This window comes from Zalophus californianus, chromosome 2 (genome assembly GCF_009762305.2).
Source record: "Zalophus californianus isolate mZalCal1 chromosome 2, mZalCal1.pri.v2, whole genome shotgun sequence".
NCBI lineage: Eukaryota > Metazoa > Chordata > Mammalia > Carnivora > Otariidae > Zalophus > Zalophus californianus.
The window spans coordinates 51,136,364-51,280,542 of record NC_045596.1 but is presented as its reverse complement, the minus strand read 5'-3'; positions in this window follow the sequence as shown (position 1 = coordinate 51,280,542).

The following is a 144,179-nucleotide window of genomic DNA, read 5'->3' as shown; positions in this document are numbered from 1 at the left end:
GGGGCTCCACATTTGGAGGAATGGCGAGGCTGCAGTGGGGACAGCATCACTGAGATTCCAGCAGCTGGTCCTGGGAAACCCTGCCCCTTTTCCTTGTTCCTAGATGACCCTTTGTGGTCTATCCATGCCAGCACCAACCTCCCTCCTCCATGTTCTGCAGAGTTGAATCAGAAGTGGACTTTTCTGTCAGCGTGGGAGAAGTCTAAGGAGTTGGGCATCCCTCTAGGTCCTTCCCAAACTGGAGACACGGGGCGGGGTGTGGGGGGGTGCTTTCTCAGCGCTCAGCTAACGGACTTGCAGGAGTGATGCATTTAAAGTGAACCTGCTTTTCTTATCATTTTAATACAGTGTTTCTCGGGTTTTTGTTTTCCTTATTTGGTCGGTGAACTATAACCTTTCACCTTAGTTCCAGAATTCTCACAAAGCTTCATGGATAGTTGCTTAATAGGAGTTTCTGTTGGAAGGGACTAGAGCCGGGCACCTCTTATTCTGCCTCTTGCCAAGTTAATCTCTTTACCTATTTGCATCCATGTGAATGCTTCTTGTTTTAATGGTAGTTTCAGGGGGAAAATGTACCTTTGTCATGAGCAAGCTATGAAGGCAAACACACAAGTTGTGTCTTTTTACAATGTCAGCTTTATTCAGTCATAAAACAAGTTTAACATAATTATAAAGCAATCAGAATTCCAAATTCAATGATATTTCACCACGCAGGTTTAACTTGGCTTCTTACAAGTCACACAAAGCCCAGAACAAGACAAGTCACACCAACAAGATGGGGGGCGGGGGATGCGTAGGAAGTTAAGGAACTAAACTCCAAGTCAGTCTGTGGACATTCGGTTGAAATAAGTCCTGAGTCTGGGGTCCTGGTCAGCTTTCCGCACTTACTGCTTCTTATGTTCAAGCAGTGAAGGATCTCTGTTCTTTTCAGAGATCAATCAGGCAGGGCCTTTAGGGACAGTTGCCTTTTTGAAATGGTCAGTCAGAGAGAGCTCATGTCTGAAGAGTCTGACAGTTTGCTGCCAAAATCCTTTCTTTTTAAAAGGGATTTAATCAGTTTTGGGCCTTTGCAGACCTCCTCTGTTTCTGCTGGTTATGAGTTCTGATTTTGTCATCAGCTGGTGCTGATCTCTGGGATTTCTGGTATTTTCAGTATCCTTAGCTGCTTGTGTCATTGCCTGCCACAGGCTCTGCTTGATATGAGTGACTCCATCTTGCTGTCTACAATGTTTCTGGTCCCAATTCATTTTATGTTACTTGCAAGGACTTGGTAAGCCTGGATTTCTCAATTCAACACTATTGGTATTTAAGGCTGAAATATTCTTTGTTGTGGGGTTTACCATGTGCATATTGTGATGTTTAGAGTACCAGCATGATTCCAGTAGCACTCTATCCAGTTGTGACAATTTTAAAGAAGAAATTTAAAAAAAAGTCTTTACAATATTCAAAATATCAAATATGTAAAAATAGTAGTAGGACAGATCCAAATGCAGTACTTTTTAAAATGTTTTTTTTTAATATTTTATTTATTTATTTGACAGAGAGAGAGAGATAGCAAGAGAGGGAACTCAAGCAGGGGGAGTGGGAGAAGGAGAAGCAGCTTTCCGCAGAGCAGGGAGCCCGATGCGGGGCTCGATCCCAGGACCCTGGGATCATGACCTGAGCCGAAGGCAGACGCTTAAACGACTGAGCCACCCAGGTGCCCCTTAAAATGTTTTTATATGTAGTTTAGTATGCATTTGTCAGGAAAATGGCACACTTGACTAACTGAATAGTAATCTAGTAGTACCACCTTAAAGAAATATATGTAAAGATATTTATATAGAGTCTCAATTTTTATAAGATTCCAATGTTTCCTTTAATAGGTTAAATCACAAGGAATAATTACTGGAATTCTAAATGCCAATATATTCTTCATAAGTGGCCAAGTGATCTTTTTACAAACTATAATAGCCAATGCCTTTTTGTTTGTTGGTTTTTTTTTTTTTTTCTTATTCAACAAATATACCAACTCTTTCCAGGCTTAAGGCCATTGAACAGGCTGTATTCTTATGGTGTGCACTTCTGTGGCTCAAATCATCCTGGAGGTTTCACTGTGAATATCATATCCTCAATTAAGCCTCCTGTGATAACTTTGAATGCCTCCCTCCCATTATTTGCTGTAACAACTTTTGGTAACTTTCTTCTACCTGTACTTTACATTTTGTGTTTTTTGTGCATTTGTCATTTATTTGTTTTCCAAACTGTTGTCTCCTTTCTCACCCCATATTAGGAGAAGAGAGATTGTATATCTATTTTTCTCACTGTTATATACATGGAATATAGAACAATAGCTAGACCATAATTGACTTTCATAAATGCTTGTCAAATGAATTTTAAAAATGCAGTGTTAAGAGATAATGTCTCCTAAATGTCATTTATTTCTGTATGTTAACTAATTATCTGATTTAGTTACAACATAATAAATCAATTAAAAGTTTATAAAAGAATACTATGTGTTCAATTTGAGTATTTTTTTAAATTAGGCAATAACTACATAAGGAGAAATGTATGCCTTTGCGTTTTTGCAACGTGATATTTAGGCCATTTAAAATAGACTTTAAGAGGGCTTCACAATATTAATAGTAAGATTTTGTTCTTTTTTTTAACTGAGAAACTATATTAAATATTAAATGAAGTATCCATATACAGTAATCTATTAAAATAAGACTCTTAGAAAGATAACTGTAAAAACTTGCTATGGTAACTTTGAACAACTTTGAAGAAACAATAAAAGCATTTTAGTTTACTTTTGATTGAAATCGGTGAGAAATGCAGAAAATTGAATGAAGTTTATATTTGCTTATCTGTACACTGGAAATGAGAATTTCCATGAATATAAAATTAAGTAAAATATAAATACATTTTTATTTGGAGTAGAAATGCATTTCATTGAAAACTTTATACTTGAAACATTATTTATTTTAGGAGTATTTATTTTTCTTATTTTTCCTGAGCAAATATTGAATATTATAGGAATAAAACAAACATTCACAGAGCAACCTGATAAAATCATCTATTCTTTGAAATGTTACTTTACTTATTCAAACAAATCCTTCCTTGCCTTCTATTATAATTGGGAGTGGACTCTATTTCCTGTATTTTATAGCATAACAAAGGTACTTTCCCTTAATGCGTGGTATTTCCATAAGTTTACCTTAAATTGGCAACAAAATTCTGATTTTAATTATGAAATAAAAGCCTCAAAGTCCATAAGTTTTGATGTATAAAATTAATTGGAAATTCTTTTTGTTTTGTTTTGTTTTTAAACCGAATACTAAAAACAAGAACAGCAAAAGAGTGACTTTGCCCATAGAGATAAATGACTTATAAACTGTTTTTATATTTAACACAAATATGCCCTGAAACTACAAAGGAATTAATATAGAGTAAGCTACGATTCTGATACTAAACTCTCACTTCCTGGGTAAGAAGTTTTTGTCATTCTGACTTATAAATTGTATTAATCTGATCAGTAGTCTTCTTTCTAGTTTTTACTTATTATTGTTTTAATTTTTCTGCCTTATTTCTCCAGTGTGTTACCGGGCTGTTTTTTCCAGTCTTTTACTTTTTCAATAATTCCAGGTTTAATATATCTAAGGTATCTGCATATAAATTGCAATAAATATGTTCCTAACCACTCTCTTTATCTTGTACACTAAGGCAGCTGGTGATCTCACTGGTAATATTCTTATCAATTCATTAAGCCAGTCACTGTGGGCCTGATCCTCTGTTTTACCTGAGATTTTTTTCACTGTCCTGTATCTGATTCAAAAGGGAGCATTCATCTAGCTTCTTATACATATTGTTCTCATACTAATTGATTTACAAAACTGTCTCAAATAATTTAATTATTACCTGGCTCTGTTATTATTGGCCCTATATTCATTAACATATTTTAGATTAAAAGTGAGAGAATTCTAACTTAAAATACCTTAAAAAGGGCATATTTTTATACAGACATTTAGGCATGGCTGAAACTAAATGCTCAAGAGATCTCTGATCCCAGCCATCTCTTCATCTCTTAGACATATTCCTGCTAATTGCTGGACATGATGTCCATTAGTAAGCTTATATTTACACGATATGAGTTTTTAGGCAAAATCTTAACTAAAAATTGTGGCACAGTTTCTAGAGGAGGTGTTTGCTTGGCCTAGCTTGATATGGAAGCCAAAATATGTGTTAAGAAGGAGAACCCATTTTATAAGCAAAAGATGATCAGGGTTCCAGAAAGATAAAAACAGTATGTTTATTACATATTTCTTTTCCTATATCACTTCTTCATGTTTTTAAATCTTTTATTTACTTATTTGTCAGAGAGAGAGAGAGACAGAAAGAGCACAAGCAGGCAGAGGGAGAAGCAGGCACCCCGCTGAGCAGGGAGCCCGATGTGGGACTCGATCCCAGGGTCCTGGGATCATGACCTGAGCCGAAGGCAGACGCTTAACCGACTGAGCCACCCAGGCGTCCCTCACTTCTTCATTTTTTAAGCATCTACTTAAGAATACATAATATAAACCTTGATGAAACAAAAAATGTCATTTTTGCTAAATCAGTATATTTCCTCTTTGCAAAGCACTACCTGTGCGTTAGGATACATTACATTCAAAGTACTCCAGTTAATTTTTAAGGGAAATTTTCACACATACAAAAATGTAGAGTCTGGTATAATGAACCATCAAGGATTCATTACCTAAATTCAACTTATCAACTCAGAAATGATTGTGTTTTATCTATAGATCCTAAAAAAAAACCCACCCAACCACCCCCAGTGGATTTTTTTTTGAAAGGTACTGTGTTTTTTCTTTCCTTTTTTTTTTAAGATTTTATTTATTTATTTGACAGAGAGAGAGATAGTGAGAGAGGGAACCCAAGCAGGGGGAGTGGGAGAGGGAGAAGCAGGCTTCCCGCTGAGTAGGGAGCCTGATGCGGGGCTTGATCCCAGGACCCTGGGATCATGACCTGAGCCGAAGGCAGACACTTAACCGACTGAACCACCCAGGCCCCCACCGCGCCGTGGATTATTTTTAAGCCAATTTTAGATATTACATGATTTCATCCACATGTATCTCAGTATTAGCCAGTGGGGATCTCTCTAATTTGGCCCCTTATATTTTTGATATCACTAAAATTGTCTATTATAGTTTCATTTGCATTGCTGTTTGCACAATATCCCAGGCACGTCTTGCACTTTTTCTACCAGACCTGGAACCAGTTTTTTCTCAAAGGAACCCTGGAGGTTCCATTGGGATTTGCATACTTTAAAATACTATTTTGGGGCACCTGGGTAGCTCAGTGGTTTAAACGTGCCACTCTTGGTTTTGGCTCAATTCATGATCTCATAGGTCATGGGATCAAGCCCCTCATAGGCTCTATGTTCTGCATGGGATCTGCTTAGGATTCTCTCTCCCTCTCCTTCTGTCTCTCCTGCTTGAGCTCTCTCTCTCTCTAAAATAAATAAATAAATAAATGTTAAAAAAAAGAAAGGCACTTAATCACTGCCACTATTCAAAAGGTATTGAATTAGGCCACTGTCGTGTCAGATATACAAATTAATACAAACATGAAAATTTACATTTATATTTTACAGATAAATAGTGAAATTAGATAAAATATTTTAATATCGAATATTTTAAAGAGGAAAGTTTTCATTATTGTATTTATTTTGTTGTATGTTATATAATATATTTTATATATTATGTGATTGTCTATATTATAATTATAGGAAATATACCATTAATTATACATTTTATGCAGCTCATCTGGAGTAAGTAACATACCTGAGGTAAATAATCAGTTCATGACTTCAAAGACTCTTAACATAAATTATACCATAAATACTAATTGAGTTGGATTTTCTATTTTACTTCTGAGAATTTCACCTCTTAAGAATTGTAACATAACAAGACACTGTTTTTTTTAAGATTTTATTTATTTATTTGAGAGAGAGAATGAGAGATAGCATGAGAGGGAAGAGGGTCAGAGGGAGAAGCAGACTCCCCGCCGAGCAGGGAGCCCGATGTGGGACTCGATCCCGGGACTCCAGGATCATGACCTGAGCCGAAGGCAGTCGCTTAACCAACTGAGCCACCCAGGCACCCTAACATAACAACACACTTTTGCTGATGTTGTAATAAAGCATTTCTTGTAGGAAGTTAGTTTCCTAATCAATATATAATTTAAATTAAATTTATTGGCCAAATGACAGTGTATGCAAAGTTGTTATGATTTTTTTATATGTAGGTGAAACAGGTAGAAGAAATTCATTTTTTCTACATAAACCAATATTGTATTAGTTCTCTTAATACATTAATTTCTTGGAGGTAGAGGGAAGGGCTGGCTGTTATAAATTATTAGCCTAACAGGTTTGGACTAATTATGTTCAGTAAATAGCATTTTATTTTGATTTTTAATTGAAAGTATACTACATTAACTGTAGAAGTTACTTTATCTAGTCATTTCAACTTTAGTCTATAGTTTTTATTCAATAAAGAATAAATTATTCCATTAAATATTCTTGCCAGTCAGAGTCGAGGCATAGTCTGTTCAGAAATGTCAGCTTTCTGAATATGTTTAGAACGGAGTTAGAACTAGCAACACAAGTTTAAATACCTGTCATGGGCTGTGACAGCTTAAAGCCTCCTTACTTCACGTTACAAAATAAAGTTGAAAATTAACTTGCACATTTTGTAGTGGGTTGATTAAGTCACAAATAACAGTGTTCTTCCTCTGGATAACAAAGGAGCAACACAAGCACACATAATTAAATTGATGATTTCTGTTTTCTTCCTTGTGGAAAAAAGAGACACAAAGAATACACTTCATTGTAGGTTGTTAGCAATTCATGAATTCTTCAGCACTTACTTTAATGTGAATATTTGGTATTAATTGTGTCAGCTGTAAAAGCACTTTTAAAGTTAACTGGTGTTTTACTGCAGCAATGACTATACCTTAAAATCAAGGAAAAGAACTCAGCATAATGTCCCTTCTTTTATATTTAATATTATAATATGCTTACCTAGGTTCTCATATGTTTTTGCCAAATATAGGAAATCCCTAATTATAATTGCACAATTATTTTTTCAAATACCTAATACTTTCAGAAGAGTATAGTAGGAAATAAAGTGGAAAATAAGAATAGATTATGCCCTCCAGAAATTTTAATTTTTCGTTTGAATTTTTGAACTCAAGTTGTCTGTCACAATAATTAAGATAGAGTCTATAGACAACCTGATAAGGTTATTGTATTTATTTATTTTAAATCTCTAACAATAAACATTTGTTATCAGATCTATTGGGAAAAGTCTTCTTTAAGCTGTGAGTCTGCTCATTGGCTGGATGTATTCTGTTCCATGTGTCATTTGTTCTTCTGGGACCAGTAGGCTACCTGGGAATGTTCTGTGGTAATGACAGAAACCTAGGGAGACAGGGCCTATGTTCTTGTTTAACTGTACTTAGTGCATATCAAGCCTTTGCATGAATCAACTCTGCTACCATACCACTGACTAAAGCAAGTCACTTGTCAGCCCAATGTCAAAGTGTGGAGAAATATACCTCAAGGGGCTAAGCAGATTATATTGCCAAGTTCACAACATCAATAGAACAGGAAACTATAATTTTTACATGAAGTGTGTGTGAGTGGGTTGGGGGCATGGAAGAGTGGATATTTACTGAACGATACTCTAGATGATACTACCTCCAGGAGAAGTGGGAAAAAAAATGAAAGTAGGACACTGGGAATGATGGTAGGAGGAGTCAGTTCTACTTCTATACGATATATCATGTTTTCGTTTCAGTGCATATGCTGCATCTTGGAAAATGGCATTAAACCCTCCAGGTGTTATGGCCAAGACTTTTGTATGCCAGTGTTGTGTGACACTGGAATGACACAACATACACCTCTGGGATGTGGTATATGGGAAAAGCAGTGGATCCCAGGGTCATGTGCCATTCAAAACACATCCTTCAGTATACAATTTGTCCCTTGGTCAGAGGCTATGTTCCAAAAGATACCACATCAGTAAAGAAGTCAAAATTTTACTTTAAATACATATTACCTTCTGTTTCTAAGTAAATTTATTTAGGGGAATCTTGCATGATACCACTACACCAGTAGTGCTGATAGTAAATTTATTTAGAATATAATGATTTTCATTTATGTATTAGGCTGAAGAAATTCTCTCTCTCTCTCTCTCTCTGTGTATATATATATATCTATAATCTATATATATAATCTATATATATATATAATCTGTGTGTGTGTGTGTGTATATATATATATATATATATAATCAAGCTGTACATTACTATAGACATTTTTAGAGCTGTTCAACATGTTGAAAACAAAACAACAAGCCCAAAATGGAGTCACTTATGCCAAGTCTCATGGCACCAAACAGACCTGACAGTTTTAGCTTTCCCAGAAATGGAGTTTTGAAACCTGTCAATCAGGAATCATGTGATCAACACTGATTAGGGAATCTGCCTAATAGATCCCTCCCATCATCTTAAGTAACTTTACAATAACCAATCTGTTTTTTTGCCAATATAACTTCCTTGTTTCCACTTCCTTCTGTCTATAAAAGCCTCTTTTTGTATAGTTCTTCTGAGCTGCTTTATATTTGCTAAATTGGAATCAATTTTGCTCAAATATACTCTAAGTATTTTTTAATTTGCCTCAGTTTATCTTTTAACAAACAACTATAATATTTCAGCACCCTACTAAAATATTTATTAGACTTTGAAAAGAGCACTCATGCATGTGTATTTCTTATATCATAGAATCAAATATATATTTTTAAAAAGAAAACAATGTTATTTACAATGTCCCATATAACTTAAATAACTGTAAGAGACTGATATATTTTAATATAGATATTCTAAAATATTTATTTTTAAAATTAATGAAGGAGATTGCTGGAGCTGATTCTTTTGCTCCAAAATTCTGGATTATAAGTGTCAAAGTATCTACAAAGTTATTATCAAACTGATTAACAGAAAAAATTTATTACAGAAAAAAATTTTATATAGTTTATAGACATTGAGAGATATAAAATTCTGTGAGCCAGTCTTATGATATAATGTATTCTTCTTAGTTTAGACCATACTAGTAATTATAATTGTGATAATTATATTAGCTAACAACAGATATTATGAAAGTCATATACCAAGCATTTTTGTACTTCATAAATGCCCTAACATGAATTACAAATCTTGTTAAATTTCCATTTTATAGAGGTGAAGTGACAGAACTTCAACGTTTATTCACTAAAAGAAAGGATGGAATGAATAAGAATCCATTTCTTATAATATGCTCTGAGTTGGGGGGTAGCTAACTGGCTATTTTTAGGTGTGTGTGATTTGGAATACATATGTGAAATGAAATATATATATTGGTGTTCATTGTATATGATCATGCATTTCTCTACATGCAAAGAACATAATATGCCATTACATATTCATATATCCATGATAATCTTTTTTTGTGTATGTACTTGTGTGAATATGTGTCTAAATATAGGTAAATATGTGTGTGTGTATGTAAGATATACACACATATGTATCTCTATGTGTAGACATGTACACTCCATTGTATCATGTTTTATACCCTTATTTGTATTTGTTTTCATTTAATTAGCTGCAAAAAAGATGGTTTAATAATTAACTACTCTGTGATACTAAAAAGTTGTTTTCTATACAGAATAAGTAAAAACTATAATAGGAGCAATGGATTTTATATTAACTTGGTTTACAATTATCTTTAAAAAGTGATGTCATGTATAAATAGGGACTCTCCAATAGGCTAACCCTCAAAAGTTGGCCTATATGAATGTTTAATATATATTTTTATTAGAAGACTGACACATGAGAAAAAAAATTATCTAAGTGTGATGATTACTTACTGATTGTTGACACATTCTTCCTTGTGCATTTTAAATTCTCATGAAAAATCCAAAACCCAGGAATAGTATATGTACCTGGACAAACTTACAATGCTAATTTGTAAATTAGATCTATCTCATTTCATCACTAGTTGATCAGAGACATGATGAGTTCAATGAGGATACTCTATTAATTTAAATGACTAAGTTCTACACCTGAAACTAATATTACACTGTATGTTAACTAACTAGAATTTAAATAAAAACTTGAAAAAACTGGATTTTTTTTGGTTTACTTTTCTGGATTGTGAAACAAACAGAATTGCTGTATATTTTTTAGTTAATTCAAACAGATCTGCAAATTCACATATCAGCTAATAAAATAAAATATTGAGCTTTCATTTTAAGATAATAAGACTCTTTTTTATCATTCTTTGTCTTCAATTATATTTTCAACTGATAATTAGAATACTAAGCAATTATTTAAACTTCTTTTTAAGTTTTAGAGTATAACTTACTTTGTATTTGCTTCATTTACTAGGTTACAGAATTTTAAATTAATACAAACAGTGAAAAATCTTCTAATCATTCTAAACCACTTTTCTAAACTGGAGAGGAAATACTTTAAGAAAAGATATGGAAAAAGAGAAAAATGTATGCAAACATGGAGTAACACTATGCAGATTTTAAAAGTAAATATGAACATAATTTATGGTATAAATGATTATTCTTGGGTTCCACACATTTACTACCATAAATTATTCACATAGAGGATGAAATTAACTCAGATTTCAGAGAGATTTTTAAATTCATTATCTGCACAAATATATTTAGAATTTATAAATAAATTCTTCTTAGAGTTTGATTTCCATTGTCTTAGCTTTCTGTTTACCCCCCTTGGAATCACCATCTCAAATGAGTTACAGTTATATTCCTTTCAGCCTATGTTTCTAAGGGTGTCTGCTTTGGAACCTAATAATAAATAAAAATAATAGATGTATCTATGTAGCACTTATTAGATCTTTACTAAATTCTAGGTATTTTGATTCATATGTCATTTCAGTGAATCTTCATAACCACGCTCAGCGGTATAGAACTGCATTCTTCGGGCACCTGGGTGGCTCAGTTGGCTAAGCGACTGCCTTCGGCTCAGGTCATGATCCTGGAGTCCCGGGATCGAGTCCCACATCGGGCTCCCTGCTCAGCAGGGAGTCAGCTTCTCCCTCTGACCCTCTTCCCTCTCGTGCTCTCTAGCTCTCATTCTCTCTCTCAAATAAATAAAATCTTTAAAAAAAAAAAAAAAGAACTGCATTCTTCACTCCACAGTGGAAGAAATTAAACCTCAGAAGGGTATACAACTTGCTGAAGGCACAGTAAAAAATGAAAGTATATAGTAAAAATTATCCAGGATTCTATTTGAGTCCAAAATCAGTACTCTCAGTACTCTTAGGCAGGCAATTAATAAGGTATAATTTAGTATCCAGGCTGCCAGGGTATAGAGTACTTTTATTCAAAATGAGATGAGATGAATGTGTATGTTATGTGATTATAAAGATAAAATATTAACTTTGAGAAACATAAATGTTCTCAAAATAATTATCCATGTTTTAGGAATGATGAAATTAAATTCTAAAACTTAAAGTGTTTTGTTTATCCTACCACAAAAATAGGTTCTATATGAGAATGATCTGTATAATTTTAATTCCATCCCAATAATAAGTTTTAGATATTAGAATTTCACAGACAGCTGTGTAAAGAAGTTCTTTGATAAATTAGAAAAAACATTTTAAATAAATTCACAATGTTTATTGTGTGCCAATAATTTTTCCAACATACATGCATATACATGTATATATTAATTTAATTCTCATAAAAACTCTGACATACATAATTTGTTTTATAGTAATATATTTGAAAAAATGATCTGGAGGTTTGAGTTAGGCCTATGGTTTTATGAGATCTTCAAAAAAGCTAATGCCAAATTAAATTTAAAATGCTTCATAGTGACTCTATCCATTTTCATACTTACTATATCCCAGAACACTTAAACTTTGGGAAAAGAGTCAGACTTTGACTGCTTTCTTTTTTTTTTTTAAGATTTTTATGTATTTATTCAAGAGAGAGAGAATGAGAGATAGAGAACACGAGAGGGAAGAGGGTCAGAGGGAGAAGCAGACTCCCTGCAAAGCAAGGAGCCCGATGTGGGACTCGATCCTGGGACTCCAGGATCACGACCTGAGCCGAAGCCAGTCACTTAACCAACTGAGCCACCCAGGTGCCCAGACTTTGACTGCTTTCATGCTGTTTTTAACATAGCAGGGGAGAGAGTTAATCAGATATACTACAATTTCATGTAGCGAACAAGTAAACTAGATCAGGAAGTATATCTGGAGAGAAAGAATAATTAAGATAATCATAATTATAGAAATCACATATTTCAAGATTGTCATCTTAAAGTTATGGGATGAAAAAGACATCACAGTTTTTTGAAGGACCTAGTGTAAGAGAAAGCAGCAGACATGGAACAAATGAGAAAATAACCAACTGAAATTCAAATAGTTAGTAGAATATCCAGTTGTTTAAAAACCCTAGAATGTAGATAGCTGTCAAAACTCAATGAAAGATTTTAAAAAATAATGTTCAATTCCAGTTGACCTTTGGAGAATATGGGGGTTAGGGACAGTTACCTCCTACACAGTCAAAAATTCATATGTAACTTTTGACTCCCCAAAATCTTAACTACTATTAGCCTACTGTTGACTGGCCTTACAGATAACATAAACCGTTGATTAACAAATATTTTTAACACATATTTTGTACGTTATATTTATTATACACTGTATTCTTATAATAAAGTAAGTGATAGAAAAGAAAATGTTAAGAAAATTATAAGAAATACAGAATACATTTACAATATTACTGTACCGTACAAAATTCACATGAATGGACCCACACAGTTCAAACCTATATTAACTTTGCTCTTGCTATCTTCTGTTAAAATGTACAAATCATTAAAATAGACTTATGAAATTTTAAAATTCTAATGCTCATTTGGATACAAAATCTAAATTCCATTTGTTTTTCTGGAAAATTATCTTTTAGGGAAACACATTTAAAAGAACTGGCAATTTAAGTATTTCATGTTATAAATGTGAACATATCTCCATAAATGAATAACATTTTGCATATTCTCAATACTTACATAAATCATGTGATGACATCATGTGGCACTAGAGATGCATTTTCATTTAAAGTAATTTTCTTTTCAAGTGGGCAAAAATGTAATATCTAATTCTGAATGAATGGAGGACAAATAAAATGGCCTCAGTCTTATATAAATACCTCTACCTGTTTGTTTCCAAACAGAATATTAAAAAAGGTGTAATACTCATTAGTATGATTGTTGTAAATCGGAGATTTTATTTTTTAATGGCAATAGTTCTTTGCTTTAGTGTGTACTCTTTTTTTATTGTTGTTTTTGATAAAGCGTTATTTTTTTGTTTGTTTTACTGGACAAATTCTCATTAGCACAGAAAATATTTAATGAATGTATTACACAGCATGACCTATGTGGATAGAACATCTTCTCTAAAAGAGCAGAGCAGGGGCAGCTGGGTGGCTCAGATGGTTAAGCGTCTGCTTTCCGCTCAGGTCATGATCCCAGGGTCCTGGGATTGAGTCCCACATCGGGCTTCCTGCTCCTTGGGAGCCTGCTTCTCTCTCTCTCTCCCTTTGTCTCTCATGAATAAATACATAAAATCTTTTAAAAAAATTAAAAATAAAAAATAAATAAGAGTAGAGCAGTAGGAGGCAATTAGAGCTCCCCATAATATTTATTGCTAATAATCTTCCATTGACATTTGAAGTTGATAGGAAGTATTTAAAAAGTTTTCTACCGTTGGATTAGGCATGCAGCTTTCCAAACTCTACCTAACATAAAGGTTCATCTGAGAATTTTTTTCTTCAGGTTTCAGGAAGATATGAAATCATCTAACCCCAATTTGTGTTTAATACAGTTGTGAAGCACGAACTATCTTGCAAATGCTATCTTTCAGTCTGAGTAATTATAATAACATTTTAAAAAATAATCAAAATTAAATGAAATTTCATTGCCATGTTTCATAATCATGTTTATATAGAGCCTTCCAGTATTAAATGATTCTAAAAACTCAAAGTAGCTGCTAAAATCAAATCAGTAATACAAAAATCACAAAAGCATTGAGAAGACATTTATCAGATTTTTTTTTAAATTCATGAGAGAAAGAAAACTAAAGGCAAATGAAAACAATTAGAATGCAGGCTTTTGTAAATCTTGTGTGCATGTGTGAAGAGAATAATGAAATAAATATAAAATTCCTGAAGGAAGGGAAGAAACAGAAGGTGTATTCTGTCATTTTTCTTGCTATATATATTTCAGATAGAAATATTGGAAAAGTATTTTTGTGGTATTTCTACCATATGTATTTCTCTTTGCAAATACAGATCAAGATAAACTGTCTGTTAAATATTAAACTGATGCATTTCATTAAAGATTTGTTTTTCCTCAGGGCCCCTGGGTGGCTCAGTTTGTTGGGCGACTGCCTTCGGCTCGGGTGATGGTCCTGGAGTCCTGGGATTGAGTCCCCCATGGGGCTCCGTCCTCAGCGAGGAGTCTGCTCCTCCCTCTGACCCTCCTCCCTCTCATGCTCTCTGTCAAATAAATAAATAAAATTTATTTATTCTCTCTCCCAAATAAATAAATAAAATATTCAATTATAAAAAGATTTGTTTTTCCTCAAATAGTATTTTTTAAAGGCTTAATTTTATCAATTTTAATGGGAAAACAAATGCTTTTTGTATTAGAATTCCCAAAGTGAATACATTATTCTCCTTGTTTCTATTTTGTTACTTTTAAAGTTTATATTCAGCAGTAACTAATCTTTAAAGTTATCTTTTGTTTCTACAGGGGCATAATTCTCTACATGATCCACTCAAATTTATTTTAATTTCCTTATTATTTTCAAAGAAATATTTTTGGGGATGTTATAATTTTATTAAATTTATTTTTGTCTCGTCTTCAGCCTATGTTCTTCCAGCAAGACTTTTTGCTGAAAGATGTGAAGGTTAGAATGTATAGGTTTAGACACCCTTCCTTTCAGTAATTTTCATCATATGCTTACATGAGAAATTTTAAAAGGTTCACATTTGAGAGAATATCCTAATTTTTAATAAAATGAAACCACTCAATTTAATGGATATAAGTAAATGGAGAACAAATAAATTGCATTAAATTCTGTATTTATTAACATCATTGTTTGAATGTGGTTTCTGATTAGGATTGAAACAAGATGGATGGGATAAAAGAAGGAAAGGTGGAAGTATAGACTTATTTGCTACACATAAGGGTATTTAAGAAATAATCAATGTGTATAGCTGATTTTTCTCATAACAATTTAATCCATATTTCAGCTATGAATATTCATTTCATGCTGATAGGCAGATAGCTATGGAAGAAAATAAAATTAGGAACAGTTAATTAGTTTATAATTTCTGGGTTTTGTTCCCCAAATAAAACATTTGTCAATTAGAGAAAATATATTCACATTGTGTATAATCATTGTTGTCATCTGCAGAAAAATTTATACATTTAATTGTACATTTACATAATGTAAATATCATATATTTACATTACATTATACATTCATAAATATTAAATTTGAAATTATATTAAATATTATATTTATTTCATCTCTTGAAGTGATACCCTATTAAAATGGATCATCTCTAATGCATATATTTCTGAAGCATTCTTTATTATATGTTAAAACCAAGATAGTTATTTTAGAGCAATATATTATTTTACTTTTTTATTTTTATTTTTTTAAATTTTATTTATTTATTTTTGGGGGAGAGAGAGAGTGCGCACAAGCCATGGAGAAGGAGAAACAGGCCGCCCATGGAGCAGGGAGTCCGATGAGGAACTCGATCCCAGGGCTCTGAGATCATGACCTGAGCCAAAAGCAGCTGCTTAACCACTGAGCCACCCAGGTACCCCTATTATTTTATTTTATTTTTTTTAAAGATTTTATTTATTTATTCATGAGAGACGGAGCTAGACAGAGAGAGGCAGAGGGAGAAGCAGGCTCCCAAGGAGCAGGGAGCCCGATGCGGGACTCGATCCCAGGACCCTGGGATCATGACCTGAGCCGAAGGAAGATGCTTAACCATCTGAGCCGCCCAGGTGCCCCTAAATTGCCATACTAAAGAAATGTATCAGTCTTTAAAAGAAATATGCGTCTAGAAAAACAATAACTTTGTAAAAGTTTACATTGTGCCAACCTTTCAATATTAATTCATGAATTACTGATGTGAGTATAGTAATAGTTTCAGTGTTTGCTTTGTTAGCAAGTTGTTCTCATATGATTTCAGAGTAAAGTATAGGAGATGGTGTAACATTATAACAGTAAATACTTAGGAAATGATTTAGGGTCTCCACCTTCACAAGTCACTATTTGTGCCTTACATTTACATTTACAGAAAGCCACCACATCTCTGATTGATCCCCCATATATCTCTATGAAATGACTGATCCCTGGTGTTTTGGATAAAACTAAGAATAGCATTTTGCATACTGGAAGTCACAAATATAGTTAATCTGTGCCTGTGTTGTTTAAGCAAATGAAAAAAAAAATGCTATGTAAGTCAAAACCAAGGGAGATGTAACTTTTCTCCTTAACTTGAATCTCCTGCAAATACCTATGATAAAAAAAAAGAGAGAAAAATATATGTATATGTTTAATTTTAGGACAATTTGGCATTTGTAGAAAAATTGTGCAGAAAATACAGGGAATCCCCATATATTCCTTGCCCCCCTGCACAGAGTTGCCCTATTATTAGCATCTTATACTAACGTGGTGTATTTATTACAGTTGATGAGTCAATATTGATACATTATTAAGTCCATAGTTACCTTAGAGCTTTCTTTTAATGTTATATGGTTCTAAGGATTTGGGCAAATGCATGATGTCCCATATGCACTATTAAAGTATCATATGCAGTGGTTTCATAACCCAAATTTCTTGTGTAACTATTGTTTGTCTCCCACTCTTTCCAAACCCCTGACAAACACTGTTAGTTTTTGTTTTGTTTTGTTTTTACCATTCCCATAGTTTTGCCGTCTCCAGAATGTCTTATAGTTATAATCACACCGTATGTGGCCTTTTCAGATTGATTTCTTTCACTTAGCAATACCATTCAAAGTTCCTCCATGTCTTTTTTTGTGGTTTGATAACTCATTATATTCTTATTGCTGAATACTATTCAATTGTTTGGATGTATAACATTTTACTTATCCATATTCCTGTTGAAGGACATCTTGATTGATTCCAAGTCTTGGTAATTAAGAATAAAGTGTCTGTGAACATTCATATGCAGATTTCTGTGTGTTTTTACTCATTTGGGTCAGTACCTAGATGCAGGATTGCTCAATCATATTGTTATTCTGTAAATAGTGTCGTACAAAACGGTCAGACTATCTACCAATGTGGAAGACATTTGCATTCCCACCAGCAATAAATGAAAGTTCTTCTTACTCCACATCTTTACCAGTACTTGGTATTGTCAAGGTTTGGAGTTTTATCCATTCTAATAGTTTTAGAGTGATGTCTCATTGCTGTTTTAATTTGCAATTTCCTAATGGCATATGATGTTGATTATCTTTTCACGTGATTATTTGACCTCCTTTGGTGAGGTATCTATTCAGATTTCTACCCATTTTAAAATTGGGTTGGTTTCTTTTTTTTTTTTTTAAAGATTTTATTTATTTATTCATGAGAGACAGAGAGAGAGAGAGAGGCAGAGGGAGAAGCAGGCTCCCAAGGAGCAGGGAGCCCGATGCGGGACTCGATCCCAGGACCCTGGGATCATGACCTGAGCCGAAGGCAGACGCTTAATGACTGAGCCACCCAGGCGCCCAAAATTGGGTTGGTTTCTATTGTTGCATTGTAAAAGTTCTTAAATTCTTGGATTCCAGGTTTTTATATAAAATGTGTTTTACAAATATTTTATCCCAGTGTGTGTCTTGTCTTTTCTTTCTTTTAACATTTTTGCAGAACAAAAGTTTTTAATTTTATTATTTTTTTAAACATTAAAAAATTATTTATTTATTTGTCAGAAAAAGAGCACAAGCAGGGAGAGTGGCAGGCAGAGGGAGAAGCCTCCCTGCTGAGCATGGAGGCTGATGCAGGACCCAATCCCTAGACCCTGGGATCATGACCTGAGTCGAAAGCAGACGCTTAACCAACTGAGCCACCCAGGCATCCCTGAAGTTTTTAATTTAATTTAATTTTTTTTATTTTTTTTAAAGATTTATTTATTTATTTATTTGAGAGAGAGAGAACGAGAGACAGCATGAGAGGGAAGAGGGTCAGAGGGAGAAGCAGACTCCCTGCTGAGCAGGCAGCCCGATGTGGGACTCGATCCCGGGACTCCAGGATCATGACCTGAGCCGAAGGCAGTCGCTTAACCAACTGAGCCACCCAGGCGCCCCTGAAGTTTTTAATTTTAATGAAGTTTAACTTATCAGTTGTTTCTCTCATAATTATGCTTTTGGTATTGTATCTAAAGAGTCATCACCATTATGAATAAGGAAAATCACTCAAAGTAGCTCAAAAATATGACAGTCAGTAGTTTTGTTTTAAAATGTAAAAAGCAACAACTGAAAGGATTTATTAGTAAATAAGTTATTGATATTAACGCATAAATTCCACACATCCAGAGAATTATATTTAGTAATTCTCATACAAGGGAAAGTGAAATCTTTGTTCCTCTTTCTTCACTTTCCATATCCAGCATCCACCCATTAGCCCAAAGCTTGGGTAATTGTATAATATTCTGATATGAGGGAATAATAAATAGTTTATAATGTGTATATTTCAATCCAAATGGAAATAAAATTTATTTATTTTTTTAAAGATTTTATTCATTTATTTGACAGAGACAGACACAGCGAGAGAGGGAACACAAGCAGGGGGAGTGGGAGAGGGAGAAGCGCGCTTCCCGTGGAGCAGGGAGCTGGATGCGGGGCTCGATTCCAGGACCCTGGGATCATGACCTGAGCCGAAGGCAGACGCTTAACGACTGAGCCACCCAGGCGCCCTGGAAATAAAATTTAATTAATTTATTTAATATAGGAAAAATTGAAGAGTCTTCACCAAATCCAAGATTATTTAAATTTTCTTCTTTGTTATCTTCTATACATTTTATAGTTTTCATTTTAAATTTAAGTGTTTGATAACTTTTGAGCGTTTTTGTGTGGTTTTGAGGAGTGTAAGATCTTAGTCTATATTATTTTTTATGTGAATTTCAAGTGATTCCAGCATATGTATTGAAAAGACTATCTTTTCTCTGATGAATTACTGTAATTCCTTTATCGAAAATCAGTTGACTATATATTTGTGGATCTATATCTGGACTTTCTCTTCTGTTTAACTGATGCATTTGTTTATTCTTTTGCCAATACCACACTGTCTTGATTACTGTAGATTTATAGTGGATCTAAGTCAGTCAGTGTCAGTTCCCCAAATTTTTCTTCAGTGTTGTGTTGGTTATTCTGGGTCTTTTGATTTTCCATATAAGTTTTAGAGTCAGTTTGTTGATATCAAAAATAAGCTACTGGGATTTTGATTTAGATTATATTGAATATATCAATCTAATTGGTAAGAACTGACATCTTAATAATACCGATTCCTCTTAACCATGGACATTGAGTATCTTACTATTTATTTAGATTGTTGATTTCATACATCAGCATTTCTTTTTACAGATTTCTTCATACAGACTTTGTACATATTATGTTATATTTATACTGAAGCACTTTATTTTTGTGTGTATGTGCTAATGTAAATTGTGTTGCATTTTTAATTTCAAAATCTAGTTGTTCATTGATGATACATAGAACAGCAATTAACACTTTTATGCCAACATACATCTTGTAAACTTGCTGTAAACACCTATTAGTTTCAAGAATTTTGTTGTTTTTATTAATTCTCTGGGTAGAAATATACTTTTTATAAATGTCTTTATATTCGGGTCACCTGGGTGGTTTAGTTGGTTGAGCATCTGACTCTTTAGTTCAACTCTGGGTATGATCTCATGGGTTGTGAAATAGAGCCCTGCATCAGGCTCTGCACTCAGCATGGTGTCTGCTGGAGATTCTCTCACTCTGCCCCTCCTCCAAATCATGTTCTCTCTCTCAAATAAATACATAAATCTTTAATAAAAAAACAAATAAATATCTTTATATTCAAGATTCTGTGAATTCATTATTTCCATTTTTACCATTCTACACTTTACAGAATATTTTTGATAAAATGGAATGAAGTACATAACCAAAAAAATAATTTCCATGATTATTATTATTGTTCTTTTTATTACCTAGTTTCTTAATCTTTCTGATATTTTACCATAGCATGTATGGGTAGTAAAGTGAAACAGTAATCATTTTTTTCTGACCCATCAAGGACAGAAAACATATATATATATACATATATATATATATATGTATATATATATACACAACTTTACAAATGCATTAAATTTATTACCAGGAATTCTTCACAATAAATTACTTTCCACTTTAGACTACTTGTATTCTTTTCTCTTCTCACTTCCTCCTCAAATCCTGGTCATACATACCCTTTTCTAGATCTGATTGAGCCAACAATACCCACTTCTTGATTCATGCACCTGTTTCATATTTTTTACCTAGCTAACCCTATCCTATTTTAAATTCAGACCATCATTCTGAACAAGAACCAAGTCCCAGCCCTGTATAAAACAAGAAGTCATGCATGTCTTATTAGTTCATGAGTCTCATAAAAGATCCATATTTGTTGTAAGAAAAATATTAGTTTTGGACCAAGTGTACAATCACTAAATCACATAAGATTCCTAAAACTATGTTCATTAGGAAATGCGGGAATCATTTTTCAATGTCAAGAAGACTACATTTGATAGTGTCTGAATTTTTATTCGCTTGTCATTCTTCTCTGTTTTATTACGTACTATATGCTTCAATTAGTGCTCTTTGCAAACAGCCACAGAAGAGTAATTCCTAATCATCTGAGAATCCCAAAGTGACAGATTTAAAGAACTGGTTGTATCAGTGTCATCAATCTTACAAACCTTATAATGATTGAAGCAAAGTTATTCTCACTGCCTAGAATACTTGAGAAATTGCACCATGTATCATGTACCATGATAATAATTATACCATTACAACTAAAAATAATGAGAAAAGTGACAATAGTAAAATCTCTACATAACAGTAAAATCTCTACATAAAATTTATACTAGCCTAAAGTAAACTGAACGTGCCTCAAAATCAACAACAGCCAAAATAAATGTACAAATTGCACTAATATTAATGCATTTGTGGGTGTTTTTACAGAATGTGTATATATCTAGTCAACACAAATTTAACTTTTGTGTGAAACAATGATTTTTAAAGGATTGTTTATAACCTAAAACATGCACACTATCATTTGATTGGGGAAAATTGTGACATGGCATCGTTCTACCATGACCAGCTTCCATTTAAATAAGCATTGATTCGACAAAATGGATGAAGAGAGAATGTACCTCAACATAATAAAGACCATATATGACAAACGCATAACTTACATCATAGTTGACGGTGAAAAGCTGAAAGCTTTTATTCTAAGATAGAAACAAAGCAAGGAGGTCCACTCCCACCATTTTTATTCAACATAGTATTGAAAGTACTAGCCACAGCATTTAGGAAAGAAAAAGAAATAAAAGGCATCTAAACAGGAAAGGAAAAAGTAAAATTGTCACTATTTGCTGATGACATGATATAATATATAGAAAATCCTGAAGGCTCCATCAAAAAAAAAAGAACAAATAAATAAATTCAGTAAAGTTGCAGGATATAAAATCAATATACAGAAATTTGTCATGTTTCCATATACGAATAGACTATCAGAAAGAGAAATTAAGAAAACAATCCCATTTATAATGGTATCAAAAAGAATAAAATATCTATGAGTAAATTTAACCAAGGGGGTGAAGGATCTGGGCTCTGAAAACTATAATACATTGATGAAAGTCGTTGAAGATGACACAAGTAAATGGAAAGATATACTGTACTCACGGATTAGAAGAATTAATATTGTTAAAATGTCCACACAACCAGAAATATCTACAGATTCAATGCAATTCCCATCTAAATACTGATGGTATTTTTCACAGAACTAGAAGAAATAATACTAAACTTTGTATGCAACCACACTAGACCCTGAATATCCAGAAAGTCTTGATTTGATGAACAAACTTGGAGGTATCAACCTCCTATATTTCAAAATGTACTATTAAGTTACAGTAATCAAAACAGTATGGTACTGGAATGAAAATAGACACATAGGTCAATGGGACGGACTAAAGGATGCAAAAATAAACCCACACTTTATATATGATCAATTAATCTACAGCAAAAGAGACAAGAAAATATAATGGGGAAAACACAGTCTTTTCAATAAATGTTGTCAGAAAAAATGGACAGCTACATGCAAAAGAATGAAACTGGACCACTTTGTTACATCATATACAAAAGCACACTCAAATGGATTAAAGACTTAAATGTAAGACCTGAAACCATAAAACTTATAAGGAAAACATGGTCAGTAAACTCTTTGACATCATTTTTAGCAATATTATTTTGGAACTGTCTCCTCAAGGACAACAAAAGCAAAAATAAATAAATGAGAATACATCAAACTAAAAACCTTTGTACAGTGAAGGAAACCATCACAAAAAAAGAAAGACAACCAACTGAATGGGAAAAGATATTCACAAATTATATACCCAATAAGAGGTTAACATCCAAAATATATTTAAAAAAATTTTATAGCTCAGTATCAAAGAACTCTCACACAATCTGATTAAAAGTGGTCATTTTCCCAAAGAAGACATGCAGATGGCCAACAGGCACATAAAAAGATGCTCAACATTACTAACCATCAGGGAAAGGCAAGTCAAAACCACAATTAGATATCACTTTACACCTTTTAGAATGGATATTATCAAAAAGACAAGAAGTAACAAGTGTTGACAAAGATGTGGAGAAAAGGGAAACCTCACGTGCTGTTGCTGGGAATATAAACTGGTGTAGCCACTTTGGAAAATGGAATGAAGGTCCCCCAACCCGCCCAAAAAAAAGAACTACTATAATCCAGCAATTCTACTTCTAGATTTTTATCTGAAAAAAATATATAAACACTAATTCAAGAAGACATATGTACCCTTATGTTTTTAAATTTTTAAATATGTCTGTTAACATCAAATATGTATAAATATGTACTAAAGGCCAAATATGTATCACCAAGTAAATATTCACCAGAATCTATGTGAGTTTATATGACTTAAAAGATAGTCATGACACAGTCTGATATGAGAGCTCTTATATATTAGTACAATTTTATTTTTCATGATTTATTATAATTTTATTTCCATTTCCATTTAATTTCTTTTTGAGGAAAGCAGTCTGAAAAATTCATAATATGAGCCATTCTATAAGAATCTGTTTTGAATTCTTTAAAAAATCAAATTAAAAAATTTTGAAGTTTGTATGGGAAAAATAGTCCAGAATAAAAGATATAGCAGAAACATAACAACTTAGTGTATTGCAAAATTAATAATAATTAATGTTAACTGTCTTAGGAGTAATAATGCCATTGTAGTTTATTAGAAGAAAGTCTATTTTAAGCGGAAAAATGAAAAATATCATTATTCTTGGTGAAGATAAAATTTCCCAAGCATATACATTTTCAAATTATCTCACATATATTTGCCCCATATATAATTTTGGAATAAGAATTATATCTGCTACTATATTATTATTTATTGCTAGTAGTTTTTTAATATTATTATTGATGCTATGTTGTGTATAACTTTATTGACAGTCTTTTATTTTTTTGACAGTCTTTTAGACATACTTTTAGGTTATACTACTTTTATTTCTATTATCACAATACATCCACTATCAATAATTTATTCTTATGACTCTTAGTTACCTGGACATTTTTTTAAGGGAACATTTTACAGATGTATACTTATTGAACTATTCTATTCTTGAAAGTACACACACACACACACACAACACACATGCACACACATGGTCTATTCCCCTTGCACACTGGAGACAATTATTTATTTGTATATTATCAGGTCACAATGTTGTTTTTCTAAATTTTTCCAAAATCTGTAAGTCTGTTCCAGTGTCTTTTGAAATTTAGTGTCATAAATGGTCTAAAGTTTTATATTTGGTATCTTGTAAGTTTCCTGCTTTTTCTAACTGGTTTTCCAATGTATTATTTTAGCACATAAATTACCTGCCATGCAAAATAATGACAGCAAAAATACAAAACAAACCAGAAGAAATAACAACAACATATTGTAGCTAAAGATGTTATGTTTTTAGCTTTGCCTGATTTATCAACAGCTTCTTTCAAATTATAGATTCACATAATTTTTTAGCTCATCTTTTAAAAATTATTTCAACATCTCTTCAACTCATTCTTTCCTTCAAGACTTTATGGAATTAGTTGGATTAAATAGCTAAGAACTCTCTTCCATTTCTATAATCTTTTGTATCTTCTATATCTCAAAACTTTGGTCTTTATGTTTTTAGTTATAATTTATATTTTTGTTTTCTATTTTACTAAATATATAATACTTTTAATTTGTTATATTACTTTCAGGTATAACAACACAGCGATCTAACTTTTCTATACATTATGTTATGCTTACCACAAGTTTAGCTCTCATCTGTCACTGTATATCGCCCTTACAATATCATTGGCTATATTCCCGAAAGCAATGTCTTTTAATCTTGTGACTTATTCATTTTATAGCCAGTAGCCTGTATCTCCAACAAACTTAATCTTTAATATTAAAATTACATTCTGCACACCCATGAACATTTTTGATACCACCCTATTCCTTTTTTCTTTCTACTTGCTCTAGTTCATTAATTTAATACCTTCATCATTCATTTTGTGTTTCTATTTTTTTAATGTTCTTATTTTTCTCAAGGGAAACCTAATCAGAAAACAGCTTTATCTTTTAATTTAAGCATAGCACTTAAGTCTGATATGTGGTACTTTTCATATTTTCAGATAAGAAAACTGAGACATAGGGAAGTAAAGGAACTTCCCTAATAACATAGAGCTAATAAGAAGTAGAATGGGGACACTATCACTGTTCTTGTACTGGGTAGAATGGTAGTCTCAAAAGATATTTGCATTGCAGAGTCTGTTTGTGATGCTATTTGGGTGTGGGGGAGGTATATGCAGACAAAATTAAGTTAAGGATCTTGAAATGAGCCACCAGAAACTGGAAGAGGCAAGAAGGATGTTTTCTTAGACCTTCTAGAAGGAGCAAAAATGGGTGACACCTTGATTTCAGACTTGTCACATCCAAACTGTGGAGAAATAAATTTCTGTTATTTTAAGCTAAAAAGTTTGTGGTAATTTGTTAAGGAAGCCCCAAGAAACTAATGCAGTTTTTGGTGACTGAAAATGGGATGCTACTGCAACAAATAACTAAGATGTAGAAGTGGCTAAGTAAAGGCTGGAATGATTTTGAGACTCATGAGAGCAAAAGTCTAGATTGCCTTGAGCAGAATGTTGGAAGAGCTATGAATGTCCTAGAAACAGCTCTGAAGGAAATAAGGAACCTGTTACTGGAAACTGGAAGAAAGGCAGCCCTTGTTACCATGACAGAAAACTTGGCTTAAATATATGTTCTATGGTTATGTGGAAAGTAGAATTTTTAAGAAATGAATTTGTATATTTAGTTGAGGAGATTTCCAAGTACTGAAGATATGACCTGCTTTCTCCTTGTTGCTCATAGTAAATGTAAGAGGAAAGAGATAAATTGATGAAGGAACTGCTAAGCTTGGAAGTTCTTGGCCTATACAGATTGCAAAAGATGGTAAAATGTGGAAATTCGCTGTTGGAAAATTATGCTCAGGACAGAGGACCAAATATGTGGCTACAAAGCCTTTTGCTGAAGAGATTGGTTGTGTGACTCATGGACGTACTACTTAACCATCTCAATATAAACCAGGGATAGCGATAGGTTTAATAAGGAAAGATCTGTTGAGGTCCTTCTTATCTGATGGCATGGACCCCTGTTCCAAGAATCAAATTTTTGAGAATTCTGTATCAAAAGAAATGCTGTCTGCTTGGACTAAAAGGGACCGAGACAGGATGTAATGAGAGAAGGTTGTCAGATTTCCAAAAATTCTGAAGGTAGGGAATGGATTCAGAGAGCTACTTGGCTGCCAAATGTTCTACCCTTCAAAGAGGAAGACTGACGGTGGAAACAGAGCCTCCATGCACTGCACAAAGATGTGTAGGATTGCCATGAGCAGTGCAGAAGGCAGAGCTCCTGCAGTCCCAGAAGTTAGGACATCTAATTTCAGAGGATTGTTCTCAGACATTGAAAAAAAATGGAATTTATCCTGCTGGATTTCAAATTTGTTTGGGATTAGTGACCACTTTATTCCTTCCAATTTTTATCTTTTGGAATGAGAATCTGTAGCCCATGCTTGTCCCACCATTTATATTTTAGAAGCAGATTTTTTTTTCTATTTAATCTTTGTAGATGGAGATTAATTTTGTCTCAGAATTAATTTATTCTCAGTCTCACCAGTGCCTGATTTAGATAATGAAATTTGGGACGTTTTGGGCTGATTATGTTTAAATGAGAATTTGAATTTAGAGTTGATATTGTAATGGGTTGAAGCATTTGTGACGTTAGATGGGGTAAATATATTTGGTATGTGGAGTATTAATTTTCTGGGGGGGAGGGGCCAGTAGATGTGTTGTTATGGGTTGAATAATGTCCCCAGTAAAGATTGGTCATGTTCCAGAAGGTATGAATGTAACCTTGTTTGGAGAAAGAGTCTTTGCTGAGGTATTTAGTTAAGAATGTTAGGAAATTGTCTTTGTATTCTCCTGGGCTTTAAATTGAAGGGCAAATATCCATATAAGAAACACATAAAATAGGGACGCCTGGGTGGCTCAGTCGTTAAGCGTCTGCCTTCAGCGCAGGTCATGATCCCAGGGTCCTGGGATCGAGTCCCGCATCAGGCTCCTTGCTCAGTGAGGAGCCTGCTTCTCCCTCTCCCTCTGCTGCTCCCCCTGCTTGTGCTCTCTCTCTCTCTCTCTCTCTCTCTCTGACAAATAAATAAATAAAAATCTTTAAAAAAAGAAACACATGAAAGAGAGAGAAGGAGAACATATGAAGACAGAGAAAGATTGGAGTTACGCAGCTACGGTGGAAGCACACACAGAACCTCCAGAAGCTAGAAGGGGTAAGGAAGTATTCTCCTTTAGAGACTTTGGACGGAACACAGGCATTCCAGAACCTTGACTTTAGATTTCTGGCCTCCAGAGTGGTGAGGATATATTTCTATTTTTTAAACCACCAAATTTGTGGTAAAGCTTTCATTCTGCTAATTGCTATATATCTATAGAATGTTGAACTTTTTTCTAATCATAGATACTCCCTTCTTCAATAAACTCTCCTTTCATCCTGGCTTTGTGATGTTCATGACTAATGTTTCTAATGAGTGCTAAAACATCCTAAAGTTATGGTATTTTAATTTTAATTAAGTTTAATTTAATTTGATTTTTACAAACTCTTCCCCAATTATTTTTTTTCATGTGCTTTTCTTTCAAGTGATACCTTTAGGTATAAGACTCAGATTATGTCCACTTCGTACTAATCTTGAAATTCATTTTACCCAAAGAAATTACTTATATTCTCTTTACCTAAATTGACACCTTCCCATTTATTCATTGTCAGTACTCATTGAAGCTTATTTGTACTGATCTGTTGCTTTGGAGTGAATATAATGATTAAGTTTACACCAGTATCAAGAAAGAGTCCACTTAGTTATAAGGGCTATAGAGATTTAACAGTCTATTGCTCTTATAATGGTAAAATATTTCTAGATAGTCCTGAAACTCTGGAAAGTTTGTTAACTTCATAATCTCATTTTACCATCTTATATGTTTATGCTTGCTTTTCTTTTTTTTAAGATTTTATTTATTTGACAGAGAGAGAGACACAGCGAGAGAGGGAACACAAGCAGGGGGAGTGGGAGAGGGAGAAGCAGGCTTTCCGCAGAGCAGGGAGCCTGATGTGGGATTCGATCCCAGTACCTTGGGATCATGACCTGAGCCGAAGGCAGATGCTTAAAGACTAAGCCACCCAGGCACCCCTATGCTTGCTTTTTGAACCACTTATAGCAAAAAATAATAATCAATAATCATGGGCAATACAAATATTTATTTATATAATCAACAGATATTTATGAAAATTCTATGTGTAAAATGCACTGCATATGTTATCAACACATAGTCTATAGCATAATATATTTAATATCTTTAATGAAATGTTTATATCTTATATTTAAGTCCTCTTAGTTGTCTGTCTCATCTGTACATACATATATTCTGTCAAATACTATTACATCATAAGTTAATTATATGTACATCTTTATTGTTTAGTTGAAATCCCATCATCCTTCAAAAATATTTTTTTAAAGATTTTATTTATTTATTTGACAGAGAGACAGCGAGAGATGGAACACAAGCAGGGTGACTGGGAGAGGGAGAAGCAGGTTTTCCGCTGAGCAGAGAGCCGAATGCGCGGCTCGATCCCAGGGCCCTAGGATCATGACCTGAGCTGAAGGCAGACGCTTAATGACTGAGCCACCCAGTCGCCCCCCAAAATATTATTCTATTGGCCAAAAAGAAATCAATTTATGATGGCTACAATGGTGATGTATCCTCTTTTATACTAGGAAAATAATGAAAGTACCTGTATTATTTTCACCTTTGAATGAAGGGAAAACAATGCAAATTGTGAAATTTTGCAATTTAATTATTTGTTTTAAGTGCATCGATGTATTTCAATTGAAATAGAATTACATACTTCACAATTAAAATGAAAAAGTAAGATGACAAGTGTATCTAAGGAATTGTGAACTGTGAAGGTAGTCATTAAAGATGAAAGAAATCCATACATCACAGGAAACAATAGTTCTAAATGAATTTATGGGACTATAATTGTCCACATTACTTCTGTCTCATTATTTCTGTGAGGCAGTACAGTGTAAAATGAAAAAGCATGAGTTATCTCAAACATTGATTTTAATTCCTACTTTCTGCTTATTACCAAATCCGAATACCTCTTCCCAGCTTCCTTAGGTTAAATCAGGAATAAATTATGTCCATCTAATGGAGCTTTAGTAGGAAGAAATGTAAAGATAAATATAATTGTCCTATATTATATTTTAGTGTCTAAAATTTATAATGTGCCTTCATTGTTATGATAGCAAGTTTTATGTGTCAATTTGGCTAGGCTATAGTTCTCAGTTATTCAATCAAACACTAATCTAGGTTTTGCTGTGTGGCTATTTTGTAAATGTGATTTATTTATTTATTTTTTTAAGATTTTATTTATTTGACAGAGAGAGACACAGCGAGAGAGGGGACACAAGCAGGGGGGGAGTGGAAGAGGGAGAAGCAGGCTTCTGGCTGAGCAGGGAGCCCGATGTGGGACTCGATCATAGGACCCTGGGATCATGACCTGAGCTGAAGGCAGAGCTTAATGACTGAGCCATCCAGGCGCCCTGCAAATGTGATTTAAGTCCATAATTAGTTGGCTTTAAGATTATCCTAATTAATCTGGGTGGGTCTGACTTCATCATTTAAAAGGATTTAAGAGCTGAAGTAAAAGATTCTTGAAGGAAAAAAAAATCTACCTATGAACAAGAGATTGAGATCATGCCTGATAATTCTAGCTTGCCCTTTCTTATGGCTTGCCAAAGGACTTTGATTTTGCCTTGCCAGCCACCACAACTGAGAAAGCCAGTTCTTTGCAATTAATTTCTTAATATAGATTTCTGCTAGTGATTTTATTATTTATGATTTATTAAACATTGAATGAATCTTAAAATAAGTTAGACCAAAGGGTAAACTTGTCAAATAAATAGGGTCCAGTGGTCTAAAATTTTATTTTGATTAAAGAAGAGCTGGAGTATAATTGAGGAGTTTTACTTAAACTATTACTACTTAAACTTAAATTACTACTTAAACTATTCAATTATATTATCAGTTTCCTTCAGATTCTGTTTGATTTCCTTAAAATGATCATTTATCTATGTAAGGTTATTTCTCAGCATTGCTCTTAGGAATAGGTTTAAGCATTTTGCTGCAATAAGCCAGCAAAAAATGTTTTATACTTTGGCCAAAACTTTTTGAACATTATATCACCAGATTGTTTCACTTACATAAAATATGTGATAAATGTGTCTGGATTTGGTTTTTGTTAAGAGTGAGAAAAAACCAGGAATCTAATTCGCTCCATTTTGTAAAAGAAAAAAAGTCAATTATAAAGCACAGGACAGTTAAGTACATTTGAAATATTGCCTAATTTAAACATAAAATCATTCAGCCTGAGAAACAGAACATTTATTTATTGAACCTTTGCTCTTTTAGAATTGTGTTTTAAAATTTCCAAACATGTGGAGTTTTCTATGTATTTTATTGTCATCTATATTAATTCAGTTGTGATCAGTTAACTCCATATGATTTTTGTCCTTTCAAATTTTTTGAAACTGGTTGTTTGGCCCAGCATATGTTCTATCTTGGAGAATATATTATGTGCACCGGCAAAGAATGTTTAGTGTCTTATATATATCAATTAATTCAAAGGGATTGGCAGTATTGTTGAAATTAAATGTGTTTGTACATATATGTCTAATTGTTCTATTAATTGCTGGGGGGTGTGGTAAAATCTTCAACTATGATTTTGGAATTGGCAGGTTCTCAGTTTATATCTGTCAAGTTTTGTTCCATATATTTTTGAGTTCTTATATTAATCTACATATGAAGTTTATTTCTAACTAATGAATTGATCTTTTATCATTATTAAAAGCTGCTCTCAATCTCTTTAATACCTCATGCATTGAAAAGTATTTAATATTTAAATATTTATGCCGGGGCGCCTGGGTGCTCAGTCATTGAGCGTCTGCCTTCGGCTCAGGTCATGATCCTAGGGTCCTGGGATTGAGCCCCGCATTGGGCTCCCTGCTCGGCGGGGAACGTGCTTCTCCCTCTTCCACTCCCCCTGCTATGTTCCCTCTCTTACTATGTCTCTCTCTGTCAAATAAATAAATAAAATCTTTAAAAAATAAATAAATAAATAATCATGCTTTCTTATTATTATTGTTTGTATGATGCACACAGGATCCATTTTATCTTTATATTTAAAGCATGTTTCTTACAGGCATCATGTAATGAAGTTTTGCTTTTTTCATCTGGTTGTACAATTTCTGCATTTGAATTATGATATTTAGTCTATGAACATTTTTCTTTTGTTTTCAAGCAGCAGTATTGAGATATAACTTATATACAAAATATCCATTAATATTAAGTTATCAGTTCGAAGAATTTTGACAGGTATTTACAGTTGTATAACCACTACCACGATCATGATACAGAATTACCATTACTTCCCTCCCACACCGCAATCTAACAACTGGAAACCAATTATTACTTTCTGTCTACCCAGTTTTGTCTTTTATGGAATTTATTGTAAATGGAATCATACAGTATGCAGTCTTTTGTATCAGACTTCCTTCAGTAAAAGTAATGTTTTTATGATTTATCTATGTTGCTGTGTGTAACAATAATTTATTCTTTTAAATTTTGAGCAATATTTTAGTGTATAGATATGTAAAATTAGCTTATAAATTAATACTCCTAATGTATCTTTTTGTTTCTAACTACATCCATTATGAATATTTTTTTAGAACAGGAACATTTGAATACAAATCTTTGTGTTGACATATTTTTATTACTCTTAGGTAAATACTCAAGGTAAATGCCTTGCGTAAATACCTAAAGGTGGGACAGATGGGTCATCTGATAGATGTAGTTTTAAGAAAACCTGCCAAACTGTTTCACAAAGAGGCTGTAGATATATTTGTTTTTTCATTCTTGTTAACATGTATGAACATTATGTACCTAATATTTCCAATATTTATAATTTTATCTATTCTATGTACAAAGTAGTACGACATTATGGTTTCAATTTGCACTCAATATTAATAATTTAAATAATTTTTTCCTGTATTTATTTGTCTTTGGGATTTTTTTTTAGTTAAATTCCTGTAAAGTTTGTACCCATTTTTAAATAGGTTGTCTTATGATTAAATTTTAGAAGCTTTTTATTTATTCTAGATACAACTAATTTATCAGATATATGATTTGCACATATCTTCTTCAATCACATAGCTTTTCTTCATTTTCTTAGTATCTTTGAGGCACAAAAAAAATTAATTTTTATGGAGTCCATTTGGTAAAGATCAATTTTTGCATATTTCTTTTCTTCTGTATTCTCTTTAAAATATCTCAACCAAAGCCTAGGTCACAATATTTTATCCTATTTTCGTTCCTAAAGCAGTTGTATTTTCTTAGCTCTTGTATAGCCCTATGAGACATTTTAAGACACATTTAGGGGATGTAAGTTTTGAGGGTTGTTCTTGTTGTTGTTTGTATATGAGTATTTACTTGTTTTGGTAACTTTTATTGAAAAAAATTATGTATTTAAATTTGAATTACTTGGCATTTTGTTGAAAAATCAGTCCATCACCTATGTGACATCCATCACCAAAAAAGTCTTTTTGGACTTTTTTCTGTTCCATTTTTTTTTTAATTTCCTTTTCCTGATAACAGGAAAACAGTATTGGTTACTATGATTTCATAGTAGGTCTTGAAATCAGATCATGTAAATTCTTCAAATTTTTTGGAAGACGGATTATTTTAGCCATTCTAAGGCATTCCCACATACATATATATTTTAGAATTAGATTGTAAATTTATACCAAAGCCTTCCTTCTCTCTTTTTATTGGGATTTAACTGACAATAGCATGATATAGAAGGAACTGACTTTTTAACAACACTGAGTTCTCTGTTTAATGAGCATAGTATATTTCTTAATGTATTTTTCTTTAATTTCTTTTAGAATTGCTCTTCAGCTTTCAATGTACATATTGATATATATATTTGTGAGGTTATATCTAAATATAACACTTTTTGATGATATTTTAAGTTTACTTCAATTTCTAATGTTGAATGTAGTAAATAGAAATATAATTGATAATTTGTAGATTTATCTTGTATCTTTTGACCTTGTTAAGCTTAGTTATTAGTAACTTTTTGGTAACTCTTTTATAGAGACCTTAGAATTTTTCCTATAGATCTTCAGTTGTCTGCAGATATAGTACATTTTACTTATTCCTTTCAAATTGATATTTTTATTTATTTTTCTTTCTTTGTAAAAACAGTTATTGCATCCAGTACAATAAGGGATAGGAATAGTAAGAATGCATATCCCTGACCTATTCTTAATCATAAAGAAAAACATCCATTTTTTTACCATTAAATGTGATATTAGTAAGAATTTTAGAGATATGTCCTTTATTTGTTTCCTTTCTTTCTTGAGTTTATAAAGCCATTTTTTGCTTTCATCAAGAGTCAGTGTTAAATTTCATATCTCATTTTTACATCTATTGAGATGACCATATGGTTTTAGTTTTTTAGTCTATTAATACGGTGATTTAATTAGTTGATTTTCTTTTTATTTCTTTTTTTAAGATTTAATTAATTAAATAATTTATTTATTTATTTATTGTTGAGAGACACAGAGAGAGAGGGGCGTGGGGGGAGGGTCAGAGGGAGAGGGAAGAGAGAACCCCCAAGTAGATTCCATGCTGAGTGTGTAGTCCAATGTGGGGTTTGATCCCATGACCCTGAGATCAGAACATGAGCCGAAACTTAAGAGTTGGATGCTTAACCCATTGATCCACCCACGTGCCCCGAATCAGTTAATTTTCAAATGTTAAAGCAATGTTATATCCTATGAAATGTAGAGGTGGTTTGGCTATTTATTCCTTTTGTTTGTGCTTTGGCATTTTGTATCTCTTAAGTAGTTTGTCCTCTTCTTTTAAGTCGTCAAATATCTTGCCATAATAGTACTAGCAGCATTCCTTGATTATCCTTTCAATTCTCAATATCTATCATCATGTCACAGCTTTGTTTCTAAGATTGGAAATTATAGCTTCCTTCTTTTTTCTTGATATGCCTGGCTAATCCATCTGGTTCACTGATGTTATTGATCTTTAAAAATGACTTTTATTCTCTTTTTTTTGTGTGTGTTTTAAGTTATTGATTTCCACTCTAATATTATTTATTTTCTCTTGCTTACTTTGAATTTAATTTCTCTTTAAAAGGGACCTCTTGAGGGGCGCCTGGGTGGCTCAGTCGTTAAGCGTCTGCCTTCACTCAGGTCTGGGATCAAGCCCCACATCAGGCTCCCTGCTGCGCGGGAAGCCTGCTTCTCCCTCTCCCACTCCCCTTGCTTGTGTTCCCTCTCTCGCTGTCTCTCTCTGCCAAATAAATAAATAAAATCTTAAAAAAAATAAAAGGGACCTTTTTTTTAAAGATTTTTTAAATTTATTTATTAGAGAGAATGAGAGATAGACAGCGCGAGAGGGAAGAGGGTCAGAAGGAGAAGCAGACTCCCCGCCGAGCAGAGAGCCCGATGTGGGACTTGATCCCGGGACTCCAGGATCATGACCTGAGCTGAAGGCAGTCGCTTAACCAACTGAGCCACCCACCCAGGCGCCCAAAAGGGACCTCTTGATAATATCAGGTTGGAAATATTTCAGGACATTCTTAGTTATCACAATGATGTGTGAATGCTATCATCTTGCAATGCCCTGGTTCAGGAAAACTAACCATGCCACCTTCTATACATTGAAGGATACTTTATAAAATAGTAACTAACCATTATTTCTTAGTATATGTTTATCAGTTTGGAAGGTTCTTCTATTACTTAAGACACAAGAGCAATACAGTTTGCTGGAAAGATAGTGGTCAGGCAAAATATAATTTGGGTTACATGAAAACACTAAACGACATGTGACAAGAGTCTCCAGAAAGTAGTTGCAAAATAATGACCATGTGACGGGACCAAAAATAGGGTATCTGCTTTCTTAATCTTGAATTAAGTTTATGCTATTTTTAATCATTTTCCAAAATATTAGAAAATGTTGTTCATGTCATTATAAGGAAGAGCAAATATCAATTGTGAAGAGCAAATATCCCTTTATAAACCCCATGAAAGTACTAAAAATAAGTATTTCCAATATTTATAAGTATTTTTAGTTCATTGCCTTGGTGAACTCCTTCAAATATAATTTTAGACTCCCAGCATACTGAACTTGTTCCCATTTGATTAGTTTGGAAAACACTTTTACTTACACAGAAAGCCATATGTACAATCTAATACCACCTAAATGCTTGAAGGATTCTGTGTAACACAGGACTAAAAAGTACTGCATCAATACTGCCTGTTTCTATGCAAAGCGACAGAAAATGGATCATTTGGAAGAAACTAATTTATACTTACTCCTAGGTCTAATTTTCTGAAGCCTTAAAATCATTTGTATTTAAATTGACTGACAATTCCATTTTATCCAACTGTTAGCAATATAAAGTTGCAGATCACAAAAATAGTGTTTTCTTTAAAAGATAAGAAAACCCATTTTCTGAATCTTCTCAGAATAAATATATTTCAAAAAGGTTTTAATGACATTCCTACTTTTATCTCAGAGAGTGTTTTTAGAATTACAGTTAACATCTACTATCCTTTGCTTTCATCAACTTACCGATTCCTAATAAGAGTAAATATATGAAGTTTTGGTCATTCCACTCATTACGAAGAACTATGTGGTACTTACCACAAATAAAGATGAATGAATATTTTAAAATTTACAACAAAGATCATTTTTGTTCAAAACTTGCATTTATAACTTTTTGAAATTTATCTATGTCATTCTACTTGTTTTTGTTTTTAAACTGGCACTGGGACAATTCCATAAGTGTCCCTCTTTCACAATGCTTTCCCTTTTATGGCCCATAACTATCACTACTGTCTACATATTACATTATTATCTTTTCTCAAGTAATTTTATAAAATGTATTTTAATCAGTTTATTTTAACCAGTTAAAAAATGAAATGAATGGGAATATTTTATCAGTAAATTTTTTGTTAAATCTTTAAACAATATGGATTTGATGCACACTCAACCACTGCAGAGAGATTTAGACTAAATTTAGAACAATTAAAGCACCCAGTCAATTCTAAATCAAAGTAATACACTAATAAGTTGACAAAAATTAACCAATATTGATCCTTTTGATGTTATCCACCAAAGTTAGAGAAATCAGAGTTAATTCATACTGATGCATTTCCACAACAAATGGGATAATTTAATAAAAGTATGAATAAATTCATTATGAATGACAAATTGTCATTACACTTATTTTCTGGGAACAATGGCAGTTCACATTTTCTAATTTAATATACTTTGTCCCATAAAAATACTTTTCATAAAGTTTGGCTTAAAATCTCATCAGAGTTGATACATACTCCTTACTGAAAATACACAGTTCTTGTCAAGTGATTCTAAAGAATCTCTTTTTTGTTTGTTTGTTTGTTTTACAAAAGAAGAGACTTCATAGATCAAAGTGTAAAATAAAACATAAAAAACAAACAAATATACAACAAAAACAAAACTTACCAATCTAAGCAGTTCTTTAAGTGTAGCCTTTTTAAGCATGAAGAGCTGGTACAAGGCTTAAGTGTGTTTTTCCTTCTATATTTTCTTTTTCTCCCAGTAAAATCTTCCTTTACTTATCCCCAGGAGGTAAGGGGAAAAAGGACACAATTCATATTTAATAAGGTTTCATAAAAAAGAAGAAAATATAGGGGTGCTTGGGTGACTCAGTTGGTTAAGTGTCTGACTCTTGATCTCAACTCAAATCTTGATCTCAGGAAGTGTGAGTTCAAGCCCTGCATTGGGCTCCATTATGGGTGTGGAGCCTACTTAAATATATATATATATATTTTTTTTTTCATGCGTCTGTTCAACAAATGGTATTGGGAAAATTGGACAGCCACATGTAGAAGAATGAAACCAGACCATTGTCTTACACCATACACAAAGATAAACTCAAAGTGGATGAAAGACCTAAATGTGAGACAGGAATCCATCAAAATCTTAGAGGAGAACACATGCGGCACACTCTTCAACCTCAGCCATCACAACTTCTTGCTAGGCACGTCTCCAAGGTAAAGAAAACAAAAGCAAAAATGAACTACTGGGGTTTCATCAAGATAAAATGCTTCTGCAAAGCAAAGGAAACAGTCAGCAAAAGTAATAGTCAACTTACAGGATGGGAGAAAATATTTGGAAATGACCTATTAGATAGAGGGCTAGTGTCCAAAATCTATAAAGAACTTATCAAACAAACTCAACACTCAAAAAACAAAGAATCCAGTCAAGAAATGAGCAGAAGACATGAACAGACATTTCTGCAAACAAGACATCCAAATGGCCAACAGATACATGAAAAAATCCTCCATATCACTTGGCATCAGGGAAATACAAATCAAAACCACAATGAGATACCACCTTACACCAGTCAGAATGGCTACAATTAACAAGACAGGAAACAACAAATGTTGGCGAGGATGTGGAGAAAGGGGAACCCTCTTACATTGTTGGTGGGAATGCAAGCTGGTATAACTACTTTGGAAAATGATATGGAGGTTCCTCAAGAAGTTAAAAATAGAGGGACACTTGGCTGGCTCAGTGGGTTAAGTGACTGCCTTTGGCTCAGGTCATGATCCCAAGGTCCTGGAATCGAGCCCCACATTGGGCTCCCTGCTCAGCGGGATCCCACTTCTGCCTCTCCCGTTCCCCCTGCTTGTGCTCCCTTTCTCTCTCTCTGTCAAATAAATAAATAAAATCTTAAAAACAAAAGAAGTTAAAAATAAAGCTACCTTACAACCCAGCAATTGCACTACTAAGTATTTACCCCAAAGATACAAATGCTGTGAGCCGAAGGGGCACCTGCACCCCAATGCTTATAGCAGCAATGTCCACAAATGCCAAACTTTGGAAAGAGCTGAGATGCCAAATATTTTTTATTATTATTTTTCATTATAAATAACAAAAAGATGAGTAGAAAATTCAAGTGGCTCCTCTTAAAAAAATATTCAACTTTAGTCTTATTTTATTTTATAGAGGTAGTAGTGGGTGAAGACAAACTCAGTTAAAAATAATAATTTTGTGTTGAAATTAGCCTACAAGGAAAACTTATTGTCTGAATATCTTTTATCTCTGAATGTGGTCTTTATCATTTTGAGATAAAAACATATGCAATTACCTATTTAAGGGACAATCATAGTGGTATAAGAAATGACATTTAAAAATGAAAAATTAAGTGTAACCCAGAATGTATGATGGAACAATTTATGGAGTAAAATGTAGAATATATGGGCTCAAAAACTTCCAAAGATTTGCTTTAATTCTGGGCTGGAAGTGGAATGGAGAAAATTTATGACTTCCCTAAAATACAAAAACAAATAATTCCAGATAATTATATTATTCACATAGGCTACTTTTGATCACATTTCAAAGTCAACTTTAAAAAATGAGAGATAAAGCTCTGTCACAAACACAACTATATGTAAATATGGATATGGCTGTAGACTTATAGATATATAGGTAGAGATATAATTTTCAGATTCTCCAAATCTCTAAAACAAGGAACATTATTTCATCACATAACTTTTGCTAAATTCATGACAATATTTATGGATTTTTTTAAAATTCCAGTATAGTTAACCAGAAGATTTTAAGAGATAATCTTATTATGTATCTTGAGATTTTAAACCTTAAGCTTTATTCCCTTATTTTCTATAGACATTTTATTGTAGTTAGTATTCTCCTTCTAACCATCTGTATTTTTTAAGTTGAAAATCCATGAAAGCATGCTGTATGCCTTTTCCCCAGAGCTCTCATTTACGGTACTATTACAGAATAGAATATCATACTCCTCTCGCTGAAAGCAGAAAACAAAAATCTCTGCTCAAACTTTTGAATCAAACTGATTATTGCTACTGTATCACAGTTTGCTCTTATATTAGATTTCAACCAAATTCAATTACACAGTGTGCTCCTTGCTGCCATGGGATGAATGGCAGGATGAAGATGAATGAACACAACTTCTGCAATTGATTGATCCCAACATGCCTGCAGGTTGATTAATGTGTCTAGGAGCAAAATGAAAAATAATATTCATATGTAACTACTGGTCAATTTTTAAATTAACTGAAAATTCCATGAAATATCATGCACTTAATAGAATTTTTTAAATATTTTGAGAAGGTTAAACAAATGTATAGAACTATTTTTTTTAAATAGATACTTTAAAACAATAATATTTGTCCTAGGTACTTGAATTTCTAATATTTATAACATTTATTTGTTACAAAATAATAAAGTATATATAATGAAAATGAGGATATAAATATAATTCAAAGGAATAAATGGCAATGTATATGAATTGGAAATATTTTTATGTATACAATTTGCTGTTCTATTAATGTGTACTGCTGACACTTAAAATGGCAAGGAGTGTTACATTAAATATTAGTTTATATAATTTGGATTTACATATAGCATGGTTATAGTAAATATAATTCTTTGATATTCCACAGATTGTAATATGCATGATTATGGAATTTGCAAGATTACTTTGAAAGTTAATATGAAGATCATGATATGAAGGTTGAAATGATAGAATATCTGTAGATAAGTGAATATTTAAATCATATGTTAGAAATCTAATCCACTGAGGATAACTAAAAGCAGATAATGAGTTTATTTATAATAAATGATAAGAAGTTAAAGGATAAGAGTTTAAATTTGATGTTGGATGTTAACATTTTGGTCCAAGAACTAGGTCCTTCAGAGACCCTTGGGTGGCTCAGTTAGTTAAGCATCTGCCTTCTGCTCAGGTCATGTTCCCAGGGTCCTAAGATCCAGTCCCATATCCAGCTTCTTGCTCAGCGGGGAGCCTGCTTCTTCCTCTGCTTGCTCTGCCTGTCACTCCCCCTGCTTGTGCTCTCTCTCTCTGTCTCTCTGACAAATAAATAAAATCTAAAAAAAAAATGTCCTTCAATCATTAGCGCATAAATTTATTCTCATGTTGTTGGAATCTCCTATATCTCTAAGACTCATGTCAAAATTCTGGCCGGAACAGATCAGAGAGACCCAAACTCTATTCTGAGTCTTTCCTTTTTATTCTTTGGGAAGCTAAACTCTCCCCAGGTCCTTAGTTCAGCCCTAAAGATATCCACTTATGTGGTAAGGCAGTAAAATGGATTTAGGCATGTTTGTAAGTGATTAGTTATGAATATGTTGCATGGACAATTCTGTCTGTGAAGGAGTTGGGGATTACTTTTTTCCGCTTTTGACAATTAATTAAAAAATATATTTTGTTAGTTTTACAGGAGTTTCATCTCATAGGGCAATAACCTTGATATACTAAAAAAAAAAAATTGTTGCAAAATCTAATTTCTATTCCAATGCTTCTGTTACAGAAGTGACTACTGTATAAGTTATGGGTTCTGCAGCAAGCAAGCTTATAATTTATCCATATCTCTATTAGTGGAAGCGGGCCCCCAAAGGCCTCTGCTTAAAGCTATTTTGCATTGTAATCAGATGGAACTTTGATAAAATTGACATTCTAGCTTCTTATTCGGAATTTATGTGACACATGACCATATCCAATCTGTAGATAAGATATTATAATAGAAAAAAGGAACTTCACGTGCAACAATTCAGCCTTTGACTTTCCATATAAGCATAGTATGCATTGGAATTCCAATATTTTGGGGAAATATTTCTACACATGAATTTGATTCCTTTTTTTATTTAATAAAGCTAGTTTCATCATCCTTTTAAGGCTAGTGTCAAGACCATTATGTCTTAGTTCTTAAGAATACCAGTATGGAACAGAAAATGCTAATAATAACCTCCTTATTAACCCACTAATAAATGAAAATTGATTCTAGAAAAAGGAAAAGGCTGTATTCTACAGTAAATTATGTTTTACCATAAAGGACTTCAACAAATACAAGCTCTAAGCAGTTAATTTCAAGATAGTAAAGTTATAATTACTGTAAAGAGTTAAGAAAATCTAATATATATTTCTATTCTAATATATTTTTCCATGCTCCCAATTTTTGCTTTTGCGTTTGTCTCCCTTCCTTCACCACCCTCTCTTTTTCTTTTTTCTTCCTGTCCTTTTTTTTTTTTTGGTATGCTAAAACTGAAAGAGAAGTACCTTTGAAAGTAAGTTTTCTTTCCTTGATCTTTTTAGATTATACTTTTTGTGTGATTTAATTTGAATATACTAAACTGTGTTCTGATTAAAATATGTGCAATTCACTGTTGTTTTTAAGTCACAGTTTTATTCATATTTGATGTGAAATCTTGAAATTTTTATAATGTGATTGAACTGGAGATGTATTTATGTTTTTGTCAAATAATGAATAAGAAACATTTTAACTTTACCTGTAAATAATGCTATTTTAAGTAGGTTTTTAAATTTGCATGGTTATGATTCAATTGCAAAACACAGACAGATTAAAGAAATAGATTCATTATTATTATTACATCTTTTTTTCAGTTCACAGTTTAAGTGGATATAATTTCTTATTATTTAGTATTGTGTAGTTAAATATTTTCTTGCATTAAGGCCATAAGATCTGAAGAATATTTTGCCAAAATCTTTTTCTCTCTTTATTGGCTGGGGGGAGAAGGTGAAAAGGGAGAGAAAGCTGTCTAGTATGACTTCTATTTCTCTACTTTTCAATATAGAATAGTTTAAGAGAGAAAGTCTTTCACTATTAGTTTAATCTTTCCTGGAAATTAGGCAAAACAAAAAATAAATAAATAAACACATGAAATTTTCTGGGACTTTCTCTGCTTAAATTTTTCATTTTGAATGTATAATCATATCATCTTTGAGAAAGTGAATGCCATTGCCTAAATTTTCTGTTTTCAGAGTGCCAAATAAATAGTGGAATGCTAAAGCTAATTTTATTTTTTTTAATAAGCTAGCTACACTAAAATAGAATTTTAAAACCTGTGACAAGATTTAATTTTTAATATAAAAGAAAAATTATTGCCTAACACCAATAAAGTGTTTCAGAAATTCTCCATTCAAACAAACATGTTTCCCAGGAAAGCTTAAATATCTTTGTCAGGGACTCTTTATTCTTGGGAAGTTTATGGACCATCTTCTCAGAAAATATTTTTAAATATCTGAAATAGAACTACACTCATTGTATTGAAATAGTCATCTATCTCTCTCTATATTGACTTATTGATTAGTTGTTATATCTAACATCTATCTAGCTATCTGTCAATCTATCCTTCTCTATTAAACATAAAATAATCTGGTGACTTACTAGTAGTTACCACCATTGCAAAGCAGCGACTTTAAATCACATTTCAAAATCTCTAAAACAAAACAGAAAAAACATAATTTGCTATGACAATATCTTGGGTGTTTAATGGTGATAAGGTCACAGATAACTGCAAATGCTAATATGGTTTCTTGCCTGTATTTATAAAGAAAATACTAGATTTCACCTTAGATATTAGTAAAAATAAAGTGTAATTATTTTTTTTCATCCAAGATCATGGGCTCACTCTCTACCTGGGACTTTTTTTCCCCCCACTTAAGATGCATGTTTCTACTGAAGTTATCTATTTATTTATTTATTTATTTATTTAATTAATTACAGGCATTCTTTCTGTTATATTGGTTTCAATTTCTAACATTTCTTTTAGGTTCTTTTATTAGAATCTTCATCTCTCTCCTTATATTAGCATCTGTTTTTCCATATTGTGTACTTTTTACATTAGAGTTCTTAGCATATTAATCAAAGTTGTTTTAAATTCCTGGTCTGATATTTTTCCTATGGAATTTTTCTTGCTCTTGTCTGTGGTTCGTGGCTTAAGAATCAGTAATTATACTGAGTACCTGATTTTTCACTGTGATAGAAGTCTCTGCTATTCTTATAGATAATTCCTATTCTAGAGGGGTTTATTATCTGGCAGGAAAAACAAAAAACAGGACTGCAATGAAAAAGTTCTTATCAATGTGATAAATAAAATAGTAAAGGCATGTGTTAAGAGGTACTATGGGAACATATATGAAAGAGCTAAATTTCTACAAAGTTATAGGAAACACAAAACATAATGTGATTTATGATAATCTCAGAAATATGAAGTCCATAGTACAAAGTGTTCAAACAGACACACACCCAGATCTAGGCGATAGTAAAGTTTAAAGATCCAGAGGCGTGACCATATTATATTGCATGTTTTATTGTTATTATTGTTTCTGTGTTGTATTTTTCCTATATCCTACATATGAATCTACTCTTAGACCTTTTTTTGATCTGCAAGAAAAAAAATCAACATGTGATGTTTATTATGTCATAGATTTAAATATCCATGTCTGCTATATTCAGACAATTTCAGAAAGAGGGTTTTTTTCCCCTTTGTCATTATAAAGAATTCCACTTTCAGCTGTGGTGGATTAGATTGTATGAAACAAAATGTTCTTCAGGGTTACCAAAGCCTTGTACTATTGATTGAGACTCACAGAGTTACAAACCAAAGAGATGAGCTAATATTTGGGATTCATTTTCCTCTTGAGGAAATGACCATTCCAAAAAGCTACAACTGAATTGTAGGAATATAATAAGAAAACCATTAATGAGAACCTTGTAAGTTAAGATGAGCTATCCTGAGTTACGTGGAGCAGCAGTGAAATTGGAGCTTAGAACTATCAATTAAGAGGTCCCTGGTTAAGCGTACCTTGTCTCTTCTTTGGGACCCTTCTAAAGCATATATCACATCAGTAAGTGTGAATGAGACACAGACATGTCCTTACCTACAGCAAAATCAAGCTCCAATGGGAGCTCAATCCAGACTGGTTTAAGTTGACCAGGCATAATTTAAGTACCTTCCAAAGGCAATATTAACTTCTTTCTGAAGAAGATAACCTCAGCAGTGCCATAAATCATACCTGAGTCTTTTTCTTAGAAACAAAAAATGACCCAGCATTCAATAAAAAATAAGATATTCAGAAAGATAAAACAGTAACAATTCAAATAATAAGGCAGTAGAATGAAATACAGAGGTGATTGATGAGTAAGATTTATGCTTTAAAATAATTGATTTCTATAAATAGCAGTACAGAGGTTCACCAGGAATCTGCAAAGTAGATAAGACAATAAGAACGAACAATAGAAAAAGAAATAATGGTGAACATCTCATTTTGCCATTAATGGAGCAAATTCCATGAGAAAAAGAGAGTTCTACATTTACTAGAGTCTGTGCATAATGCTCTATAATGTCTCTCATCACCAAGACATATGAGAACTCACAAAACATCGTTGAAGAACAGTATGTGAAATCTAGAAAAATACAGTTCTTTAAAAAAAAAAAAGAGAAATAATGGTGAAAGATTTCCAAAATTGACAAAGAACTTTATATTCGGCTTTTGGAAGTTTTATAAAGTGCAACAATTTAAAGGAAATACACCTGGCATATTATATGAAAATTGATGAAATAGAATAAGCGAAATTTTTTAAATACCTGGAAATCAAAGAGCAATGCAAGAATGGTAGTTGACTACCTTTAAAAATAATAGAAGCCAGAAATAATAGAAAACTATCAAATTATATCATCATAATGCTGAAAAAAATAATAATGCTAACATGGAACTCTAAACCCAGCACAATTTCTTTTCAAGTAAAAGGGAAAATAAATACATTTTTAGAAAAAACAACTAAGGAAATGTGTAACTAGTAAAGTATGATGATGGAAAAAATGAAAACAATTTTTTAAGAAAATGAAAATCATTGCCTGTTGATGCAAGAAGAAAGGAATAGAAATAAAAAGGTTAAATATATTAATTTAAACTAATATAGAGTCTACACTGATGGCCATAATAATATTTCTTTTCTTTCAAGTTTTTATTTAAATAATAGTTAACATATTGGGTAATATTGGTTTCAGGAGTAGAATTTAGTGATTCATTACTTACATCGAACACCCGGTGTTCATCAAATGTGCCCTCCTTGATACCCATTTAACAATCCCTCACCCATTTCCCTCCAACAACCCTCAGTTTTTTCTCTATAGTTGAGAGTGTCCTATGGTTTGCTTCTCTCTTTCTTTCCCCTTCCCCTATGTTCATCTGTTTTGCTTCTTAAATTCTACATATGAGTGAAATCATGTTATTTGTTTTTGTCAGTAACTTATTTTGGTTAGCATAATTCACTCTAGCTCCACCCATGTTGTTTCAAATGGAAAGATTTCATTTTTTTAATGGCTGAGTAATAGCCCATTATATATATATATATATATACACACATACAGATAAATATATTTATATTTATAGATATATAAACATATCACCATTTTATGTATGTATATATATATATGGTATATATGGTATGTGTGTGTGTGTGTACACACCTCTTATTTATCCATTCATCAGTCAATGGACACTTGGGCTTTTTCCAAAGTTTAGCTATTGTTGATAATACTGCTATAAACTTTGGGGTTCATGTGCCCCTTTGAATTACTATTTTGCATCCTTAGGATAAATACCTAGTAGTGCAATTGCTGGGTCAAGGTAGTTATATTTTTATCTTTTTGAGGATTCTCCATACTGTTTTCCAGAGTAGCTGCACCAGTTTGCATTCCCACCAACAGTATAAGAGGGTTCCCCTTTCTCCACATCCTCACTAACATCTGTTGTTTCCTGTGTTGTTAATTTTAGCCATTCTGACAGGTGTGATGTGGTATCTCATTGTGGTTTTCATCTGTATTCCCCTGATGATGAGTGATGTTGAGCATATTTTCATGTGTCTGTTGGCCATCTGGATGTCTTCTTTGGAAAAATGTTCATGTCTTTTGCCCATTTCTTAACTGGATTGTTTGTTTTTTGGGTGTTAAGTTTCATAAGTTCTTTATATATTTTGGACACTAACCCTTTATCAGATATGTCATTTGCTAATACCTTCTCCCATTCTGTAGGTTTCCTTTTAGTTTTGTTGATTTTTTTTTCACTATGCAGAAGCATTTTATTTTGATGAAGTCGCAATACTTCATGTTTGCCTTTGTTTCCCTTGTCTCTGGAGAACTGTCTAGTAAGAAGTTGCTATGGCCAGTGTTAAAGAGGGTACTTCCTGTGTTCTCCTCCAGGATTTTGATGGTTTCAGGTCTTACATTTAGGACTTTCATCCATTTTGAATTTATTTTTGTGTATGGGGTAAGAAAGTGCTCCAGTTTCTTTCTTTTGCATGTTGCTGTCCAGTTTGCCTAACACCATTTGTTGACGAGACTGTATTTTTTTCCATTGGATATTCTTTCCTGCTTTGTTGAAAATTAGTTGACTGTATAGTTGTGGATTCATTTCTGGGTTTTCTATTTTATTCCATTCATCTATATGTTTATTTTTGCACCAGAACCATACTTTATTGATTATTACACCTTTGTAATAGAGCTGGAAGTCCAGAATTGTGATGCCTCCAGCTTTGCTTTTCTTTTTTATAGTTGTTTTGGCTATTCAGTGTCTTTTTGTGATTCTATATTTTAGGATTGTTTGTTCTAGCTCTGTGAAAAATGCTGGTGTTATTTTGATATGGATTGCATTAAATGTGTAGATTGCTTTGAATAGTACAGACATTTTATTTTTTTTATTTTTTTAAATTTTATTTATTTATTTCAGAGAGAGAGAGAATGAGAGATAGAAAACACGAGAGGGAAGAGGGTCAGAGGGAGAAGCCGACTCCCTGCCGAGTAGGGAGCCCGATGTGGGACTCGATCCCGGGACTCCAGGATCATGACCTGAGCCAAAGGCAGTTGCTTAACCAACTGAGCCACCCAGGCACCCAGTATAGACATTTTAACAATATTTGTTCTTCCAGTCCATGAGTATAGAATATTTTTCCATTTGTTTGTGTCCTCTTAATTTCTTTCATAAGTGTTGTATAGCTTTCAGAGTACAGATCTTTTACCTCTTTGGTTAGGTTAATTCCTAGGTATCTTTTTTTTTTTTTATGCACTTGTAAATGGGATCAATTTTTTGATTTCTCTTTCTGCTGCTTCATAATTGGTGTATAGAAATGCAACAGATTTCTGTATGTTGATTTGTTTCCTGCAACTTTGCTGAATTTGTGTATTGGTTCTAGCAATTTTTTGATGGAGTCTTTTGAATTTTATACACAGAGGTCACGTTGTATGTGAATAGTGAAAGTTTGACTTCTTACTTGCTGATTTGTATGCCTTTTATTTCTTTTTGCTGTCTGATTGCTGAGGCTAGGACTTCCAGTACTACGTTAAATAACAATGGTGAGAGTGGACATCCTCGTCTTGTTCCTGAGTGTAAGAGGAAAAGCTCTCATTTTTTCCCCATTAAGGAAGATATTAGCTGTGGGTCTTTCATATATGGCCTTTAGGATGTTGAGGTATGTTCCATCTATGCCCAGTTTAAGTGTGTTTATCAAGAATGGATGCTGTAGCTTATCAAATGCTTTTTCTGCATCTACTGAGAGGATCATATGGACCTTATCCTTACTTTTATTAATGTGGTGTATCATGTTGATTGATTTTCAGGTATTGAAACACTCCTGCAACCCAGGAATGAATCATACTGATCATGGTGTATAATTCTTTTAATGTACTGTTGGATTTGATTTGCTAGTATTTTGTTGAGAATTTTTGCATCCATATTCATCAGGGATATTACCCTGTAATTCGCCTTTTTACTGGGGTCTTCATCTGGTTTTGGAGTCAAGATAATGCTGGCTTTGTAGAAATAGTTTGGATGTTTTCCTCCCATTTCTGTTTTTTGGAACAGTTTGAGAAGGATAAATATTGACTCTTCTTTAAATGTCTGGTATAGGGGCCCCTGGGTGGCTCAGTTGGTTGAGCGACTGCCTTCGGCTCAGGTCATGATCCTGGAGTCCCGGGATCGAGTCCCGCATCGGGCTCCCTGCTCGGCAGGGAGTCTGCTTCTCTCTCTGACCCTCTTCCCTCTCGTGCTCTCTCTCAAATAAATAAATAAAATCTTAAAAAAAAAATAAAATAAATGTCTGGTATAATTCCCTTGAGATGCCATCTGGCCCTGGACTTTTGTTTATTGGGAGATTTTTGATTACTGATTCAATTTCTTTTGTCACTATGGGTTTATTCAAATTTTCTATTTCTTCCTGTTTCTGTTTTGGTAGTTTGTATGTTTCTAAGAATTTATCCATTTCTTCCGGATTGCCCAATTTGTTGACATATAATTTTTCATAATATTCTCTTATAAGTTTTTGTATTTCTGTGGTGTTGATTGTGATCTCTCCTCTCATTAATGATTTTATGTATTTGGGTCCTTTCTCTATTTTTTAAGTCTGGCTAGGGGTTTATCAATTTTATTATTTATTTCAAAGAAACGTCTCTTAGTTTCATTGATCTGTTCTACTGTTTTGTTGTTGTTTTTTGTTTGTTTGCTTGGTTAGTTGTTTCTATATCATTTATTTCTGCTTTAATTTTTATTTCCCTTCTTCCACTGGCTTTAAGCTTTATTTGTTACCCCTTTTCTAGTTCCTTCAGGTGTAAGGTTAGGTTGTGTATTTGATACTTTCCTTCTTGAGAAAGGCCTTTATTGCTATCACTTCCCTCTTATCACCACCTTTGTTACATCCCAAAGGTTCTGGATTATCATGTTTTCATTTTCATTTGCTTCCATATATTTTTTAAATTTCTTCTTAAATTTCCAAGTTGACCCATTCATTCTTTAGTAGGATGTTCTTTAACGTCCATGTATATGTGGTCTTTCCAATTTTTTTCTTGTGGCTGACTTCAAGTTTCATAACATTGTTGTCTGAAAATATGCACGGTATGATCTCAATCTTTTTGTACTTTTTGAGGCCTGATTTGTGACTCAGTATGTGATCAATTCTGGAGAATGTTTCATGTGCACTTGAAAAGAATGGGTATTCTCCCGCTTTAGGGTGAAATGTTCCAAATACATCCCTTAAGTCCATCCATTCCAGTGTATCATTCAAAGGCATTGTTTCCTTGTTGATTTTCTGCTTCGATGATCTGTCCTTTGATGTAAGTTGGGTGTTAAAGTCCCCTACTATCATTGTATTTGTATCGATGAGTTTCTTTATGTTTGTTATTAATATATATTTGAGTGGTCCCAAGTTGGGGACATAAATATTTGCAATTGTTAGATCTTCTTGTTGGATAGACCCCTTTTATTATGATACAGTGTGCTTCTTCATCCTTTGTTACAGTCTTTGGTTGAAAACCTAGCTTGTCTGATATAAGTATGGTTACTTTGGCTTTCTTTTGACTTCCATTAGCAGGATAGATGGTTCTCCATCCCCTCACTTTTCATCTGGAGGTTTTTTTTGATCTATGATGAGTCTCTTGCAGGTGGCATATAGATGGGTCTTGTTTTTGTTTTTGTTTTTCATTCTGATACCCTAAGTTTTTTGATTGGAGCATTTAATCTATTTACATTCAGAGTAATTATTGATAGAAAATGAATTTTTTTTGCTATTGTATTACCTATGTAAATTCATTGTTTCTGTAGATTTTCTCTATTCCTTTCTAGTCTTTGTTGCTTTTGGTCTTTCTTTCCTACTTAAGGAGTCCCTTTTAATATTTCTTGCAGGGCTAGTTCAGTGGTCATGAACTCCTTTAGTTTTTGTTTGCCTTGGAATCTTTATCACTCCTCCTATTCTGAATGCCAGCCTTTCTGGATAAACTATTCTTGCCTACATATTTTTTTTTTCCCATTCAGCACAGTGAATATACCATGCCACTCGTTTCTGTGGAGACGTTTGCTGCTAACCTGATTTGTATTCCCTTGTAAGTTAGGGATTTCTTTTCCCTTTCTGCTTTTAGGATTCTTTCCTTATCTCTGTATTTTGCAAATTTTACTACAATATAGCTTATTATTGGCTGCTTTTTGTTGATTTTTATGGTAGTTCCCTGTGCCTCCTGGATTTGGAGGACTGTCTCTTTTCCACGATCAGGGAGGTTTTCAGCTATAATTCCTCAAATAAACCTTCTTCCCCTTTCTCTCTCTTCTTCTGGGATTTCTATGATAACAATGTTATTATGATCTATAGAGTTGCTGATTTCCTTAGGTCTACATTCATGATCCAATATTTTTCTTACCGTCTTTTTTTCAGTTTCATTATTTTCCATAATTTTATCTTCTTTATCACTTATTCGTTCCTCTAATTCTTCCATCCTTGTGGTCATTACATCCAGTTCGTTTTGCATCTCAGTTAAAGCTTTTTTTTATTTCAGCCTGACTAGTGTTTAGGTCTTTTATCTCTGCTATAAGGAACTTCCTAGTATCTTCTATGCTTTTGTTAAGCCCAGCTAGTATCCTTATAATTGTTGTTTTAAATTTTGGTCCAGGCATATTACTTATATCTGTTTTGATTAAATGCCTGGGCATGACCCCTTCTTGATCTTTCTTTTGGGATGAATTCCTCCATCTTAGCATTTTTTTTTTTAGATATCTGTTTTCTCTGTTACAAAAACCGGTTATGTTTCCTGCTCTTGAGAGTAATGGCTATATTAAGAAGAGGTCATATACTGCCCTGGGCCTGGTGCTTCAGGAAGTGTTTTTGGTGTATGCTGTATGCACTCTGCTTTTATGTTTGGCTGCTCTTTCCATCAGGTCAGTCCTCTACAGAGTTTTTCCTTGCCTGCAGTGGGGAGTGTTTGGACCTTGTCCAGTGTGTAGTAAGTTCTAACTAGGTATGTTTTGGTCTGCTTGTTAAAGAAAGCTAGATCCTATTCCCCCTAGAGCTGAAGTTTTGCAGCACTCTACAGTCATTAGATTTGGTGCTTGCAGGGGGTTTGTGCTGGTCTTAGCGAAGGACCTGCTGCTGCTCAGGCTCTCAGCCACACTTGCCCTTGGGAAACAAACAAACAAAGCAGAACAAAACAAAAATCCTGCAGAGTGCAGGGGAGCAAGGCCTGGTGCAAGCAGCTCAAGCCTCCACTGTGTTGCACCTCTTTCTGACGTCCATCTGTGCTGATGAGAGGGGTGAAAAATGGTCCCCAGAGAGGGGAGTTCTCACCTGCCCCTGTTCAGGAACCCCTCATAGGATAGCAAAAAATCTCCCCTTCTTGGGTCCCAGCCTTCTGTCAGATCCCTGCTTTCAACCCGTCTGTGTCCAAGACATCCACCTAACTGGCAGCTCAGTGCTCCTGTGTTTAATCTCAAGCACATGGCTGGATTTAAAAACTCCAAATTTTAAGGACCCAGTGCTGTGCAGATCTGCACTGATCCTCAGACAGATGGTCTTATAGAGCTGTGGCTGTGCTGGTTTGTCCCTGAAAAGTAATCACATGATGGCACGGAGGTTCAGAGTATATGGTGAAGTATAGCCAAAATACAGTTTCCAAGTTAGGTGACTTTAGCAGGTGCCTCTGCTGTTATGCTAATTAACCAGGCAGCTCAATGGCATTTACTGGCTCTTTTGTCCCCTAAGAGGTAGTACCACCTCTCCCAAATATACTCCAAGAAGAGGATTTGTCTCTCCTTGTGCGACCCAGGGGATCCTCAGACCATGTTATCAGCTTCTGAGCTTCAACCCTCCTTCTCCACAGAAGCAGCACTATATTTTCCAGGCTTGACACTGGCAATGGCACAAACTTCTAAAACTTCAGATTTTGAGTTCTGTTGCTTCTAAAAACTTGCGATAATAAGCCCTTCTTGTTTTCCTGGTCAGTGGTTTTGGGGAATAATTTTTCTTGTGTAGTCACCTGCGGGATGCTTCTGTCTTTCTCTCTCTTTCTTGTTCTCTCTCCTGTGTCCATGATCAGGGCTCCCTTCCCTCCGCAGCACCCATGATTTTTTCTCCACCAAATCACCTCTCTGCCCTCCTAACTTACATGATGTGGCCGCTTTTGTCCCTCTACTTGTGCAGTTTGTTCTCTCAGCCCTCAAATCGATTTCCTGGGTATTCAGAATGATTTGATATTTATCTGGCTGTGTTCAAGGAATGAGGAAAGTATAGGGTCCCCCTACTACTCTACCATAGTAATTCCTCAGTTGGTAGCCATAATATCTTGGGAAATTTAAACATACGTAGGAATAAAAGAAAGCACCAATATCAGAAAAGAGAGAGAAATAAATAAGATGTAACATTTCAATTTCTTGCATTGACCAGTAGGTGGTGAAATAATAATTTTAGTTACAATGTAACAAGGATGTATGTAGAAATCTCTGGGGAAATTATTAAAGTAATAGTAAAATAATATAGGATTAGCTAGTTAAGAGGTATATGTAAAATAATACAAACATGATTAGTGAAATAGATGACCAAAAAGGAGAGGAAAAGGAATTGATAAGAGTGGAACAACTAGCACATAAGTGGCAAGATGACTTATAAATCCAAATGCATCAACAATTGCATTGTATTGTAAAACAAAACACATCAAAACTATAACAAACAAAAACCCCCCAAAACACACAAAAAATTCCATTAAGAAATCAAATGGTTGAGACTAGAGAGGGTAAAACCAAAAACAACAACAACAACAACAAAAACACCACTGCCTATTACCTTAAAAAAGGCACAAATTATCTTTAAGCCTTATATTCACTCATGTTTCTGTGTCAAAAGGCCTTTTTTTTCTGTCATCTCAAATGGTTTGTAATATTTGAAAGACCAATTTTGACATAAAATATATTTTGCAATTATTTATAAGTTGTCCTAGCTTGAGGAAATTGAATTTCAATAATGTATTATTGAATATTTCATTAATATATCTTCACAATTTTTTAGTTTAGAACTTCACTTTGTCAGGCAATCAATCTATTAGTTTTGTAATCAAATGGGTATGAAATAAGAATCTCAATTTCTTTGTTCTTGCAACTTAGAGTGTAAGAGAATGGGATTGATAAAATTACCTGGGACATTTATTTGATCAAATGTTTATGATGTACAAAAGGGAGAAAAAGAGAACCAAACCGAGGTTTTTTTTTTTTTTTTTTTTTTTTTTTTATTCATGAGAGACAGAGGCAGGGGGAGAAGCAGACTCCCCGCGGAGCAGACAGCCCGATGTGGAACTCGATCCCAGGACCCTGGGGTCATGACCTGAGCCGAAGGCAGATGCTTAACTGACTGAGCCACCCAGGCATCCCCCAAACCAAGTTTTAATGGTGTATGTGTATAGGATGTATGCGGCATTTGCCGAGGAAATCTTTCCTTAGTAAATGATGTTTGTATATTTGTTAAGTAAAAAGATGTAAGGGCATAGAATCTCAGAGAGAACTAACAGCATGTACAAAGGTCCACTTGCAAATAATTCTCATATTCTGTTTTCATCTTTACTGTTCTTTTTAAATTTTATTTTTATCATGTGAAAGAAGACAATGGTCTCATACTTTTATTTTCATCTGGAAGACTATATTATAGATTTACTCCATTGATCTCATATCTTACCCTCTCGCATTTTCTCCCTAGGGGACAGGAGTGAATTATATGAGTAGATTTGGGGTAAGGAATTAGATAGATATATCACAACAGTTCCTAGGTTTTCTTTTAAGTTGTCTGCCTTTATGCAGGTTTGTGGCCATATTTTATGGAGCTTGCTTGCTTCTACAGAGTTGATCAACAATGTTATGTTCTGCTTGTACCAGAGTGGGTAAATCTGTGTGGTTTAAAAATAAGGAAACTATATATGCCAAAGGGTGAAAGCAATTTTTATAATTAGGTTTATCAGAAATAAAGTTGATATTTTGACCTGCTTCTCACTGATTTTTGTTTATATCCAGATCAATTCTAAAATTATTTTTCAAGATCAGAGCTTTTTATTTTCCCAAACCTTAACATATAAGCTAACTCAGCTCTTGATTGCTATTATATTTACATTTATTTATGCTAGTCTAAAATATATTTTCAATATAAAGTACAAATAACATTATTTGACAATACCATTTATTATTTTAGGTTTGAAAAAGAATTTCATATCTCTTTGTTTCATTGTCATTTAAAATAAGGCATAAGTGAAAGGAAATTTATTTATTTATTTATTTGTTTGTTTATTTATTTATTTTTAATTTTTATTTATTTATTTAACTGACAGAGAGAGAGAGACAGCTAGAGAAAGAACACAAGCAGGAGGAGTGGGAGAAGGAGAAACAGGCTTCCCCCCAAGCAGGGAGCCCGATGTGGGGCTGGATCCCAGGACCCTGGGATCATGATCCAAGCTAAATGCAGCCACTTAACCAACTGAGCCACCCAGGTGCCCCATGAAAGGAAAAATTTTTAAAAAAATATTTTATTTATTTGACAGAGAGAGAGAGAGAGAGTGTGCACAAGCACAGAAGCAGGGGGGAGCAGCAGAGGAAGACAGAAGCAGACTTCCTGTCGAGAAGGGAACCCGATGTGGGGCTTGATCCCAGGACCCTGCGATCATGACCTGAGCTGAAGGCAGACGCTTAACCGACTGAGCCTCACAGGCACCCCTTATCTTATTCAAGGTACCAAACTCCCTTTACTCAATGACACAGAATTTCTCCTGATCTCAAAGTAATGCAGTTATCTTTGAGGACATCCTCTACTCTTCTTTCTATTTTCAGTTACTGACCAATGCTGTGAATGTATTCTTGTCAATATCGCTTGCATGATGAATACATGCTTTCAAGATTGATCATGGGGGAGCACATCTCTTGGACCTTCATTGATTCAGAGCTGAAATACTACTCCCTTGTGTTCCCACTCTAACATGAACACACTTCTAATTTATTGAATCACACTATTTGTATACTTACAGTATCTATCAAAATGACAGCTCATAAGTATCAAATTAATGAATCAATTAATGTATAGTTGGATTTTATTATCTTTTACAGCATATTATATTAAACAGGATATTTTAAGAAATGGAATGCAATGCTGCCATAGCTGAATTTTGTGACACTGTAGGATCAAATACATATATATATATATATATATACATATGAAGATAAATTATAAAGTCTAGAAAATGATGAACATGCTACACAAAGGAAAGCCATAAACTAAATATCCAGTTCCATTACATAATATGTCTTTAAACCCTAAGTAGTTGATTTATTTAACAATGTGGACTACAATGTGAATTTTTCTATCTTTGAGCTTTTTCCATTAGGCTTTCTAATTTATCTAACCATGTCTTCCAACTCTCAAGGCATTTCCTGTTTTAAGAGCTCAAACAAATCCCACTTGTTCCATTAAACCTTCCCAATACATCTCCACTAGCGGTTGTACCACATGTTATTGAAAAGTTGCATAAAAAATCATTGTAATTCATCGATGATAAACTATACCCATACTGTCCTGTGACATTTCCTCCACCTTTTCCTAGAGTCATATATTTCTTAGAGATAATATTGGCTTATATATTGCCTACACAATTAGATGTAAATGTCCTTGAGGGCATGCCTATTTTATATCTGTTCATTTCTCTAGCCTGGAAAATATTCCATGTATATTTGTTCCTTATTTTTTTATTAAAGAGTTACAGGAAAAACTGCACTTGTATATATAAAGCATATAATTGGTATAAAAATTTCCTCTCATTACAATGTAGATTATTTTAATTACTATAAAATGTGACTTACAACTGCATTTTTTGTTGGTTCCCCATGAATTATTGCCAATCAATTTGAGTAAAGGGCATATAGTTTTCCTGATTATCAGTATTCTATTCATTAAGACACCATAATGTGAACACCGCATAATACTTTGAAATGCCACTGAACTCTGCCAATTATTTTATATTATTTTACGTTGAAGTGGTATTACTTCGTAGCTCAATTGCTTTCAAAATCATTGCTATTAAATGGTGATGTCCATCACTTCTTTGTATCTACACAGAAAACTGTACAAATATTATATACTACTTACTGAGCTTTGCTGTATATTACTTAAGTGTCTCTTTCTTAATGAATATACATATGCTGCCTCTGGTAAACATTGTCCTGAAGTTAATGAGCAGCAAGCGTGTTTTAATTTTAGTTTGATCATAATCATGTGTCTGTTTTTGTCATCTGTGGGCAATGATTAGTTATTTCATTTTATATTTCATAGTTCTTTTCTTATTCCTATATTTCTTGAATTTTATCAAAGTCAAGTTACCTGATATAACAAAGATTTCCACACATAGCCATGACATTAGATGTTTTCTATATGTAGAAATATGACACAATTAAGGGTAGATTTGGAGGACTTGTAAATGTTCTACAGTAATAAAATATATGATTAAATTGGTGTAACAAAATTAATTTAATGAAATGAACAATATGTACTTTTAAAGGTTGCCTGTTGAACATTGCTCCACTATACACTCATTTTTATAATTTTAAAATGCCAAGATTTTATTTTTTAAAATATTTTATTTATTTATTTGAGTGAGAGAGAAAGAGTGCATGAACAGGTAGGAGGGACAGAGGGAGAGGGAGAAGCAGGCTCCCCACTGAGCAGGGAGCCTGACCAGGGCTCCATCCCAGGACCCTGAGATCATGATCTGAGCAGAAGGCAGATGCTTAACCTGCTGAACTGATTGGACCATCCAGGTGTGCCGAAAAATGCCAAGATTTTAAATAATTTTTTAGTCTTATGTTTAAGTTTGGTCTCTATAAACAAAACGCACCAACTAACCAACTTCCACTACCATAAATAACAGCAAAAACAAAAGCAAAACTGTGAAGAAACAAACCAAAATACCAAGCGACCAGACAGTTGAGATTTTAAAATAAGGAAGGTTAGTTTAATCAATGACTTTTTTGAAAAAAATCAATGCTAAGTAATTTTTTATTATAATAAAAGACAAGCTTTTGAATATTATATCTCTCCAATGATCATGTCTGACCCATAGAGTTACTTGCTGCAGCAGAGTAGCTAAGACTTAAAAGTAGATATGGAGGATCCCAATACAGTGGAATTAACAGAATCCCAATTTTAAACTTTAAAACAGCTGGTCAAGTGAACTTTGAATGGATATTTAAACTGAGATGAAGAGTTAAACATGGAGTTTTAAATGACAAGAGGAATGTGTACTGTGTTCTTAATCTCTTCCTTCTAAAACCATCTTGCTTTCTTCATTATTACTCTTCAGTTTAGCTAGGTACTTCCACTAGCAATCCCCAGCTGGCTCACATTAAATATTAAATATTTTTTAATGTCATATACAATAAACACATCAGTGTGTCTCATTTATAAGTAACTGAATATAAAACTGTTATTTTGCAAATTTCAATTGTAATCATTGTCCCCTCTATTATCTACCCCATTATATTTCTGAGGTTTACATTTTTTCTTTCTCTTTCTCCTTCCCTTATTTCCTTAATTTATCTTTTTTCTTTTACTTATCTACTCACTAAAGTCTGTACTAAGTAATAATTTTCAGACTATCATTCTCAATAATATTTTTTCCAAACCATCAAAATTCTTCCAAATATTTCATTATGAATATCCTTGGCTAACTTCTCTGCAGATTATATTCCATTTGAAAGAAAGAGGAAATAAAAACAAATAAGAAAATTTTGTACTTGTCATAGATGTACCTCCAGAATGTGCTACAGTGCTTAAAACATTTTATGATTTTATTTCATTTATTTATTTTTAAAAATTTTATTAATTTTTTGACAGAGAGAGACACAGTGAGAGAGGGAACACAAGCAGGGGGAGTGGGAGAGGGAGAAGCAGGCTTCCTGTGGAGTGGGGAGCCCGATGTGGGGCTCAGTCCCAGGACCCTGGGATCATGACCTGAGCCAAAGGCAGACGCTTAATGACTGAGACACCCAAGCACCCTACATTTTATGATTTTAGATGACTGAAAAATATTACCTAGTTTGCTATAACTGTTTTATAACATTTTTTAATTTAATTAATTTATTTAGATAGAGGGAACCTGAGCAGGGCAAGAGGCAGAGAGAGAATCTCAAGCAGACTCTGCACTGAGTGTGGAGCCCCATGCTGAGCTCAATCACAGGACCCCAAGATCATGACCCGAGCTAAAATCAAGAGTTGGTCACTTAACCATCTGAGACACCCAGGTGCCCCTTAACTAGTTTTCTAAGTCTATATTCAATCAATGCTTTTTAATTTTTTTAAAAGATTTTATTTATTTATTTGTCAGAGAGAGAAAGACACAAGAAGGGGAGCGGCAGTCAGAGGAAGAGGCAGGCTCCCCACTGAGCAGAGAGCCTGGCACGGGACTTGATCCCAGGACTCTGGGATCATGACCTCAGCTGAAGGCAGATGCTTAACTGACTGAGCTACTCAGGTGTCCCTCAATCAGTGCTTTAATCCTTATCTCTTATTCCCATATTTTCTCAGTATGGGGTTATATGATCACAGTTGCACTTGAATACATGACTTTTATTTACTTGACATGTTAAACTTTCAACCTATATAAATTTCTGATCTTTAATGTTTATATATTTCCTTAAAATTGTTATTCATTTCTCAACCCCCCTCATTTTCTCTTGTCTCTCTTTCTCTAATTTTCCCCTTTTTTTCTTCTTCTCTTCTCTTTCACTGAAAGTACAGTGAAGAAGAAAGAGAAATAAGATAGAGGTGAATAGAAGACGACCCTGGAGAAAAAGAAGAATCTAACCTGGCAAGGAGGTGGGGAAGGCCGTGGCCTATATACATAACAAATTAGCTCTTCAGCCACTTTCATTATCTTTTATTCCACTCACCTTCCATTATCCTTTCTCTGTTTTACCCCTTATAGACTTATTTTCTCTGCCATAAAACACTTCAGCTTTGAATCAAGTAAAATATGGTCTTTGGTTCTTATAAACACTATTCTTTGTATAACTACAGAAAAGTATAAATCAACAATAAATATATAACTAAATTAATAAAGTCACAAAAAGATAAACAAGTGGTAATGTATATAGATAGTTAGATAGATAGATAGATAGATAATAGATAGATAGAGATATATATGTGACACCACAAATTGATATTTTCTTACTCCTTTTGCATATTCGGTATTCAATAAGGATTTTGCCTCGCTACTTAACTTCTGCTAAAATTCCCCCTTATCTGTTAATCCAAATTTTTAAATTAATTGTACAATCCCAACCTCATGAGCTTATTCTCCACTCATTCTGTTTTCATTATCAGTAGAGAAATTTGCTTGCTAATTTACAGAAAATCAGTAACATTAAGCAAAACTTCTTCAATTCCTTTTCTTGAAATATAATTCCATTTTAATTATCAACAACCCAATTCCACCATCATATAATCTTTGTTCTTTTTGTTTTTAAAAATGCCTGTTTTTGTATTCACACACATGTACCTTAATTGTGTCTAGCTTGTGATTTCTCCTCCTAAAGGTCTAAGCTTTCTGAATCACTCTTCTTCCATTAAATTCAGCCTCATCTTTAGTTATATACATTTTATTTAATTTAAAAATTGAACATCTCAAATAGCACTAGTAAAATTCTCTTCATTTAACTCGTATATGATCTGTCTTTGCTGATACTATTATTATATAACAGCCTATATTTCCCTTATAATCTCCTACTTAGTAATCAAACTCATATAATATTATTTGTAAAATAGCATTGCACAATGCTCTGGTTAAGTTGGCCTATTTTTTTATATTTTATTTTTATGTTTATATTTTAATTCCACTGAAAATGTTCTATATATCTCTTGATTTCTGAGGATCACTGGCTTTTGTACTCACTAATTCTTTAAAATCTCCACTCTATTGATGTAATCATTCCTTTTTACATTTTTTTCTTTATTATGGTTTATTAAATATCTTTTGTAGAACCATCTTCCTCCAATAGTTTACTGTCAGTATACACTTTGCCTTCTCCTCTGTGGTGATATATTCAACCCTTTTCTTCTCTCTCACATATAACTTGATGAATCTCAATCTAGACCTCTTAATTTATCTAAAAATACATATTCAGTATCCAATAAACTTCATAAGGATTTTTTTAATACCAGGAAGTGAAGACCCAAAGACGAAAATAAAAAAGATGTCTTTCTTATCTCCATGAAATACACAGAAAAACATGAAAATAATTAACCATGCACAGTTCAAACTGCAGTAAATGCTAAAAAGAGATAGATATATGTAACAGGAGGTTTTACAGCAAGATAAATTATCTAGTCAAGTATGTATGGAAAGCCTTTTCTAATGAAGTAAAATAATTTCAGTCTCAAGTAGTAGCCTCAAACTTGGCAAAAGAAGAGATTTCCACACAGAACAGAGCTAACATGTGCAAGGAATCTGATAGGAAAGAACGTGACACCCTATAGGAATTATATGGATAATAGAGTTGGGATGGTGAGAACAAAATCTGTGTTTGTTGCAAGGTAAAGATAGAGAGAAATAGGTACCAAAATATAAAGCATGTTAAGTTATTTTTTAATTTTTCTTTGTTAACATTGCAGTAAGAAATAATTAAAAATATGAATTATAGTACTTGTCTTATGTGGATATTTAAATCAATGACTTTTGCCTCTGTGTGAACATTAGATCGATGGGCTACAAGAAGGACAATAAATAATATCTAGAGGTTAATAACTGTAAATTAGTATGGGGAATATAGATTTCTATTGGGGTATAGAAGTGTTCAGGGATACAGAGAAACCTGCATTATTTTAGACATAATCAGATCTTCCATTGAGAGGACCTGGTGATAAATTAGATATGGAGAGTGAGGGTAAGTTAAAGATGTCATCACATTGTTACAGTCACATAACTGGATTGTTAATCATGTTGTTGCTAAGATAACTGAAAGAAAATTAGGTTTATTTTTGTCAGAAGAGGACACTGATATTTGTAATGCTTTTGAGATCTCAAAGGAGAGAAGTCACATAAGCATTTGGATATGCATAGAAGTGAGATATCTGGAAAATATAAATAAATTAGTGAAATATTTGTATACAGACAGTGAATTATACATGTGGGCATAAATATGATTGCTTAAGGGAATATATTTCTTAGACAATATAATTGTGAAGAAAGACAAAGAATCCTCAGGAATTCAATCAGTGTTGGGGAAGAAGACAATGATTCTGTAAAGGAAACATGGAAGTAACAATCAAAGAGAAAGAGAAATAAGGTCAGAAAAGCTTGAAGACATGTGCATCAAAAATGATGTGGCAACAATAGTGTTAAATGCCGACAAAAAGATGAAGATTGGGGCGCCTGGGTGGCTCAGATGGTTAAGCGTCTGCCTTGGGCTCAGGTCATGATCCCAGAGTCCTGGGATCGAATCCCACATGGGGCTTCCTGCTCCTTGGGAGCCTGCTTCTCCCTCTGCCTCTCTCTCTCTCTCTCATGAATAAATAAATAAAATCTTAAAAAAAAAAGATGAAGATTGATAGATGGATATCTGTTTAGTACTGTTGTCCTTAGCAGGAACTGTTTCATTGGAGGTGATGAAAAGAGCACAAGCATAATACCAAATATGTGCAGGTGCTGTTCTAAGCACATTAAATATATCAACTCATTTAATCATTAGGATGAGAAATAAGGCACCTACATTTTTATAACACTCACTACACAGATGAGACAGTTATGGCATAGAAACTCTAATTATAAGATGGCTAAAAAATCAGATGGCTAGTAAATAGTTGGAATTTGGATATAAGAGGTCTGCTTAATGAGTCATTGACCATTTTTGATAATAAGCATAAGGTAGTTTGGAATAAGATGTGATGAGATAAGAGGAAAGTAAACAGAAAGTAGACACAGATAATCCTTCAGGAGCAAAGGAAGCCACATATTAAGTAAATGTAAATGAATATTGAAAATATTAAGGTAATAATAATATCTGGTGAGCTTAACATACAGAAATAATTAAAACATACATAAAATAATGTCATTCAAAGGGGTGCTATATGTGGTTGAATTGTTCCAAGGTCTTTGCATTTTCTGGGAAATGCGTATTTGCCTTTCATCAAAATGCAGCTAGTGGTTTTTAGATTGAGCACAGAAATAATTGTGAAGAAAAATACAAATACCAAGTAAATGGTGAGGCTGGATAAAATTCAGCAAAAGAGTATAGTATAATGATAAATGACAAAGAGATTAATCTCAAATATATATTAAATGTATTTAGACTTTATCTCTGGAAAGGATACAGTGGGCAGAAACAAGGTAGTGATCCTGCTGTTACATATAAATATCTGATAAATTACAAAAATCACAATTTTAATTACATTCCAGAGCTATGGAAACAACAATAAATTAAGATTCCAGAGAAATAAGCCCTTCCTAAGTGTGATGATATCATTGGTTATTTTCTCCCAAGAATACTTGTTGGTCTGATATTAGGGATTTTGAGGACAGATGAATCTACCAGGAAAAAGGTGGCAAATTAGACTAATCCCTTACAAAATAGATCAGTAAAAAATAAAGAAATGCTCTCCCTTTTTTAACAACAAAATCATCCTTTGTCCTTATACTAAGTATTATCATGGATTGCGGCAAATCAAGTATCAAGTCTCAGTTAATTCTGGATTCCACAGAGACCTGTACCTCCAAAACAAATAATACATTTTATGTTAGAGGAAAAAAATATAAAAGAAGAAGAAAATAGCAGGAAGGGAAGAATGAAGGGCGGTAAATCAGAGGGGGAGACGAACCATGAGAGACTATGGGAAACAAACTGAGGGTTCCAGAGGGGAGGGGGCTGGGGGGTTGGGTTAGCCTGGTGATGGGTATTCAAGGGGGCACGTTCTGCATGGAGAACTAGGTGTTATACGCAAACAATGAATCATGGAACACTACATCAAAAACTAATGGTGTAATGTATGGTGATTAACATAGCATAATACAAAAATAAAAAAAAAAATTCTGGATTCCAAGTTTCTTTTTTACATAGCTATCTAAGGATTTTTACTGTTTTTACTTAAGTGTCCTATGTGAAAAACACAGAAAAACATAAATAGGAAAATACTAAGTGAATTAAATTAAATAGCTATTTATGGATGATGTGCTTTCAACAGACTACTTCATTAGTTTAATCAGTATCTCACAGACTGCTTTTTTTAAATTTAAAACTTTTAATCTGATCCTTGTAGTAAGAATATAGAGACATAGGGGAAACTAAATGAAAAGTAAATCTGACTTAAATTAAAACATCCCCTGATTTAAATTGGAACATTAACATTTGTAAATAATTTGTCAGAGAGCATTTGGTATAGGGTAAGCACATCAAAGGATACATAAATCTAAAATCAGTTAACACCAGAGATAGAGAAAAGGTTAGTTAGGGGATTGAACATATGAAGGTTATAAAAGGCAACTTAATTGCTTAAAGTTTTCATTGAATATAGGATATACATGTCACTTTTCATTTGCAAGCATATTGATTTGTTTCCTTACATTGCTTTGGAATCTTATGAGGAAGTTTTATATGTTCATTACTATTTAATTTATAAAAACAGGAACCATTTTATGAAATATTTGTATTCTTTTAAAATTATAGCACTGAATTAGTCTCAATTACAAAATATTTTACTGTGAAAAAGTCACATTTTTTAAAAGTCATTTTTTTAAATGCTACAGAAATAATTTTTTTTTAAAGATTTTATTTATTTATTTGAGAGAGAGAGAGCACGTGAGAGGGGGGAGGGTCAGAGGGAGAAGCAGACTCCCTGCTGAGCAGGGAGCCCGATGTGGGACTCGATCCCAGGACTCCAGGATCATGACCTGAGCCGAAGGCAGTCGCTTAACCAACTGAGCCACCCAGGTGCCCTGAATGCTACAGAAATAATTTCTAAGTATTATACACAGATTTCCCAAATGATGTATGGTATTTACTTAATTAATTATAATTTCTCTCTCTCCCTCTCGTTTTCCCTCCCTCTTTCTTTAGCCTTAATATTGACATATGTATATACATATGTGTTTATATATATAAACTATACTATAAATACTGCAATAAATATATTTTAAAAACAAAATATTATGAAACCGTAGAAAAATTATCAAAATCCAAAATTGACACCAATACCGTCCTATAATCTCACATAAAGACTCTATTCCCATTTCTCTAAAGGTCTCATTGATTTTTTTTCAAAGATTCAAAATAAGATATCACATTTATTTTTGTTAAAAAAGACACATGTTTAAAAATCTTTGGCCTATTGAGTGCTTACTAAATCACAAGTCTCCAGGTTAGCACATGTGTATATTATCTCATTTAATATTTACAATGACCTCTGATATACATTATTATCTCTGCCTAACAGATGAGGAGAATGAGGCTCAGAGAAGTCGACTAACTTTCCTAATGCCAGGAAAGGGTTTTTCTGATTCCAGACCAGGCTTCTTATTTGTTAAATCTAGCTTCTGGAAGAGAGGGAGAGGCCTCAAGGCTTCCCTATAGAAATTTTACTAACAATTTGTACTTTTACTAACAGTTTGTACTTGAAAATAAGTGGCAGGAGGGCGTCTGGGTGGCTCAGTTGGTTAAGCCACTGACTTTGGCTCAGATCATGACTCTGGGGCCCCAGGATCCAGTCCCGCATTGGGCTCCCTGCTCAGCAGGGATTCTGCTTCTCCCTCTGATCCTTCCCCTCTCATGCTCTCTCTCTCTCAAAAAAATAAATAAAATCTTAAAAAAAAAAAAGAGTGGCAGGAGATTCTGCCTTATGTTTCAATAACTAAAGAATAAAGTTTTAATCTTGCTTGGGAGGCTTAAAAAATAAATAAATAAAAATAAAAATTGTTGGCCTAAAAGACAATTTTCCATAGATCTTCATGTAGAGGTATCAGTCATTAGGGTTTCTTGTGTGTGTGTATATGAATCAAAAAGGCATTATAATTAGGCATCATTTGCTAGTAAGTAATGAATGTGTGACTCCTACATTTGGACATTTGCGATTCATCATGAGAATTCTTTCATAATAAGTAAAGAATTTAAACAGGGTAAAATTGTAAAATATGATGGACTATAATGGAAACCAAATATATAATGAACAAATGTTTATTCCACATTTATGTCAGTGGTGGTAAATATTGCATTCACATTATCAAGAGAATACTTCAAATTCTACTTATAGGGGCGCCTGGGTGGCTCAGTTGGTTAAGCGACTGCCTTCGGCTCAGGTCATGATCCTGGAGTCCTGGGATCGAGTCCCACATCGGGCTCCCTGCTCAGCAGGGAGTCTGCTTCTCCCTCTGACCCTCTTCCCTCTCGTACTCTCTCTCATTCTCTCTCTCAAATAAATAAAATCTTTAAAAAAAATCTACTTATATTAATAATATAAAAACACACACATACACAGATTCCCATTGAAAGTGTTGTTCTGAGTGAATAAATTGTTCACTACAAACTTAACCAGAGAAAGCTACACTGGGCTTCCATATAGTTTAAAATACCTAATTAAGTGGCCCCTGGGTGGCTCAGTTGGTTAAGTGTCTGCTTTCAGCTCAGGTCCTGATCTCAGGGTCTTCGGATAGAATCCCACATTGGGCTCCCTGCTCAGCAGAGTCTGCTTCTCTCTCCCACTCTCCCTCTGTGCTCTCGCTCTCTCTCAAATAAATAAATAAAATCTTTTAAAAAATTTTAAAAAGACCTAATTAAAATAATTACTTTTGAAAATCATATCAAAGATCTTAACTCCTAAGTACATTTTTTTATTTTTAATATCGTTTATTCTGATATGAATGCAGTGAATATGATAAAAATACTGACATGTTGGATATAAAGTTAGAAATCAATCTCTTTCTGGCTTAAGATGGTTTTAGCATTACTTTAATTATTCCATTTTTCAGACCCTCAAGTTATTAATCTTTAAGAGTGCATTTTTAGCAAAGTATAATCAACAATTAAATAAAATCCAAGTAGGAAATATAGAAAATGTAAATATTTTAATCAGTCAAATAAAGACAGAACATTAGATAGTTCTGTCTGATTTATAATCAACAATCTGCCCGTTTTGCTATGGTACCAGTCATTTTCCTGTATTACTAAATTAGCCAAATGTTTTTCTACTATAGGCTTTCTATTTGTAGAAAGATTTATAAATGCAAGTACCAAGACTGAGATCCTAAATTTACAAATTTGAAAGAAGGATAATAATATAAAAACAATCTTGTATAGTGATTATTGTATGGGTTGGTATGTGTTTACAGTCTCTTTAATATGTTATTATATACTTACTATGCATCATGTCTTTATTAAAGCAATTTAGCATATTAACACATTTAATTTCATAGCATGATACTTTGTGTCAATTATGAACCAGGGTCCACTTTAAAAATTTACATATATTAACTTCATTAAATTCATGGTACACAACTTTTGAAATAAATATCAGTCACTAGTACATTATTAGTCAAATTTTATGTTGAAGAAATTTTGCCTTTATCATTTAATGATATGCAACAAATTCACGATGAAAAAAATCCAAATCATTCACAGGTACTATTGTAAAATTTAGAAGAAACATAGGAAAATAATCTTTATGTCCATGAGCTAGGAAATGATTTCTAAGAAACTGTGTCCCAAACAATATATCATTGGAAAAAAAAAATACGACTTCAAAGACACTAATAGGAGAATGAAAAGACAAGAAACAGGATAGGAAAAAATATTGGCAAATGGCATATTAGATAAAGTAACTTATATCAAGAATATATAAAGATATATCAAAACTCAATGATAAGAAAACAAGCAACCCAATAAATAACAGGTAAAATATTTGAAAAACCCTTTACAAAAAAGACATATGTATTGTATATAAGCACTTGAAACAATGCTAAACATTAATAATCATTAGGGAAATTAAAATTGTAACTACAATGAGAGAGACAGACAGAGAAGAGAGAGAGGCAGAGAGAATAATGAGACAAAAAGCTAGAGAAATGGAATTTATTCATGAATATATTTAAAGGGTATGCAGGAGATTCTTACAATATTTTCACATTCAATAAACTCGCATTTATATCAAAATAAAAGGTTACAAAAAGAAATTTCCAGAAAAAGATGAGAATTATATAACATATAAAATGATTAAAGAAAGATGTAATAATACTTCTCTACATCCTCTTCCCTCTTGTAAAATAATCACTCATGTCATTTTTAAGGACCACACTGTTACCTTACATCAAATTAATTGCCTTAAGATCATTCATTAACTTTACAGCATTTCATAACACTTCTTCCTCTTTTAATATTGCCAATTTATCATAATCAACTTAATTTAGTTTAATATTTGACTTGGGAATTACCAAATGCATTACATATGACTTCTTTTTCTGCTCAATCATTATGCCATTTTTGGTTTTAAGTGCTTTTACACTGGGAGCACTCCTAGAGAGATTAATAGCAATAAGGGGACCCAATATTTTATCATTGAAATATTAAAAGAAAAACATAATCTAAAATGTATAAAGTAAGATGTCAAGCAAGTAACAGTTTTGCAATCAATTTTCACATCCTGGAAATGGTTAAGTGTCATTTCAAAATCATTAACAAGTATTTTGACAATATACATCCACTTAAAGATTAGAAAACTAAAACTAAATTTCTAATGACTTACCATTAAGAATTAGGTATCTCCACCAGGCTGGGAGAAGAGGGAGCTTCTTCTGGAGTCCTGAAGCAGAGGGTGATATTTGATAATGTTTTGTTGTTGTTGTTGTTGTTGTTTAACTAGACTTGGTTGATTGATATTTGCTTAAAACATCCTATTGAGTTGAATATATTCTAGGACTTACTAAAAAAGCTGGGTCATGCCGATTTCATAACGAAAAAGAGGGAGAAGCACTGACAGGATTGTGAAACATGAAGAAGTAGAACAAAATTTAGGGTTATTCCTATCAAAACTGTCTGAGTGAGTGATGCTCAAATTAGGACATTGGGTAGCATAACTATTTCCATAGAAGCCTATAAAAGATACGGAGAAATCCTGAGTGGAATCCACTCATGTATGGTAGAACTTACCTCATCTAAATTAAGAGTACTAAAAATTTTGAAACTATACCATGACCAATGTAGCCAGTCCATATTATATTTTGAGATAAACATGAACTTATTTATCATTCTCAAATTTTCTTAGCTATACAGTCTGGTCTGCGTATATTACTGAACTCTGAACTGTGCAATCAGCTGGAATCAGTTTCCCAGTTCTCTCCAGGATTATGACAATAACCCTTTAGATCAACCAAGAAACCTATTTTACAGTAAAAACACAATAAATAAAACTACAACAAAGTTCCAACAAAAGTGAATATTTTTCCATATTTTATCCTTATACTTTTTTTTCAAATCTAATACTAGAAAATTTAGGGGTGAGGGGGCCCTGGTTGACTCCATCGGTTAAGTGACTGCCTCTTGGTTTCAGCTTAGGTCATGATCTCAGAGTCCTGAGATCAAACCCCGCATCGGGGCTGCTCGTCCCTCTTCCTCCACTCCTCCTTCTCTCTCTTTCTCTAACTCTCTCTCTCTCATAAAACAAAACAAAAATAAAAACAATTTTTAAAAATTATGGGTGCTAGAGGACCTCTATTTACATCTCCCTAATTCCATTACCATGTTTGCTAGAGTTAGATATTGTCCTGAAGTAGATTGTGATATTCTTACCCATTAGACTGATAATTTTTCTCTGTATCATTGCAATATCTAACATTGTCAGATATTTTAGAGTTCTTTTTCCTAAGTTAATGAGTGTAATAAAGTTTAAAATTATTTTAATTTTTACTTTCTCATCATTGATGATATTAATCAGATTTTCATAGACTAATGGTTCCATAGACTAGTGAGTTATCCTATTCTGCTAAGTATTTGTTCATTTGTTACACTCGACTCTATTTGCTTATCTTTTTTTTTAAGATTTTATTCATTTATTTGACAGAGAGAGACACAGCGAGAGAGGGAACACAAGCAGGGGGAGAGGGAGAGGGAGAGGGAGACTCGCCCGCTGCTCAGCAGGGAGCCCGATGCGGGGCTCGATCCCAGATCATGACCCCAGCCACCTGAGCCACCCAGAAGCCCTTGCTTGATTATCTTTTTATTACTATTAGTATGATTAAACTATTTATACTTTGTCAACTATTTGTGTTTTCTCCCAATGGGGTTACCAATAGTGGTTGAGATCATAATCACTTAAAACTTCTCACAAGTGACAAATGTAAAATATTGAAAAATTATTTTTAAAACATTTTAAGCATCAGAAAGACCACAAACAGGCAGTAGTGGAACAAAAATTTGCCCTTGCAAATGTACAGCTACAATGTAGGCATGAGATGATATTTGCTGCATTGCTGTTACTTTGTTTATTTGTTCCCCACATTTTTGTTTATTTATTTATTTATTTATTTATTTATTTATTTATTTTTGCTGATGGTTCTTTCCTACTCTCTTAGCACTAGTGCCACAAAACCACAAATTTATTGGTTTAAATTTGCAAAAAGATAGAGAACTGTAGAAACGGTAAAATTCCAATTCTGGGTATTAACATTGCCCAATTCCCTGCTGTCTGCTAAAGTATGAATGCATTGAGGGAAACACCTGGGAACTTTGCAAACAAGCAACCAGTATATGAGTAATCTGCTCAGAAAAGACAACAATGCACTAGATGAGTTTTGTGAATTTATTGTTTTTATAATGAATTCAATCCCCAACCTGAGCTAATCTTGGGCAGCATCATGTTGAGACTTTTGTAGGTGAAAAGGTCAGAGCACAGAGCTCTGGAATAGCAGATCAGCTAGAAATTTAGGGAAGAGGTGAACATCAGAAGCTAGATAAATGCAGAAGTATTGAGCTATAAAATATGAAAATAAGCCCAGCCCAAATCCCTGGCTGACTGCTAAACCAAAAAGGTGTTGACAAGGGGCAGTCCAAAATATCAGCTTTCAGAAGCTGACAGAACTGAACAAATACATCAATGCACTTTATGGAAGCCAGATTTTGTAGTACGAGTCCAAGGACTCTACCTAATAGATATAAAAATCAACAACAGAGAAAAGAACATAACAGAATTCACAGTCACTACATTATATGAACGTTTATTGCAATGTCTGGTGGTAGTGGATATGCACATATGCCTTTCAAGTTTACTGCTCTGAGGAAAATAGTTTGACTCTAGAAAGAACCTAATTCATTGAGTCATTTGTCATGAGCAAAAGGCGATAAATTTTATTAAAATAATGTTTGACTTTGTGGTCAGGCACTTCTTTTTTTTTATTTTTTATTGTTATGTTAATCACCATATATTTCATCATTAGTTTTTGATGTAGTGTTCCATGATTCATTGTTTGTGCATAACACCCAGTGTTCCATGCAGAATGTGCCCTCTTTAATACCCATCACCAGGCTAACCCATCCCCCTACCCTCCTCCCTCTAGAACCCTCAGTTTGTTTTTCAGAGTCCATCGTCTCTCATGGGTTCGTCTCCCCCTCTGACATACTCCCCTTCATTCTTCCCCTCCTGCTATCTTCTTCTTTTTCTTTTTTTTAACATATGTTGCATTATTTGTTTCAGAAGAAAAGATCAGTGATTCAATAGTCTTGCACAATTCACAGCACTCACCGTAACACATACGCTACCCAATGTCTATCACCCAGCCACCCCATCCTTCCCACACCCCACCACTCCAGCAACACTCAGTTTGTTTCCTGAGATTAAGAATTCCTCATATCAGTGAGGTCATATGATACATGTCTTTCTCTGATTGACTTATTTCACTCAGCATAACACCCCCCAGTTCCATCCATGTCGTTGCAAATGGCAAGATCTGATTCTTTTGATGGCTGCATATTATTCCATTGTGTACATATACCACTTCTTCTTTATCCATTCATCTGTCGATGGACATCTTGGCTCTTTCCACACTTTGACTATTGTGGACAATGCTGCTATAAACATTGGGGTGCACGTACCCCTTTGGATCCCTACATTTGTACCTTTGTGGTAAATACCCAGTAGTGCAATTGCTGGGTTGTATGGTAGCTCTAATTTCAACTGTTTGAGGAACCTCCATACCATTTTCCAGAGGGGTTGCAACAGCTCGCATTCCCATCAACAGTGTGGGAGAGTTCCCCTTTCTCCACATCCCTGCCAACATCTGTGGTTTCCTGACTTGTTAATTTTAGCCATTCAGACTGGCGTGAGGTGGTATCTCATTGAGGTTTTGATTTGGATTTCCCTGATGTCAAGTGATGTTGAGCACCTTTTCATGTGTCCGTTGGCCATTTGGATGTCTTCTTTGGAAAAATGTCTGTTCATGTCTTCTGCCCATTTCTTGATTGGATTATTTGTTCTTTGGGTGTTGAGTTTGATAAGTTCTTTATAGATTTTGGATACTAGCCCTTTATCTGAGATGTCATTTGCAAATATTTTCTCCCATTCTGTCGGTTGTCTTTTGATTTTGTGGACTGTTTCTTTTGCTGTGCAAAAGCTTTTTATCTTGATGAAATTCCAATACTTCATTTTTGCCCTTGCTTCCCTTGCATTTGGCAATGTTTCTAGGAAGAAGTTGCTGCAGCTGAGGTCGAAGACGTTGCTAGGATTTTGTGTTCTCCTTTAAGATTTTGATGGACTCTTGTCTCACGTTTATGTCTTTCAACCATTTGGAGTCTATTTTTGTTTGTGGTGTAAGGAAATGGTCCAGTTTCATTCTTTTGCATATGGCTGTCCAATTTTCCTAACACCATTTGTTGAAGAGACTGTCTTTTTGCTATTGGACATTCTTTCCTGCTTTGTCAAAGTTTAGTGGACAATAGATTTGAGGGTCCATTTCTGGGCTCTCGATTCTCTTCCATTGATCTATGTGTCTGTTTTTGTGCCAGTACCATACTGTCTTGAGGATGACAGCTTTGTAATAAAGCTGGAAGTCTGGAATTGTGATGCTGCCAGCTTTGCTTTTCTTTTTCAATATTCTTCTGGCTATTCGGGGTCTTCTCTGGTTCCATACTAATTTTAGGATTATTTGTTCCATTTCTTTGAAAAAAGTGATTGGTATTTTGATGGGGATTGCATTGAATGTGTAGATTGCTCTAGGTAGCATTGACATCTTCACAATGTTGGTTCTCCCAATCCATGAGCATGGAACGATTTTCCATTTCTTTGTGTCTTCTTCAATTTCTTTCCTGAGTATTTTATAGTTTTCTGAGTACAGATCCTTTGCCTCTTTGGTTAAATTTATTCCTAGGTATCTTATGGTTTTGGGTGCAGTTGTGAATGGGATCGACTCCTTGATTTGTCTCTCTTCTATCTTGTTGTTGGTGTATAGGAATGCCACTGAATTCTGTGCATTGATTTTATCCTGCTACATTACTGAATTCCTGTATGAGATCTAGCAGTTTTGGGGTGGAGTCTTTTGGGTTTTCTACACACAGTATCATATCATCTGCAAAGAGTGAGAGTTTGACTTCCTCTTTGCTGATTTGGATGCCTTTGATTTCTTTTTGTTGTCTGATTGCTGTGGCTAGGTCTTCTAATACTATGTTGAACAGCTGTAGTAATAGTGGACATCCCTGCTGCATTCCTGACCTTAGGGGAAAAACTCTCAGCTTTTCCCTATTGAGAATGATATTCGCTGTGGGTTTTTCATAGATGGCTTTTATGATATTGAGGTATGTACCCTCTATCCCTATACTCTGAATAGTTTTGATCAAGAAAGGGTGCTGAACTTTGTCAAATGCTTTTTCTGCATCTATTGAGAAGATCTTATGATTCTTGTTCTTTCTTTTGTTAATGTATTGTATCACGTTGATTGATTTGCACATGTTGAACCATCCTTGCAGCCCAGGGTTAAATCCCACTTAGTCGTGGTGAATAATCCTTTTAATGTACTGTTGGATCCTATTCGCTAGTATTTTGGTGAGAATTTTTGCATCCATGTTCATCAAGGATATTGGTCTGTTATTCTTCTTTTTGATGGGGTCTTTGTCTGGTTTTGGGATCAAGGTAATGCTGGCCTCATAAAATGAGTTTGGAAGTTTTCCTTCCATTTCTATTTTTTGGAACAGTTTCAGGAGAATAGGTATTAATTCTTCTTTAAATGTCTGATAGAATTCCCCTGGGAAGCCATCTGGTCCTAGGCTTTTGTTTCTTGGGAGATTTTTGATGACTGCTTCAATTTCCTTAATGGCTATAGGTTTGTTCAGACTTTCTATTTCTTCCTGGTTCAGTTTTGGTAGTTGATACATCTCTAGGAATGCACCCATTTCTTCCAGGTTATCTAATTTGCTGGCATAGAGTTGCTCATAGTATAGTCTTATAATTGTTTGTATTTCCTTGGTGTTGGTTGTGATCTCTCCTCTTTCATTCATGATTTTGTGGATTTGGGTCATTTCTCTTTTCTTTTTGATCAGTCTGGCCAGGGGTTTATCAATCTTGTTAATTCTTTCAAAGAACGAGCTCCTAGTTTCGTTGATCTGTTCTACTCTTCTTTTGGTTTCTAGTTCATTGATTTCTGCTCTGATCTTTATTATTTCTCTTTTCCTGCTGGGTTTAGGCTTTATTTGCTGTTCTTTCTTCAGCTCCTTTGGGTGTAGGGTTAGGTTGTGTATTTGAGAACTTTCTTGTTTCGTGAGAAAGGCTTTATTTCCATATACGTTCCTCTCAGGACTGCCTTTGCTGTATCCCAAAGATTTTGAACAGTTGTGTTTTCATTTTCATTGGTTTCCATGAAATTTTTTAATTCTTCTTTAATTTCCTGGTTGACCCATTCATTCTTTAGTAGGATGCTCTTTAGCCTCCACATACCTGAGTTTTCCCGACTTTCCTCTTGTGATTGAGTTCTACTTTCAAATTATTGTTGTCTGAAAATATGCAGGGAATAATCCCAATCTTTTGGTACTGGTTGAGACCTGATTTGTGACCTAGGATGTGATTTATTCTGGAGAATGTTCCATGGGCACTAGAGAAGAATGTGTATTCCGTTACTTTGGGATGGAATGTTCTGAATATGTCTGTGAAGTCCATTTGGTCCAGTGTGTCATTTAAAGTCTTTATTTCCTTGTTGATGTTTTGCTTAGATGATCTGTCCATTTCAGTCAGGGAGGTATTAAAGTCCCCCACGATTATTGTATTGTTGTCAATGTGTTTCTTCGCTTTTGTTATTAATTGCCTTATAGAATTGGCTGCTCTCATGTTAGGGGCATAGATATTTGCAATTGTTAGATCTCCTTGTTGGATAGACCCTTTAAGTAGGATATAGTGCCCTTCCTCATCTCTTATTAGAGTCTTTTTTTTTAAATCTAAATTGTCTGATATAAGGATTGCCACCCCAGCTTTCTTTTGGTGTCCATTAGCATGGTAAATGGTTTTCCACCCCCTCACATTCAATCTGGGGGTGTCTTTGGGTCTAAAATGAGACTCTTGCAGACAGCATATTGATGGGTCTTGTTTTTTAATCCAATCTGATAGCCTGTGTCTTTTGATTGGGGCATTTAGCCCATTTACATTCAGGGTAACTATGAAAAGGTATGAATTTAGTGCCATTGTATTGCCTGTAAGGTGACTGTTACTGTATATTGTCTGTGTTCCTTTCTGATCTATGCTGCTTTTAGGCTCTCTCCTTGCTTAGAGGATCCCTTTCAATATTTCTTGTAGGGCTGGTTTCGTGTTTGCAACTTCCTTTAGTTTTTGTTTGTCCTGGAAGCTTTTTATCTCTCCTTCTCTTTTCAATGACAGCCTAGCTGGATATAGTATTCTTGGCTGCATATTTTTCTCGTTTAGTGCTCTGAAGATACTTTGCCAGTCCTTTCTGGCCTGCCAGGTCTCTGTGGATAGGTCTGTTGTCAATCTAATATTTCTACCGTTGTAGTTTACATATCTCTTCTCCTGAGCTGCTTTCAGGATTTTCTCTTTGTCTCTGAGACTCACAAGTTTTACTATTAGATGTCGGGTTGTTGACCTATTATTATTGATTTTGAGAGGGGTTCCCTGCACCTCCTGGATTTTGATGCCTGTTTCCTTCCCCACATTAAGGAAGTTCTCCGCTATTATTTGCTCCAATATACCTTCTGCCCCTCTCTCTCTTTCTTCTTCTAATGGGATCCCAATTATTTTAATGTTTTGTTATCATATCACTTATCTCTCGAATTCTGCCCTCGTGATCCTGTAGTTGTTTATCTCTCTTTTTCTCAGCCTCTTTATTTTCCATCATTTGGTCTTCTATATCACTGATTCTCTCTTCTGCCTCATTTATCCTAGCAGTTAGTACCCCCATTTTTGATTGCACCTCATCAAGAGCCTTTTTGATTTCGACTTGGTTAGATTTTAGTTCTTTTATTTCTCCACAAAGGGTTTCTCTAATAACTTCCACGCTTTTTTCAAGCCCAGCTAGTATCTTTAAAGTCATGATTCTGAACTCTAGGTCTGACATCGTACTAATGTCCGTATTGAGTAGGTCCCTGGCAGATGGTACTACCTCTTGTTCTTTTTGCTGAGGTGATTTTTTTGTCTTGTCATTTTGTCCAGAGGAGAATAGATGAATGAGAGAACAAAATGCTAACAGGTTAACAACGTCCCCAGCAAATATACTGTATACAAATAAGAAAAGACCTGAAACCAGGGGAAAAGAAAGAAAAAAGAAAGAGAAAATAAAAGAAAAAAAAAGATAAAAACAAAAACAGAACAATACAAAAAAAGCAGAATATGATCAAATATGATCAGGCTAATGCATAGATCATTGCCGCACAGCAGATTTTGGGCGTATTTTGGTCTGTTAGAAAAAAGTGCCTCCTAAAATTTTAAAGGAAGAAAGACATCTATGTACAAATAAGGGTTGATACAATGAAGAGATGGAAGATTACTGTAAAGATGAAAATTAGAAAAGATTTTATAAAAGGAATTTAAGATAAGTTGTTTGAAAAAAGAAAGAAGATTTAAAAAAAAAAAAGAAAGAAGGGAGAGAATGTGATCAATCAGGAGACTAGAGCAAAGCCATACACTAGTGATTTAGGGTATATTTTGATCTGTTAGAAGGAACTGTATCTCAAAATTTTAAAGAGAGAACAACTTATATATATATGCCAAAAATAAGGGTAACTATTATGAAAGGATAAAATATGACTCTAAAAATGAAAAATAAAAAATGTTTTTTTTTTTTTTTAAAGGGATTGATAAGATGTTGGTTGAAAAAGGGAAAAAGAAAAATTAAAAAAAACAGTTAAAAAAACTTAACTTTGGGGCGCCTGGGTGGCTCAGTTGGTTAAGTGACTGCCTTCGGCTCAGGTCATGATCCTGGAGTCCTGGGATCGAGTCCCGCATCGGACTCCCTGCGCAGCCGGGAGTCTGCTTCTCCCTCTGACCCTCTCCCCTCTCATGCTCTCTCTCTATCTCATTCTCTCTCTCAAATAAATAAATAAATAAAATCTTAAAAAAAAAAAAAACAACTTAACTTTGATGAACTAATGAATCATGGTAAAAAAAAGCCATGAATTCTAAATGCAGTATTCCACTAGCGCTGGAGTTCTCCCGTTCTCCTTGATCGGTAAACTTGGTCTTGGCTTGCTGGCTGTTCGTGCTGATCTTCTGGGGGAGGGGCCAGTTGCCGTGGTTTCCAAATGTCTTTGCTGGAGGCTGAATTGCCCCGCCCTTGTCGGTCTGGGCTAAGCAAGCTGCTCGTGTTTGCTCTCAGGAGCTTTTGTTCCCTGCAAGCTTTCGGTACAGCTTTGGAGGACCATGGCGAAAATTGTGGCCTCCCAATCTCCACCTGGAGGAGCTGAGAACCCGGGACCCCGCTCCTCAGTGTGCCCCCTGAGAAAAGCAGTCACTCCCGTCTCCCTCGTCTCTGGCCGTACTCCGTGATCACCCGGCCTGTGATTGAGCGTTTCTATCCCTGGCACCCGACCCCGTGTGGAGTCCCCAAACCCAGCAGATCCCTGCAGTGCATTCCCGCGCTGCTTCTCCCAGGCGAGGAAGGGGAGTCTCCCCAGCTCTGCCACTTGTTGGGTCCCTGCTGGAGGAGCAGTGGCCTGACTGGGCCGTGGATCACATTTTATGGCAACCGCGAGCTGAGAGCCCGCGCCGCGGCTCTGTCTCTGCAGCCGGCTTCCCCGCTCCAATACCTTGGAGCTCTGCCACACTCAGGCACCCCCAGTCTTTCTGTGACCCCATGGATCCTGAGACCACACTGTCCCAGGAGGATTCTACCCCACGCTTAGCCACTGCATCGACATCCCTCAGCGGAGCCGACTCCTAAAAGGTCCCATTTTGTGCTCCGCGACTCTATCACTTGCCAGAACGGCCGACGGAGGCCCCCTCCCCCGCCGTCTATCCTCCCGAATATCGCCTCGGATTCACTTCTCCGCACGTCCTACCTTCCAGTAAGTGGTCGCTTCTCTGTTCAGAGTGTTGTTGCTACGCTCCTCTTCGATCTCCTGTTGAGTTCGTAGGTGTTCAGAATGGTTTGATCCCTATTCAGCTGAATTCCTGAGACCAGACAAAATCTAGGTCTCCTACTCCTCCACCATCTTGCTCCGCCCCCTTGGTCAGGCACTTCTGCCTTATCCAACAAACTATGGCAAATGTTAACAGTAGCACACAATAAAACTTAGTGACCTGTATACAACACTTTTCACACAAGAAAACAGAAACAAAATGAAATATATCTACTATAATGTATTTCGATATTATATATTTTGTCTCATAAAAGTAGATGTTTTATGTGGCATGTATATATGAAATCAGAGATAAAGGTGCCAAATGGTCATTTCTTATTGAGGCTTCTCTTACTCGTTTGTAGATGGCAGCCCTCTTGTTGAGCCCTCAAGAGAGAGCCCTGGTTTCTTCATCTCCTTATAAAGGCACTAATCCAGTCATGACTGTTCCATTCACTTGACATCATCGAACCCTAATTACCTCCCCCAAAGCCCCACCTCCAAATACCATTATATTGAGGATTAGGGTTTCAACACATAAATTTTGGTTGAGACCCAAACATTCTGTCTGTAACAGGATTTTAGATATATGCTCTATTCATTATTTATTTACCATTATACTTATAAATGATAGTATAGGTATATATGTGTGTGTGCATATATCGTGTATTAATACATACTCATGTGCATGTGTTGGAGGAGGTAATCAAGAGGACATGACTGCTGGTTGACCCTAGAGCCACTCCAGGGCAATCAGAGGCTCCCCAGCACCTCCCCTGTCACTGGAATGTATGCTCTGCCTACTGTTCCCACAGTGTTGCATGGAGCCTTGAGAGAGTAGATGCCATTGAGACCAACTACACTGAATACATGACTGAACCCAGTTAAGGCCTCTATATATACTTTCAAAATTTAATGGGTGAGTACAAAGATGTACTTGTGTTGCCACCAACCAAGACAAACTCCATAAGTAAGTTATTTTGCTTATTAATACTGCCACCTGCTAATTTGGAGTGGTCTACCTCTTTTTTCAGTCTCTCCTTGGCCTCCATATACAGGGACCGGTTTGTGAACCCACAGCATGTAAGAATTATAGGACAAGGACATACAAGATTTTTTAAAGAATAAGGGAGAAGGAATGATTCCATTTAAAAAGTTAGGATGTTTGAAACAGCATGATACTAATACCTTTACACAGTGAAATATAATAACTGGTGAAATATCACATAAATATTTCATTTCAATTACATCACAAATGATGACTTACTCCAATTTTAATTATTAGGAAGTAAAATAAACTTACTCAAATTTTAATTATTAGGAAGTAAAATAAAAGTAAAAAAATATTAGGAAGTAAAACTGGAAAGTAAAATAAATAAACAACATAAAAGACATGACCTTTTAGTGTGTGATTTATTGTCTAAGGAAATGTAAACAAAGACAGCAGAATGACACTGCAGCAAATGCATTTGTATCATTTTGGCATAAAAATGATTCTATTGATTAAATATAACTAATAGTCTAATAAAAATACTGATATGACAGAAAACATAATAATTTTAAACACTTTATACAAAATTTAACCATAAAATAAATACAAAAGATAATGAAATTCTATAATAATTAGTATGTCAATTCAAGTACTAATATTCATGGTATAAATATAGGTTTCAAAAACAGCTAAATATGACAAATGTGAATCCCTTAGAATAATAATGGCAAAATATAAGAAGAATTCATTCAACAAATGAGAATTTCAAGTGTATAATTAGTTCTTGAAAATACAAAAGAATTATACACTATACCTTATCAAATTAGTGAAGTTTTAAAAATTAGCATTAGCAAATGATTGTTAGAACTTATAAAATATTTTTGGAAATAGAAATAATCAATATGATAGCAATTTTTCAGTATGAGTTCAGTGACATAACCACTGACTTAATTCAGTTGTTATAATTTTAATTATAGGGAGTCAAAGAAATTAATTGGGGATGTGAATATTAAAGAAAAATATATCTGCTAGGATTCTGATTGTCATACTATTTATAATATTTATGATTATTAAACCAGATCCTAATTACTGTATAATATATTATGTGGGCATTAAAATTTTGAATGAGATGGTTAATTATTTTGATAAATACCATCAGTTATATACTCTTTTTTTATTACAAAAATTATTTATGTTCATAGTAAGAAATATATTTTAAAAATAAAGTTCTGACATGAAGTAATTACTTTAAAGAAGGAAGGAATGCCAAGTAAACTATACCTGGAATGAGAAATGAATCATAAAATCAAACAGTAGAGATGAAGTGGTAATGTGAGGATACTATAAACAGTATTATAGCACTAGCTTTTAGAATTTAGAAAAGTACATTACTATGAAAAATATTTTTAAGTGCAACATTGGACATAATATATATATTTAAAAATTGTTATATGACTGTTACTACAGTCTTGTGTTCATAGTGTGGATTCAATACAATACTCTGGATATTTTCCCACATAATCTTTAAAGCCTTTTCAAATATTATTTTTAATTACTCTAATATTAGCCACTATTTTAAGTATCATACTTATAATCATATTAATGATCGGGGGAAAACAAAGAAAAGCATGAACAATTATTGACAGCATCCTGAAAATTTGTGTTATTAAAGTACAATCCTTATTTTTTAAAGATTTTATTTATTTATTTGAGAGAGAGAATGAGAGACAGAGAGCATATGAGAGGGGGAAGGGTCAGAGGGAGAAGCAGTCTCCCTGATGAGCAGGGATCCCAATGCGGAACTCGATCCTGTGACTCCAGGATCATGACCTGAGCTGAAGGCAGTCGCTTAACCAACTGAGCCACCCAGGCGCCCAAGTGTAATCCCTTTTTAAAGCAAATTTTCAAAAGTAACTGAGGATTTTTGGCATAACATTCATGTGCAAGAATACCTAGTTTTGGGCTGCCTGGGTGGCTCAGTTGTTTAAGCGACTGCCTTCAGCTCAGGTCATGATCCTGGAGTCCCAGGATCGAGTCCCACATCGGGCTCCCTGCTCAGCAGGGAGTCTGCTTCTCCCTCTGACCCTCTTCCCTCTCGTGCTCTCTATCTCTCATTCTCTCTCTCTCAAATAAATAAAAATCTTAAAAAAAAAAAGAATACCTAGTTTTGGTTTGTATCATAGAAATATGAAATACTTTATAATTATTTTTCTTTTTTTTGAAACTTACATAATCAAATAATTTTATAAGTTTTGTATTCACATACAGAAAAGGAGGATGAGATTTTCTAATTTTTATGTGCTAGAATAGCATTTAACTTAGCATGAAAGAATTAAGTAACAACAAAGAGGATTTCTTTCATTGTAGAAAGAAATCATGCTATCTTCTCTAAATTTAGTAGAAAAAATAAGTATTCTTTTTCTACTCAGGAAAACAAGAATATACAGATGATTCACCATAACATGAATATTTTCATTAAATTCATAATAAGGCCAATATTATGTAAGAAAGATACACTTATGCTTCAGAATTGAAAAATAAGCGAAAATTTGTCCTTGTATATTGGTGCATCAAAAATATTTCAGAAAAAAATTCTATGCAGTAAAGAGTATGTCCTGATCTTTGTTTATTTATTGTGCTCTGTATCTTCTTTTTTTTATAAAGATTTTATTTATTTATTAGAGAGAGAGAATGAGAGATAGAGAGCATGAGAGGGAAGAGGGTCAGAGGGAGAAGCAGACTCCCCGCCGAGCAGGGAGCCCGATGTGGGACTCGATCCTGGGACTCCAGGATCATGACCTGAGCCGAAGGCAGTCGCTTAACCAACTGAGCCACCCAGGCGCCCGCTCTGTATCTTCTTAAATATGTTGTTATCATCATTATTATAGGATATCTGTTAAGGATTAAGCAGAAAATGTGTCTACCAAAATATCAAATTGAAAATTAAATTTGGTTCATTTACATTTTGTTTTTTAAATTAATATATAAGCAATAAATGAAAATTCTACAGTATGAGAATTAGTAGGCTTTCTTAACCTGCCTTTAATTCTTCAGAAATAATATGTATATGCTTATAGAAGCCGTATGAACAAAGTAAAAGACAAAATAAAATTGAAACCCAAATCTTAGTTAACATTCCACAAAAATCTTTTTTCTTCACTAATCACTATTTAATATTTTATTTTGAGTAAAATGTTATGAATTATACACTATTTTCTGGGTAAATCAAATATTTACAAATGTTGAGTCAATTTAGCATTATCATATAAATACAATTTCAAAATCACACTCGGCTTTCAGATATATCAATATCTATTTAAATCTGTCTCATCTATTTACTTCTATCCATCATCCATCTATCTGTATCTATCAATCTATCTATCTATCTATCTATCTATCATCTGTCACATTCTTCCGTCCCTCCCTGCCCCACTCCCTTCTTTCCCATATTCCTTCTTCTATCCCTATCTATTTGAAGGCTAAGCATTCTGAGAATATTATGTTTTTCCCAGTACTAATTATGGAGATAAGCATTTCAAAAGCAATAACAAATTAATAAAAAAAATCATCAACCATTTTCATTTGATAATGCTGCTTAACAGAACAGGATCTTTGCTGTCCAGATTTTGTCTAAAAGTCAAAACAAACATCTAAATTATAACTTTGTAACATCTGCTTCCTCCAGGGGGCTATTTGTATGGACTTTGACATATGTAAGAATTGCAAAGAATGGTTGTAACAAATGAGACAACAGTACCGTCTTTAAAAATGCGGCCAGTCTGAGTTTGTTGAAATGAGCTCCAGACTGAGACTGAGATGACCTGCACCTGTTCCTCCAAACTATTGTTCTGGAAAAAATATAATGACTTTTAATTATTATTTTCCATCATGTGAAATATGAAAAAAAATGAAATACCACACAATATTTTAGTATCACAATAACATTTTCTTGAAGGTCTCTTGATTTGTGCAGAGTAATGGTAAATTTTATTGTTTTATTGCCTGGTGAATACATAGTGCAGAAATGAAAGTGATAGAAATGGATTAGGCTTACATTCGACCTCTGTATGCACATGGCTCTTTACAAATGGTATAAATAATTTTGTAAACTAAGATTTCATAATTGCACACCAGAATACAAGTGGACAATCTTGATGTAACTTTAATATCTCAGGTATGGAAAACCTGTTGAAATATCCTCTAAATAAGACAATTAATATACTGAAGATTTAGAACAGCAAAGTTCTCATGATGAATTCATGAGGCCAGGATTGAAATAGTGACATTTTTATTTTAAATAAATAAATTAAAAAAAAGAAATATATTTGTAGATGTATAGTTCAAAAAAAAGAAAAATTGCCTATTGTACTTTCTTTGGGTTTAAACTTACTTGCTACTACTTTGATACTCCTCTCATCAAGAGTTGTAGTAGATATGCCTTTCTTTTGAGTGCCATAATGGTTAGAATGTGGTGAAAGTGGTGCTGTATAGTTTCTGAGACTAGTTTAGATAAAAGCATGCAGTTTTTGCTGGTTTCTCTTGAGGCATTTCTGGGAGCCTCCAGCTTCCATATAAGAGGTTCAGTTACACTGAGGCTACAAGAGCTAAAGAAACCACGAAGAATAAGATGCCCTAGGAGTCTCAACTACTCCCAACTGTTTCCCAACTAATCCAGATACCAAGCATGTGAATAAGGAACTTTTAGATGACTCCAGGACCAGCCATTGTCTGAATAAGAAACTCTGACCAAGAGGGGTGTCTGGGTGGCTCAGTTGGTTGAACGTTGGACTCTTGATTTTACCCTAGAGGATCTATGGTGTTTAAATGTAAAGAAAAGCATAACCTATCTTGTACTTTGTAAAAGATTCTGTTGTCTTTGAAAATAATAATTAAAGAAAAATAGTTATTTACCAGCAAAACTGGTTTATTTAGAAATAGCAGAGGAATTGCAATTTTGGACACGCAAGCCATGATAAAACCATAGGCAAGTCCAGAGAACAAAGGAGAAGGACATTACTTTATAGGAAATAAGAGGAAGTTGGGAGGGGCTATTTTGAATCACAGTCCTTCAGAGGAAAGCAAGAGTTCAGAGTGGCTAAGGTTTCTCATTGGCTGAGTTGTGGCAGTTTCTCATTGGCTGAGATGTTGTTCAGAAAGGAGAAAAATTGTCCTTCCTCCTGCTGGGGTAGTAGAGTACTCTTCCTCCTATTGGAAAATGCAAGGTGAGCTTCTTCCTCTTGCATTCTGTAAATGATCATGAGTTGGTAGGATGTGAATGCTTCCCCTTCTGGCCTTCCAACTCAATTTAAAATGAAATTTCCTTTATTTCATTTCACAAATCTTTTTCTTTCTTCTTTTTTTCCTGAAGGGTTATTATTTGTTTTATTAAAATATAAAATGCAAAGCCAAGTGCCTGCAAAGAGCTGGTGCATAAGTCATTATAAATGATATGTTTATTCACAAGTTAATTTTGTGCTCACTGTTGTGTAATTAGAAGTCTTTTTAGTAAGTATGTATCCTAGGACTATTTGCCTGAATTTGCTCAACCTATGTCTGGGCTATCTTGGTTGTGGATAAAATGAGATCATCGTTTTGGGATATATACTATGGATTTCTCACCAATAGAAAAGTTATCTTAATAATTGATATTGTTTCCAGAACCCAAATTTATTTGATTCTTCCCACTCTTCCATTTGTGTTTTATTAGAGTGTCATATGTAGTAATTTGTTATTTATGATTAAAGTATTTCAAGGGAATTGATTATTTGAGGTAAGAAATGTACAGTTAACAATATTGTGAGTGTGGGCAGGTAGAGGCATCTAGGAGGTAGAGGCCAGAGGTGCTGCAAAATAATCTACAAAGTGCAAGACATTATCCAGAACAAAATGTAAAAGTGCTGCTCTCGAACAATCCTGATCTATAGGAACAATCCTGATCTATGGTTGCTTAGGGATAAGAAAAAAGTTTACAAAGAAAAAAATGTGAGAGGTGATTTATATGTTTAGTATCTTGATTGCTGTGATGTTTACATAAGTCTATTCATATGTCAAAACTTGCCAAATTGTGCACTTTAATGTGTGCTGATTATTGCATGCCAGCTGTGTCCTAAGATATTTAAAAAGCCAGAATATAACTGGGAATCTGAATCTAGAAAAGTAGAAATAGGAGAACAAAATAAATTTGAACCAACCAAAAATAGTAAAATGACACACAGAACCCCAGTCATATTGATATTTAATTATTAAATATAATTATCTAAGATTTGTATTAAATAGGTCCATTAAAAGTCAGAGATCATCTGAATGGAAGAATATATTTGCAAATGATACATCCAAAAAAGGATTAATATCCAAAACATATAAAAAACTTATAGAACTCAATGCCAAAAAAGAAAAAGATAGTCCAATTAAAAGATGGGCAGAGGACATGAACAGACATTTTGCCAAAAAAGTCATATAAATGGCCAACAGACACATTAAAAGATGCTCAACATCACTCTTCATCAGGGAAATGGAAATGAAAACCACAATGAGGTATTACCTTATACCTGTCAGAATGGCTAGAATTAAAAAGACAAGAAACAACAAGTGTTGGTGAGGATGGAGAGAGAAAGGAACAATCATGCACTGTTGGTGGGAATGCAAATTGGTGCAGCCATTGTGGAAAGAGTATGGGATTTTCTAAAAAATATTAAAAAGTAGAATTACCCGGATGCCTGGGTGGCTCAGTTAGTTGAGTGTCTGCCTTTGGCTCAGGTCATGATCCCAGGGTCATGGGATGGAGTCCTCCATCAAGGGTCCTGGATGGTGGGAAGCCTGCTTCTCCCTCTCCCCTTGTGCTCTCTCTCTCTCTCTCTCTCTCTGTCAAATAAATAAATAAAATCTTTTTTAAAAAAGTAGAATTACCAAGTTTGTATTTCATGAAAAGTAATTTTTGAAATAGTTAAGAAAAATTAACAGATGATGTCCTGCTTTATACTATTTTTAAAAACAGTCACTTAGGGACATCTGGGTGGCTCAGATGGTTAAGCGTCTGCCTTCGGCTCGGGTCATGATCCCAGGGTCCTGGGATCGAGTCCCGCGTCGGGCTCCCTGCTCCTTGGAAGCCTGCTTCTCCCTCTGCCTCTCTCTCTCTCTCTCTCTCTCTCTCTGTCTTTCATGAATAAATAAATAAATAAAATCTTAAAAAAAAAAAAAACAGTCACTTACAGGGCCGCCTGAGTGGCTCAGTCAATTAAGTATCCAACTCTTGATTTTAGCACAGGTCATGATCTCAGAGTTGTGAGATAGAGCTCTGCCTCGGATTCCGCACTGGGTGTAGAGCCTGCTTTAGATTCCCTCACTCTTTCTCCCTCTGCCCCTCCCCTCCTTTCTTAAAAAAAAAAATCTGTATAAACAAATATTGAACTCTACTTAAAAGTTATATTTAATCAAGTTAATAACAATTTAACTACAGTTAGTAATAATCTTGAAATGTTTAGGAACAAAGTGTACCAATGCCTAGAATATTGAAATTTGTCAATATATAATATACTTACTGGTTAGATAAAAGGATTGATATATAGATATGTGATAAAAGATATTGATATATAGATATGTGATAAAAGAACAATAGCACAATTAATATGAGGATCTAAGTAGTGAGGACATTTTTGTTTACTGTGTAACTCTCTGGATGCTTCTGTTTATTTTTTCCTAATAAAGTGAGTAAAAAAACTATGAAAAGGACTATATATTTATTAATAAAAAAGTTCTCTCAGATTTTCTAGATTTCCTAATAGGGGAAATTTCTATGTATCTGAAGATATTATAAATCTTAGTCACTATATATTTTAACTTTTTTGAATAGTTTTCCTCTTATTTTCTTATTTTATTTCTAATTTCATTGTCAACTACTTATCAGGCATATGTTTGCCTCATTCACAGAGCTTTAACATTTTCAGTGTTCAGTAAAATTGAATGATTTATGATCTATTGCTATCTTACACTTACTTGTTTTTAAACACAACTTTTAAAACAACTAAGTGTTTTTTCTGATAAGTTTATGCATATTAATTTACTTGACACGTATATGCATAATACAACTACAAGGTAAAAATTGTTAGTCTCAATTTAGATATTGTATATATAATATAAATACATAGTATATATTTTTAAGTTTAGCATGTATTTATATAATATATATTTTTAGATACATATATTTACACTGAAATATTTATTGTATATATATGAAGTTATCTAATTTTTAAGAATCATATCCCAGCTTCAAGCTCAATTATTAAATTGTACCCATTAAAGTAAGATGATATTGTGAAAATAAGCATTACTCACACAAAAGTAAAAATAAATGAATGTTTCATATTGTAGTCTAGAAGTAATATTCAAGAAAGCATAAGATATGGAAAAGCATTGATGGACCAATGAAATAGTAATCAAGGATAGTTTGGGAGGCCAAGCCATGCCAAATAAACATATATATTTTGAAAGGAAAAAATATATATATAAAAGGAAAAAATCAGTTTTTGTAAGTGAGGACATAATAGGGAATGTATTTCTCTTAGAGTGAAAAAATAATGAATTTTAATTTAAGAGTCACATAATTGAAAATAATGAAGAAGACCATCTTTGATTGAGTTGCTGAAATGATTTTCCTGGGGGTGATTACAATTTAGTCAGCAGTTGTCCTTGCTTGGTTAGATCATGCTTTGTTTTGTAGTAGCTGAGAAATTTTTCTTTCTAGTTGAAAAATGAAATTAACAAATGATCACTTTTATTATATATTAAATACACAATAGCAAATACTCATTAAATGTTTTTGTCACATCACTTATCTAATTTATTCAGCTACTATAAATGAAGATTGAAGTAGTTGAAAGCCCTATCTTCCAGTTCGTCCACTTTTTAAAAAAAATTTGACTTCTTTTTAGCCTAATTTACTCATTATCAAAATAGGAATATCTTTGGTGTGCCTGGGTGGCTCACTCTTTCAGCACCTGCTTTAGGCTCAGGTCATGATCCCAGCGTCCTGGGATTGAGCCCCGCATCGGGCTCCTTGCATAGCGGGAAGCCTGCTTCTCCCTGTCCCACTGCCCCCGCTTTTGTTCCTGCTTTTGCTATCTCTCTCTCTCTGTCAAATAAATAAATAAAATCTTAAAAAAAGGAATATCTTTATATCTATCTAATATGGCATAGACTTTAGTTTGAAGAATCCTTAGCAGATTCCCTTGTTCATAGAAAGTTATTGCCATCACCATCCTCAGCATTAGCATCACATAGTGTGACAAATTTGTGTTTGCATTATAATTTGTGTTTGTTGCTCTCCCACTCTTGGCTTTCTTGAAATTAGGGACTGAAGATAATTTAACTATGTAGCTTTATTTCCCAAAATAAGTTCCTTCATAGTGGTAGATAAGAGGTACTCGAAATAATTACTGACATGAATTACTTTATACTTGACAGTAATAGATCTTCTAAAAGAAGTTATTTGATTTTCCTATTTAAATATTACATTGATTTAACATCACACATACTTCTAAAAAGCAATGCTTTGGTGCTTTGGGGAACTCCTACACTACTAAAATTAAGTACGTTGACCTATGTTACTACATCCATATCTTGCTGTTTGGTTTCCATGGAGACTGTCATGTTGTTAAGTGAGTATTACATTAGAAGCTATTAGGCACTTAATGAGATTCTCAACAAAAAGTCATGGTTCAAGATAATGAAATGTAAGGCATGCATCTGAAAATTTTCTTTAGATTTATGCCATAAAACATTTTTTATAAAAGATTTCTACTAATGAACAATAAGTCTTGTACAACTTCTATTTTAATTACAACATCAGTTATGGGCTTTAAAACCAATTGCTTAAAATAAGTACCTATTTTCCTTTCATCAGAGAAATAAAATTTTAACTGGCAGGGAAAAATGTCTCCCATTATAAACATAAGTCAGCATTATTCAATTTATTACATGTATCATTGAAATGATACACAAAATTTACAGAAATAAAGTGATACGATGTCCTTTATGTATTGTTTTGTATTATATAAATCAAACTGTTGTTATAATTCCTTTTCACAGATTGATATTTCTGCATAGGTAATACATGAACATTTTACTCAGTAAACTATTAACAAAACTACCATTTATTTTTGTATGAACTTCTCATACCATTCTAAAGTTTCTAAATTATCAAAGAAGGCAATGTGATTAATTTCTGTATTTTTTTAATTTGGAGGGATAAGTTTAAAAGTTAATTTTTCTGGTGCAATAATTTATACATCTTATTTCATGGGCAAAATTATATTGATGCATTGGTTATTTTAAGAGTATTTTTTAGCAGTTTTAGATTCACAGCAAAATTGAGAAGGTACAGAGATTTCCCATATATTCCCTGCTCCATGCATCTATAGCCTCCCCCACTATCATTATCCCCCACCAGAATGGTATGTTTGTTACAATTGATGAACCTACATTGACACATCATAATACTTGGTGAAGTGAGGAATGACTGAGGTTTACCTTTGGGCAAGAATTAAATATGGGTGCCAGTGAACACAAAAAATAACAGATTTGATTCTCCGAACTCAGATTTTAAGAATTTTTAATTACCGGACTTAGTGCACCTGGTAAATTTTCCATCCCTTGAGATACAACCTTTATAAACTGAACCAGGATTAGGGTACAGGTAGTTGGAATTTCACCAAAAACCCACCTGATTCTAATATAAAGACATGTGATATAGATGTGGTTGTCTTTGCAAGGGAAAAAAAAAGATATCTAATGCTTGGTAGGGTACCTCTGTTATCTCTAATGCAGGATGGGTTGGGTAGTGGGCAGAATTATGCCCCCTCAAAGTTGTCTACTTCCTAATTCTTGGAGCTGTGGATATGTCACCTTATATGGCAAAAGAGATTATAAACTTGTGATCAGCGGTAATGACATTACAGTGGGGATATTACCCTAGATTAGTAGAATGGGCCCAATCCAATCACAGTAGTCCTTAAAAGGAGAAGTAAATGGCAGATGTGTAGATCATAGAGATGTGACATGAAAGGTCCTGCCCTTTTTTGGCTGTCTTTGAAGGTGGAGGAAAGGAACCATGAGTCAGGGCATGATGATGATTTCTAGAAGTTGCAAAAGGCAAGGGCATGACTTAACCTCTAGAGCCTCCAGAAAGAAAATTTTTCTGTGAGGAAATCTTGATTTTAGCCAAAGGACACTCATATAAGACTTTCAGTCTAAAGAACTGTAAGGTGTGTTATACAGAAACAGAATCATGGAACACTACATCAAAAACTAATGATGTATGGTGATTAACATAACATAATAAAAAAATTAAAAAATAAACAAGAAAAAAGAACTGTAAGGTAATAAATGTGTGTTGTTTTAATCCACCAAGTTGGCAATTTGTTACAGGAGCAATAAAATGATGATCATAGTAATACAGTTATTCCTTTGAGATTCAAAAAAAAAAAACCCAAAAAACTAGACACCCAACTTTTAGCAGTGTAAAAACTGTATCAGGTAATTAATATTCATTCTTTAAATAAATAATTAGCTAAGTTGAAAATGTCCTGAATATTTGGAAGTGATAGTTGAGGAAAGGATAGGATTATGAAAGCACACATAGACATAAACAGGAGAAAAAATCTCCAGTTAAGTTATTTCTAAATATGAAATAGAATTTGGCCCTAAACTCAGAGTTATTGTTTGGTCTAGAAGTTATGGAGTCATTTAGGCAATATTGTTGGTGTATGCTGGTCTCTACATTTGGTATAACATTGCATATTCTAGGAATACTTTATGTTCTTTGCTTGTTTTTATAAATCAGAGTATATTTTTATTGATAGAAATTTAAGAAAATAAAGTGACGATAGTAACTGTATCATAACATTTATTTATTATTGATTATTTCATTCAATGTAAGTGTTTTTTTTTTAAGATTTTATTTATTTATTTGACAGAGAGAGACACAGCAAGAGAGGGAACACAAGCAGGGGGAATGGGAGAGGGAGAAGCAGGCTTCCTGCTGAGCAGGAAGCCCGATGTGGGACTCGATCCCAGGACTCCGGGATCGTGACCTGAGCCGAAGACAGACGCCTAACGACTGAGCCACCCAGGCGCCCCAATGTAAGTTTTGATATTCACCCGATATGCATAAAATATGGCACACGGTAGAAATAAAGCAGTCAATAAAATGGTGATTATCTTTATCCTCAAGTTTGAAGTTTGTTTGGTTTGAAAAACTTTAATCAAATACCTATGTAAATACGGAATTTTAAAAAGGACAGTTGCAAAGAGGCACACATAGGAAGTTATGGGAGTGGGCGCCTGGGTGGCTCAGTTGGTTAAGCGACTGCCTTCGGCTCAGGTCATGATCTCGGTGTCCCGGTATCGAGTCCCACATCGGGTTCTCCCTGCTCAGCGGGAAGTCTGCTTCTCCCTCTGACCCTCCCCCCTCTCATGTACTCTCTCTCTCATTCTCTCTCTCTCAAATAAATAAATAAATCTTAAAAGAAAGGAAGTTATGGGAGTGAATAAGGAAGGGATTGATCTATTGTTGAACTTAGGCCTGAGAATAATCAACAAACGTTTGTCCAAGAAAATGTTTATCTTACTTAACCTCAGGCACTTACTGCTTTCATTATCACTAACTGATGAAAATTGCAGATATTCCTTTTAACCATAGTTGCTTTATTGAGGGTGTGGGTTCTATGAAAAATTATTTCACCATTTCCTCTATTTCAGCATCTCTACGAGGTTGTGTGCATCTCAGAAACATCACCCAACTTGGAATAGAAGAGTAGCATTATATCAATTTTTTTCTTGTCATGAGTAATGATATATTGTATTAGGCAAATACAACTTATTTATCTGGGAAATGGATTTAGCATATGTGATATAACTTTCTGATAATACAGATTTGTAAAATTTCTTTGGAAATTGTAAAGCTTTGCATACATTTGAAGTGTAATTACTATAAATTTCTGAGTGCTCTCTTCCCAGTTAACTAGTCAGAGGAATTGCAAATGGATATTAAAATGAATATATAACAAATTGGTCAAGACTGATCACAACTGAATGTGTTTTCTGAGGTATTTGTATAAAAATAAGCCTAACATTAATCACTTTCTCTTTAGTGGTGGAGTGTTGGCAAAATGCATCAGATCTGTCGAAAGATGTCTGGGAATATATGGGCTACACTAACTAATTAATAGAATGGAGTAAACAGTTTTGGATTTTGTTTTGTTTTGTTTTGTTTTGTTTTTCCAGTATGGCTGATATGACTTTTCTCCATGACTGCCTCATAAGTTTGAATTGAATCAAATGTTAAGGATATGGACAGAAACTAGCAGATCATATGGTTGTATTTAGTAATTAAATGAATCTGACATTATTATTTTATGACGAGCATTGACCATCTTGAAATAAAGGGTCAATAAAATAGTCAGAAATATTAAGAAATCTGTCTTTTAATAGTGTCATCATGGGACCACTGGTTTTCAACTTACATGGGAAAAAGAAAAAACTAGCCAAGATTCTCTTAAAGATGTCAGGGATGTCTGCATTTTGTCAATTATATAAAGATTATTTTAATGATTATCCAAAATCATTAATCAGCATAAAGTGTATTTTTTCACTTATATGGCCAGCAGTTTCAAAATAACGTAAAATATGTTTGTTGAAATGAATAGCACATGTCACAACGTATGCCAAGTTTCAAAAAAAAAATTATGAAAGAATAACCCCCCAAATGCATAGGACATTAACTGGCATGACATCTCTGAAACAGACAATCAGTAACAAAGAAACAACACATAAATGGAAGAAATAGAACTTTTACTGGTCATCAAATAAAAATGCTGAATTCACATGGCTTTATATTTTAAAAAATATTCTCTGACCAAAATTGCTAGCTGTTTCTTTTATTACATGATTTAGTGTCTTGGGTCATAGTGATTTATAAAAGATTGTACCTGCTGATTTTGAAAATATAGCTAAAATTATGTATTTTTCTTCTGTTTTGTCTGCAGTCTTTATTGTTGGCAGATCCTTTTTCTACACAGGGCTAAGAATTACATGGAGAATATGGCTACATTTTGGAACGTAGGATTTACAAAAGAGTGTATATAGAACATTACAGATAAATACACAAAAGTGGGGAAAAATTAGAAAATATGGTGCATTTATCTATATAGCTTCAATATATGTGTTGAAGTATATGAACTGTCAATTTTCCATAATCTCACCAACAGTGAGGAATTATGAAAAACAATTTGTTAGTTTCAGAAAATTGACATGTTTATACTTTTCCATCTGTCTTTTATAGGCAAAAAAAGCAAATGTCAAGAATTAGTTATGAATTTGTATTCTCACCCATGTTCAAATTTTGTCATACTTTTTCAGTTTACCTATTAGATACATTTAAATACATTTTTAACATAGTTATTTCTGTGAGTCATTTTTAGTCAAGTATTTTACAACTAGATTTTTGTTTTCAATTTGTGTAGAAAATACGTATATTTATATATGCCTATTATTTCCACACAGATACAATACCCATTGTTTCTAGCATTTCTATAAATTTATGTACATAATTAACCTTTAAATCTTTCTACACATATATTTTATTGTATGGTCAAGTACAGATTTTTTTCTGTTTTTTCAATTTGCCTTGTATTTCTCCCAAAACTACTTATTAATTTATACTTTTTTTTTTGTTTGAAGTCACTTACTTTATCATATATATAAGAACTTACAAATTGCTAGTTCATTTTTTTTAAGATTATTTATTTATTTATTTGATAGAGAGAGGCACAGCGAGAGAGGGAACACAAGCAGGGGGAGTGGGAGAGGGAGAAGCAGGCTTCCCGCGGAGCAGGGAGCCCGATGTGGGGCTCGATCCCAGGACCCTGGGATCATGACCTGAGCCAAAGACAGACGCTTAACGACTGAGCCACCCAGGCGCCCCATACAAATTGCTAGTTTAAATTAAAAGCTTGATCTCAGGGGTGCCCTGGTGGCTCATTCATTAAGCGTCTGCCTTCAGCTCAGGTCATGCATGATCCCAGGGTCCTGGGATCGAGCCACACATCGGGCTCCCTGCTCAGTAGGAAGCCAGGTTCTCCCTCTCTGACTCCCCCTGCTTATGTTCCCTCTCTCGCTGTGTCTCTCTCTGTCTAATAAATAAAGAAAATCTTAAAAAAAAAGCTTGATCTCAGAAATTCCTCAAAAATGTAAATTAATATACCAAAATCATTAATAATAAAATTAAAACAAAGTGAAAAGCCATGTCACTTTTACTGTCGGAGACCCCTCATTCTGTTCCCAAAAGAAACAACCCAAAGTCATCTTCAGTCGGCATCCAAAAATGTCTGGTGATATTCTGTCTTTTCCATTACTCTCCATGTGGCTTTTTGTACTTTGATAACCTAAGAATTAAAGCAAGGTATTTGCTCACACCCCTAGTAATGCTTAATATATAATGTTGAGCAGAAAATAACAGGAAAAACCATGATGAGTTTCCCCTTTGTGAAAAGGGAAGTATAACAACTTTGAAATCCTACTGAGAAGCATAATGAAGGCTGTTGTCTCCCATAGGAGTTGAAGATTGTGTTGTTGATCTGTGAATCCTTTCAGGTAGCTTTTCATTCTTCTTTATCCTTTTTGTTTGGTGTGGGAGTCTGATTTAAATGAATAGGCTGCTTTATTCTATAGTTTCTGATTCAGCCAATGGAAAACAAGAGCTGAAGTGTTTATCCCTAAGATTTTCTACCTGGGGATCCTCTGTGGCCTGGCTATGCCTCAACCAAAAGTCATATCTCTTTTCAGGAAACATTTAATGCCAAATTATCTCATTTTCCAAGTTCCGATTTTCCCTTACTCCCTCGTATTTGCAGACACAGGAAGAATAATGACATTTGCTCTTTCTAGTTTTTGGGTGGCTACATTTAGTTTTGTTTGTTTGTACACTATCCTATCCACACCTCCACACCTTTGTGAATAGTCTCATTACTCAAATCTCTTAAAATCACCCAACTATAATATGCCAAATATAATAGTATTTCATTGCAGCACCTTAATCGATTGAGTAATTGGTACTGGAAATAGTCCCAGGAAACCAACTATCCAAATGAGATTTGGGATTGCATTGATCATGCACATATTTGAGTAATTCAAGGATCTCTGATAATTGCCATTGGTCCTGAGGCGGATAGGAAAAAATAAAGGACTAAAACACAAGGGATCCCTGGTAATATTCAATAAAAACTGGTTGCAGATTGAATAAAAGGAATGTTAAAAAAGAAATTGAGGAAAAGCATTGATTTTAGGTTTGAAGAATTTGGTATTGTGATTCTACTCCATGAGAGTGAAGATTCTAGAAAAAGAGAGGAATTGAGGGAAAAAGATGAGTATTGCAATTTTTGAGATAGTGATTTTGTGGCACTTACAAACTATCAGATTTGTAATTGTATTATAGGTTGTTGGATATATGGATCTGAGAACACGGACAAGCTCTAGGGTGAAGAAATATATAATTCATATGCATAAAATCATGACTTGAAAGCATGAGTGTAGATTAATTTACCCATACAGGAATGAATAATATTTATAAAAATAGAGATAATAATAAAATTTGGAGAATTTAGAAGGGGTAGAGAATGGAAAATTGACTCAGAATAAGCAGAAGTGACATCCTGATACATATAAGGATAAGTGTTCTCAAGCAAATGCGTGGTAGAACTGTCAAGATGCACATACGGATTAGCTCCTTCCTGATGCTTGCTAACATGACTCTTGGCTTCATGCATACTTTACAATGACCAAACCACAAAAGCTTTGGAGGAATATGGGTGTTGACTTAAATGATTTTAATTTTGTTTTGAGGCAGCTCCAAAGCAAAGCTCTATACTCAATTCAAGGGAGTGATAAAACCTGAAAGACCTCTTGTAGGAAGAAGTTTTTAGTCACATGCAGTTATAGATTTGCAAGTTTCACATATCTAGTTAAAACCTAATTTATATTGTCAAATCAGTTTTTTTGTGTCTACATGCAGTACTCAATTTTGCTTCACTTGCTCTGTTCATATTTAATGAAATAATTCTGCCCATCTCTTATTTCATTATGTATATGTAGTACAAGTAAGAACCAGAATAGAACATAAGGATTCTCTACCTTCCTGAAGCTGAGATTTACTCCACTCTCATTGTTCCATTTCAAATATGTTGCTAATGAGAGGACTGAGAATGATCAATCTTCTGAAGTTTAGAGGATTTTGAGCTATTTTATATTTCTTTATAATTCCTTGTGGTAAGAATAATCTGCTAGAAGTACCTGATTGCTAATTTATATGATGGAACTATCTGAATAATTTCCTGCTTTTTGAGTATAAAGTACACAGTAACAATTTATGAAAAATCTATTCAAAAATAATAACTGTCATGCTAACATAAAATTTGTTGAGAGAACATTTACTATACTTTCCAATTATAATTTCTTATGTAATTATAATTTATTTAATACATGATACACTGATACACAATATAGTAAGGAAAATAATGTACTAGTGTTAGGAAGATCTTTATTAGAATCCAGGTTCTGCTACTTACTAGCTGAATTAGTCTGTAAACTTGCTTTAATCTTGAAGCCTAAATTTTCTCTTTTCCATAAGTGGCAGACAACTATTATCAAAATCTGTGTGTGAATAATTGGTCATAAAATACTCAATAAATGGAGGCAGCTTTAATAACTTTTTAAATAAATAAACTTCACTGAGTTAATGGATAAAATATTAGATTTTAAAATATTTTGAATTTTACCTATTACCAAAAATTATTCCAAATAGAAACTAAAGTACACATTAACTGTTATTGTTCAACATTTTTTAATGGAGGCTAAGGTAAAAACGTCCTACCCTTGAACTTTCTGCTCTTGTTTTAAAAAATGTTGGTCTCAGTGAAATTTTTTTTGTTTTCTTTTCTTTAAAGATTTTATTTATTTATTTGACAGAGAGAGAAAGAGAGAGCACAAGTAGGCAGAGTGGCAAGCAGATGGAGAGGGAGAAGCAGGCTCTCCACTGAGCAGGGAGCTGGATGTGGGGCTCCATCCCAAGACCTCAGGACCATGACCTGAGCTGAAGGCAGCCGCTTAACGGACTGAGCCACCCAGGCGCCTCTCGGTGAAATTTTCATTCATTTAAATGGGACTACTTAAAATGGTGTAATTTGGCTGGTATTGTTTATTGGGCTATGTAGTTATTTGGAAAACAAACGAATGGAGATTTCAAATATTGACTGTCAAGAAACTGAACCTGGCATATCTCCTTGAAAATTTTCTGATACTCTCTGCTTCCGGGGTTGTACCTCTATGGATGTGCTGGATGTGTTTCATTTCTCTTTACAAACAGCTTAATTACTCTATTTTTCAAGTGGAATTAACAGTTTCAACTGTTTTTAAAAGCTAAATAACTTTTTATTCTTATAATAAATATATATGGTGATTAGACATGTGAGCACCATGAGTTGTAAAACAGGTGTCCATCACAGCATCCTTTGCATATGTTGTTTTCACCAATAATTTCATAGAGAGGCAAAACACAGTTATGGAGAGAAGTGTCATCACTTATTTTATCCTCCATCGAATCAACTTGCTCACTCCATTCAGGTAAACAAAAACCAAAATTAATGTTATGTTATTTAATCCCCTTATAAGGAAATTAGGTGGTGTTTTTTGACCAAGATCACTGGATCTTTTTCTAAAAATAAATGATCATATTAATACATTTATTGAAAACTTCTATACAGTATTATATCTATAAAGAACTACGTTAAAATGTTGCTTTTCATTTCTATATTTTTATTGTTCTTAAAGTGCGCCTTATTTGTGCTTGCCTACTCAATTAACATGTTTTCTGATCTGTGAAATCAATAAAGTAAACCAACACTGCCATTACACTTAAATAGCTTGCATTCTAATGGGAGAATGAGATAACAGAACAAGTCATTATAATTGAGCATGATTAATAAAAATTGGAAATATTATATATATTTATAGATAGGTATGGTAGACACACTAAGGTGATTTTGGTATTAAAGGTTAGTATCCTGAAAAAAATGATATCCTAGGTTAATTATTGAAAATAGATTAGAACTAAGACAAAGAAGGAAGTTATTTGTTTTATTGGTAGAGGAATAGGTGGAATGGTTGGAATAGGAGAGAAATTTAGGTAATGAGAAGGTGTAGATAATTAGATAGGTGGAATATTGTCCTCAACTCCAAACAAAAAGAGAAAGTATAACCCTTGGATGGATGTAAATTGTTTAATTTCATTAAACTAATGGAATTTCTGTATTACCACTCTTTGAAGGAAGCTATATATCCTAAGGGGGACTTTTGTAGGGACACAGGAATCCTATCTCGTAGTGATCTTGTAAGGATAGGGGACTTAAATATCTTGTAACCACTTTTTGTCATACTCTCAGGCATAGTAAAGTCTATGATATGTAATACATACATATATATGTACAATATATATAAAGATATATATTTTAGCAATATAGTAAAGATACATATTTTATTTTTATATACAGTCTCTTTCTTTGTCGCTCTATTCTGATTCTTCCAAACAACCCAAAACCTTGGTGAGAATGTAGGTGTAGATTGTATAAGGTGCTGGGCTCTGGAAATTCATTTTCATCACATAGTTGTTTATATGCTGACAATTCATTTTGAAGTATATTTGATATGAGGTTGATTTTGTGAAATTCTTTTTTTAATTTAAATTCAATTGGCCAACGCATAGTACATCATTAGTTTCAGATGTAGTGTTCAATAATCCAACAGTTGTGTATAACACCCAGTGCTCATTACATCACATGCCCTTCTGATTTTGTGAAATTCTAATTTAACTTTGTACAGACAGTGACATATAAGGGAGTTGGTGGTGGATCAGTTCAAATTTTGAGGGTACAGTAGGGGAAATACCATTCCTGGGTACTGCTTTTCCTGAAGGGACTTAAGTTCTCTCTCTCTCTCTTTTTTTTTTTTTTTGCTAAAACTGAGTAAAACAGAAGCTATATTTTGTAATTTAATATGATTAATTGGAAGACATATATATGTATATATATATTAGCTTTTAATAAGTAATTGAAATTTATATTTCAACTTGATTTAGCTTACATTATTAGAATTTGTTACTTGATATATTTAATGCTTTTCTATTAAAGTATAGTTGACATACAATGTTACATTAGTGTCTGGTGTACAACATGTATTTAATACTTCTGTTTACTTTCGTAATATAATAAAGTCTAGTCAGCTATACTGGACAGTGTACTTGAAAATGAGAGGGGGAATATGCTAAGAAGTGAATGTCCAATCAAAGGTAGAGCGTGACCTTGGAGTTTATTTAATCAGTGTGCAAGATATGGATAGAGGTAACTAACAGTTAAAAGGACAAAAAAACTAATTCAAGAAATAAGTTAGGGAAAATGAATATGTAACTATTTGAATGTAAAAGGAAAGTTTAAAGGATATGTGCCTTTTAATATCTTTATCTATAAGCATGCATACCAATGTTGGTTATTACTTAATAATACAGTATATGTAGTATGCATTCATTTAGAATCTGTGGACAAACGACTTTCTAATATATTCTGTAGTGAATTTATTTTTCTAAGTAGGACATTTAAAGAGTACTCAACATCAAACTTAGGAATATATATATAAATGATTCTTATTTTACGGGATGCCTGAGTGGCTCAGTTGGTTAAGCGTCTGCCTTTGGCTGAGGTCATGATCCCAGTGTCCTGGGATCAAAGTCTCGCATCAGGCTGCTTGCTCAGGAGGGAGCCTGCTTCTCCTTCTCCCTGCTGGTCTCACTGCTTGTACACTCTTTCTGTCAAATAAATAAAATCTTAAGGGCGCCTGGGTGGCTCAGTTGGTTGAGCGACTGCCTTTGGCTCGGGTCATGATCCTGGAGTCCCGGGATTGAGTCCCGCATTGGGCTCCCTGCTCGGCGGGGAGTCTGCTTCTCCCTCTGACCCTCCCCCCTCTCATGCTCTCTCTCTCTCTCTCTCATTCTCTCTCTCAAATAAATAAATAAAATCTTTAAAAAAAATAAAAAAAAATAAAATCTTAAGAAAATAATTTATTGTTATTTTACATTGATTTTATTAGGGCACCCTTATGAATCCATGAAATCTGCAGGCTAAGCATTTATAACTCAGATATGTTCTCTACTTCTGTCTTCGAATAATTTTCTTTTCCTATTGCCTGGACTTTTTAATCAGGAATACCTTATTACTGTATGGTTTCTGCTTTCTTTTTCTTCCATTTCACTGTTATGCAGCTGTAAGCCAAGGAACTACCAGAAGCTTGGACAGAGGTGCAGAACAGACATTGCTCTAACAACTTCAGAGGGAGTATTGACCTGCTGAAAACGGAAATTTGGTCTTCTAGTCTCCTGAACTGTAACACAATAAATTTCTCTTTTATATTACACAGATTGCTGTATTTTATTACAACAGCCCTAGCAAACTAATACAGGCTGATGGAGAATATAAAGCTTTTGTTTTGGTCTCTGAGTTATATAGTGTCTCTGAGTTATCCAGTATATGTACTGGATCTTTTGTATTGAAAAAAGTGTGTGCGTGTATGTGTGTGTTCAAGGGGGCATGGTGGGTAATATGTCTTGATTAAGATAGGGTATACACTTTATTAGAAAGGCAATTAGAACATCTGGGTTCTGCTCTCCCTTCTGAAATTTTGCCAACTGTTCAACAGGTTCACACCATCTACTTAGAGGTGTGGCAGCATACTATTTCCATTGAGAAATGGCCTCTGAAAACTATTTTCTTCTAGATATTGTAGGTCCCTGGTCTTTATTGCTTCCCCAAGGAAAGTCAAATTCACTCCTTATTTAATCTACCCTGAAGCAACTTCTATGATCAGAGAGGAACAAAATAAGGATATGAACGACCTGTTCTTCTCTCTACATATTGGAAGAGATTACTGAGATTTTTCGAAGTCCAAACCCCTTATCAGTTAAGTGCTTGCAAAATAAGTACCTTCGCAGGTGATATTTTTGTACTCTGCTTCAGGACCTTCTGTTTCTTTTTTATTCTTAATTCATGTTCGTTTTCTTTTCATTGTTGTTTTTCCTTTGGGGGGTGGGCAGAGACAGTTGGGGGAAGCAACTATTAAGGCCAAAACAATTATGTGAAGAAATTTCATCTCTTATCTTAACAGCATCACTTTAAACTTTTTTTAGACTTAAAGTTTGAGGGGTCTATTTAAATTAAATACACACTTATTAATTTTGTAGACCATTATGACAATCAAAACTATGAGCAGTCCCAGAGGTGGATTTTCTTCCCTCTTGTGTTTTATTCTTTCTTTTGACCTAGGATGTAGGTTTCATTAGAATTTGCATTTAGTCTGGCTTCCAATTACTATTTATGTCTGCCCCTTGCGTATATTTAGAGGATATCCCTAGATGCATTATAAAAAGTTTTTCCTCACTTAAAACCTGCTCCCCCAACACACACACACACACACACACACACACACACACACACACACACACACACCACAAATCAGACTTTGACACAGACTGGCATCCATATAATCTATAGTTCCAATGTAAATAATGTAAATAATTTGTATCATTCGACATGTACAATAGCTATTTTCATCATTGCTCATACTTTCCCATGTGTTCAGGCTCTTCAAATTAAAGGTTGTTCATTAAGTTCTCCAAGGTTATTTTCCATGTAAATACTAAAGGAAAGCTTTAATATAAGAGACAAGTTAACCTGGAGTCATCATTTAAATTCTTATGATATTATACTGTATAAAAGACAATTCCCTAAAGTTTCTCGAAAAAGAATAGCATTCTTTCTTACCTGTCACTCTTGTTAGAGCACTTGCAGTATTTATACATTATTGACCATTTCTATAATTATGTGTATGAGAGTTCAGTGAGGGCTCTGGGCTCTTTTCATCTTACCCAGTCACTTTGTTTTGTATCCTTAGAAGTGTAGTGCCTTCAGGAGCTGCCCAAAATTTTCTTCTTAAAGTTGATAAACATGTTTTTTTCTTAATAAACTTATATTTTGCTGATTTTAGTAGAAACCGATTTCATTTCAAGCACTGTTATTTCACATTTCTAAATACATCCACTTTAAAACATTGTTTACTCTTGTACTGTTGGTGGGAATGCAAACTGGTACAGACACTCTGAAAGACAGTGTGGAGGTTCCTCAAAAAGTCAAAAAAATGGAATTACCCTACAACTCAACAATTGTACTACTGGGTGTTTACCCAAAGAACACAAAAATGCAAATTCAAAGGGATACGTGCACCCCAATGCTTATAGCAGCATTATCTCCAAAAAATGTGCTATATAGATACAATGGAATTTTATTCAGCCATGATAAAGAATGAAGTCTTGCCATTTGCAATGACATGGATGGAGCTAGAGAGTGTTATACTGAGTGAAATAAGTCAGTCAGAGAAAGACAAATACCATAGGATTTCACTCATATGTGGAATTTAAGAAACAAATAAATGAGCAAAGGGCGGGGGAAGAGAGCAAGAGGGAAACCAAGAAACAGACTCTTAATTATAGAGAACAAACTGATGGTTACCAGAGGGGAAGTTGGTGGAAAGACTGGTTAAATGGGTGATGGGGATTAAGGAGAGCACTTGTGATGAGCACCAGGTATTATATGGAAGTGTTGAATCACTATATTGTACACCTGAAACTATTAGTACAATATATGTTAACTGGAATTTAAATTAAAAAAAAACTTTTTTAAAAAAAGAAAGTGGGATATTGAATTCCCCCTGTTGAATTAAAATAAAATAAAACATTATGTTTACTCTGGCCACTTCTTTAATGTCCTCCTATACAGTTTGGTTTCACCATTGGACAGTCATATTGTCTCCATCTCTGTGTGTATAATTACCCACAATGATCCAGGTACACTGGAAATCAGGATCTAAAAGACAAAAAAGACAAAGTCTTGCTGCTACAGAGCTATGAACCTACGAAAAGTGATAAATGAGTGATACAATATGATAGAGTATGAGAAAGGTAAGAAATATGTGAACACATTAGTGAGGCAGACAGAGGTAGATTTTGTTTGTTTTGTTGTTTGTTTTTACTGAAGATGTATGGGCATGTTCAAGAGTGTTCAGAGAAACATATCAACTTCTGGAAGTCAAGCAAAATACTCTTGGGAATATTAGTCCAACCATGCCTAAACAAAATCACTCTCCAAAACTCTATATCATTCAGTACAATTTTGGGAAAAGAAATAGAACAGTCATTACCTGTAGAACTATTACTATGGCCTAAGCCATAGTTTACAACAGCCCATTGGACTAAAACATCTATATTCTTAATATAGACAATATACATTATCAACGAGAGTTTCAGGCAATTAGGCTAAGACCTGTTATCATAATTTCATATATTAATAGTTTTAAAAGGAGATCTAACTCAAAACACAATATGGAAACTAAAATATATTTAAATGCATGATACTTAAGAAAGCATGGAATTACTATTTCAGTAAATTTGTTTAAGTTTTAAATGTGTGTCTTCCTGAAAGATGGACCATAATTACAGTATATTTCTTTCAAACTTGTTATTTAGACTGTAGAACTTAAGGAGAACATAACTTTATAAAACTTAACTGACAGAATATTTTCTTTCAAATCTGTATTTTAACAATCCTTATACATATTGTAGTCATTAATTTTCTTTTTCATTTTTTCAAATTTTTATTTAAATACTAGTTAGCTAACATTTAGTGTAATATTGGTTTCAGGAAGAGAATTTTGTAATTATCACTTACATATAATACCCAGTGCTCAACACAAGTGCCCTCCTTAATACCCATCACCTGTTTAGCCCATCCCTTGTGTACTTCCCCTCCATCAACCCTCAGTTTGTTTTCTATAGTTAAGAGTCTCTTATGATTCTCTACCTTTGTTTTTACCCTTTCCCTATGTTCATCTCTTTTGTTTCTTAAATTCCACATATGAGTGAAATCATATGGTATTTGTCTTCCTCTGACTGACTGATTTCACTTAGCATAATATACTCTAGCTCCATCTACGTCATTACAAATGGCAAGATTTCATTATTTTTGATGGCTGAGTAATATTCCATTACACACACACACACACACACACACACACACACCACATTTTCTTTATCAATTCCTCTGTAAATGGACATCTGGGCTCTTTCCAAATTTGGCTATTGTGTACATTGTTGCTGTAAACATTGGGGTGCATGTGCCCTTTAAAATCAGTGTTTTTGTGTCCTTTGGGTAAATACCTAGTAGTGCAATTACTGGGTCATAGGGTAGTTCTATTTTTAACTTTTTCAGGAACTTCCATATTATTTTCCAGAGTGGCTGCACCAATTTGCATTCCCACCAACAGTATAAGAGGGTTCCCCTTTCTCCACATTCTCACCAACATCTGTAGATTCCTGGGTTGTTGATTTTAGTCATTCTGACAGGTGGGAGGTGGTATGTCACTGTGGTTTTGATTTGTATTTCCCTGATGATGAGTGATGTTGAGCATCTTTTCATGTGTCTGTTAGTCACCTGTATGTCTTCTTTAGAAAAAAAAAATCTATTAATGTCTTCTGGCCCCTTCTTAACTGGATTATTTGTTTTTTGGGTGTTGAGTTTGATAAATTCTTTATATATTTTGGATACTAACTCTTTATCAGATATGTCACTTACAAATATCTTCTCCCATTCTGTAGGTTGCCTTTTAGTTTTGTTGGTTGTTTCTTTCACTGCAAAGAAGCATTTTATTTTGCTGAAGTCCCAATAGTTTATTTTTGCTTTTGTTTTCCTTGCAGCAGGAGACAATGCCTAGAAAGAAGTTGCTATGGCCTATGTTATAGAGGTTACTGTCTGTGTTCTCCTCTAGGATTTTTATGGTTTCAGGTCTCACATTTAAGTCTTTCATCCATTTTGAAGTTACTTTTGTGTATGGTGTAAGAAAGTGGTCTTGTTTCATTTTTTTGGCATATTGCTGTCCAGTTTTCCCAACACCATTGGTTGAAGAGATAATTTTCCCATCCTGTTATGGTGAAGATTAATTGATTGCATAATTGTGGGTTTATTTTTAGATTTTCTTTCTGCTCCTTGATCTATGGGTCTAATTTTGTGTCGGTACCATACTCTTATGATTACTATAGATTTGTAATATAGCTTGAAGTCCAGAATTGTGATACCTCCCACTTTGCTTTTCTTTTTCAAAATCACTTTGGCTATTCAGGGTCTTTTGTGGTTTCATACACATTTTAGGATTGTTTGTCCTAGCTCTGTGAAAAATGCTGGTATTATTTTGATATGGATTGCATTAAATGTGTAGATTGCTTTGGGTACTATAGACATTTTAACAATATTTGTTCTTCCAATCCATGAGCATGGGATATTTTTCCATTTGTTTGTGTCCTCTTCAATTTCTTTCATAAGTGGTGTATAGTTTTCAGAGTACAGATCTCTTACCTCTTTGGTTAGGTTTATTTCTAGATATCTTATGGTTTTTGGTGCACTTGTAAATGGGATTGATTCCTTGATTTCTCTTTCTGCTGCCTCATTATTGGTGTGTAGAAATACAATAGATTTCTATACATTGATTTTTATATCCTGTGATTTTACTGAATTCATGTATCAGTTCTAGCAGTTTTTTGGTGGAGTTTCTCGAATTTCCTCCATAGAGTATCATGTCATCTGGGAATAGGGAAAGTTTGACTTCTTCTTGCAGATTTGGAGACTTTTTATTTCTTTTTGTTTTCTGATTGTGGAGGCTAGGACTCCCAGTACTATGTTAAATAATAATGGTGAGAATGGACATTCTTGTGTTGTTTCTAACTGTAAAGGAAAAGCTCTCAGTTTTTTTTTTCCCATAAAGATGATATTAGCTGTGGGGTTTTCGTATTTGGCTTTTATGATGTTGAGTATGTTTCATCTACACCTACTTTGTTAAGGGTTTTTATGAAGAATGGATGCTGTATTTTTCAAATGCTTTTCAGGCATCTATTGAGAGGATCATATGGGTCTTATCCTTCTTTTATTAATGTGGTGTATCACCTTAATTGATTTGCAAATATTGAACCACTCTTGCAAACCAGGAGTAAATCCCACTTAATTGTGGTGGATGGTTCTTTTAATGTTTTGTTAAGAACTTGTCCCCTCCATGTTTTCAGGGCTATTGCCCTGTAATTCTCCTTTTTGTGAGGTCTTTATCTGGTTTTGGCATCAAGGTGCTACCGGCCTTGTAGAATGAATTTGGTAGATTTCCTTCCACTTCTAAGAGGAGTCACAACATTTTAAATAAAGTTAATGCATATGTTCAATATTTATGATAGCATTGAAAATTGAGCAGAATTATTTTTGAAAAAGTATTAGATTGAGGAGGGAAGTAAGAAGAAAAATTGAGGAAATTTAGACTAAGGTTTTGGAAATTTAATATTTTAAAAAGATAGCCTACATATTTAATATATTATGTTTAACATATTCAATATATGAAAAAGTAATTAAGTGTAGGCTATTGATTTTTTTAAATATATGTGCTGCTGAAGTAAGCACTAGGCTATTGATTTTTATGAAACTTACAAGTAAACTAAAATCTGGCAGCATTTGTGAGAAGAGAAAGTAGAGGAACAAGTAAAGGACAAGGATGGAGGCAGACAAACTGCTAGTGAACATGGATGACAGAATACCTTGAGAGTGGCTTGGGTGGGTTGGCAATTAGGCTATTCAGTGTTACTACTGAAAATGAAATATGGTCAGACTCCCCAGTCGCAGCACATTTTGTGAAATATCACTCTGGCATTAGCTCTTTTAGATTTATAAGTACTGAAAAGGCCTCTGCCCTGTGTAACGATAATAATGTGCCCCACTGCTAATATGCATGAGAATTAAGATGGTTCTGTAATTTTTGAGAATTTTTTTTCAGTTCTAAGGAATGATATTCCAGCAAATCATAGACCATTCTTACTAACCATATGAAATAATTATAAGTTATAAAATTGTAGACTCAGATGAGACAAGGTTCTATTTTTCAACAAGCATTTTCTGTGCTCCAGTGGAAATTTTTTCTGACTCTGGACTTTAACAATCTTGATCTGATATTTGTTTACAATGGCTTAAAACTGTAGAGATAAATGCAAATGTTAAATGTGAATCCCAAACAAGTCCATGGCTTTTTGGACAGAAAACTAAAATACAAAAAAGTACCTATGGCAGTTGGTAATAAGGACACAATCCAGACTGATTTCATTAGTCCAGTTTTCCCATTTGAGATATCAAAAATCAATATTTCTGTTTTAAATAGTGGTTTAGAGACTTGTTCAGTAATGGACACATAGCAAACTGATGAAATTTATGATCAAGGAAAAAAATAATCTGTGCAAGTATTTGTATCAAGTTTAAAGATTTTCACAAAATTCCTGAAGCACATGCACAAATCTCAAGTTAAGAAACTAGGTTGGGGTGTCTGGGTAGCTCAGGCAGTTAAGCGACTAACTACTGATCTCAGCTTAGGCCTTGATCTCAGAGTTGTGAGTTGAAGCCCTGTGTTGGGCTCTATGCTGGGTATGGAGCTTTCTTTAAAAAAAAAAAAAAAAAGGAAGAAGGAAAGAAACAAGGTTATAAAGGATTTCTTTATGAAATCAACTATTTTTACATAATTATGTATATGTATTTTAGTTGTGTATGTGCTTATATGTATACATATTTATGAGTATTTTACATAGGTATCAATTAATATTTTATATATTGATTATTTAAATAATTCAGGAAAATATACTTGATATTTCAAAACCATAAAAGTATTCTTTTTATTTTTTAAGATGGACTTATTTTAGAAAGAGAGAGAGAGACCACATGTTGAGGAGGGAGAGAGTCTCAAGCAGATTACATAGGGTTCTATCTCAGGACTCTGACATCATAACCTGAGCAAAAACCAAGAGTTGGACACTTAACCAACTGTGCCACCCAGGCATCCCAACCATAAAAGTATTCTTAAGGAAAAATTTAAAATTATTTCCTTACTGTAAATATTTTTTTGGCTTTTAAATTGATATTGATATTTATAGATTCTTCCACATTAATATGAAATTACAGAGATATTTAGTTTATAAAATAAATTCTAATTTTATGAATTTACATGAATTCCACATCTTTAATGTCACTTAAAATTTTCACATTAAAATAACAATATAATTGTAAATGACACCAAATTATTGCATTTTATTTAACCAAATTTTAACTTCAAAATTTGAAGAAAAAAAGAACACAGAAAATTTAAATATTAAATTTTATGTTATTAATATAGGGATTATTGATTATCATATAAAATGGAATTTATTTTGATATCATTCAAAATCTTAAAATACAACATAATAGTTACTTACTAATTTTCAAATTATCTTTTACTAAAAGGAGCTCTTCGTTGTACCACATTTTTGTTACTCACTCTTTTCTGTAGGTCATAAATTACAATGAGAACTACTGCCCCTGAATTGGGAAGCCTAAACGCAATGGGGATAATTGGTCCCAGAATTTTAGGAGCCAAGGGGCTGCATTTAATCTCCAAAGGCAAGGTGGGCATAGTTACCATAATGAATGACACAGTCAAATCTGTAATTAGAATATTGTGATTTGCAAAGACCTATGGTGTTGGCTACTTGGTCATGGTATCCCTAAAGTGAAATAATAGGCCAGTCTGCTAAATTCTTATTTGATCTGTATAAGCAGAAGAGTTTTAGGTCAAGTGAACAGAAGTCTAACCTGAATCATAAAAACAGATTCAAAGCCTCTCATTCAGTTCCCTGTATTAAGTCGGTATTAAGACACAGAACCTCTTGAATGAAGGGGAAGATGAATCCTTATAGGAAGGAGCTTGCTACTGTTAGAATTTATACTGTTAATCTTCTTCCCAGCCTTCCCCAAAGGGACCTATGAACTTTCAGAGTGTGCACTGGGGGAAAGAAAATGATGAAAATATTCAAGATTACTGAACATGAGTTATTATTGACACTGATTCCAGGAGTCCCAAAAGGTCCTCTTGTCCACCAGTTAGAGTAGGAGTTTGTGGAGGTCAAGTGATCTATAGAGTTTTACCTAAGATCAGGACCCAGTTTGTGGGTCCATGAACATATCTTGTTGTTATTTCCCCAGTTCTGAAATGTATAATTAGAATAGACAATTCCAATTGTCCTGGCAACAGTGATTGATTCTTATTTCCAAGAGGAAATTATACATAATCAAGGTGAAAGGACATGTTTAGAATATATGGGATAACTTAGGACAACTTATTTTTAAATTTAATTTAATTTTGTTTTTTTTAGTCACCATACAGTACATCATTAGTGTTTGATGTAGTGTTCCATGATTCATTGTTTTCGTATAACACCCAATGCTCCATGCAATATATGTCCTCCTTAATACCCATCCCTGCGCTAACCCATCCCCTCCCTAAAAAACCCTCAGTTTGTTTCTCTGAGTTCACAGTCTCTCATGGTTCATCTGCCCCTCTGACTCTGCCCCCCTTCATTTTTCCCTTAGGACTTTTAATATTATCATGCCCTATAATTGAAGTTAATGGAAAACTGCAACAACTTAATTCAGTCAGGACAACTAATTGTCCATAGCAGTGAGAGTTTGGGTCACACCACCAGGTATAACCATGACCATTTGGTAGTTCTATGGTTGTTTTGTTTCTGGGTTTTTTTGGTTTTGTTTTTCTTTCAGTTTTTAAGGAAACTCCATACTTTTTTTTTGCATATTAGCTGAGCTATTTTACATTTTGCAAGGGTTCTGATTTTTCCACATCTTTGCCAATACATGTTGAACTCAAGATGTTATAGTTGTTGTTTAATAGCCATCCTAATAGGCATGAGGTGATATCTCATTGTGGTTTTGATTTGCATTTACCTGATGATTAATGATGTTGAGCACTTTTTTATATACTTGTTGACTATTTGTATTTTCTTTGAAGAATTGTCTATTTAAGTCCTTTACTCACTTATGTGTTTTTTTGATACTGAGTTGTAAGAGTTTCTTAAATATTTTAGATATAAATCACAATCAGATATATGGTTTGCAACTTTTCTTTCCTTTAGTTTGGCAGTCTTATTTTGTTGATTGTTTCCTTTGCTGTGCAGAAACTTTTTAGTTTGATGTAATCTCACTGTTCTATTTTGTTTCTATTGCTTGTGCTTTTACCATCATATCAAAGAAATTATTGCCAAGACCAATGTTGGGAATATTTTACCTTATATTTTCATCTAGGAGTTTTACAGATTAAGTTCTTACATAAAAGTCTTTAATCCAGTTTGGATTGTTTTTATATAGGGTGTAAGGTAAGAGACTAATTTCATTTTTCTGCATGTGAATATCCAGTTTTCTCACCATTTGTTGAAGAGACTGTCATTTCCCCATTGTGTATTCTTGGCATTCTTTTTTCTTAATTTTGTTTTTGATGTAGTGTTCAATGGTTCTTGCATTCTTTTTGAAGATGATTTGTGTATGAATTTTTTATGGACTCTATTCTGTTTCATTAGTCTATATGGTGGTTCTTTTTTTTTCAAAGAATTTATTTATTTATTTGAAAGAGAAAGACACAGTGAGAGAGGGAACACAAGCAGGGGGAGCGGGAGAGGGAGAAGCAGGCTTCCTGAAGAGCAGGGAGCCCAATGCAGGGTTTGATCCCAGGACCTGGGATCATGACCTGAGCTGAAGGTAGATGCTTAACGACTGAACCACCCAGGTGCCTCTATATGTTGGTTCTTATACCATACAATCCAGGATTCTGTGTATACATCTAAAAGAATATAACCCAGATATCTGCACTCGCATGTTTAATGCGGCATTATTCAAAATAACCAAGATACAGAAACAACCTAAATGTGAGGTATGGGTTAATAGATAAAGAAAATATGGTCTATGTAGACAACAGAATTTTATTCAGACTTAAAAAAGGATATCCTACCATATGTATGAAGCTGGAGGACATTTTGCTAAATAAAATAAGTCAGTGACATAAGGACAAATACTACATGATTCCATTTATATGAGGTATCTAAAATATTCAAAATCCTAGAAACCGATTAGAATGGTGGTTGCTAGTGGAGGGGTGAGAATGGGTAAATATTCAATGAGTATAAATTTTCAGTTATGCAAGATGAATAGTGTTTAACATCTGCTGTACAACATAATACTTATAGTTAATAATATCTAATTGAATATTTAAAATGTGTTGAAGATAGATTTCATGTTCAATGTTTTTGCTATAATTAAAAAAATACAGTAGCAGAAATCACTCAAAAAGTATCATGAGTAGCCAGCTGGGGTGCCTGCTGAGCACAAAGGGAGTATAGAATGGGCAGTGGAAGAGGGTAGTTTTAAATACTAGCTACATCTGGGTGCCCAGGTGCAGAAACCAGGACTGTAGTTATTATTAGTATTTTTTCTTTATTTTGTTATGAATATGAATGTGTATTAAATTATCTTTGTTTTCTTGACTTTTTTAATCACTTCATCATATAACATAAGTATTAAGTTTTCATCATAATATTTAATTTACAGATTATCAAGGAGAAGTATCAACATCACCCAGGGACTTCCCATCCTCTTCTGGGGAAAGGATTGATGTTTTAATAATAGTACACAGGATAGATGCATCATGCTAGGCAGAAGTGTGACTTTGTTATTGTCTTTATTAAGAGATTAAATATTACTTAAGGACAAGTGTATGGGTGCCAAATTGAAAATGAATGGAGTGTGATGGTAAATTTTATGTGTCAACTTCAATAGAATGTGATGCCCAATTGTCAATGGTGAATTGACAATTGAATGGTCAAGCACCATTCTAGATGGTACTCTGTAGTTATTTTTAGCTGCGATTAATATTTAAATCAGTAAAATTTGAGTTGGCAATTACATTCTAGTAGAAGAAGACAATAAATAACAAACAACTAAATAAACTATTACACAGCTAATCATATTATTATTTCTTTGTCTCAGGATTATTTGTTTTAGATAACATAAGAAAGAAGTTCAAATACAAGGTGTGGGGTATATCATTATAGCAGTTGCAAGGAAAAAACAGATGTGCATCACCTTTCCTTATGGTTTATTCCTTCCTTAGTCTTCAATACATTCACATTCCTCCTACTGCCTTCTTTAGTTTCATGTATGAATCAGCTGTCAGACATCACCCTACACTAGTCATTTAGACTCAAAATGATTTCTATCAAGAACTGTAGGTATTGTCAGCTTGTCAGGAATGCCATTGTCTTCTGCTTTTCCACTTTGCAATTGCTACTTGATTGACACTTTTAAAATTCTGTCAGCTTTTCTTGCCTTTGTTTGCTTTATACAGAACAGAAAAGAAGATGCAGTTCTTATCCATTTGCTTAGCAAAATCACAACCTCAACAAGAGAAAGTCCAATTTCATAAATCAAGTATTTCATAAATAGAAAAAAAAAGTGACTGAATATAGATTATAGACTCAGTTGTGAAAAGGATTTCTGGCCTAGAAATTAAACACCTTTAGTTCTCAAATCTCCAAGTATAGATTAAAATCCCAAAATGAAAAACAAATAAAATATTAAAATATATTAACTGATTTTCTTCAGTGTATAATAATGCTATCTTTACTTCTTTCAAGAAACAAGTTTTTTTTAAATTCTGTTTTAATTCCAGCAGAGTTAACATACAGTGTTATATTAGTTTCAGGTGTACAATATAGCTAATCAGCTATTCCATACATCACCCAGTGCTCATCAGGACAAGTAAACTCCTTAATCCTTATTTCCTATTTCACCCATCCACCCACCTACCTCCTCTCTGGCAACCAACAGTTTGTCCTCTATAAGAAAGAGTCTTTTCTTGGTTTCTCTCTCTTTTTTCCTTTCTTCATTTGTTTGGAGAAACAAATCTTATTAAATAAGTGAAATCAATAATTCATTGTGGATTCTAAATTCTGAGAACTAAAATGAACTATGAGCTAAATGTATTAGATAGATTTTGTTTCACTCATTACAATATTGCAAGAAGCACTAGTTGTTCCAAAGATTTGTATTGCCCCTTTGGAAGTCTCACTATAAAAAGATAAAATAATATGAAGTGTTACTCTTCGGATTAAGAAGCTTAAGTGTCAAAACAAATAAAAAAGAGAGAGAGAGAGATAATCACTTGCTTATGATTATTCTAAATGAAAGTGAGAAAAATATAAACATAATTAATTATGCTGGAGTATAGATGTTCAAAATTAAAACCAATAATGGCATTTTAAGAAATAAGTAGTAGGCAATATTGAAATAAGTGTTTTTATAACATGGTCTGTCATAGCTTTTTTCTATTTTTCAGAGTGGGTTTCTAAGGTTGAAAATTCTACTGAAGATATTTTAACTGCTTATAGTAAGTGACATAAGTTCAAGATCTTTTTGCTTCAAATCTAGAAGTAGGCATGTCAATCACAGACATGTCAATCTCAGAAGGTTAGATAATAGTTAATAAAATGGGGTAAGCCATCAGTTAAACAATGAAAAATAAGTTTATTGGAAATGAGAGTATTAATAATGAATGCAAATATTTCATGTTCCATGATATCCTTATTTTATTTTTTACTAATTAGTAAAGAAATTATATAAAATAGTACATATGATGGGGTGCCTGGGTGGCTCAATTGGTTAAGCGACTGCCTTCGGCTCAGGTCATGATCCTGGAGTCCCGGAATCGAGTCCCACATCGGGCTCCCTGCTCAGCAGGGAGTCTGCTTCTCCCTCTGACCCTCTTCCTTCTCGTGCTCTTTCTCATTCTCTCTCTCAAATAAATAAAATCTTAAAAAAATAAATAAATAAAAAATAAAATAAAACAGTACATATGCTACATTAACAAAATTTATCAAGAGAGGTATCAATTATGCTATGGCTAAAACAGTAGAATTCAAATTAATTTTAGGGATGTAATTCTCTTATTAAGGAACAACTATAGATTATCAATTCAAAAATCATAAAATTGGGTGCCTGGGTGGCTCAGTTTGTTAAGCGACTGACTTAGGCTCAGGTCATGATCCCAGGCTCCCTGCTCAGTGAGGAGTCTGCTTTTCCCCCTCCTGTTCCCCTGCTTGTTCTCTCTCAATCTGTCAAATAAATAAATAAAATCTTTAAAAAAATCATAAAATGTATGAAAAATTAAACAGAGAAGTAAAGCAAACGAATGGTAAATTTAACTTAGATATACATTTGTGCTGTAATAAGTTTATGTAAAAATTCTCAGTTCCTCATATATTTATTTCACAAAAGTTTGCTGGTTGGCTGCAATTGCTCTATTTCAGAGAACTGGTGGGTTTGGGTTTATTTAGAGAACTGATGGGTTTGGATCTACTCTATGTGTGTTCTCATTCCTGGTTACAGGTTAAAAAAGCAGCTCCTCTCTAGGCAGACACACAAGGTGGCTACTATAATGACTCTACATCTTTACATCGTATGTGGGAACTGCGATACTCTTGACTCCTTCCATATTCTATGTGTCAAAGCAAATTACATGACCCATCCATATCAGTAAGGAAAGGAAATACGACTTTCTTGGGGGTTACAAGAAGGAAGAGTGAATTTTTCTAAAAATAATATATTTGGTCACAAGCTGCTATGTTAGTTTCATATACTTGGAGTCTGTTCTTCTATATGAAAACAAATCACTTGAAATCCAAGGAAGATATCCTAAAAGCATCAACCAAATAAAACATGTAACTCAAAGTCCTTGGTATTTCAGTAATTTCTACATGAGATCTAGATGAGATTCTTCTTGGACTGGAAATTTAAGGGCAAAGAGAGAGAGAGGGAAGGAAGGAAGGAGGGAGGGAAGGAAGGAAGGAAGGAAGGAAGGAAGGAAGGAAGGAAGGAAGGAAGGAAGGAAGGAAGGAAGGAAAGAAAAGAAACATTCAATACAAGGTGATGGAACAGTAATCTATTATGAAATTGCAGATGGCTGTAGAAATTCTGAACTTTCTTGATTAGGCCCTTATATTACTGCCTGGGAGTAGCTTACCGGGCCATTATTCTTTATTGGTTTGGACTCTACTTTCTGAGTGTATCTATTTCATCGTATCACTTGGACACATTTGAAAAAGGCATATAAAATTTCCCCCTCCTTGTTGGCTGGTACCTTTCTTAATCAGATTTCTGTTCATAAAATATTGTGTGTTCAAGAGTAAATTTCCTTTTCAAATTGTCAAAGTTCCATTCGAGATGACAATTTTGGCCATCCATCCATTGCAAAATGTCATTAGATTTTTCCTAATCATTATAATCTGTTGATTTGATTCCAGGCATGCCTCACCCACAATTCTTTTTAAGAAATGCCATTTCTTATGTTGGCTAATAGATTTTAAATGAAATTTAAAACAAAATTTAAAAAAAGGAAAGAAATGCCATTTCTTTCTTGACTTGAGTACAGATTCTTTGGACAAAAAAGGCATCAGTGGCACATGCACTTGTCATTTTTACCTAAGCCCTTTTTATCTTTTAAAATAATACATTTCACTGGGAGCGAATTCAATCCAACCAGAGAGGTGTTTTTTTAATATAACAGATCTTAATGTTACATGTGACAGTATTTTCCTGAGAGTTTATATTTCAAGTCTCAGAATTTCTGAAATCTTCCTTTTCTCTCCTATCACTCCTCTACCAAATACCATATTAGCCAGCATTAATATTAATTTCAAAATCCAGAAAAATCCATGTCTTATAATAACAATAATTATTATTATCTCACTGGCCTGCATGCTGACTGGTGAAATTCTGTTCCAGGTTTATATTGGGTTCAGATCTGATCCACAGGCCTTGTCTTATCTGCATGTAAATTGAAGAACAAGTTTCTTTATGGCATATTTTCTCATGGCAGAGGGCAGATGATGGCTAGAAACTAGGCAGGCTTCCTAAAGACTCTATTCAGAGCAGACACCATCACTTCCACACAATATCACTTCCCAAAGCAAACCATATAGTGAAGATCAGCATCAATAGAGTGGGAAGTCATATCCCTCCCTTGGGGGAGGGGAGAGTGAATATTTGGTAAATAGCAAAATTACAAAAGATAATTAATATGAGAAATATAATCAACTTTACAACAAATTGTGTTATTCAAGAAGGACAACACCACTTTATGATAAGAGAAGTTATGATTCCTAAGAAAGTATTGTGATATTTTTACCTGGGTACAACTAATAAAATGCCTCAAAATGGACGGGGGGTAGATAAATTGATAAAATGACAAAAAGAAAACTGACAAACCTATCATAGTTTTGAGATTTTAACATTAATCTATCAATTAATGATAGATCAAAGATCACCTCCTTTCAAACAAAAACAAAAACAAGATTGGTCCTTCCCTCTTTCCCTACTCCTTTTTATTTCCTTTCTGCCAAATTCAGTCCATAGCCATTATTTGAGACAGAGTGAATGAGGGTGGGTCTGTGTTAAATAAGGAGGAGAAACACATCACAGCACTGAGCAGTGTGGCAAATCCTGACCAGGGTGAATAGAGTATCTTTAATGGACAGTCTGACATAAGATGTCAAAGCCCAGAGTGAAAAAGGCATCTGCAAAGGACTGGCTTGGTGCACAGAATCTGATTGGTATGAAAATGATATCCCTGGGAAGAGATGCTTGTGACAATGATAGATGTTATATGCAGTGAAAAAGGTATTTATGGGGGAGGCCACTGGAAGTGGAATATTAGGGCCTAGGAAGGAGGATGAGCACATCTGCATAGGAAGGTTTCTAAGTCTGTATATTAAAGTGCAACTAGGTGAGGAGGGTGCCCTAGCATGTTTGAATGATCAGAGTATTCAGGAGAGCACAAAAGCTTAGCGGCATCTATTAAGGGGCAGGGATGTGGCAACCCAGGGCAAGATTCCAAAGCATGGATGAGGTAAGGAGGGAAAGTACAAGTTTGAGTATATAAAAGGGGACTTATTAAATGAGTAAATATATAAGGGATTTGGGAGCAAGTGTGTGCAAATATAGAGAGCATGTTCACTAGAACAGTCTGTATGGCGTTGAACTGACAAATAGATACAGACAAATATAGAATAAATATAGTTGTAAATTCATGCACTTGTGGTTGCGTGTACGTATACATATTCATTGTCTAGTACAGTAGCCACTGGCAACATATGACTATTTAAATTTAAATTAATCAAAGTTAAAAAAATTGAATGTTCAGTTTTTCCATCATGGTAGCCAAATTTCAAGTATTTAATCATCTCATATTGTTAGTAGCATATTAAACAGCACAGAAATATATATACAAACAGTATAGAGTATATATGAACATGTATGTATGTATTTGTACATATATATTCTATAGTGTATTTGTGTACACATACACACACACACACACACACACACGCACACACACACCTTTAAATACACCTAATCAGACCTATATTTATTTCTTTGTTTTGTCAGTTAGGTTTCAGTCAGTAGATATAAACCACATGGTAACTTGAATGGGGAAAGTTTAGTATAAAGGTAATAAAGAAAATTCTAAACAATACCCTGTAATAGGGAAAGTACCCAATAAAGAAACAAACTCAAAAGAGATGTGGGGGGGCACTCCAAGGCTGGAATTCCGATCTTGTTGGTAAAGATATGGTTGTAGTCCACTGGATGGTGGAGATGTCTGTTCTGTGATCTTGAGCAAGACCTGTTTCAGTCATCAGTCAAAGGTTGACAGGTAGAAGTGTTGATGACTTTTTCTGGGAAGTTGTCTGCAGGGAATAGGGTGATGAATTTTCTGGAAATCTAGCTGAGGCACTGGTTATATTTTCCACATAGCTACTGGCAATCTACCCATGAGGGATGCTGTTGAACTCTGGGAAGCTGGCTGAGTACCCAAAGAACTTACCCAGAAACTGTTATTTGGAAGTGGTCTGGACGACAAAATAGGCAGACTCTGGAACTCGCCCTCAGTAAGTCAAGTGGAATGCCCATGAAATTCACTGGAAAGCTTCCTTTAGAATTGTCACTCAATTTACCTTTCGGAAGCTTCCTGTGAGGTGCCACTGAACTTCCTGGAGGTGCCACTGATGTTCGAGGTCCACAGAATCAGGAAAAGGAGAAGCTCACTGGAACCCAGATGAAAAGCCCCAAGTCCTACAGTGTATCTCCAATGCCCTCTAATGGCAAAATTTATCATCATGGCAGCTGACAAAGGGAGGGGGGTTCAGCATTAAATGTCAATGAAGGGCGATTTAGAAGCTAGAGTTGATGAATTGGTAACTGGAACTTTTGCTTAGCTACATAAACATATCTACACATGTACTTACATATACTGATTTTTCTGCTTATTTGTTGCTGTTGATTGATATATTTTATCAATTTATGTTTACACATATTCTAAATAAAATCAAAGGAAGTTCTTTTGTATAGAACCGATGTAAATAAACCGACACATATATGTGTGTGTGTACATGCACATGCACTCAAACATATTTTCTCTAGTCTTGTTTGCTGAGATGACCTAGGAGCAGTGACAACAATGAGCATGCATAGGTTCTAGATCTCAATTTCAAAATATCATTCTCCACTTAACGTAACCAGGGTTTTTTGGTGAAATGTGTGATTTGAAGGCTGGGATAGAAAAAGTATGTTCCCCAGAATATCCTCCATGGAAGAAATCAAGAAAGTACTCAAAAAATGATGAGGGCATATCATAAAAACATAGAAGCCAATCTGAGGGACTTCCACTGGCAAAATCAGAATATTTCATTAGCAAAATGATAGTAATAAAATTATAAACCTTTAAAAATAATAAGATGCCTTGAGTCTATAAGCAAATAAAATGTTCATGACAACCAAGATATATTACGTGATTTCAAAATTATTTATTAATGATGAAGGTAAAAGAGTAGTTTAACAATGGAGAAGACTGGAAGGTGTACCTTAATCAAAAAAGTTAACATCACTAATAATATGACTTATAGAAAAATGTATGCCACCTAATAGGATGCAGTGAGAAAAAAACAAAACAAAACAAAATTCCTCATTCTGTAATTTTCCTGCCAAATATACATAACCTAGAACTAATCATGAGAAATTATTAAGCAAACTAAATAGAAGGACTTTGGAAGTATAACTGGCATATAATCTTCAAAAGTGTCAAGGTCATAAAAGTCAAATAAAGACAAAAAATTTAGGTAGAAATGAAAAAAAGGCAACACATAGTTCTAGTATGGAATGTTCTCTTTAAAAGGCATTATTAGAAAAGTTGACAACTAATACTTGTATCTGAGAATTAGATGATAGCAATATGTTAATAATTTCTTGATTCTAACACTTGCATTATAGTTAAGTGGGGAAAAAAAACCTTATTTGTAGGAAATACATTCTACAATATTTGGGAATGATAGCACATTATGTTGGTATTTCAGACATATAAGCAATCTATTACAGATTTCTTTGGCCCAAATTTTTTATATAAGTACACATTATGCTATCAAAGTATTTTATTTTCTAGAAATACTCATGAACATCTGTTGTGAGATAATCTTTCTAAATAAGATCATGAGAGCACCAACAGATGTGGCCTTCTAAAGTCTGCATAAAACTTCCGAACACATATCTTGCCAATTTATCCCAATTTTAGGATTGATACAACTTTTACTGAATTAGGGCAAAATTCACATTAATAGTTTGAAGATACATTTAATAAGGGAAGCATTTTTTTTCCTGTTGATTGAACCATCTGTTCTCATGACTGGGTATTTTGATGTTCACTGTGAAAAGAGCCCTTATTAACAAGGATTTTCTTATAATAAAATCCATTCTACTAACTTTTATAAATTAATGAATAATCATCATATGCTTGGAATACATTTTCTTTTTCTATAAATAGCTAATAATAATAAACTGATTCCATGAATAAGCTCTCAGTTGCAATAATTCTGATTATATAGTTAAAAATTTGATTCAACTATTTGACCTCATGAAGCTCCTTATTGATTTAAAATCATAATTTAGCTGGCAGTTAATCAGAAATCTAAAATATAAACCCTCAATATGTGGTTATTTTAACATTTTTACATTCATGCTTTAACTGAAGTAATCCTCTATACATTGTGATACAAAAGATATGATGCACAGAGAGAGGCATCTAAACTTAACTTTTTTTTAAACCCATCTAATATTATATTAAGTATCTTTCACTGTTAAGTCTTATATATATATTTGTAAACAATACAGACAAGATACCTACTCTTACACCCTCACAGAGCTTACATGTTAAAGGGAAAGGACAGAATGTACATGTGTGCTTATGTGTGTGTACACATATATTCACACATGTATGCATATGTACAACTCACATGTATACATGTAACACATAAATATATGGTATTATTTTCTTTGAAAAAAATAAAAGTGGTTAAGAGGTTCTCCATTGAACAGAGTGGTCGATGAAGTTTTCTCTGAAGAAACGACTTTTGAACACCTTTAGAACTTTGAGAAGAATCCATGCCAAGAGTTTGAGGGGTTAGGGCAATGTCTGTTCATGTCTCCTTCCCATTTCCTGACTGAATTAATTGTTCCTTGGGTGTTGAGTTTGATAAGTTCTTTATAGATCTCAGATACTAACCCTTTATCTGATATGTCATTTACAAATATCTTCTCCCATTCCATAGTTTGCCTTTCAGTTTTGTTGACTGTTTTCTTTGCTAAGCAAAAGCTTTTTATCTTGATGAAATCCCAATGGTTCAGTTTTGCTTTTGTTTCCCTTGCCTCTGGAGACATGTATAGCAAGAAGTTGCTGTAGCCAAGGTTGAAACAGTGGCTGCCTCTGTTCTCCTCCAGGATTCTTATGAACTCTTTCTCACATTTAGGTCTTTCATCCATTTTGAGTTTATCTTTGTGTATGTAAGAGAATGGTCCAGTTTCATACTTCTGCATGTGGCTGTCCAATTTTCCCAACACAATTTGTTGAACAGACACATGAAAAAATGCTCAACATTACTTGACATTAGAGAAATACAAATCAAAACCACAACGTGATACTACCTCATACCAGTCAGAATGGCTAAAATTAACAAGTCAGCAAACAAAAAATTTTGGTAAGGATGTGGAGAAAGGGGAACACTCTTACACTGTTGGTAGGAACGCAAGCTGGTACAGCCCCTTTGGAAAACAGTATGGGTGTTCCTCAAGAAGTTAAAAATAAAGCTACCCTACAACCCAGCAATTGCACTACTAGGTATTTACGCAAAGAATACAAACATTGTGATATGAAGGGGCATGTGCACCCCAATGTTTATAGCAGCAATGTCCACAATAACCAAACTATGGAAAGAGCCCATCTGTCTAAAGACAGATGAATGGTTAAAGAAGATATATATATATTATATATATATAATATATATATAATGGAACATATATATAATGGAATATATATATATATGGGAATATTACTCAGCCATCAAAACGGATGAAATCTTACCATTTACATCAATGTGAATGGAACTGGGAGGTATAATGGTGAGCGAAATAAGTCAGTCAGAGAAAGATAATTATCATATGTATCAGAGTGGAAGGAAGGGAAAAATAAAGTAAGACAAAATCAGAGAGGGAGACAAACCCAAAGAATCTTCACAACCCTAGCTGAGGGTTGCTATAGGGGAGGTGGGGGGGGTGGTCTAACTGGGTGATGGACATTAAGGAGGGCACATGATGTAATGAGCGACTGGGTGTTATATGCAACTGATGAATTTCTGAATTCTACATCTGAAATTAATGATACAATATTATGTTAACTAATTTAAATAAAATAACTTTAAAAAATAGAGTTTGAGGGATTAGAACAGAACATGCAAAGGATCTGTGGAAAAAGAAGCTGAATTGGTTTGGGAAACTGAAAGAAGTTGTGTGTGGTTGTCACAGAGTGAACGGAAGTAAATGTGGGGCAAAAGAGAATTAGGAGCCAGGGCATGTAAGGCATTTAAGTTCATGGCAAAAAATTTTGAATTTTCTTTTCTATGTGTGTGGGGAAGTCTTTAAAGTCTTCTAAATTAAATTTATTTTGTTTTTAAAAGAACACTCAGGACCCAGTGAGACATGATAGTGAGTGGTGCAAGGTGAGCCTGCAGTACCCCAGTGCAATGTTTTCCAGGTAATGCAAGCCAAGTTAAGGATCTTAGAACTGATTCTTAGAGCACTGGGGAGCCACAAAAGTTTTTAAAGAAAAGGAGTGGGCTTATCAGATTTGTATTTCTAACATAGAAAATAAAAATGCATTTTGCAATATATTGGATATGCCAAAAATAACACTTCTTACAAGTAACCTCTTATGACAACTTATACTTAACATTTTATAACTAGGTATATGTTCTTCCTTTAAGATGTGATTATTGGAAGGAAGTACTATAATAAATATGATATAGATGTGATAGTTTCTTTAATAGTATGTTAAAAAAACTTTAAGTTCCACTACTATATTAAAATTACTTAAGAAATTAAAAATGAAAATTTTAAATAATCTACATGAGTAAAGGAAACAGCATTTTTTTTAGGAAGGGAAGTATACTCTTTCAAAAGTACACACAATATAACAAATGCATACACATAACTTTTTGAACTTTTGCTCTGGACTATATGTTACTTTCTACAAACATATTTTATTGCAAATTTTTTTTTGGTCTGCATGTGGGAAAGAAAGTAAGCTGAAATAAAGGAAGAGAGTGAAAGGGAGAGGGTGAGAGAAAAACAGAAAACAGGAGAAAGAAAGAGAAAGCAGAGAACAGGAAGCCACATAAAGGACAAGTAGGAAGTGAATTTCAGTACTTGAGAACTTGGGACATTTATCAAAATATAACAATCAATATACTGATTTATGAATGTCACATAGTGTTCTTTTTAACAAGTTAAGCAAGTATTTACAATAAAATAATGTTCAAAATTATTTCTATGTACACATTAACAATGCAAACACACATATGGACTGAATAATCTTTTTTTAAATAATTTTTATTGTTATGTTAATCACCATACATTACATCATTAGTTTTTGATGTAGTGTTCCATGATTCATTGTTTGTGCATAACACCCAGTGCTCCACGCAGATTGTGCCCTCTTTAATACCCATCACCAGGCTAACCCATCCCCCCATCTCCTTCCCCTCTAGAACCCTCAGTTTGTTTTTCAGAGTCCATCGTCTTTAATGGTTCGTCTCCCCCTCCGACTTACTCCCCTTCATTCTTCTCCTCCTGCTATCTTCTTCTTCTTCTTTTTTTTAACATATATTGCATCATTTGTTTCAGAAGTAGAGATCCGTGATTCATGAGTCTTGTACAATTCACAGTGCTCACCATAGCACATACCCTCCCCAATGTCTATCACCCAGCCACCCCATCCCTCCCACCTCCCACCACTCCAGCAACCCTCAGTTTGTTTCCTGAGATTAAGAATTCCTCATATCAGTGAGGTCATATGATACATGTCTTTCTCTGATTGACTTATTTCACTCAGCATAACACCCTCCAGTTCCAACCACGTCGTTGCAAATGGCAAGATCTCATGGACTGAATAATCTTAATCCTTCTGAAACAAAGCCTTCTGAAACAAACATCTGATTAAAGTAGCAAATATGAGGGCGCCTGGGTGGCTCAGTTGGTTAAGCGACTGCCTTCGGCTCAGGTCATGATCCTGGAGTCCCGGGATCGAGTCCCACGTCGGGCTCCCTGCTCAGCAGGGAGTCTGCTTCTCCCTCTGACCCTCTTCCCTCTCGTGCTCTCTATTTCTCAGTCCCTCTCAAATAAATAAATAAAATCTTTAAAAAAAAAATAAAGTAGCAAATATGAGTATCTTCTATATGCAAAACTCTTTCTACCAAAAGTGAAAGTTAAGCTCTTTCTTCTGACTTAAAAAAGGACTAGACCAGAGAGTTCATAGATACTCTTCATTTTTTTATTTTATTATGTTATGTTAATCACCATACATTACATCATTAGTTTTTGATGTAGTGTTCCATGATTCATTGTTTGTGTATAACACCCAGTGCTCCATTCAATATGTGCCCTCTTTAATACCCATCACCAGGCTCACCCATTCCCCCACCCCCACCCCTCTAGAACCCTCAGTTTGTTTCTCAGTGTCCATAGTCTTTCATGGTTCGTCTCCCCAATAGATACTCTTTTTTTTAAGATTTTATTTATTTATTTGAGAAAGAGAGAATGAGAGATAGAGAGCACGAGAGGGAAGAGGGTCAGAGGGAGAAGCAGACTCCCCACTTAGCAGGGAGTCCGATGCCAGACTCGATCCCGGGACTCCAGGATCATGACCTGAGCCGCAGGCAGTCGCCTAACCAACTGAGCCACCCAGGCGCCCTCTAGATACTCTTTAATACAGGTTATTATAATTCAGATTCATTAAGCCTTGAAATGAATTTCATTTTCAGTTGACTGTCTTCTTTTTATGAAGCACAGTTAGGCATAGGAATAGTCTTCATAAAACAAAATACAGCAACAACTCAACCAATATTTTTGGGTCTCTTGTTCAATTCTAAATATACTAATAAAATGTTTTAAAATTTTTAAAGTGTCTTAGTAGATATCCTGATGATTATTTTTATATTTCATCTTATTTGATAACAATAATAAGTAATTGTTGGGGTTTGCCTTCCTCCCCAAGAGGATTAAGCTCATCAGCAACTTTGGTAACTGGTTTAATAACTTATCTATTTTGGTTGTTTTTCCTTCTCTGTATTACTTCTCTAATCTTCTGCTATTTTTTTCTGTGCCTCCTAAATAAAGAATCTGGTCTTGTCTTGCTTCTAAGGGTGCCTATAGTAATTTGGTACCAGAAGTGATCCAAGGAAGAAGAAACCCATAAGGAGGTAACAGAATTGAATTACTTGTCAGCAAGATGACTACAAAACCACATTCTGGTGGTAAGTGGTGTATTTAGAAGTGTTGTCATGCTGCAACATCACAATCATTAAGGCTGCTACATGTGTGAAATTAGCACAGGATACAGGTGAAGGGAGTCCTCCTGACTTATACAACCTTCCTTGCATTTGAGAAAATGATGGACACAGGAGTTGTGAGGATGCTAGTGCTGGTGGGCTGAATTTTATTAAGTGCCACTGATGTACTCAGGGAAGAAAATAATAGTTACAAGCCAACCTACCATCAAATCAGTAAACTGTGAAAATCAGAAATTCTATGAAAGCCCCAAGTCCTCTATGAAAGGATTTAAATATATCCCATACCCTATTGACTGAAACAGGGCACAGGACCCGATTTCAGAGAGTAGAAATGCAAAGGAGGTTTATTCAAACCTCTAAAAATTCTCCTTCACTAAAGCCTTGGGTCTGATAAACCCTGTTAGACTCTGACATCTTGGATGGGGACATCTTGTTAGACATGCTTGAGAACCTTTATCTCTAAACCTCAAGCCCTACTTATTCTTTAACAATATGTAGAAGCCTCTACTAGGTGGATGTCTCAAGTAATGATACTTGCCTTCTTCAAAGGTTGCCCTAATATTTAGTAAGCTATTCGAGGGCAATAGCTAGTATCAAATCTCAGCATGCCCTTACAAAGCAATCATTGCATATTTCAGGAGAAAGGATATAAGCCACCAAAGAGCTGCAAGTTCAGGCTAATATATTCATATAGGACAGGGAAAATACAACTGGAAATGGATCTTGGTTTACTAGAATGAACTAGAGAGGCAAATATGTCTAATATAAGATATTTACTAATAGGGATTCCTTCTTGTAACCTAGGATTTAACATCCTTAAGCTGGTCTTAATACAAAGCGTAGACAGTTTTTTGAATCTTGACCAAAACAAAACAAAACAAAACAAACACATACGAAGAAAATGGTCTATGGTAAATGAGGTGGAAATGGAAAATATGCCTTAGCACAGTATTGAGAATGAGGTCACATCTCAGCTGGGTACCATGATAGCAGAGATTTATGCAACTAGAAGACCTATTGGTTAATTCTGTTTCTTTGGAGGATCCAGGGGGTATTTCTTTCTCTAAAGCAATAAGCAGTGTGCTAATGACAGAGCGCCTGGAATCACTAACAAAAAATAGTATTTTCTGTCTTTTGTAGGCAGGGTTGGTGATAGAAGTTGTTATGCAGCTGGGCTCCTAAGTGTCAATAATGATAATAAGATTCCAGAAAGCACAAGTCTGGTGACAACACTTAATATCAGAGACAAGATTTATATGGCTACTGCAACAAGTAGGAAAACTGGAATAACTCACAGAGATCTATGGGGATGACTAACAGACCATGGGATTCCTAGGGATTAGGTATATAAGCCACTAGTGAGGATAAATCTTTTTTTTTTTTAAGATTTTATTTATTTATTTGACAGAGAGACAGCAAAAGCAGGAACACAAGCAGGGGGAGTGGGAGAGGGAGAGGCAGGCTTCCCATGGAGCAGGGAACCTGATGCAGGGCTCGATCCCAGGACCCTGGGATCATGACCTGAGCTGAAGGCAGACGCTTAATGATTGAGCCACCCAGGCGCCCCTAGTGAGGGTACATCTTAATCTGTATAACAAAAACTGTTCAAGAGCTAATGAGCCCAAGTCTGCTTTCAACTGCCTCAAAAAATTATATTTTTTGGGCTCTCATTCAGATTCCAATTCCCAGGACTGAAGAACATAAGTTGAACAGAAGGCTAAGTCACATTGAAGAAAATCACCAAAACATCACATTACATGTATATGAGAGTGCTTCCCCCAATTAAATAGTAACTATTTATGGGGAAAAAATAAGACCAAGATTTTCAAGAATTTTTACATAAAGGATAAAACTGACAGAGAACAGAAGAGCAGAAATACTACTATAGTTCTCTAGTAGGTATGGGGACATATAGAAGCCAGGTGATAAATGAAGTGGCCCAAATCCATTTCTTGGTAATTGTCACAGCCCCACATTATGGCCATGCATTGGTCTGAGGTATTAATCAGGATCGGTATATTCAACAGCTGGCTGAAACTTCAAAATAGCTCTCTGTCATGAGGAAAAAAGTCATCATAGTAGAAAATATCAAATAGAAGCTCCTGAAACTTCCTTATTCCTGAATGAGGTAGAAAATCGGAAGCACTAAGTAGAATTTAGGTAAAATGACAGAGATTATCCAGTCTTAAACACTTAACTAATTGGAAGATGATGTTCCCCATTTTAACCTTTTCTTTGGTCCCCAAGATTTTATTTCAATTCCAGTTAGTTAACATACAATGTAAAATTAATTTCAGGTATAGAATTTAGTGATTCATCACTTACATACAACATGTGGTGTTCATCACAAGTGCTCTCTTTAATCCCCATCACCCATTTAACTCATTCTCCTGTCATCTCCCCTCTGGTAACCATCAGTTTGTTCTCTATAGTAAGAGTCTGTTTCTTGGTTGGCCTCTCTCTCTCTTTTCCCCTTTGTTCATTTCTTTTGTTTCTTAAATTCTATAATGAGTGAAATCATATGGTATTTGTCTTTCTCTGACTGACTTATTTCCGTTAACTTAATGCACTCTAGCTCCATCCATGCCATTGCAAATGACAAGATTTCATTCATTATGGCTGAGTAATATTCCATTATAGATAGATAGATACATACATACATATATACCATATCTTCTTTATCCATTCATCAGTCAATGCACATTTGGGCTCTTTCCATAATTTGGTTATTTTTGATAATGCTGCCCCATCATAACCCTTTATAATTCATCAGTCCTGCCTTTCAATAATCACATGGATTATAGTGGATACCAAAGTCTACTGTAAACTTAACCAAGTGTACTACCAATAAACACAGTTTTTCCAGATTTGATGCCTTTGCATTAACATATTAATTCTGTTTCTGCACTTGGTTTCTTGCTTTTGGGGAATAAAATACATAAAACTATGTAAATTAGATCTAGGAACAATAATGAGCAAGTGCTCATTATTGCTCATTATTGCTCATGGTGCTAGAACCATGAATGCCAGGTGCAATATTATAAAATACAAAAATTTAAGGGAGCCCCACCTTAGTGAAGCTTTAAAGGTCTATAGCTCTTAGGCACACTAAAATATTCCCTACAAGTTAAATTATATATTATTGCACTTTGCCCTTCCCACCACAAAGAAGAAAGTGGAGCACTTGGTAGTCTTCTTTGGATTTTTCATATAGTAAATATTTCCCTGACACAATTATCAGGTGACTTGGACAACTGCCAGTTTTGAGTAGGTCCAGAGCAAAAAAGGACTCTTTAGTAAGTAGCCCTGACACTTAAGCCATATGATCTTGCAGGTCATATGATGATAGAAGTAACAGTTGCAAATAAAGATAACATGGAGTTTCTGGCAAATCCCAATAGAAGAGTCAAGCTACTTAGCTAGTTGAATTAATGTCACATTCCTTTTTTGTTTTGTTTTGTTTTGTTTTGGAATGAAGTCTGTAAGGGAAGAAAATTCTGCACTCTCGTTTTCATTTGAGGGACAGTTATTTTGGCATATATCTTAGATCTCAAAAACGTACAGTGCATTTGGATGAAAAACCTAGATATAATTTGTTCTCTTTTCCAGGTTGCTCTATAAGAGTAATTAAGTTTCCGAGAACTCAAACATATTTCTTCATATAAATGAAGTAATAAATTTCTTTGACTCCAAGGACTAATAATTTTCTAAAATGTCTCTAGAGTCCTGTATCAACATCACCTGTTACAAAGATCATTGAAAACATACAAATATTTACCATTATATTTCTTTAAACTTATTTAGTTAATTAGTTGGCTATTTATATAATAACAATTTTCAAAATGTCAGGGAGTTCATCATGCTTTTTATGGAGTCATGATATAGTTTATATTATTCAAGTCTAATAATTTTTTTAAAAAGTATTTCTATTGATTTTCACTATGTTCTTATTTTGGCTGCATTTGAATTTTAGAAATGTGTAACATTTAACTAGTTAAATGACCTGTTTATTTTGTAAATTTTGAAGTAGTTCTCAGTCTTCCCACTCATCAAATTTTTACCTTGTTCACTTTAAGAACAGTTTTATTATAACACGTGATTTCAACAAGCTGAATAGTAGATTATATTTACTAGGAAGCTTAGAAATAACTAAATTTTTTCTATGAGATTACCAAACTATGATCTATGGCAGTAGTCTCAAACTTCTTTGTCTCAGAAATTCTTTATGTTCTTAAAAATTATTGGGGTTCCCAATAAAACATCCTGGTTTTTTGGATAATATTGTAATGCATAGTAAAACAAAATAGTGTATTCAAAATAATTTATTTATAAACTTTTAAAAACAATTTTACAGTGAAGACCCACTAACAGTCTTTTTTTTCTTTTTTTCTTTTTTTCTTTTTTTTTTTTACAAATGTTGGTAAAACTATAAGCTACTTCTCAGAACTGATTACAGTTACTGGAAATGTGAGTGTATGTGTCTATCCCATTCCAAGAGCAGTTGAATCAGTAACCCTGGGACTGGGGTTATGTGGTTATTTGATTGTTCATCATGTTTTTGTTCTGTTTAAGGTTTCCAGTTCATTCTGCTTCACAGTTACAATTGAGAACTACTTCTATGAGGTTCTTCTATGAGGTAATATACATTACACATAGAGATGTTGTGTTATTTTAATCAAGTATGTATTTTTGAATCTGTATTAAATTTAAGACATTTAAAAGATTTATGATTTATTAGTCAACATATTTAATTGTCTATTATAGTGAATGAAATACAAAATAAAGAAATATTTTAAAGGTAGAAAACTGAAAATTATGTAAAATACATTTTATAAAGTCCATCATTGAGAAATATCAGCTTGTGCTATTTTATTATTTTCTTTTCTGGAATGTGTATTTTAAATATTTTATTTATATGGGTATTCTTTAATCATGCCGGAAACATGTCTTTAGGAGTACAATGTTTAAAGGTTACATAATATTCCATCTTATAAACTGCCCCTGTTTATCTTGTTTAGAATATTTCTATTATTTTGTAAAATAATACTATGAAAATAATCATGTATTATGTAATCCGAATGTATGATTAATTCAAATAGATTCCTGAAAGTATTGGTTGAAACTGAGCATTTAAAACTATGATACAAAATGAAGAAGTATTTTCCATAACATATGAATCACTTTTACTCACAGCATGATGTGTATGCTGTCCAACTCATTCTTCATTTGTAATTATTCAATTGTATTCCAATTTTAACAGAAAACATTATATCCCATGTTTTACATATGTCTTCAATAATTAGTAATCATTATACTTATAATAAATAATTGTTAGGAAATTTCTTTCAGCTATTAGTAAAATCATATTAACTTATTGATTACTAGGTGGCACATTTTCTTAAAAGTACTTTGCCTATGTGTTTTTTTTTTTACATTTAATCTGCTTGTCAAAATTATTAGGTAATTTCTAATATTCTAATTTTCAAAAATTAAGGACTGAGGCACAGAGAGATTAGGTAATTTTCATGAGGTTAAGAAGCAAAAAGTATCAAAGATTTAGGCATGGAGAAAGCAGGTAATTTTCATGGGATCCTGAAACTAGAAAGTATCAAAGATTTAACCATGGAACACTGATCACAGAGTCCATGCTTTTATTAGTTTTATGCTCCTTGGTAAGTCTCTAAACTGTGGTAAATATGCTCCATTGCACAAATAAAGACCCTTCAGGGGAAATAATTTTCTGAATACACAATTCCATATATGGTATTTTAAAAAACTCATTATCTGGGTGCCTTGGTGGCTCAGTTGGTTAAACAACTGCCTTCGGCTCAGGTCATGATCCTGGAGTCACAGGATCGAGTCCCGCATTGGGCTCCCTGCTCAGTGGGGAGTCTGCTTCTTCCTCTGACCCTCCCCACTCTCATGTGCTTTCTCTCTCTCTCTCTCTCATTCTTGCTTTCTCAAATAAATAAATAAAAATTTAAAAAAATTAAAAAAAGAATACTTTGAAAATTGTTAAAAAAAACTCATCTGAGAATCAGCCTTGTTCACAATAGTTTATTTCCCATTTTATCATAATAAGTGTATTAGTTTCCTACTGCTGCTGTAACAAATTACCATTATTAGGTCTTAAAAAACATAAATCTGCTTTCTTCCAGTTCTGGAGGTCAGAAATCTAAAATGTATTGGAAGGGATACACTACTTCTTGAGGCTTTAGGAAAAGTTTGTTCCATGTCTTTTCCAGCTTATAGGTGATGTTCTCATCCCTTGGCTCATGGCCTTCTTTTATCTGGAAAACCAATTTTATCTCCTAACCTCTGTTGCCATCAACACATCTTTCTTCCTCTTCTGCCTCTCTCTTATCATTTAAGGACCTTAGTCATTATATTTGACTCACTTAGGTAATTCAGGATAACCTCCTGTTTTAAGATCCTTAGCCACATTGTCAATCCCCTTTGCTATGTAAAATAAAATATTCATAAATTCTGGAGATTAGAACATGGACTTCTTTAGGAGGTTTTTATTCTGTCTGCCACATTAAGGGATACTCTTCACCTATATACTCTTCCTCATCCATTTCAAGTCTCCATGAAGTGCATATTTTGGGGTGTACAATTTTATGTGTGCCAAGGAAAAAGATAAAATTAAGGGTAAGTTAAGGGTTAGTTTTAGAGACATTTATTATGATAGCTAATCAAGAACATAAATTCATAGAGGCACCTGGGTGGCTCAGTTAGCTGAGTGTCTGATTCTTGGTTTCAGCTCAGGTCTGATCTTGAGGTCCTGAGATCAAGCCCTGATTCAGGCTCCATGCTCAGCGGGGAGTTTGCTTCTCTACCTCTCCCTATCCCTCACCTCCTGCTCATCATGCTCTCTCTGTCTCAAATAAATAAATATTAAAAAAAAAAATAAAGTCATAAAGCTTTCTACCATTGTGTGATTTGAAAGTACTTATCTAAAGAGTGAAACTCAGCATTAGCATCAGAGTATTGTTGTACTCATTGGAAAAGTGTAATTTGAAGAAAAACAAAGCAACAACCTGATGTGATTCTTTTAAATATACTTGGAATGTTCTGCAGGATTACCAGATTCTTCAAGACACATTGGATAAAGGCCATATATATATATAATATTTATACAAATCACTTCTAATTCTTTCTTCCTATCTCAATAGGTGGTTAAAACACACTAATAAAATCACATCATAAAATATTTGTTTTAAGGTGGGTGCAAGCAAAATTTTTGAAGACAATACAACTGCATACTGAGGTTAAGTATTTTTTTTCCTCTCAAGTTTGTGTTTAAATTCCAGTTCATTAACATGCAGTGTAATATTAGTTTCAGGTGTAGAATTTAGTGATTTATCACTTACATATAACACCCAGGATTTTAAATTACATTTTATTTATCAGTTATATATATGTGTGTGTGTGTGTGTGTGTGTGTGTGTGTGTGTATATATATATTTAAAGATTTTTATTTATTTGACACAGAGAGAGAAAGCATGAGAGAGAGCACAAGCAGGGGGAGCAGCAGGCAGAGGGAGAGGGAAAAGCAGGCTCCCAGCTGAGCAGGTAGCCCGATGTGGGATTTGATCCCAGGACCCGGGATCATGACCTGAGCCGAAGGCAGACACTTAACCAACTGAGCCAACCAGGCACACCTATCAATTTATATTTTTAATTATAAATGTTATTGATCATTTTTCTTTTGCTGAGTTTACACTTTAGATATGGTTGATTGTATTACTTTCCAAAGTAGCATTATTAGTTAAAATTCAAAACATTTTCTGGCATTTTAATTGTAAGTAATGTTCTGCTTATCATTTTGTCTGAGTTTTGGCTTAAGTAAATTATTCTGTGTTTGCTAATGTATATTTTTTTCTTGTGTGATTTTCTCCCTGCTTAACTATATTCGCTAGAATATGTTATTATTTTACTTCATTGAAGAGCCTCTAATATACACTATAGCATGAAATATTTATAAACATTTTGTAAGATAATAAGATTGAGGGGTTATTTTTGCTGGGGCATTGTGTACTCTTAAATCTAAAATAATGTACTATTCTGAACCATGTCAGAGTCTTCTGTTGGCAAGATCTGCATGGGTCAACAGAGGTCCCAGGAAGCTCTTCAAAGTGTTGCCACGTGAAAATGAGAAAGACATCCATTAAATGCTCTTGCACAATAAGTGAGCTAACTAGGTTGAGAGAAATATATAAATCTATGTATTTATGCACACACACATGCACACATATAAAACATACATATGGAATCTAATAGGTGTAACTGGTTTCCTTTCCTCTCATGTTTCAATGTGAAGGCATCTAGATTAACACGATTAGATTACTTCAGCCACTTCAATCAATCTGCACAAATTGGTATGTTAGAAAAAAAATAATAACTTGCTTTGTTCCTCTCCCTCTTAGTTCCTTTTGCAAATATTTTTTTACTGGAATAAATCAGTTAATCTTATGACTGTAAAAGTGTTTTGATTCATCATGCACTCTCATTATGGCATAACTGATGACTGAAAACTCTTAATTTCTACCTATTTTATCTATCTCGCTTTTCTTTATGGTCAGTGATTTCTTTGGTCTTGCTTAAGATATTTTTTTCTACTTTTAAGATGAAAAAGATACTCTATATTCCCTGAAGGAGATATTATATGAAAGAGGAAAAGAAGATCATTGAAAGGAAAGTAAAAGGAAAAAAGAGTTTAAAAAAAGGAAAAGTATCACTGCATTTTATAGTATGAAGAAAAATTTTAAATACTTATATGTATGCAAAGATATTTTATATAGATATATTTTTATCAAAACTAAAATGCCAAATTTTATTAATAAATGTATTCCTAATCTCTCCATATTGTTCCAATGAAATAACAGTAATTAATACTAGTTTGTAACACTTGACAATTCACTGTGTGTAATCTTTAGGCCTGTCTACAGTTATACCAGTGTTCTAATTCTATCTCATTCAGTTTTCTAATCTATAAATTGAAAACAACAGGTACTTATCAAAAAGATCAAATGAGAAATTCATTGTATAAATGCATTTTTCCTTCTTAGAATATTTTACTTTTAGAAGTTTCCTCTATGCTATGTAATTTTGTTGAGATTGTCAATCAGGTGACAGTAACTCTTCCACCAGCTTTGGGAGCATTTAACTCAATTTGAGCACTCAGATCATCCTGGGATTCACTTTTTCTCAATGTTTCTTTTTTACTTCTCATTTTTCAGTTTCATGAGCCAATAAACTTATATTACTTTATCTAAGTTTGTTTTGTCTGTCTCTCTTCCTCTCTCTTAAAGCCCAAGAAATATATGCCTGTAATAATATCAGACATAATTACTATAATGAGGTGAATTGCAGTTAACAAGAGTGTCAAAAATAATTCCAAAGATATATCAGTTATGCTATAAGAAATGAATATCTCTGAAATTCAGTCATTCTTTATTCATTAAGTCAGTCATTCAACAAATACCACTTGAGACATTAATGGAGGTAAGAACTCCAATAAATTTTAGGATTAAAAATATGCATTGCTTTTAAAATATATTAAGCATGGAAAGCAAACAACACTTCCTCTCATCTACCCATTTATATTTTTCTATGATCCTGTTCCTTCCTTTACAAACAGAATTTAACCCAGTAAAAAATCAAATATTCTAAATAACAACTGCAGGAGCTAATGAGAATACCATAGAATTAAGTCATTCTTTTTCCAGTTGAATAAAACCAATGGTTTAGAGTTTCATTTTTATGTAATGCACAAAAAATGATGCTGGAAACCAAAAAAAAAAAAATCAAGCAATAAGGACATAACTATATACTTGAAATATAATAAAATAAGTGCTCCTTATATATATCTATGTTGCCCATAAAACTTTATATATTTCAAGACCATGAAGCTTGGACTATTTAAGTACATATTTTAATAAAAATAAATTTACTGGAAAGAAAGTGCATATAGCTGAAATGTCCCTGTGTGTGTGCATTAACCAACACTAAACACTTCCAAGAGCCAAATTCTCAGCAGCATGTAAAATTGTTTGAATTATTTATGGCCACAATTAATGCTATATAGCAAATGATCACAAAACCTCAGTGGCTTTCCACAACAAATGTTTATTTATTATTTATTTATTTATTTATTTATTTATTTATTTATTTGGCCTAGGAGTTTATTCATGAGCTGGATGATTTTTCTCAGGCTGATTTCAACTAGTCTTACTCATGCATTTGTGGTCAGCTGGAGGGTTGGCTATAGCCTGGTTATATAGGCTGACTGGGTTAGGGAGTACAATTGGATTGACTCAGCCCATTTATATGTGGTCCCTCATCTACTAGCAGATTAACCTGCCATACTGTGGCAGATAACTAAAGAGAAAGAGCTGAGTACACAAAACTTCCTTACACTTTGCAGGTTCTGATATGGCATTGTTTCAACTGTGATGCATTCCATTGACTAACGCAAGTCACAAGTCCAACCTAGACTTAAGAAATGGGGAAGGAGACTCTATCATGTGATTTGCCATGCTTCACATAGGAACATATAATAGGTGAGCTGTTTATACTCCTATCAGTTTTTCCTCAGTTCCTTAGAACACCAACTATCCAGTAGAATACATAGAGGCCCATATACTTGATATAATGTGGTACTGTAATAAACCGAAAGCATCTTTTCTTGGGAAATGTGTTTATTTGAGAAATGCTTGCTTTCTTCAATAATCAAATATAATAAAAGAATTACAAGATGTGAAACTACTCAAAACTACCTGTCCAACTAAATAGGCAATAGAAAAATCACATTAATTATAATTGTATTGCAGCCTACTAAGCCTGCATTTTTGGCATTAGAGTCAATAAAGCAATTTAGAAATTAATAAGCTTTTGTCTGTCAAGATATGGCTTCATGAATTTTAAACAGGATAAGAAATTGCTATACTACATCTTTTGTCAAACAATGGTCTGCTCTTATCAGTGACAGATTAAAACTAGCTGTTTTTTAATTGAAAAATGCATACATAATTTCTTAGTTAATATCTGTATGCCCAGTGAAATACTGAAATGTCTTAATATATTTTCTCAAGTGTAATTTAAAATAAAAATTATAAATTAATATGTTCAATTTTATCAAATGTTTAGTAGGTACAACTAGTGTCCAGCAAAATACAATGTCACTGGTATTCGTAGATCTATTCATAGTAGTCTGTCTTCTTTATGGTATATGGTAGCATTAAACTTTTCCTCCTCCTTTGAAGTTAGGCACGGCCATGTGATATTTTGGACCATGTATTATGACCAGAAATGATTCTTACCCTTTCTGGAAGGATATTTAAGATTTTATCAATTGATTAAGCAAAATAAACTGCTTAAGACGTGCCTCAAATTTCAGAGTCCAACTCTTCTGAATAACTTCTTACAAATAGTGTATGCAATTTTTCAAAGATATCATCTTTGTAGCAATCTGTATCAATGATGCATTATTTCATAACAGAGTGCTTTAATACTGTATCTGGGATTTTTTTTTCCAGTTGGAAGATACACATTGTACTTTGTTGCTGTGGGATAAATGCTTTCTGCATGTGCATCAATGTTAAATAAAATAAAGATTCATTTACTTTTGAGCTATATTAATTTTTTTATATTTCAAAAACATTTAGTTTTGCTTTGAAATAAAATGTACAAATTATAGCTATTCTTCCAGTTGTAAATAAATACTTGCTGTACTAATATCAAGTATTTGCCCTGTTGCTCTGTACCTGTACTTTTTATGGATATAAAATAAATTATTCTTTAAATGTTGTGTTATACTTTTGAAAGCATATTAAAGGGACACCTGGGTGGCTCAGTCAGTTAAGCACCTGCCTTCAGCTCATGTAATGATCCCAGAGTCCTGGGATTGAGCCCCACATTGGGTTCCTTTCTCAGGGGGGACTCTGCTTCTCCCTTTCTCTCTGCTTCCCTCCTGCTTGTGCTCTCTCTCTCTCTCCTAAATAAATAAAATCTTTAAAAAAAGCATATTAAGGGAAAATAGCAAAAGAGATAAATATGTTAAGGATTGTGACAAATTTATAAGTATGTGGGTAATACCAACTATGTCAAAGCTGCTAGTAGTGATTGTAAGATGCCATTGGATTTGAGACACTTTCAATTTCAAATATGCAAAAAATATAAAATTTTGCATCTAGAATCTGTAAAAGATGGTATTTATACTTTCCATTTTTCCTTGTATTTTAATAACCAAACTTGATATCATATGTTGGCTCCTTTTAGGTATTTTAAATTGACTTAATAATTATTTACTTCAGGATCAAACATTGTGACAGAAATCTATGAAGAATAGTTTAACATTTAATTTTATGTGGCAATCTGACAGGTTTGTTAAACCTTATTTCTGAGCCTGTCTATGAGGCTATTTTTTGATAACACTGATATTTGAATCAGTCCACTAGGAACCTAGATTCCACTCTCCCAGAGTGTCCAGGCCTCATCCAATATTTTGAAGCCTGAAGAGGATAAAAGATGGAGTAATAAATAATTTTCAATTATATTTGAATTAAACTAGAAATTAATTAATAACAGAAAAATAAACGGAAGACCCTTAATTACATGGAGAATAAATAACACACTTCTAAATAATATAGGGATCAAGGAAGAAATCTCAAGAAAATGTTTAAAGTATTTTGAATTAAATGAAAATTAAAACACAACTTACCAAAATGTGTAGGGTACAGTATAAATAGTGCTTGATGGGAAGTTTATAGCACTGAATACATATGTTAGAAAAAAAAATCTAAAGCCAATCAACAATCTAAGTTTCCACCATGAGAAACTAGAAAATGAAAAGAAAATTAAATCCAAAGCAATTCAGGAGAAAATAAATAATATTGGAGAAGAAATCAATGAAATTAAAAAAAAGAAGAAGAAATCAATAGAGAAAAATCAAAGTAACCAAAACCTGATTCTGTGAAAAGAAAAATAAAACAGATTAACTTCTAGCCAGGCCAACTAAGAAAAAAAGAGAGAAACAGATAAAAAAGAAGACCTTAATATAGATACCATGGACATTAAAAGCATAAAAACAGAATATTACGAACAACTCTAATGCCTACAAATTTGATAATGTAGATGAAATGGTGGATAGTTAACTTTACAGTGGATAGTTAACTTTACAGTGGAGAAACCTGATAAATACTATCTCAGCCAGCTGATCAAGGTCAATATCATAGTAGTAAATCATGTTTACAGTATGTTATGTACCCCTGATGTGATTTAATGAGAAGGATATTTTACATTTCTGATTGTCCTCTGAAAAATCTACAACCTTGAGACACCTGGGTGACTCAGGAGGTTAAGTGTCCAACTCTTGATTTCAGCTCAGGTCATGATCTCAAGGTCTTGAGATCAAGCCCTGAATTAGCCTTGGCACACAGCAGGGAGTCTGCTTGAGATTCTCTCTCCCTCTCCCTCTGCCCCTCCCCCAGCTCTCTCTCTCTCTCTCTCTCTCTCTCTCTCAAATAAATAAATAAATAAATAATCTATAACTTCAGTCTAATCATGAAAAATGTCAGACAAATGCTAATAGATATTCTATAAAATACTTGATTAGTCAAGGTCATCAAAATTGGCATGGTCATCAAAAACAAGGGAAGTCTTAGAAACTGTCATATCCAAGAGGAACTTAAGGAGACATGGTAAGTTAAAATAATGTGGTGAAATCCTATAACAGAAGAAGGTAAAAAATTGAGGAAATATGAATAAACTTTAGCTCATAATGCAATTCACTATAGCTAATAATGCAATGTTGTTTTAATTAATTTAACATATGAACCATACTAATATGTTGAAAGTATATGTAAGTGAGATCTGATCTGGGGAAGTCAGAGTAAATGGTCCCTAGGCAGTAAAATTTAAACAGAATTCTGAAAGCCAAATATAAGTTACTTAGGCATAGGGGAGGGTGGAGAAAGAAGCCACTGTGATAAATCCTTGACAAGAAGGAGATGGTATTTTTGAAAAACTGGAGGACAGTTGGTCTGGTGCACAAAGATTAAAGGAGTTATTGGGGCACCTGGGTGCCCTCAGTCCATTAAGTGTCAGACTTGTGATTTCGGCTCAGGTTATGATCTCATGTGTCTTGCGATCAAGCCTTGCATCTGGCACTATGCTCAGCAGGAATCTGCTTGAGATTCTCTCCCTCTGTCCCTTCCCCCATTCTCACACTCTCTCTCAAATAAATAAATCTTAAGAAAAAAAAATTAAAGGAGATATTGATGTGAGATAAAGTAGAGAGGTGAGAAATTGTAGCAACTTTGTAGCACATGTTAAGGATTTTATCTATTCTTTTTCTATTTATAAGAACCTCACCAAGTCATAGAAGAGTTACAACAGAGTTACATCCCCTATTCAGCTTGATTCAGAAGGTCATACACAATATGAAAGTTCAATGTTTGTTAAGAAAATTAGGAAAAGTGAGAACACACAGAAGAATCTGGTTTACAGAGTGATGTCAGCATAATTGTTGCCATAAATTAATTCTTAGAGTAAATAAACTGTCACCAATTGATCTTTTGTAGCATACTATTTTTTCCCTGGCAAAATGGTCTAATAACATCTTAGATCCTTTTTATTACATTGAGTTTTATTTTTTCAGAATGACAATATTAGCAAAATATTTAATTTAATTTCCCAAGGAGATGTCTTAATCCATACAATTTAAATTTTTCCCATCTTATATATCCATGAAGACTAATACTTAATGGAACTTTAGGAATCAAGTTAGTGGAACTGAGGCATAAGTTGTTGGTTGGTGACAATTTATTGGGAAGATTCAGTTGAATAATGGAACTAAAAGTAAGATGATTGATAATTAAGGGATTAGAGAAGCAGGTTGTATAAGGAATTAATGAACAGACTATTCATTTGAGACATCTAACAATGAAAGAAGAGAGGGTGCTAAGTAAGTTGCCTGGTGAAGAATAAAGTGAATGAACTGGAGCTTGTTTGTAGAAGTGTGAACATATTTCAATTTCAAGTAGAACTGTCAGATATAAAATAGAGAATGTTATACATGTGTGCCCAGGAAGACAAAATTTAAGGACTAAAAGATTGATTTCTCTTAAATGCCTAACAGAAAACTGATAGTGGTGGAATTTTCTTGGATGATGGAATGTTGATAAGTTGTCTCATATTAACCCTAACTTAAGATGGCACAGTTTATGTTGGGCCCACAAAAGGGGCTGAATTGAGATTTGTTTGTGTGACTTTACTTGTGTGGGGGAAATTTTCAAGGCTGGTCTTCATTTGGTTTAGAATTATCTGATTCCAACTGAGCTCTCCCCTTTTTACATTCCTTACCTATAAATACATATCCAACCCTCAAAGGATTTGCCTGTGGTTTGTCAGTCTGCTTGTCCTGCATTATAATTCCTCTGCTATTCCCAAATAAACCCATTTTGCTGGTAAAATAGCTGGCTATTTTATTTTATTTTTAAGTTTGACATTACATGGTGTCAGAGAAGTGGGATCTAGAGAAGACCCCCAACAACTATGAGGTTATTGATCAAACAGGTGTCAGTATGCACAGAACTCATTCAGCTCACTGCTTTCTTGCTGACTCTGGAGTTTGAAGGTAAGTCTCCATTGGATTTAGAGCTCTGCTGTCTGCATTTTGAGCTCTCCAGGTTTATTTGGGATCTTTTGTTATGAAAGCATCATCTTTCCTGGTGATAGCTCTTCTGTTTGTTTGTTGAAGCTTCTGGGTAAGTCAAAAGTGGGAACATATGGTTCCCTGTGTTTCGGAACAGCTGCTGGAAAACAAGGTCCTTCAGTCAAAACATCTTATGGAACCTAAAGGCAAAGATGAGTTCCATCTGGTCTGTGGACCAGGATCTCCTGTCACTTTGGAAAATGGGTGAACTTTTGGAATTGTAGTGGCTACTTAGGGGAAACTTTAACTTAGATAAGTCCACCTTAAGGGGTGCCCTGAAAAGAGAGGATTCCAAATATTTCAGAGACATTGGAATACATTTTTGATTGGTAAGCAGAGCCTCTTAAAGACAAAGTAACTTTAAAAAAAAAGTTCTAAAGGATCCTTACAGCATACTAAGTTAAACCAAATAATGGATACATTAAATATCTAAGTTAATTCCAGATAAGATAAACAGTAAATGCTAAAAATAAGTTCATCTACTTTTGGCTTTTTTTAACCTACTTTTGGCTTTTTAATTTTTACAGAGAAACAAAAATATTTAGGTCTATTAATAAATGTGTTTTGTACCACACACACACACAGTTACTATGAGGAAGAAGAGCTGAAATTAGAAAAGGATGTACAGGTTGTCCACTATTCTGCCAGTATCAGGGCTGCAGACAAGGCAGGAGAGCAGGAAAAATTGGAGACCTCAGTATGTTATCTTACAAGGCTAAGAGGACACAAAATGCTGTAGATTAAGATTCTGGTGCCGTGACAAAGCCCAATTTGGATGCTTAGAGGTGGAATCTCTCAGAAAGTATTAAGAATGAAGAGGAGGATGTTATGGCAGTTGCTGAGAAAATGGGTTCAGGTGTTAAAGTTTTAAGGAAAGTAGGATGTGTGCTGTGGGTAAAAGAAGGTCTGAGGAATGGAGATGTGTTTTCGTTGAAGGAAAAAAAAAAGTAATTTTTTTAAGGTAAAATGATTGTTTAGGGTAAGAAAGGAAAAAGATAGAACAAAGTCTAAATGGATATAGTAAATTGCAGAAGTTTATGAAAAAGGAATCTTGAGAGAGGAATTTTAAGTGTAGTCAAGCTAAGATTGGAAAAGATTGATTTAAAGTGAAGGGAAAAAAGAATTTTAATATCAAAACAAGACTAATGCAAAATTAGAATTTGGTCTTCTTTGGACAAAATTTTCTTAGATTATAGGTCTGCTCTTAATAAAAAATATATAAACTTTTTTTTACCTTTTTAAATAATTGGCCTAGGAAACAAAGATTTTATGATTTTTTTTTCCAAATTTTATCCTCTGCTTTGTTTTCTTTATCATCATAGCTTTGTTTAAATAAACCCAATTTTCTGAATATTAAGAGCTAAATTTTGCCCAGAGCTATGAAATCTCCTATATTTGCTTTTAAAATTTTTATTATCACTTTGGTTAAATAGATCATTCTCTTTCCATATAAAAAGGGAGATATACATTTGATGTGGGAGACAAAGGCAGAAGAAAAATTATTAAATTTCCTTACTACCTATAGCCCATTGACAAGTCCTTGGAACAGGCAGAGTGACATTCCTCTAGGGACTCAACTGCTTCAATGTTAATACTTTGCTAGGGGCATAAGACAATACTAGCCTGAACCCCCCACCAGGATCCTGTAAGTCTATTTTAACATATAAAACTTCCTTTAGAAATTTCCTTTATCTCTAAACCCCCCAAGATATGTGTTGACAATCATCCCCCAAGCATATGGTCCACCAATATACATCTGAAGGGTCTCATGACTAAGGTTTTATTAGATGGAAATAAATGACCTTTTCCCAACAGTAGCTAGGCCCTCAAGGTCCTGGGAACCTGGCTTATCCCTAACCCCCTCCCAACTTGAAAGTATATAATGGGCCACTCCTCATGACACCAGTGCAGCTCTTTCTGCCCACGGGTCCTGTCTCCATGCTTTCATAAAACCACCTTTTTGCACCAAAGACATCTCAAGAATTCTTTCTTGGCCATCGGCTTCGAACCTAAAGTCTTTCCTACATCACTACTTAGTCTTATTTGGTATATTAAATTACTTGGAGGGGCACCTGGGTGGCTCAGTCGTTAAGCAACTGCTTTTGGCTCCGGTCATGGTCCTGGGGTCCTGGGATCGAGCCCCGCATCCGACTCCCTGCTCAGAGGGGAGTCTGCTTCTCCCTCCCCTTGCTTGTGTTCTCTCTCGCTGTCTCTCTGTCAAATAAATAAAAATAAAATCTTTAAAAAAATAAATAAAAAATAAAAAAATAAATTACTTGGAAAGCATTATCAAATGAAAAATAATACTAAGCCTCCTTTATGTTGTGTTTATATTGGTATATGTTATAAATATTCCAGAAATTATACAAAATTCCTAAAATTCTGATATGTCTTTGTATAATGTTATCAGTCATCATTTTAAAATAAATGTCACATAAATAACCAAATTCCCTTATCAATCACACCAGAAAGACTCTCATCTGATCTTTAACTATTGGCATTTTTAAGTCTTTTGTTATTGACAGTTTTTGTTTTATTATGATGCTTTTATAAATATTTTATCTTGTTGAACTTACGTAAATATATACAAATAATCATAAAATTATTAATATTTCACCAAATTGTATGTTTTAGGTAGCTTTAAATAAGGGAGGAGAAAAAGGGGTGCTTAAGATCTGTATTTCTCTGAAGATAAAAAAACAAACATTTTGCTAATAAAATAATTAGGTATTTTATTTTAAGTTTCACAGAGGGCAATCACAAGTGAAATGCTTTATTTGCCTGAGAGAATTACATTTAATTTTTTTAAATCATAAATTTAATGCATGTGCCCTTGCTTTGTGCCTGTTTCAGCCAATCAATAACCAGTGTTGTGGTTGGACAAGCTCTCTGGTTCCTATTATGTTTGCAAGATGCCCTTCAACAATAACCAGCAAGAAACATTAAAAAACAAAAAGTGAGAGAGAAAGAAAAAGGAAAAGAGGAAAAAAGAAGTTTATTACTTATAGGACCTGGAAATTACAGAGCATATCTGGGGTCACCCCATTCAGGTCAAGGTGATGATGAGGGAGAGAGGAGAAGTGAGAAAGAGAACACCTACAATTCTGCTTTTATTGGGGTTGAGTGTGGGGACCTAGAGTTTTGAGGATGCACTCTTTATTGGTGAAATCAAGAAAAAGCCAGAGAAAGTGAAAACAGAGTTTACTGAATAATGTAAGTGACAGGTAGAGAATAGCAGATGAGTGTCTGGGAGACTGAGAAAGGAAAGGAGAATGAATCTCTTCGTTGCTTGTGGCTGGGTATTTATTTTAGAAGAGGGTCTAAGGTAAGTGTTCCTCCAGGAATTCAGGGTAGGGTGCCATCAAAGGCAAGTGTCAGATGAACAATAGGTGTTAATCCATAAATTACTGAAGGTAGGGGTATTGATGAAAGTATCGGTCAAGGTTTGTTTGAAGCTAATGTCCAGGAACCTGTTTGGGATTTGGCTCTTTGAGGTGTTACCTGGTGTTTGGGGCCTAGGACAAAACTCAGGGAATGAGTAACTTTCTTGCTTCCCCTCTGAAGTGGGAATATAGCTTCTTTGGCTTATTCAGAGGCAAAGAATGCACAGCAACATGGTTGAAACTCAGAATATTATGCTAAGTGAATAAAACCAGATACAAACAGCTACTTAGTGTGATTCAATTTATATGACATTATAGAAAAAATAAACACTGGGGTAGAAATCATAGAGTACTTGTATGGGGCTGGGGTTGGAAGTAAAGAATAGATAAAAAACATAATAAGGGAATTTTAGAGGATTGGAAACATTTTATATCTCAATTGTAGTGGTAATTATGCAATTACATAAATTTATCAAAGCTCACTGAATTGTACACCTAAAAATAGTAAATTATATTTGATGTATATTATACCTCAATAAATGTGAATTAAAAATATTCATAACTAAATTCCTTTTCCAGTTTTAGATTATGCATATCAAAATTCTGGTGTCATTTGCACCAGACCTAAGCTATTCTAGGCCTATACTAAAATGGCATGAACAAAAAAGCAATTTTCCTTTGTCATCGACAACTATATTATAGT